This window comes from Onychostoma macrolepis, chromosome 20 (assembly GCF_012432095.1).
Source record: "Onychostoma macrolepis isolate SWU-2019 chromosome 20, ASM1243209v1, whole genome shotgun sequence".
NCBI classification, from domain to species: Eukaryota; Metazoa; Chordata; class Actinopteri; order Cypriniformes; family Cyprinidae; genus Onychostoma; species Onychostoma macrolepis.
Genome location: NC_081174.1, coordinates 30,744,189 through 30,888,367, shown reverse-complemented (window position 1 = coordinate 30,888,367; position 144,179 = coordinate 30,744,189). Strand labels below are relative to the sequence as shown.

Below are 144,179 nucleotides of genomic sequence, written 5' to 3'. Positions count from 1 at the left end.
GCTCACCAAAGCTGCATGTATTTGATCAAAACTACAGTAAAAATTCTGAAATATTATTACAATTTAAAACAGCTGTTTTCTATGTGAATATCTAATTAACTGTAATTTATTTCTGTGATGTGCAGCTGTATTTTCAGCATCATTACTCCAGTCTTCAGTGTCACATGATCTTCAGAAATCATTCTAATATGCTGATTTGCTGCTCAAGAAACATTTCTGATTATTATCAATGTTGAAAACAGTCGTGCTGCACAATATTTTTGTGGAAACTGTGATATATTAAATTTTTTAGTATTCACAGATGAATAATAAGTTCAGATGAACAGCATTTATGTGAAATAGAAACCTTTTGTAACATTAGAAATATCTTTACTGTCACTTTTGATTATATGAATGCATCCTTGATTAACTGTAAGACTGTAAAACAACCACAGCAGCTCAAATTCACACGTTTTTCTTCATCTGTGAGATGAAACTGTGTGAAAGTGTAATTTCCAGCATTGATTGGCCTGTCAGGAGAGTCTGGAGGTGATAATTGCTTCATTTGTTCTGTATTGTTCTTTTGTTCTTATTCTGTCTTTGCTCGTTTGGCATTTTGACCAGCAAACTCAAATGTAACGAGAAAACGAGTATGTGATGTGATGATATGTGTGCTAAAGGAGAAGATCTTGAGAGAGATGTGTGAGGAGCAGAGGAGGTGTGATATCAGTGTTCAGCGATTCTAACAGCAGCCTCAAAATCCACACGTCAAATAAGCGTCTATGATTAATGATGGCTTGGAATACATCTACTGCTAACTAGGGCTGTGCAATGTAGCTGAAAAAGAATATATTAATTCATATTTCAAATGATTATAATCTCAAATTCATCTCTTATTTTTCAGCCTTTTGGCAATATTCAAAATATATCCCATGCAGTGAGAAAAAAACAACACTGTTCTTTTAACACTTTTAAAAAAGAATATTTGCTTTGAAATTATTATTTATTTATTTTTTATTAGAAAATAATTTGTACAAAACCAACACTGACACCAAAAAATCTAAAAATGTTTTTAAAAAGTAAAAAAAAAAAAAAAAAAAAAACTATGTTGCATGTTTAATTCAGCGAGTGGCATCCAGTTATCATCCTGAATGATAATATTATTTATATGTTTTATATTTATTATTTATAAATATTTTTAAAATATATTATTTTATATATATATATATATATATATATATACACATTTTGATAGTCCAATTATCATCATAAAATATAATATAAAATTTATAAATACATATGTATATTATTATATAAGATACAAATATATATATGTATATGATCAAATATATGAAATATTGTGTAATTATTTTTAGTTCAATTAAATTTTGTATGAAATGACATACATCTTGTCAGTCCAATTATCGTTATGAAGAAATATTTTTATCTAAAATGTATAAAAATATACTGTATGTAGATTAGTATTTACAATACAAATAATATCAAATCTATGAAATAGTATGTAATTTTATACATAATGACATACATTTTACAGTCAGATTATCATCATGAAAAATATTATAATATTAATGTAAAATAAATTATTTAAAATACAAATAATAATATACAATATATAAAATATTATGTAATTATTTATTATTTATTTCAATACAATTTTGTATAAAATGGCATGCATTTTGACAGTCCAATTATGATCATGAAATATAAATGTAAATTATTATATCAAATATTAATAATATTACAGCACATTATGCAATTATTTTAATTTCAATTAAATTTTGTATAAAAATCACATATATTTTGACAGTCCAATCAACTAAGTCAAAGAGGAGATATTTAAAATGATCCGATATTACAGTTTCATCCATTGGAAATGGAAGGTCAAGCCAAGTGCATTGCATTATGGGATACAGAACTCCATTACATTTCTGCGAATGTAGTATTCATACATACAGATAACTCACACTGTGTACACTATACATACTGCATACTACTCTCAGTGTGTAGCACGGCATCACTGAACACACCTGATCTGCGTCTGTCTCTAGGGATGATGGGAAGGAAGGGCTGAAGTTCTACACCAACCCGTCGTACTTCTTCGATCTGTGGAGAGAGAAGATGCTGCAGGACACAGAAGACAAGAGGAAAGAGAGGCGGAAACAGAAGGTGAGAGGGGCGGGGCTACACAAAAGAGGGGTGTGGCTTATATGCAAATGAGACGGGGTGTGGGTGTGGCATCCGTGGGGATCAAGCACTAAAATCACATACATAATAACATACTTTATGGTTGCCGTTCAGTCATTTTTCACTCAGTTTTGGCTGCTGAGTTGTTTGAATGAGCTGTTTCTCTTGATATGAGGTGTTTTTTGACTGCGTTTAGATTACAGACCAACACACACAGCAGGCTAATCACATGCTAATTTGAAGCAGATTGTATTTTTACGCATGATGGCATATTCTCTCGTCTCTTCTCTGACATTACTGCAGTAAAACTGCTTGTATATTGTGATATTACAGGTCAATATCTACTTGCATTTAATAAAACCATTTTAAAATATACATAACATCCAAATTTCTTATGCATTGTTACTTTAATCATTTAAGAGATGCAAATTAGGCATAATCTTATGAAATATTCACATTACAGCTGATATAAATCAGTGAAAATGTCACAACTTTTATTTCTGTGTTAATATGATCAGCAGCTCAGTGGTTGGTAATTATCAGACGCTTTTATGAAAAGGTTATTTCACCAAACAAAACTCTTTAACGTAAATGGATGATTTTATATAAAAATGACTTTCATAAATGCATCTGATAATTGCTAGCAATATCACAACAACATGGACATGTAAATCATCAAAATCTTGGTGTCAAATGGCAGTCTATGATTATGGATGGGTTGGAATATTAGTTAATTAATAGTCTTATATATTCATTAATATTTTAAAATATTATTAATTAATAAAATTAATCTAAAAAAAGTATAACAAATTCTGAATATTTTGAGAAAAAATAAAAAAATATTATGTAATTGTTTTAAATAGGTTTCATTTTATTACAAATATTTAAAATCATTATATAATTATTACATTATATTATGTAATTATAATAAAATATTATGAATAAAGAAAATAAGTCAACATTTTTCTATATATATATATATATATATGAATGAATGATATGTATTTATATGTATGTATTTGTTCTGAAATGACATAAAAGGGTGATCTGCAATTAGAAAATCATTTCAACAAAACCAACACGGACACCAAAAAAAAAAAGTTTCATGCAAAAAGTAAAATAAAGGGAAAAATACAACTATGTTGTATGTTTAAGTCAGTGAGTGGTATCCAATTATCATCATAAAAAAATATAGTAATTTATTTATTTAGAAAAAAATAAAAATTATGAAAAAATATTATAAAATACATAAAACATGATGGAATTGTTATTTATTTCAAAACTTTTGAAGGATATATTACTGGAGAAAACAAAATTATATATATGAAATTGTCATGATTATGAGCGAAATAAAACAGTATGTAGAATATATGCTGTTTTCCAGAGGCTTTATGAAGCAGAAAGAGTGTTTGCAGTGATTGTGTTCACATACAGACACACAGAATGTGATTAGCTGTGATATGCTGCTTCCCGTCATTCATTCATATTAAGTGTGTAAATGCAGTGGATGTGGGATCGGCTGCATTCGATTAGACGCGACTCGATTACATTAGGAGTGACTGATGTGTGGAAAACTGCTCCAGCGGCTCCCAGTCTCTCTCAGACACAACTAACCAAACCTAGAGACGCTACTAACCCAACACAATTATACATTACAGTAAAGTGACCGTAGATCAGCTGGTTTCAAAACAGAACAGCTGTCTCACTAACAAGCTCATTTGTAAATAACTCGCTGTATTGAGACAATCATAAAACTCAGTCTGATGAGCAGCAAACAGTGATAAAAATACCTCCCTCTTTTAAAAAAACTCTGGCTTCATGCATCGCAGTGAATTAGTTTAAATCAGATGATTCATTTAAAAATAAATACTATAAAATAAGTACTACAATTACTAAAACTGAAATAAAAATAAATTAAAGCTAAACAGAAATAAACAAAAAAACTTAAAAATAACAAAAGCACATAACAAGATTACTAAAACTTAAAACTAAAATTAAAAAATAAATACTACAATTACTAAACCTAAATTAAAAATAAATTAAAGCTAAACAGAAATAAACCGAAAAAATAATAAAAATAACAAAAGTACATAAGATTACTAAAACTAAAATTAAAATGAAAACTAAAACATATAAAAAATAAAAGCAAATTGAAAATATGATTAAATACTATAACAGTATGTAAATATACTAAAACAAAACTGACTGAGACCCTTAATGTGTTATATACACATACTATTATAAAATACTAAAAGAATATGTTATTATTTTATTTCAATTGAATTTTGTATAAAAATGAATTAAATTACTGGACACTGGAAAAATGTATACAGTTAAGCAGGTTAAAATGTGTATGTAAATTTAGTAAATATAAATGTTTTAATCTGATTATATTATATTTTAGTACTTAAATGTATCATTACACTGTAACAAGGACACCCTAAAATAAAGTGTAACCCAAAATTCATTTTCTTTCTTTTTTTATATTCTTGTAATTCTGAGTTTATATCTTGCAATTCTACTGTTTTTTCTTGTAATTCTGAGTTTGAGTTTATATCTTGCAATTCTGAGTTTGTTTATATCTCGCAATTCAAATTTTTTCTTGTAATTCTGAGTTTGAGCAAAGACTAGAAATAGAAATACAAAGACAGTTAACTCCTATACTTAAGAATGGGAGAAACTGCAATGTACAATATGGCGGAATAGTCCCGCCTTCTAAATGAAAGAGCCAATCGCTGATTGGTAAAGTCATTGCATCACTGCAGCAGCCGTTAGAAGCTCCGGTTCCCATAGAAACCTGAGGCTGGAGCAGTCGATGCGCATGCACAGTCTTAAGCGCATTATGACTTTGCATGCGCATTGGCTGGTCTAGCCTGAAAAATAAGCTTTTTAAATGCTATTTGAGCATAAGAAACAACATTCATGGGGCAGCTCATTTCAGATTTTGTTGCTGATTTGAAATATGTAATTTAATAGCAAGTTCGGCGAGCAGTTTTTGAGATTTCAGTATTCCCCCATTCATTTAGATAGGACTTGGTCTTGTTTGAGCTGCCCGGAGGCGTTGCAAATATGGCCACCTTTCTTTAAAAGGGACTTTGGTTTAAATCTCGCACTTCTAAATTTGAGTTTATATCTCGCAATTCTGCATTTAGCAATTTTTTCTTGTAATTCTGAGTTTGAGTATTAATCTCGCAATTCTACGTCATTATCATGCATTTTGTAATCATTCAGTACGAGGGTACAAATGAAACTGGCTCTATACTGCAGTACTTTACTGTACTAGTTGTCAAACTGCAGTTTCTGAGTTGCTTCCTAAACTCAAAACTTAACTAGCACTGACAACCGAGTCAGACTGAACATACACAGGTTTTCCCGAAATAACTTCACTTCAGATGCCCTCTGTGTCTCTCCCTGAGGAGCTGTGTGTATGTGTGTGTGTGTGTGTGTATGTGTGTGTGTGAGAGAGAGAGAGAGAGAGCGTGTAAGAGTGTGAGTGTGTGTGTGTGTGTGTGTGTGTGTGTGTGTGTGTGTGTGCCTCCTGGCCTGAACTCTGATCAGCAGCACGATTTGAGTTATTTCTGGTTGTTTCTGACTGCGCTTCACACTGATGGCCGCTGACAGTGTGTGTGTGTGTGTGTGTGTGTGTTTGATGTTCGAATCGCTCTGGTTGCTGGTGAAGGGCTCAGAGCAGCAGGAGTTTGTCTCCGCAGAGATCGTGGTGTGCGGCTTGAAAGCCATGATACAAACACAGACGACATTCAAACACAACACTGAGCTCACTTTCATTTAAATGCATCAGAATGCGGCATTATTATAAAAGCCCGATTCCACCACAGAATAGAACAATTAAAAAGGTAAATGCGACTCTTATCTCACAAGTTGGACTTTTGGTTTCTCTCTGAAAAAAGTCAGAAGTGAAATATAACCTAAAAATTCTGCTGTTTTTCCTCACAATTATAAGTTTAAATCTTGCCATTCTAAGTTTATATCTCGCAATTGTAAATTTTTATATCTCGCAAAGTTTTTCTTGTAATTTTGACTGAGTTTATATCTTGTAATTCTAAATTTTTCTTGTAATTCTGAGTCTGAGTATAAATCTTGCAATTCAATGTTTATATTTCCCAAATTCAATTTTTTCTTCTAATTCAAAGTTTGAGTTTATAACTGGCAATTTTAAACTTATATCTTGCAATTATAATTTTTGAGTTTGAGTTTATATCTCACAATTCAAAATTTGAGTTTATATCCCGCAATTACAAATTTACATCTCGCAATTCTATTTGTTCTTGTAATTCTGAGTTTGACTTTAAAACTCACAGTTTTGCATTTATACCTTTCAATTCTATGATTTTTCTTGTAATTCTGAGTTTGAGTTTATATCTTACCATTCTACTTTTATATCTCGCAGTTATAAGTTTGTTTATATCTCGCAAATGTAGCTTTTTATATCTCGCAATTTCTATAATTTTTTCTTGTAATTCTGAGTTTGAGCAAAGACTAGAAATAGAAATACAAAGACAGTTAACTCCTATACTTAAGAATGGGAGAAACTGCAATGTACAATATGGCGGAATAGTCCCGCCTTCTAAATGAAAGAGCCAATCGCTGATTGGTAAAGTCATTGCATCACTGCAGCAACCGTTAGAAGCTCCGGTTCCCATAGAAACCTGAGGCTGGAGCAGTCGATGCGCATGCACAGTCTTAAGCGCATTATGACTTTGCATGCGCATTGGCTGGTCTAGCCTGAAAAATAAGCTTTTTAAATGCTATTTGAGCATAAGAAACAACATTCATGGGGCAGCTCATTTCAGATTTTGTTGCTGATTTGAAATATGTAATTTAATAGCAAGTTCGGCGAGCAGTTTTTGAGATTTCAGAATTTCCCCATTCATTTAGATAGGACTTGGTCTTGTTTGAGCTGCCCGGAGGCGTTGCAAATATGGCCACCTTTCTTTAAAAGGGACTTTGGTTTAAATCTCGCACTTCTAAATTTGAGTTTATATCTCGCAATTCTGCATTTAGCAATTTTTTCTTGTAATTCTGAGTTTGAGTATTAATCTCGCAATTCTACGTCATTATCATGCATTTTGTAATCATTCAGTACGAGGGTACAAATGAAACTGGCTCTATACTGCAGTACTTTACTGTACTAGTTGTCAAACTGCAGTTTCTGAGTTGCTTCCTAAACTCAAAACTTAACTAGCACTGACAACCGAGTCAGACTGAACATACACAGGTTTTCCCGAAATAACTTCACTTCAGATGCCCTCTGTGTCTCTCCCTGAGGAGCTGTGTGTATGTGTGTGTGTGTGTGTGTGTGTGTGTGTGTGTGAGAGAGAGAGAGAGCGTGTAAGAGTGTGAGTGTGTGTGTGTGTGTGTGTGTGTGTGTGTGTGCCTCCTGGCCTGAACTCTGATCAGCAGCATGATTTGAGTTATTTCTGGTTGTTTCTGACTGCGCTTCACACTGATGGCCGCTGACAGTGTGTGTGTGTGTGTGTGTGTGTGTGTGTTTGATGTTCGAATCGCTCTGGTTGCTGGTGAAGGGCTCAGAGCAGCAGGAGTTTGTCTCCCGCAGAGATCGTGGTGTGCGGCTTCGAAAGCCATGATACAAACACAGACGACATTCAAACACAACACTGAGCTCACTTTCATTTAAATGCATCAGAAGTACGGCATTATTATAAAAGCCCGATTCCACCACAGAATAGAACAATTAAAAAAGGTAAATGCGACTCTTATCTCACAAGTTGGACTTTTGGTTTCTCTCTGAAAAAAAGTCAGAAGTGAAATATAACCTAAAAATTCTGCTGTTTTTTCCTCACAATTATAAGTTTAAATCTTGCCATTCTAAGTTTATATCTCGCAAAGTTTTTTCTTGTAATTTTGACTGAGTTTATATCTTGTAATTCTAAATTTTTCTTGTAATTCTGAGTCTGAGTATAAATCTTGCAATTCAATGTTTATATTTCCCAAATTCAATTTTTTTCTTCTAATTCAAAGTTTGAGTTTATAACTGGCAATTTTAAACTTATATCTTGCAATTATAATTTTTTGAGTTTGAGTTTATATCTCACAATTCAAAATTTGAGTTTATATCCCGCAATTACAAATTTACATCTCGCAATTCTATTTGTTCTTGTAATTCTGAGTTTGACTTTAAAACTCACAGTTTTGCATTTATACCTTTCAATTCTATGATTTTTTCTTGTAATTCTGAGTTTGAGTTTATATCTTACCATTCTACTTTTATATCTCGCAGTTATAAGTTTGTTTATATCTCGCAAATGTAGCTTTTTATATCTCGCAATTTCTATAATTTTTTTCTTGTAATTCTGAGTTTGATTTTAAATCTCGCTATTCTAAATTTGAGTTTATATCTAGCAATTCTACATTTACACCACAATTCTATTTTTTCTTGTAATTCTGAGTTTGAGTTTATATCTTGCAATTCTACTTTTATATCTCACAATTCTAAGTTTTTCTTGTCATTTTGAGTCTGAGTTTAAATCTCACAATTCTAAGTTTGTTTATATCTCGCAATTGTAAATTTTTATATCTCGCCATTTCTATTTTTTTTCTTGTAATTCTGAGTTTGATTTTAAATCTCGCTATTCTAAATTTGAGTTTATATCTAGCAATTCTACATTTACACCACAATTCTATTTTTTCTTGTAATTCTGAGTTTGAGTTTATATCTTGCAATTCTACTTTTATATCTCACAATTCTAAGTTTTTCTTGTCATTTTGAGTCTGAGTTTAAATCTCACAATTCTAAGTTTGTTTATATCTCAATTGTAAATTTTTATATCTCGCCATTTCTATTTTTTTTCTTGTAATTCTGAGTTTGATTTTAAATCTCGCTATTCTAAATTTGAGTTTATATCTAGAATTCTACATTTACACAACAATTCAATTTTTTCTTGTAATTTTGAATTTAAATCTCGCAATTGTACGTTTATATCTTGCAATTCTACACTTTTTTCTTGTAATTCTGAGTTTGAGTTTATATCTCGCAATTCTATTTTTTCTTGTAATTCTGAGTTTGAGTTTAAATTCTGAGTTAAAAGAGATTAATTACCTTTTGACTTTCTTTCTTTGTTACCGTAATTACCTTTTTATTCTGTAGTGGACACAAGCTTCCATACATTATAACTTACAAGAAAGAAAAATGACACAGACGATCTCTTTAACATCTCAATTGCTTCTCCTAATCAGTAATAAAAATTTTACTTTTACTGAAGTCTGAGAAAAAGAGCCCAGTAATCTCATACGAGTCTCCTCTAGAGTTTCAGAAGAGATCTCAACTGTGTCTCAAACTGAGCTCAGATTTGCTGAAGAAACTAAAGTCAGAAATGAAAAGTCAGAGATCTCGGTATGAAGTCAAACAGTTCTCACTGAATTCTTTCAAGCTAATAATTGTAAAGCTATATGACAATAAGGTACTATTTCTCTCAAGAAATTTTAGGAGAAACATCTGAGACAAATGTATGAAATGCACCATGAAGTCGGCCAGTTTGTAGCATCCAGTACCAGTGATGATGCCAGTTTCCCACTCCGTTACCATGGCGATGCCATCTTTAACACACTCAGAACTGAGTGCAAGGACAATAATAGATGCATTGATATGCGGACTGCTGCCTGTCAGGAGAGAGTCGACTACACGGACATGATCACTCAAAATAAAACCAAAAATGCAATATGGCTTAGTGCGATTATCAAACGGCAAAGGCTGCGATTTAATTAAATAAATATATGCACTGTGTGTTTCATAGAGAAACGCAGCACTATGTTCATTTACACAGGAGCAGCTCATGATCCTTCAGTGTTTTCAAAGTCACTTTAACCTGCATTTAGGAATGAAACATTATTTCATTATTTATTTTCTTAAATATTTGTTTTTCTACAGTAGTGATGTGATTATTATTCCTAAAATTATTAATCAATGTTCCAGATTTTTTTTTAAATTAATGATAATTATAATAAAACAACTTAAAATTATTATTATTATATTTTCATTTTTACAGTAGTGATATTACTATTATTGCTAAAAATCATAATAAGAAATATTACTACTGTAATGTTTCTTGGTTTAATATTTTTATTCATAATAATCATAATAAAACAACTTAAAACTGCCTTAAATTTGTAAGTATAATCGAATTTATAAATAAAATAAAATAAAATAAATATTAATGGTCAGGTGTTTTGGTTTCCTGTGTTTTTTTTATCAAAATAAAATAAAATAAAATAAAATAAATAAATAAATATTAGTATTGTAATTTCACATTCGTACTGTAAAATAAAACTATTATTATTATTATATTTTTCTTTAATTAATTTTCTTTAATTCTTTATATTTTTCACTGCAAAATATTAATATTTTACAGTGAAATATTACAGTAGTTATGACTATTACTAAAATATTAACCATAAGAAATATTAGTACTGTTATGTGTCTTATTTACTTTAATATTTGTATTAATAAAAACAACTTAAAAACTGCCTTAAATTTAAGTGTAATCAAATTCATAAATATTTATAGATTTAGAAAAGAAAAGAAAAAATAAAGCATTAATGGTCAGGTGTTTCACAGCTGTGTAAACTATGGGAAAAACATATGTTGCCATAACCTATCATTTCGTTTTTACAGTGCAGATTTTCAGATGTCTAACACATCCAGGAATCAGTCAGATCATTTCTGAACCATCAGAGTGAATGAGAGACAAAACAGATGAACACAGTCGAGTTACGATCATCAGCTCAGTTCAGATGTCAGAGACACACACACACACACACACACAGAGTGCTGATGTCTGCGGTTCAGTAAGTGAATGATGACGGGACGAGAGAGCAGGGAGGATGGACGCTCACACAGGGTTTGACTGCAGCCTTCATTCACTTTCTCCTGTCGATTATTTCATTGATTTTGTGAGCTTGATAAAACTAAAATAATATTAATCCTCAGTTCTTATTATTACTGACTGACATCCTAATGCTCAGTCAAGTGCGCGCGTGTGTGTGTGTGTGTGTGTGTGTTGGCTGTATAAGTAATCAAACTCACTATACACACACGTACAGAAAAAATGGTTAGGATTTACTTTGCAACAATTTTCACTCCATTTCCAAAGAAATGGCAATTAATTCCAAAGAAATGGCAAGTAATACATTTAATTAAACAAAATTATCACACAGAAAACCTGAAGTTGTATTTTCTTGTACAAAATACTCCAATAATCAGTTTTTTTATTTATAACTTTGAGAAATAATTTTGTCCTTGATGTTTGATTCTTAACGTTATACGAACGTCATTTAAACGTTCACACAACGTTCCTGTAACCATGCTCTCAATTTGTATGTTACAAATGTAACATTTTAGGAACATCGTGTTGAATGTGTAAAATACTCTATCTAGGCTTCACTGTCTACTTGATATGAACATTTCTTCCACATTTACCATAACGTTCTTTTAACGTTGCATTCAGAACATTGAGAGAACGCCTGTATCACCTTAAAGGGACAGTTCACCCCAAAATCAACATATTTTACTCACCTTGTTCCAAAGACTTTCTTTCTTTGTTCTGTGGAACATAAAACAGATATTTAGAGTACAATCAGTCAATGGGGTTTAATGAACATTTAATGAATAATGTCATATAATGTCAGTGTGTTTGTAATGTTGAGAAGCATGTGCATGTGTTGATGAGCTGTGTGCGTCGGATCTTTTGTTCACGTCGTTCTGTCCTGTCAAATATGTGTCTATTACAGCAGATTGTTTCAGAGCAGAGCAGCAGCCGCATGACTAACGGTTCACAAACTCATCTGATGCACCAATATACAGCCGTTCACCAACACTGATATCAGTCACAATTACTTCATGAATTAATAGCTGAATCAAATTTCAGATTTAATAGAAAAAAAGCAGAAAATAAGCAAAGATATTTTTATGTATAATTTTTATATAAAAAATGTATATGTAGCAAAATTTGTTTATTTGCATTGTGTGTGTACATATATTTATTTATTTTACAGCCGTTCTTGCAGTATATGCATTATTTATTTCTCTAAATATGTCTAAATAGAATAAAGAAAAAGTTGTTCTTATCTATCTATATATATATATATATATATATATATATATATAATAAAAATACATTCTAAATTGTCTGTTATTTATACAAAAAATGTTTTTCAATATATATATATATATATATATACACACACACATATATTAGTGCTGTCAAACGATTAATCGCGATTAATCGCATCCAAAATAAAAGTTTTTGTTTACATAATCTATGTATATGTGCTGTTTATATTTATTATGGATATATATATATATATAAATACACACACATACATGTATATATTTCAGAGAAATATGTTAAGTTTATATATTAAATATATTTATTTAATATAAATTAAATATAAATATAGACATGTAAATACATGTAAATATTTTCAAAATATATTCTGTATGTGTGTGTATTTATATATCCATAATAAATATACACAGAACACAAACATATTTTATGCAAACAAAACCTTTTATTATCCGATTAATCGTCTGACAGCACTAATATATATATATATATATATATATATATTAGTGCTGTCAAACGACATTATGTTAAATGACAAACGATATTATGTTTATTTACATTGTGTGTGTGTGTGTGTGTGTGTGTGTGTGTATTCATTTATAAATTTTACAACCAATTTCACAAATGTGAATTTTATTATTTTTTGCAGTATATGGAAACATTTTTATTTGCAATATTTATAAATAGAAAGAGTCAATGATTTTTTTTCTCCAAAAGTGTATAATTTTGTCTGATCTATCTATCTCTCTATCTATCTATCTATCTATCTATCTATCTATCTATCTATCTATCTATTATAATTCCTCTAACAAACAAAATGTACTTTTTTGGGGGGAAAGGGTGTTCTTGCTTTTTTCTGCTTCCAATAATAATCAATTCATACCAATAATTTTTCAATAATTTATGGGTCAGTTATATATTACCTTTCAAAAATGCTAGCAATCAGCCGATACCAGTATAGTCAATGCTATACTGTGCATCTCTGTTTGGTTTTTTATTTGTTATTTTTCATGTGTGTTTTGTAGATATTTCTCTGGACTGTCCTTCACTGCAGTTCTATTGTGTTACGCTGTGTTAAATTGTGCCCTTGGTTCTTCTTTTGTCATTTTGTTTTGTAGTTGCAGGATCCCCACATGTATGATCAGGTCTATAAATATCTAGACCTTCCAGTGCAGGTATGTGAACATCAGAGACGCTTCAATCTGCCATATGATCACTCGCTCGGCCGCTTCATGCTGACCTGCACCGGGAACCAAACAATCACCGTACGGCACGCAGGCGCTGAGACGCTGACGCTTCATCTGGAAAAACAGTATTCTAGGATATATTATATTATAGGATATATGATACTATTATAGATTTTATTAATAATTTGAATTAGTTTTCAATTTAAAATTTTTCCTTTAAATTGTTTTAGCCATTTTTAGATTTTCCATTTTCATTTTATTTAAAGTTTTAATTTAGTTGTGTTTTTTCCATTTCATTTTTATTTTTATATTTTAATTTTTGTTGAAAAAATTTAATTTAATTTAGTTAAATGTCATTTATTTTAGTTTTTTTGCCGTTTTAATTTTTAGATTTTCCATTTTCATTTTAATTAAAGTTTCAGTATTTTAGTTGTATTTTTGCCATTTAATTTTTTTATATTTTCCATTTGAATTTTAGTTATATTTTTAATAATGTTTTTTCATTTTCATTTTAAAGTTTTAGCAATTTAGTTGTTTTTACAATTATATTAAAATGTTTCTATTTTCTATTTTCATTTTAGTTAAAATTGTAGTAATTTAATTGTTTTGCTATTTTAATATATAAATTTGATATTTTTCATTTTCAAGTTTTAGTAATTTATAATTTGAGATTTATGATTTAATGTTATATATTTGCAATTTTAATTATAATTTTTATATTTTACTTTTACTTCGTATATCATTTTTATTTCAGTTGTAGTTATTTTAATGCAGTTATTTTACAATTTATTTTATTTCAAGTAACACAATTTTGTATGGTTTTAGTTTTAAATGAACTATAAAGACCCTGTAAATTACACAAAAATGCATTGATAAAAACAATATATAGATGTGTATATGCGGTCAGTGATCTTTGAATTACTGAATTGAATATATATTAATTTAATGCACAATAATTCAGTGTCTGTAATAAATTATTCCTTATCAGATATTTATTCACACATGTGTGAAGGTTAAAATAAAACTCAGTGTTTTCTAGATGATGCATCAGAGATCTCCGTGACATACGTGTGCATTTGGTTTGGCTGTTTTCTTTCACAAATTCTCTTCAACAGTCTTGATTTGGTTTAAGTCAAACGCAGAAACACAAGCCATCCAGATTTGTTTGTTTCCTGTCTGTCTGACCTGTCCAGCTTTTCCACACGTGTGTGTGTGTGTGTGTGTGTGTGTGTGTGTGTGTGTTGCTCTGCTTTGATTGACTTCACCTTCGCTCTGAATCAGATGTTCAGTGTGAATCAGGACTGAGTGTGGAAATGATTCGCTTTCATAAGACAGAACCCACTGAATCCGCTCACATTTCACCCCTAAAATCAACACAACAAAATTATATATATATATATATATATATATATATATATATATATATAATTCATACATACAATAATGATATATTATATATTAATATATTACAATAATAATACAATGAATAATAATATTTTTTCAGTTGATTTTATACATTTATACATTTATTTTATTCCCAAATTTATTTGCATATGTATTGCATATACGGTATATGAATAATTTCTTAATTGAATGATAAGGGGGGGGGAAAGAAAAAATTACAAAAATAAACCTATATGCAATGAATAATTTGGTGTAAAATATCACTGGCATTTTTTTATCAGATCATTAGATTCAATTTTCAGTTTTCTAAGTGCTGTGGATGCTGTAAAATGCACAAATTATAATAATTAATTAAATTTGGAGGTAAAATACATCAATGAAAAAATATAATGAAAAATTAAATAAAATGGAAGATCTAAAAATAAAAATTAATGGCAAAAACAACTATATAACTAAATAGAATGTTTTTTTTAAAGTGCACACAAACACTCAAATACACACACTCACATGTACACAAAATCAAGCAACAGATCTGACTGATTTTATGACAGTCTTGAGTGTGTGTTTGTGTGATTATGTTCATATATCTCCTGATATGTCAGATCTTCTGAGTGAAATATGAACAGACCTGGTTTCTTCTCTGGCTGTGTTTCTCCTCGTGCTGCTAAACCTGCTTCTGCTTCACAGTAGAGACAAACTGAGCGATTCAGCTGCTGACCAGACTAACGCTCCTTCTGTGTGTGTGTGTTCCTCCAGCAGAAGAACATCGACCGTCCTCAAGATCCGGAGAAGATCCCGCGAGCGCCTCACGACCGAAAGAAGGAGTGGCAGAAGATGGCTCTGGGAGCGGAGCTCGCCGACGCCGAGGACAAACACAGAGACGCCAACGGATCGGCAGCCTACCACGAGCACAGGCCAGTTTCTGGAGACCAATCCTCAAATAATGCTTTGAGCTCAAATCCCATTTCAAAATTCCAGATTCAAATTTCCAAACCTCTCAGTAGATTTTCAGACCATATTTAACATAAAAGGTGCATACAGCTTCATTGACTTTCTCGAACTGACAAAATACAGAACTAAATTAAATAATAATAATAAAAAACAGACTTTTGCATGCACACAGAAAACGAGAAACTATTCACATGCACAATTTTTTGCAGGCTTACGCATTTCTAGTTTTATTTAACTCACTTCCTTTGTGCATCACTGCCATCTTGCTATGAAAACAGCGAGAGCATGGATGCACATGAATTAATAGAAATCTACTTGCTCAAAATTGGGTTTTCCTATGGTAGTCCCTCTAATATCAAGGCCTAATGTCCAGTTTAGCACATCCTCTTGTGGCGGCGGAGAAACCATGACATGAAATGGGCTGATGATATAGTACGGCTGTGTGCATTATCCTATTTGCCAAGTTCAAGGGTCTATAAAAAAAAGACTGTTGCTATAAAAAGTGTTCAAAAATTGGTTTTCATTAGGGCACTATGTCATATTTCAAGGCCTTAGATCTCTTTAATGCATATTCTGTGGCGGCCAAGAAACGGGCTGATGGTGCAATATGTGGCTCGGTGTGCATCGTCCTTTATGCAAAGTTTAATGGTTTCTCGTGCACACATAAAAGTCTGTATATTTTTAATTTTTGCAAAAGTCCTTGAGGCTATGAAATGTCATAGACTGTCAAAAGACTGAATCCAATATTTGGGGATAGTGTCGCATAACGAGTGGTCTTTTTTGTTTGTTTTGGAACTGGTTTATCATGGGTCTCATTTATATCAGTTTTTGAGTGAATGCTGTCAAAATTACCTACAAATAGTACTTTGTTCACTCAAAAACTGAGGTGCATGGGCTGAAATCAATGAGGCCAGTTCCAAAAAGAAGGTAGGGCTGTCACTAATAATTATTTTGGTAATAATCGGATAATTATAATACATTTTTCGTGATAAAAATAGACCTAAGTGAACAATAACCTTTAAACTGTATAAAAAGCAAGTAATCATATGGTTTTATTGAACAAAACTGTTAAAATACATAATGTATTATAATAAACAATAGAGCTAACGTACGTTGCGCAATATAACAAATGCCAGCAGAGGGCGCCAACGGCCTGCCGATTGTTTTACAAGCATTTACTGTGAACGGAGTCGCTCTGACACGCACACACATAACCTACACACATGTAAATAATTAAAGCACGCATATTAAACCTGCATCGCATAGATTTTTGTGTTTGTGAATTCTTAATAGCATTATGCTTTATTATGATTTTTAAATGGGTTTAATATGTGGAATGCGCCACTTACGGTATTTTGCCGATTACTCAACACGGGCAAAATGCAATCGAGGATTTTTTTAAAATCGAATAATCGAATACTTGAATAGAATTGAGGAATCGTTGCAGCCCTAGTTTGAGGATGTGTTTTCTGTATGTTGTGTTTGACAAGCGTAGATTACAGAAATATAAATGTCAATTAATGAATTAGCAATTTATATTTTTAGGAAAAATAAAGTAGAACAGAGAAATGGACAACACATTTTATCAGTTTTTAAAAATGTTTAAATCAAGAATTATTGTTGATTTTAATTATTAGAAAATTGATGAATGCAATTAATGTTTTTAGGTTTGATTGATGTTGTGATGTTGGGTTGTGTTATGTACTTAATGAGGAGTTTTGTTTTATACACGAGCTAAGATAGTAATATAATGGTTTGTGTTTAATGTTAAAATAACTGTTTTTTAATAAAGTGATTGTAAAAATCAAACTCTCTGTCTCTCTCTGCAGGTACATTGATAATCTGGACGGGCCGTTCTCTCTGGCCGCGCTGCCGTACTCTCAGATGAACGAACTCCTGAACCGTACGGGAGAGAGAAACTACGGCCGTCCGCATGAGCCTCCACCACCACCACCAACCTACCCCCCCGACACCAAACCAGCCTCCGTTATCAGGTACACACACACACACACACACACACATGTTCGTTTTTGTAAAAAGTGGGGACATCTCCATAGGCGTAATGGTTTTTATACTGTACTTACTGTATGTGCTATTGTCCTACACCAACCCTACACCTAAACCTACCCCTTACAGGAGACTGTGCATTTCAACTTTCCCCAAAAAAACCTCACTCTGTGTGATTTATAAGCGTTTTGAAAAGTGGGGACATGGGTCAATGTCCTGAGATGCCACCTTCACCTTGTAATACCTGTCATACCCTCGTCATTATACACATCTATGTCCTGACTTTTCACAAAAACGCGCGCACACACACACACACACACACACACACACACACACACACTCACGCACTCTCACTCACTCACACACACTCACGCACGCGCACACACACACACACACACGCACGCACTCTCACTCACTCACACACACACACACACGCACGCACACACACACACACACACACACACACGCACTCACACACACTCTCTCACACACACGCACACACGTTTGTTTTTGTGAAAAGTGGGGACTCTCCATAGGCGTAATGGTTTTTATACTGTACTTACTGTATGTGCTATTGTCCTACACCAACCCTACACCTAAACCTACCCCTTACAGGAGACTGTCTGCTATTTCAGATCTTCAATACACTCCATTCTGTGTGATTTATAAGCGTTTTGAAAAGTGAGGACATGGAGTAATGTCCTGAAAAGTCACCCTCTCCTTGTAATACCTGTCATACCCTTGTCATTATACACATTTGTGTCCTCATTTGTCACAAAAACGCGCACACACACACACACACACACACACACACACACACACACACAAACACGCACACACATAACCTACACGCATGTAAATAATTAAAGCACGCATATTCACACACACGCACACATAACTTAATACTTAAAACTAAAACTAAAATATAATATATTCACTAATTTTATTACTAATATGTTAAATAATTTTTAATTATATATAAATAAATAACAGCATACCTCTCTACGTATTCTGTGGTATACTGTGTTTCGGAGCAGCTCAAGCCATTTCTCATCACGCTGTGTGAAATACAGACTGAACGGTGGCTCAAAACCGCTGTATGTGCATATGATATGCAAACTACAGCTCTCGGCTGGATAAAAGAAGCCAGTGTCACACTAGTAGCCTAAAGTTTTGATGGATGCCAACGATTGTAATCTAGGTAAAGATGATTACAGTGACATACAGGAGTCATGCAGTAAGCGCGCGTTGTGTCCGTTATAATTAATGCGCAAACGAACCGTGTATATGTGCGCTCTCGTATTTCTGCTTGATTACAGTTCATTATATTCGTGTAGTTGTATACAGCGAGAGTTTTATAACGGATGCTCGCGTGTTTCGGAGAAGTTTGTGAGGATCAGGGGTGTTTATGCACATATGGGCATCAGATGCTCCATACACATACACTCTTGCTTGTTCTGACAGAGGAACTGATGACGTCGAGCCGAGTTTCCACACATTTAGAATGGTTTCATTTTTTCATTTGTATTTTGGTGTGTTTAGCGATTCTGAATGGCTCCGTAGTAGTTTATAAAAATTAAATTAATGCAGTATAAAGATACATCCCGCACCCCTTCCCTACACCTAAACCTACCCCTTTGAGATTTTTACATTCTCAAAAGAACTCATTCTGTATGATTTATAAGCTTGTTTCCCCATGGGGACCTAAATTTACATCCCCACAGTGACACGAGTCCCCATTAGTCAGTGTGTATTCAGGTTTAAAGGGTCATGACATGGATTTTCTTATTTTAAAGGGGTCATATGATGCGAAGTTACAAGCTGTTTGTGCATAGATAAGATCCCTGAAGTTGCAAAGACTAAAGTCTCAAAACCAAAGAGATATTCTTTATAAAAGTTAAGACTCGACCACGCCCCCCTAAAACGGCTCATTCAAACACGCCCCCACATGTCTACGTCACGGTGTGGGAAGATTTGCAAAATACCACCCAAATGTATACGCAATGAAAGAAGGCGGAACTATTATTCTCGCTGTAGTGTTGTTGCTGCCACCGGCGCCATGTCCTGGAGACGCTGTGTTTCGTTGTGAAAGAGAAAGTACTTTCTTTGGGCGTCCAAAAGAGGACACAACTAGAAATCAGTGGTTAAGTTGTATTTACAACACTGTTCCAGAACAGTTCAAACCAAATATTAGAGTGTGTGCAGCGCATTTTACAGACGACTATTTCCTGAACCTGAGAGTAGCTGCCAGCTGCACAAAGGCTGTTTCTATAAAGTGGGGCAATTTCAATGTTGCAAGGACAGTCTGGTGCTTCTGACTCACAGCCTGTAAGTATGTTTTCTTATTTAAAGAATTTGCCACTGACTATTAAATCGCGAGTTTTGAGCAGTGTAGAGTAGTGCTTGTTTGTCGTTTTTTCCGATCACAAATGCAGACATGGTAATGTTTACGCGGCGCGATGCGTAAAAAGACAGTATAAGTCATTATAATCAGTAATTATGTCCCCACTGGATGCAACAAATGCCTCGTTTATAATGGGTTTTATTGCTTTTGTGTTGTCGCGCCGGGACACGGCGTCACAATACGGTAAGGGGCATAACATTTCCGTCTCACGCTTGAGACCAATCACAATGCACCGGATAGCTGGCCAATCAGAGCACACCTCGCTTCTCAGAACGATGAGCTTTGTAAAAAGGCGTATGTAAATAATGTACAGTATGTGGAAAATAATGTGTTTTTTGAACCTTAAACCGCATAAACACATTGCATTACACCAAATACACAAAATAATGTTCTTTTTAGCAACGTCATATGACCCCTTTAATATGTTCTTTGAGGTTTACTCAAAGTTTTTTTGCGCAAAATAAAAATAAATGTGGAAAAATGATTATTTTCAACCCTTATTCTCTGAAACAGCCTGTTTTTAAGGGGTGTGTCCTTTAAGGCTTCTCAGTAATCGGCCACTGTTATGATTGGCTAACGTCATTGCATAGGACAGCAACAGTATCAACGCTCCCTCACTGTTGCATGTGTGTGTTTTGTAAACATGATCAAAATAAAACAGTCATTTACAGACAAAGCATTACGAAATATTTGACTTACAGTTTGTGATGCAGCTGCAGTCAGATCTAGTACCGCTTCATCTTTCAACAAATGTTTCTTTGTGACTCTCCATGACACTGTGCCTCGTTTACAAAACAAAATCCTCTGATCAATCCTCAGACACGATCCGGGATGCCATTAAAAATAAATGACCCACTTGTTCCTTACGCTGGGATCCTTCCGATATCTGTACAAAGACGCGAATGAGCTGAAACTTGCAGGATGTTTTAATGGTACAAAGACCTCTTATATGCCAAAAGATCAAGGCAAATTTGATTTCTCATGTCATGACCCCACCGGGATATAAAGAAAAAAGGTACACACTCATATACAAATGTATTAGATTATTATTATTATTATTATTAGAATAATTATCTATAATAAAAAGTGTTTAATACAGTATTTACTGTAGCTTTAATATTTGTGAAAATATATTAAGATAGTATTTTATTAATGCAACTAAAGATTTTATCATATTTCATTATATTTATCATTGTATAACTAGCTGATTTTAGAAACTGTGAGTTTTGCACATTAATTCAGACAAATATTGCTTCCTATCCTGCGAGTTAGTTCTGAGGTGAATGTGTGTTTATAGCTCAGCTCGTCATTTGTTCTGTTTACTGTGAGCGTTAGTGAGTGTGAGTTAGTGTGTTTATAGTCTGTACTACAGGACGGATCTCCTGAAGCTTCAGATTCACTCAATAATCTTACTGAGGCTGTTTTGTAAAAACTCATAAACAAACACGGAGTCGGTGTCAGTGAGATACACACAAATCAATAAAGTAATCAAGCAGAAACATTTACACAGCCGCACAACGAAACACTATCGCTGTGTTCCAGCACAGAGCTCCCTATACAGGCAGCTGCATACTAAGACAGAAACGCTGATCGAACAGTCGCTTCTACAAGTAAAAATCCTGTTCATTTTCTTCATAATGGAAATTATTTTTAATGATAAATCGTAAACTTTTAAATAAAGACCTACTTTGAGCTATGAGGCTGCTAATCAATGCTAATAAATGCTTTTGTTGAGACCACCTTATTTAAACTTAGTTTGTAAATAATCATATTTTATGTTTTAAATAATAATAAATGAATATAATAAAAAAATATTTTAATGAATGGAACATTCTGTATGAACAACTGAAATCATACTCAACTTTCATTAATACGTTAATTATAATAAAAATATATTAATAAAAATGATTAATGCAATAAATAAGTGCATAAATCAATATAATTAAAATATATAATTAATAAAAGTAATTAGTAAATTTACATTTAATTTACAATAAATTAATATAATAAAAATATAATACTTTTAAAAATATATAATAAATATATTAAATTAATAAATTAGTATGATACAAATATATAATTAAAACTAAATATTTATGTAAAAATGCAGCTAATAAATAAATATAATTAAAATATATAATTAATATTTTATGTAAAATAAACTTAATATATTAAATGAACATGATTAAAAATATATAATTAATGCAACAATATTACGGAATAAATAAATGCAATTAATAAATCAATATATTTAAAATATATAATTAATAATAAAAAAATACCAAGATGTTTTTTTAATACCCCTATGGGAAAAATGAATGGAAAAAATACTTTGGGAACAAAAGCCACTAATAAAGATTCCATTTGCATGTTTGCAAACTAGCAACATGCTAATCAAATAACAAAACAAGCATAAAAATGTATAGCAAACACAAATATTTAATAAAATGCCTAGTTTTAATTAGATTACATTTTATTCCATTTTTAATTGGACTGAATGATTTTATCACTACTTCTTAGTACTGAGTTTAAGGGTGAATCCTGTGAAAACCTGTCCAGGTCACATTTCACAACAAAATCAAAAGAAATTATAATTTAAGTAATATTTGCATTGTGACATTTTTTTTCCATATTTCTGTCTCGCAGCTCCAGCTCAGGTTTCTCGGACAGCGTCACGCAGTCTCCGGCTCGCACGCCTGTCTTCCTCAACTCCAATGCCCCACCCCCGGCCCCTCCCCCTTTACCCCCGCCCCCTCCTCCCCTGCCAGCCAGCCAATCAAGAATGCGCGGTTCAGCCCCGCCTCCGATCCCTCCCTTACCTTCCCAGCAGCCCCGGCCATCCCCTCCCCGCCCCCTCCAGATCGCCCCGGGCGTCCTGCACCCTGCCCCCCCTCCGGTGGCTCCGCCCCTTCACTCCTCCCCTGCCCGCGGACATCTGGACAAGACTCCGCCCACAGCCGGAGACGGAATGGCTTTGCCGCCGCCTCCCCCTCCTCCTCCTCTGCCCCTCCCAGGAAACAGAAGCTCCTCCCCCTGCTCATCTTCAGGCCCACCCACCATGCCTTCCTTCCCATCAGGAGCGGTTTCGTCGCCGCCCACTCACTCCGGTCACGAGGTCAAGAGGTATCCATCCAACCTGCCACCAATCAGCGACGCCCGCAGCGTTCTATTGGAGGCCATTCGTAAAGGTAGGCGGAGTTTCGCACAAGTTCACTTAGTATATGCAAATCAGGTATCTGTCCATAATCTACACTAAAAATAGTTGCACAGTACAATATAAATATAAATATATATACAGTGGGTACGGAAAGTATTCAGACCCCCTTAAATTTTTCACTCTTTGTTATATTGCAGCCATTTTCTAAAATCATTTAAGTTCTTTTTTTTTTCCTCATTAATGTACACACAGCACCCCATATTGACAGAAAACACAGAATTGTTGGCATTTTTGCAGATTTATTAAAGAAGAAAAACTGAAATATCACATGGTCCTAAGTATTCAGACCCTTTGCTCAGTATTTAGTAGAAGCACCCTTTTGATCTAATACAGCCATGAGTCTTTTTGGGAAAGATGCAACAAGTTTTTCACACCTGGATTTGGGGATCCTCTGCCATTCCTGCTGGTTTTCTCCACACATACCGCTTAGAATTAAGGCCAAAAAGTTCTATCTTGGTCTCATCAGACCAGAGAATCTTATTCAGGTGTTTTTTAGCAAACTCCATGCGGGCTTTCATGTGTCTTGCACTGAGGAGAGGCTTCCGTCGGGCCACTCTGCCATAAAGCCCCGAGTGGTGGAGGGCTGCAGTGATGGTTGACTTTCTACAACTTTCTCCCATCTCCCGACTGCATCTCTGGAGCTCAGCCACAGTGATCTTTGGGTTCTTCTTTACCTCTCTCACCAAGGCTCTTCTCCCCCGATAGCTCAGTTTGGCCGGACGGCCAGCTCTAGGAAGGGTTCTGGTCGTCCCAAACGCCTTCCATTTAAGGATTATGGAGGCCACTGTGCTCTTAGGAACCTTAAGAGCAGCAGAAATGTTTTTGTAACCTTGGCCAGATCTGTGCCTTGCCACAATTCTGTCTCTGAGCTCTTCAGGCAGTTCCTCATGATTCTCATTTGCTCTGACATGCACTGTGAGCTGTAAGGTCTTATATAGACAGGTGTGTGGCTTTCCTAATCAAGTCCAATCAGTATAATCAAACACAGCTGGACTCAAATGAAGGTGTAGAACCATCTCAAGGATGATCAGAAGAAATGGACAGCACCTGAGTTAAATATATGAGTGTCACAGCAAAGGGTCTGAATACTTAGGACCATGTGATATTTCAGTTTTCTTTTTAATAAATCTGCAAAATGTCAACAATTCTGTGTTTTCTGTCAATATGGGGTGCTGTGTGTACATTAATGAGGAAAAAAAATGAACAAATGATTTTAGCAAATGGCTGCAATATAAATATAAATATAAATATAAATATATATACTGATATATATATATATATATAATATATTATTTTGTAATAATTATTCTATACCTACAATCAGTAAGTTTCTATTTTCATGGCAGATTTGATTACGTCATTTGCAGTGCATCAAGGGATGAGAAGTTCATTCCCGTCTAAACTTTTAACACACGGAAAGCTAAATTTAGATTAGCTAGCATACTGCTCTATTTCTGCCATACCTTTATATATTTTAATATGCTAGTATGCTATACTAAATTCAGCCCGTATTTGTCTATTTTACTATTTTGTGATGTTGTGATTCATCTCAGAACACTTTTTTTTTCTAAAAAAAAATAAGTAGATCAAGTAGATATTTTTATGGTTTTTTATGTCTAAATTACATATTCAGATATTTATTAGAATATTTATTAAAACCTCCAAACCTTTTAGCCCCAAATTAAAGTTTTAATGTAGTTTAGTTTACAACTTTATTCATTTCTGTGGCAATCAGATGCTATATATATATATATCTAAATAATGTTTTATATATTTATTTTGTATTTAAAATGTATATAATTTTATTAAATATATTTCAACATTAAAATGTATATATAAGTAATAAAATTGTTTTAAATGCATAATAAAATGTATGCATTAATAATTAATGCAATAAATAAATGGAACTAATAAATTAATATAATTAAAAATTGCAATTAAAATTAATAAAATACTGTAAATATATTGTGAATATGTAATTTATAAATTTGTGTAATAAAAATATAATTAATAAAATTATCAATGCAATAAAAATGTAACTTATAAATTAATACAATGAAAAACATAATTAATAAAAATTGTGAATAAAATAAAATGAATAAATTAATAATAAAAATGACTAATGCAATAAATAAACAGAAGTAATAAATTAATACAATTAGAATAAATAATTAATTAAAAATTATAAATTGAATAAATAAATTGAAGTAACAAATTAATATCATTTAAATAGCATTAATAAAATATTATAAATACCTTAAATAAATGAAAATATTACATTAGTATAATTAAAAATGTAGAAGCATCATTCAAAGAAATAACTCTTGATTGAGAGTTCTAGAACAGGCAGCAATTAAATTTTTATTTTAATTTAAATATTTCATTTGCTTGATCTTAGATAAACGGTAAATCACGGCGCTTGCAACGCCAAGGTCATGAGTTCAATTCCCAGGGAAAGCAAGAAGTGATAAAATGCAAATGTGCACCTTGAATGCAATGTCTATAAAATGCATAAATGTAAACGTGAGCATAACGACTTTACCTCGGTGTCTCAGGGATCCAGCTGAGGAAGGTGGAGGAGCAGCGGGAGCAAGAGGCCAAACACGAGCGCGTGGGGAACGATGTGGCCACCATCCTGTCGCGCCGAATCGCCGTGGAGTACAGCGACTCCGAAGACGACTCCGAGTTCGACGAGGTCGACTGGATGGAATGAGAGAAAGACGAACGTCACGGGATCAAGAGTTTCTAGGAAGGAGGCTTTATGAAATCTCAGCTAACCTTCTTCCCAATAAGAGTTTTCCCACAAACACTCTCCGATCAGTCGCAGTCTAATTCAGGAAACATCAGGACTGCAGACGACTGTATTCCATGTTCCCAGAATGCTTTGCTTTAATGTTTTTTAACCACTTGTTGTGCAATTGATGAATGAAAATAACCATGTTGGGTTTTTTTTATCTGTCATATTTCTTTCATTTGAATTCGTCCGTCTTTTATTCTCAATAGGAACAACAAAAGCGGTTGGTTTGTTGTTATAGTTCGGCGCGAGAGACGACAGCGGCCTCTTCTGGTCACGTCAGGAACGTCTCAATGCGGCAGATCAAAAGTGTCATATCAGAATGTGACGGATGACTATTAAACTTTCTATATCATCTAAACCGTTCTTCCATTTCAGAGATGTGATGTTTGATGTCATTTTGTGCTTGTGATGGACAAAGTCGAAGGAAAAAAAATGAAGGAACATTTTTATGAACTTGTCAAGACGACTTAAAATACATGAGTGAATCTCTTGTCCAGGTTATATTTCACCTCACTATGAAAAATTAAAAACAATTTGAATTAAAAAATTTAATAAATTTTTTTTTTTAATTTCCAATTAAGAAAATGTATTTTTTTTTTTATTTATCTTTTTAATTTAATTTATTTTGGTATTTTTTGAATTGTAATCATGCATTTTGTTGTGCCTATATATATATATATAATTTATTTATTAATTTGGAGGAAAAATGTGTTGAAATATATTTAATTAAAATATATTAAAATATATATTAAATATTATATAATATATAAACACACACACAAATATATAGGTATATATTAAAGGTAAAATTGTATGAATAAAAATATTTAAAATAATTTTTCCTCCAGATTAATAAATAAATTTTTAGATATAAACATTGATTCTAAAATGGTCATTTATCCCTAAAATGGGCTTAATTTTCTTTTTCTTTCTTTCTTTTTTATTATATGACATTTTTTCTAAATTAATTCTTTGATTTTGGGGTGAAATGTGACGGTTTCATGAGATTCATACATTGAAATGTTGACATCTTCCCATAAAGGTCATGTAAAACATTGTGGCCTTTTTCTTTCTGAGGTCTATAAATTGTAATTTACTGCATTTCTCAGTTTATGAATAAAATTAAATTTTAATAATTGTTTGCCAAAACGTGAGAACAGACCTAGTCATATTTCAAGCCAGACTTTGTGAGTGAACAAGAGATGAAAGTAAACGCTCGTCGTCTGTGTGTCTGTCGCTGTTGGGACTGAACGCTGGTTTCTCTTTCTTAGGCCTTATGGTTTGCATAAATGTTGATGAGTTGAATGTATTGTGCTGTTACTACTTTTGCCTGCATTTCTCCAGCATTCGCTGTTTCTATGTTCCAAACGGAAAAAAAGAGATTCAGAAACAAAGATTAAACATGATTTAAAATACTGTATACTGTGTAACGTATGTAACTGTTTACTGTAACAGTTTGCTTGAATTAATAAAAACTAATGTTCAAGGTTCTGACAGGATACTGAATTATGGGGTCATCCATTCATAAGAGGAATTTGGTGAAGGAAACAGAAATATTTATACATTTATGTGCATTTACACAAACTTTTAAATGTAAAATAAAAGCATAAATATACACAAGGGTCATAATTGCAGGAAATAATGCATCACAAGCTCGAAGTTGTTGATTTTCCTGCAATGCTGACAGAAAACAAGATTGAAACTAGATGCCAAAAATCAATAATATTGATTTAGTGACTCTCAAAAGAACTAATATATCCACAGGTCATAAATTCAATGAAAAATAAAAGTTATTTTAGAAATTATTTTTCATAAAGAAGATTAAGAAGATTTTTTGACATTTTTATTTTATTTTATTTTATTTTTTGAGAACTATGACCTGGTCAAAGTTTTCTGAGATATTCAGGGAATTTTAAAAACATTGCATAAATAATATTAAATTATGCATAAACATTTTGGAACAAGCTAAAAACTAAAAAAGCGATAAAAACACATAATGTTATAAAAGTACTGATACATAATTGATCAGTTTATATAATTGTCATCTTTAATTTTAATTATTTATTTATTTATTTACTTTCATTTTGGGATGAAATATGACCTACACATGTTTTCGACCAGTTTTCCGAGATTACTGTTTAATCAATCATCTTATATTAGTTTAGTCTGAACAACCATTCTAACAAAATAATTATAGATGATTTAGCCGTTTTTATACAATTGTCAAAACATTTAACACACTATTTAAAAAAAAAATAAAAAAAATAAACTTATTTTTACATATATCAAAACAAATCCTAAATACTTTAGATGTCAGTACAACAGTATTTCACATTCAATCTAAACGTGAGGTTTGAATGTCACTCACCAGCGCCGCCTGTCTGTCAATCAGAGAAGCGCATCAGACCAAATCCGACCTAATGAGCTGCTGTGACCTTTAGATGGCGCTACAGCATCAATAATCAATCCCTGAGAAAAATGCAGGAAAATAGAAAGTCATCTGAAGTAAAAAATCACAAAAGAAGAACCAAACAAGAGGAAAGCAGTTGCTGTCACAGACGACACACACTTACTGCAAAGGTCTTATTTAACTAAACACCATTTTCAATTACTTTAATGTTGACCATACCTCCTCTTTTTCCCGGACTAATTAATGAAAATTAATTCTAATTAAAATAATAACAATAATAACATTGTATGTAGGCGTGTTTTCAACTGTTCTCTGTAGATCCTGCCTTCTCGCATGCCACGATTGGTCAATTATGTACAGTCCCTGCACGCTATTGGTCAAACTACTTTTCAGTCATTACCTTCAGCAAGTATGAAAACAGTAGGTAAACAAAAACAAATCCTAGACACTTTAGGCAATTTCAGAAAATCCGGACAGGAAAAAAAAAAGAGGACGTATGATCAGAAGACTTTAAAGGGGTCATGAACTGCTTTTGTTTTTTTATTTTGTACTGTTCTCTGAGGTCCACTTATAATGTTATCAAGAATTTTACATCAAAAAACCTCATAATGTAGAAGTAATAGGCCATTTTCCGTCCTGTTTTTAACCCCTCTCATCAGAACGCTCTGTTTGAATAGGCCTGATGGATTGTAGAGAAGTAAACGCCCAATGCTCGAATCGGTGGGCGGGGCTAAACAGGCAGTGATGTAGAATCGATGGGCGGAGTTAAACAGGCAGTGATGTAGAATCGATGGGCGGAGTTAAACAGGCAGTGCTATTAAATCTGTGGGCGGGGCTAAACAGGCAGTGATGTAGAATCGATGGGCGGGGTTAAACAGGCAGTGCTATTGAATCTGTGGGCGGGACTAAACACGCAGTGATGTAGAATCGATGGGCGGAGTTAAACGGGCAGTACTATTAAATCTGTGGGCGGGACTAAACAGGCAGTGATGTAGAATCGATGGGCGGAGTTAAACGGGCAGTGCTATTAAATCTGTGGGCGGGGCTAAACAGGCTTCTGTGGAGGCGGTGCTTATACACACTATTACATCATAGAGTAGAACATTCCGCAGACTGCCCTCAATATAAGCTGTTTTTAGACTAACGACAAAGATTTAAGTTCTGAAAATTACAGGATGTTTTTATAGTACAATGACCTCTTATGTCAAAAGATCAAGGGAATTTTGGTTTCTCAGTTTATGACCCCTTTATTACTGCAAGAATGTGACAATGAAGCCTTAAGTCCAAAACCATAACGGCGTGTACAGAAATGTCTCTCATTTATGCGTTTATTACGAACACAGAGCTGCTGGTGCACAGAGACCAAAGTATTTACTACAGTCTGCACTTTCACCTAGTACACTAGTGTGAGTGTGTGTGTGTGTGTGTGTGTTTCTTGGACTCTTGAGTATTTTCCTGGAAATTAAACATTGCCTGTTATCTATTTCCGTTACTATAAATGTGGTTATGTGCAGTTTTTGAAATGTATTACTTAATATTAGGCTATACTGAGATGTTTGTATAACTATAATTGTTTGATTAAACTAATTGCATTTCCCCTCTGAAAGCATATTGTTTTCAAACATTAGGCTAATTTGCTGGATGATTGAAAACACGTGAATGTTTAACATGCATTTTGTTGTTATTGTATTTGTTTGTGAAGAGGAGGGAAGACGCTGATGATGCTGATGATGATGATGGTGATGATGAAGGTTAGTGTCGTTTAGTGGGTGTGTTGCTAAGATGACTCGAGCCGCTTTAGAGACTCATATGGTTCGCGTGGGTGCGCATGAATAAAACATGGAGAGCGCGCAGACAAAACACCGAGGGAATCACTGCAGAAATATGGAGAAACGTGCATCAGAACAGGAATAAAGGCGCTCATAAATGTCTGTGTTGCTGATTCTCACTCTCGGAGATCTCAAACCGACCGTAGCCTAAAGTCCAGATCAGAAATGATGCCGCTCTAATAGAGGTCAATAAAATATATTTAAACAACATCTGCCTGGTAAAGACCGACTGAGATCGCGCCGCATCACGTCACGTCACGCGCACACTCGGGCCTCGGTGACGTCACAATTTTTCATATGCTATTTTATAAATGAGATTACATTATTCATAAACCTTTGAGCAAACTAAAAAGAAAAAGAGCTGAAAACATGTAATATTAACTAGTTATTGAAATGCTGGTAAAAAATAACCTTTAAAAGTAAGAATTTTTATATTTTTTAAAATAATTTCATAACTGTTTTTAAAAAGCAGAAAAGTGACAAGTGTATAAAAATTACAAGATTATGTTTGATATATATTTATTTAATATATGACGATATAAAACTATTTAAAAGGGTAAATCTCTGAAAACTTGTTCAGAACATATTCAGGTCATATTTCACCCCCAAATAAATTGAGACCTAACATTATTATATTTATAAAATGTCAAAAAACTTAATAAACATTATATAAAAACAACTTTCTTTATGGGAAATATTTTCTTTTTGTTTTATTTATTTATCAGATGTATAAAATACATTTAAAAATGTACACACACAATTACATGAACCAAAATGGTCATGCGTTTGCTTCTAGCTAGTTAATAAAACTGTAAAATAAAGTTCAAAATTGTTGTGTTATTGTTAACTTATTATAAACTAATCATTATGCTATATTTTTTCAGCATTCATGCACACTAACATTTTTGGTTTTTAATTTAAATCTGTGCTGTAAAGCTACGCTAAAGTTGCTGACATATATACACTGTAAAAAATTATTTTACATTACATTTGACAAGAAATACTATTTTAGTTTTTCGACTTCAAAATGTCAGGTTTAATTCAATGTGTTTTTTGCCATTTATTTGTAATTATTTGTGAAATTTACCAACAATTTCTTATTGAAAATGATTTCCGGACCAGTTTTTGTTTATTTGTTTGTTTTTTTGGGTCCCACTTTATATTAGGTGGCCTTAACTACTATGTACATACATTCAAATTAATAATTTGATACAGTGCACTTATTGTGTACATACATGTTTTACATTGTACTTATATTTTTAAAAATACCTATATGTAATTACATCTGTAATTAGATTTATAATTATACTGTTGACCCATCCCTTACACCTTAACCCACCCTTAAATTAACCCATACCACCAAACCTGTCCCTAACCTTACCCGTATCCCACCTCAACAGCAGCAAAAGTGTTTTGCAATACAATATGTCCACAATAAGTACACTGTACTTATTTTTTGATGTGAGTAAATAGCATAAAGTGTGACCATTTTTTGTTTTGTTTTGTTTTTCTGTGCATGTGACACATTACATATACACTGGTGCATTTTGCACATGCTTCTATCCAAAGTGACTTGCATCGAACCCATGACCTCTTGTCTGAACTACAGGAACATGAGAAAACACCTCGTTCACTTACTCCATCCAGCTCCAAACTCTTGAGGACGGCACGTCATCGGGCGGCCAGCAGACACCCACCATCCCACACACGGTGATGAAGCCCGTCTGCTGCACCCACATCCATCAGAATAACGCTGTGATTCAACCTGTGAAGCTCAGAGCGCAGGAGGAGGATCACCGAGCGGCTGTTCAAACACAGACAGATAACACACAGTCACCTCAGTCTGGACTCTAACAGAGGCTCTGCTTTAAGGTTTTATATCAAAAACACAATACAGGCCAAAAGCTCAGCATCTATTTCAGTCACAAACAACACAAAAAGCCTTTTTTTTTTTTTCCAAGACCATCATGTAATTTTCCATGACTAGACTAATTATGATCCAGAAACTGCATGTTTAAATATAGTCCGCCTTGTGACAATGACTGTCTATTAATGTCAACGCAAAGGGCAAGAGAGTCAAAATGACATCAGAATCGACTTGCCATCAGGATACAAGGAGAAAAACTGAAGAACATTTACTTTGAAAAATTTTCTCTCAGAAATTGGTAGTAAATTTCACACATAATTACAAAGAAATGGCAAATAACATTAAAGTAGAAAGACTGAAACAGTATTTTCTTGTAAAACTTTGTTTTATTTACAACTCATTTCACCAGGAGAATATCAAGTTTCACAGAATTAATATGTTTAAAAATTGCATGACATAAAAATTTGCCTTATTTGATTTTCTAATGCATGTATTGTGAATAATGCCCATTTGATTTTTTAAAAATGTTTTTTATTATTATTTATTTTAATTTTATAATTTTTTTGACCTGGTATATTTTAAACAAAATCTCAGAACTGGGTTTTTCAGAGTATTTAACGTTTAAATTGATTTATTTTTATTATTATTATGTTAATAATTATTATGGAAACGAAGTCATGACAACACTGACATAACAAAAACAGTCTCGAAAATCGGAAGTATTAATATAAAAAGAGTCTTCATATGAGAATTGAACACTAAAAAACTACTATAATAATTCAGAAGATCAATTTTTTACATTTTGTAAGTTCTCATGTATTTCATATATTAGTCTTTGACAAGTTACAATAAAGGTTTTCTACTTTTTAGTGTTGAATTTTGGCAAATAACATTGAAAACAATGGGGGTCAAAAGTTCAAAATGCGTTCCGCCCTTCTGAAACACATCTATTAACTTGCATGCACATTCAAGACCCTAAATGAGAAGAAATAGCGGAAAATTTTTTGAAGCAATTAATGTGGATCAAATTGACCCAGCAATACAGCATGGCTAGAGCACTTCTAAATCCATTAGTCTGGATACAGTGAACTTAGAGAAACCTTAAAAACCTGAAGGAAGGATGTAATTAGCAGTGCTGAGATGTTCCCGGGATGTTCCTGCTCCACCTGCTTCACTGATGATGGAACTGAATGAATGAATCTGTATGAGCACAAATGCGTCTCGTTCACTCTCGAACTTAATTAGTGCTGAAGGAGGAAAAATTCATGACTGTCAGACGAGCTTCATTACTCAGCGGAAACGGCAGGTGCTGAGAGTGACAGTGACGACACAAACCAAGAGATTCTCAGTGTCTTCAGATGAGTATGACTTCACATTTTTGGCCAATTTAAACATTTTATGCATAATTCTACTGCTCTATATAGATAATTACATTTAAATAGTGGTTCTCAACTTTTATGACTCAAAAGCCCTTCTCCGTCCAACACAATTTCCATAGGGCCCCAATACATATACAGGTGCATCTCAATAAATTAGAATGTTGTGGAAAAGTTCATTTATTTCAGTAATTCAACTCAAATTGTGAAACTCATGTATTAAATAGATTCAGTGCACACAGACTAAAGTCTTTGGTTCTTTTAATTGTGATGATTTTGGCTCACATTTAACAAAAATCTCAACAAATTAGAATATGGTGACATGTCAATCAGCTAATCAACTCAAAACACCTGCAAAGGTTTCCTGAGCCTTCAAAATGGTCTCTCAGTTTGGTTCACTAGGCTACCACTCCTGAACTACAGACGACATCAGAGGCGTCTTACCTGGGCTAAGGAGAAGAAGAACTGGACTGTTGCCCAGTGGTCCAAAGTCCTCTTTTCAGATGAGAGCAAGTTTTGTATTTCATTTGGAAACCAAGGTCCTAGAGTCTGGAGGAAGGGAGGAGAAGCTCATAGCCCAAGTTGCTTGAAATCCAGTGTTAAGTTTCCACAGTCTGTGATGATTTGGGGTGCAATGTCATCTGCTGGTGTTGGTCCATTGTGTTTTTTAAAAACCAAAGTCACTGCACCCGTTTACCAAGAATTTTTGGAGCACTTTTCTGCTGACCAGCTTTTTAAAGATGCTGATTTCATTTTCCAGCAGGATTTGGCACCTGCCCACACTGCCTAAAGCACCAAAAGTTGGTTAAATGATCATGGTGTTGGTGTGCTTGACTGGCCAGCAAACTCACCGGACCTGAACCCCAGAGAGAATCTATGAGGTATTGTCAAGAGGAAAATGAGAAACAAGAGACCAAAAAATTAAACCTGGGCTTCCAGACCACCTCAGCAGTGCCACAAACTGATCACCTCCATGCCACGCCGAATTGAGGCAGTAATTAAAGCAAAAGGAGCCCCTACCAAGTATTGAGTACATATACAGTAAATGAACATGCTTTCCAGAAGGCCAACAATTCATTAAAAATGTATTTAATTCATTAAATACTTCTTATGAAGTATTCTAATTTGTTGAGATGTGAATTGGTGGGTTTTTGTTAAATGTGAGCCAAAATCATCACAATTAAAAGAACCAAAGACTACTTCAGTCTGTGTGCATTGAATTTATTTAATACACGAGTTTCACAATTTGAGTTGAATTACTGAAATAAATGAACTTTTCCACGACATTCAAATTTATTGAGATGCACCTGTAATGTATATATTAAAGGCGTCATATGATGTTGCTTAAAAGAACATTATTTTGTGTATTTGGTGTAATGCAACTGTTTATGCGGTTGTAAGGTTCAAAAAACACATTATTTTCCACATACTGTACATTATTGTTGCTCCTCTATGCCCTAGCTTTTTGAAACGCGCCGATTTTTACAAAGCTCATCGTTCTGAGAAGCAAGGTGTGCTCTGATTGGCCAGCTAACCAGTGCGTTGTGATTGGCCGAATACCTCAAGTGTGAGATGGAAATGTTACGCACCTTACCGTATTGTGATGCCGTGTGACGACACAAAAACAATAAAACCCATTATAAACGAGGCATTTGTTGCATCCAGTGGGGACATAATTACTGATTATAATGACTTATACTGTTTTTTTTTTTTTTTTTTACGCGTCGTGTTGCATCACGCTGCGTAAACATTACCATGTCTGCATTTGTGATCGGAGAAATGACAAACAACAAGCACTACTCTACACTGCTCAAAATTCGCGTTTTAATAGTCAGTGGCAAATTCTTTAAATAAGAAAACATACTTACAGGCTGTGAGTCAGAAGCACCAGACTGTCCTTGCAACGTTGGAATTGCCCCACTTTATAGAAACAGTCTTTGTGCATAACATTAGCTGGCAGGCTACTCTCAGGTTCAGGAAATAGTCCTCCGTAAAATGTGCTGCACACACTCTAATATTTGGGTTGAACTGTTCTGGAACAGTGTTGTAAATACAACTTAACCACTGATTTCTAGTTGTGTCCTCTTTTGGACGCCCAAACAAAGTAGATTCGCTTTCACAATGAAACACAGCGTCTCCAGGACATGGCGCGGCGGCAGCAACAACACTACAGCGAGAATAATAGTTCTGCCTTCTTTCTTTGTGTATACGTTTGGACGGTGTTTTGCAAATCTTCCCACACCGTGACGTAGACATGTGGGGGCGTGTTTGAATGAGCCGTTTTAGAGGGGCGTGGTCGAGTCTTAACTTTTATAAAGAATATCTCTTTGGTTTTGAGACTTTAGTCTTTGCAACTTCAGGGATCTTATCTATGCACTTGTTTGTAACAGCTTGTAACACCCCAAAGAGAAAGGAAAACTTGAAATCGCATCATATGACCCCTTTAACTATAATATATTATTAACTGGGAGTGTCAATATATATATATATATTAAATAACCACAATTGATTTTGTGATTCCATACTTTTCAAAAACTGTATGTTGTTGAGGAAAAAGGAAATATACTTTCAATCTACCATTTTATTCAAAGCAACAGTTCACCCAAAAATGAACATTTGCTAAAAATGTGCTCAACCCCAGGCCATCCAAGTTGTAGATGAGTTTGTTTCTTCATCAGATTTGGAGAAATGTAGCATTGCATCACTTGCTCAGCAATGGATCCTCTGTAGTGAATGGGTGCCGTCAGAATTAGAATCCAAACAGCTGATAAAAACATCACAATAATACACAAGTAATCCACACCACTCCAGTCCATCAGCTTGAGAAGCTAAAATAAATAAATCCATAATTAAGATGTTTTTAACTACTATGCGTCCATTATCCATATAACGCTTCCTCCAGTGAAAAAGTGGTTTGGTCTGAATCAGGAGAGAAATCTGCACAGATCAAGCACCGTTTACAAGCCAAAAGAGCTCTAAACAAATATGTGGCTGGATATTGAAGTGAGAGACAACAGGAGATGGACTTTTTCCCTGAAGGAAGTTATATAATGGATAGAGGACTATTTTAGCCGAAAGCAACATTTTAAAAACATCTTGATGGATTTATTTATTTTGTCTTCTCAAGATAACTTAACTGATGGACTGGAATGGTGTGGATTACTTGTGGATATAGTGATGGTTTTATCAGCTGTTTGGACACTCATTCTGACGGCACCCATTCACTGCAGAGGATACATTATTGGTGCACTGTCCCTTTAAATTGATTACATCAAGGCAACCACAATATCAATTTCAAACAGTTTCAGCTCTTGTATTATTCCTTCATTTCCTCATTCACACTCACGCTTACAAACACACTTTCAGCAAAGAAAAACAGTCCATTTTACTTAAGCTTTTCATGTTTTATTTTGTGTTCATTGTTTTGTATAAAATGTACAGTCATGGACAACTTTACAAAATAGAAAACCCATCATATGAGTTGAGTAACTCGTCAAACACGTAGGCCTACGCAATACTGCTTTGGCATCTAGATTTGTACAGTAAAGTGCAACATGTCGCTTATAAATAATATAAATATACATTCTTGATACGAGTCGTTGCTTGTTCACAGCGTGTCAAGACGCCTGGGTCTCAGTAAAGTGCAAATGCGCAACAGACACTTTGAGCGCCATATTCATACTTATGCACATACAGGCAACAAGAACAAGAATTTAACCCTATAAAGCCTACTGATACGCAAATTTATCATTTAAAGACTTCAGTGAACAGCATGAGCAAAACACAATGCCTTCTGTCGTCTAATTGATAGTTTAGAGTTTTTTATCCAGTAAAAGCTCTTTTAGTGTAATTGTAGAAACTTCCAGCTTCAGCTGCTGCTTCTCGTGTCAAATCTTGACTGATTTTTATCAAGTAAACGTCAAAATAACTGCAGTCATATTTCCAGATGAACACTTACTGGACTGAAGCAGCTCAGCTTTATTTGATTCTCCATCAATCATTTTTTAGAAAAATCAGTGCATCTCAAATCTGATCATCAGGATCTTTTGAGGAGCGTTTGTTTCCAGAAGCTTTACTTTCACTGTTCCTCAGCGGAGGAATGATCTTCACAAGCCTCCAAGACATCTCACATCTTCTGAGGATCGTTTATTTCTTCATCTCTCAATCAGCATTGCATTGCATTATATGTTTGGATCATTTCGATCTCATCTTACTAAGACATATTATTGGAGATATAGAGTGACAACTGGTATTTATATCATTTTATGATAGTCATCTGTTATACAGTTATAAAGATCTCAATGATTTACATAATGACTAGGATATTTTTGCTCAGATTTGGTCCTCCAAATAATATTTAGCTATTTTCCCTCTACATTTTCACTATACAACCCATAATTTATAGCCACATATTTACCAATTGGGGGCTCGTCCGGGATTTGAACCCATGACCAAAAAACACTATTGTCCAATAAACTGTTCCATTTCCAAAAACTGGACTATTATTTAATATGTCAGGCTTTACAGGGTTAAAAACAAAGCACAGAGAATCTAAACCTCGCTGGGCGATCTGGATCGGTACGAGCCGTTGGTCTGAAAGCAGCCGCAGAAAAGCATGTAGATGGAGCGCTGGATCTCGGTGTTGCGGTAAGCGTAGATGATGGGGTTGATCATAGAGTTGTAGGTAGCGGGAAGTAGCGTGGCATATGTGTACACCTGTGGATACTCACGCTCCCCGACCAGACAGTAAATTGCAAAGGGCAGCCAGCTGGCGCCAAACGTGCCCAGGATAATGGCAAGCGTGGAGACGCCCTTCTTGGTGGCCACATAGTGCGAGGTGGTGAAGAAATGCTGCTGCAGCGCGATCTGGTGTGCGTGGCGACACACTATCTTGCAGATCTTGAAGTACAGGCTGAGCATGAGGACGAAGATGACGAAAAATGATGTGGCGAGGAGGGTGAGGTTAGTGCGATTGAGCGGACGCACGATGCTGCAGGTGGATGCATCATCCAAGCAGTTCCAGCCCAAAACGGGCAGCAGTCCCAATCCCAGTGATGCACCCCACGTTCCCACCAGCATCAGATGCACATAATGCAGTGTCTTCTCTGAGAAGTATGTCAAGGCGTTGTATAGCGACAGATAGCGGTCGACCGTAATAGCTAACAAGCTACTGATGGACGCCGTGAAGGACGCCACCAAGAATCCAACTGTAATAAGGCTGATGGTCTCGGATGAGACCAGATACTGGAAAGCGAAGTTCAGGATTAATCCCATGCCAGCCAGCAGGTCGGCGGTGGCCAGGCTGCCAATCAGGATGAACATCGGGTTGCGAAGTGTCGGTGTGTAGAAGATGATGGCCACCACGATGGCGTTCTCGCAGGCAATCACCGTACCAGACAGGCACAGCATGATGTCCCATGGGTTGACGTGGAACTCGAGGGCCGCCGATGAGAGCGCCAGAGTCCGGTTGGTGTCAAAGGCTTCGGCTTCCAGCCATGAGGACTCTGGCGAACCTGCGCCGCTCTCGTTGAGCGCTGCGCTCTCGTTCATCGCTCAGCCTGGACACAAAACAATGTTGTCAGATCAGTGAAACCCATTAAACAAATCTATAAATGACATGTAGAGACTCAACATTCAAAACAGTGAGTTTGATTATATCATTTACATGAAGAACATAATCACAAAACTTTTGTTTGTGCATAAACGTCTTTTAAAAGTTTAAATTTGAAGCTCCTGTTTCAGCTAGAAAACTGCACAATCGAAACAGAAGACAGAGGTCTTTTGGATGGATATTGCACTCAAATTAAGATGTAAAACCACGGTTAGAAGTTTTATTATATGATTTGCATGAAGAAATCTCATTTGGCCATTGAAAGACAGCTGGAGCTGTCCATGGTGCTGAATCTCAAAACGTTGCTTTTTGTCAAGAACAAGTAGCGTTTTTAAGCGTTTTATTTGAAAATAAACAACTTTTAAAAACTGAGTGCAGTATGTAATCAGCAAAAATTGCCCATTTGCTGAACGAAAAATAAAAAAATAAAAAATATCATTTGCATGAAGAAATCTCGTTGATAGTTGGCCATTGAAAGTCAATGGGAGCTGTCCGTGGTGCTGAATCTCAAAATGTTGCTTTTTGTCCAGAACAATGCGGAATAAAGCATGCATTTTGAGCCTTAACATTTTTTTATTTATTTATTTAATTTTTTATGTTGTAAACTCTTAGCTAAGTATATAATCGGCAAAAATGGTACATTTGCTGAACGAAAAATAACACGTAAAACCATATTAAGTCATGATCTTCTTTTTTGTTTTGTTTTACATATTCTGTTTTAAATCACAATTATGTTGGCTAAACGAACACAAATCCATCTCAAGGGTAATTGATGATTGAAAATCAAAAGTCGCTCTAAGTGGCGAATCAGGGAGTTTCGCTTTCACTCACGAAAGATGCAATTACAGCGTTTGTTTGTACATAAACATCTTTTAAAAGTTGTAAATTCTTCAGTATTACAATCTGCAAAGATTGTGCAGTTGCTGTCCTACTTATTCCTTCATATGAAAGAAAAAGCCGCTATGTGGGCAGATGTGAATCTCTTTATTGGGCTTAAAATACAAAGTAAAACCATGTGAGTAATTTAAAATCAATATTTGGTTTAAAGGAGTGTTAAGCACAAATTCATCTTTAGGGCATTTGACTATCGGTAATCAACGTCGCTTTAAATGATGATTCTGAGAATCTCGCTTTAACCTACGAATTAAAAACGTTTGTTTTTGTGCATAAACGTCTTTTAAAAGATCACACTTGAAGAGCAAGTTCTCGTACTTCGAGACCGCACAATCTCTGTCTTTGCATTCGATTGAATAGAAATAGATCGAATAGAAATAGTGGACAGAGGCTTTATCTCTCTTAAAATAAGACATTAAATGAAAATGCAAACTTATATTAAAAAATAAAATGATCAAACTAGAAAAATATTGAATGCGGTGTTTGCGCATCACGCTCTCCGTGGTGCTGAAACCAACCTCGCTTCGGGAAAAATGACCAAATAACGCATTTTGTTTGCGCACAAGCTCAAAAACGTGCAGTTCAAATGCAGCATCTCATTTGAGCTCATAATCGGAAAAAGCAATGGGTTTCGTACCTTTTCCTTCACATGGAGGAAAACAAGAGACGGAGAGAGTTTCTTCAGCTGACCGCTCGCGTGTTCGTCTTCAGGTGAATCCTTTACTCCAGTCTGGATTCCTGGACATGAGTCCTGGGTCTGGTTTAATGCACGAGGAGCGCGAGAGCTGAGAGACTGACTGGCGCCTGCGGATCCGAGCGGCGCTAATAAACCCCGATGACGTCAGCACGCCACCGCCTACATCTGCGCGCGACCGAGCCGTTCGCATAACATCACCGATCTACAGGTGAATGATTGCAACTGATGTGCATGAGATAGTAATATCAATGTTTGATCTAATGCAACATACCGAGCGCACGTGACACATGCTGTAATGATTTGTGCAATGAAAGGTGCACTGTATTTTATACAAAATCTGGTTGCACTTTATATTGAGGTGTCCTTGTTACAGTGTAATTATACATTTAAGTATCGAGTAATATTAATTAACTACATGTACAGTACTTACTATATAGTTAGGGTTTGGCTTAGGGTTACTTGCATGTAATCATGCATAATTAATTGCTATTATAGTAAGTAACAAGGACACCTTAAAATAAAGTGTTACCCAAAATCTGTTTGCATTCAACTAAGGTTGGCAAATTTGGATGATGGCACTATAACACAGTATTTTTGCATTTAACATTATTCCAAACAAGAAAAGCAAATTTGAAACACCACAGCTCCAAAATGTTTGTCTGATGAAGAGCTTTTAGCCTCGAAACGTCACCTGTGATGAGAACATAAATATTTCTACTTTTGGAGCTGTTGTGTGCCAACTTTGCTTTTCTTGTTTGAAATAGTTTTTGGGGTTGAGCACCCACATTGAGCTTTCGGCCTGGATGTGTGCACTTTAATTGCAATGTTCATTTAACATTATTCACAACAATGTAAAATACCTTGTAAAATACACATGCAAATGACGTTTACAACGTTTAAATATGCGTGTATGTAACCAATGTTGTAGTAATTTCGGCCGCATAATGTCGCATAATGCATACTAACACACCATCTAACATGTATTTTGAGCTGCATGTCGTCATATTAATAGAGTGTTTGCCTAGTTAGCAGTAAACCTGTTACCTCACCTGAATATGTTCGTAGATTTGTGTTGGATGTGACCTTTGAAATTAAAATATTGATATTTTATTTATAAAAATCAAACTTTTTTGCTTATTTCAGATACTCCGGTTTCACAGACAAGGCTTAAACTAGTCTCAGACTAAAATGCATGTTTGAGCTGTCTCAATTGAAAATATCTTGCGCTGACATGTCTTAAAATATGTCAGTGTCATTGTTCTGTGTCAAGATGCACACCTTAATGTTTTTTTCTAAGGCACTTTTGTAAAAGTTGCTTAAATATCTTAATTTAACTAAGGCCTAGTCCTGGCTTAAGCTAAGCCCCGTTTGTGAAACCGGGCCTTAATGTTATAAAACTAGCGAGCTAAGCCAGTGGTAATGCTGACAGTATCGTGTAAACATGACTGAAGATGTGAACAAACCGATTCAATTGAGTGCGTAGTAATTTTACGCTCAAACTGCTTTGATTGATTCAAACTCGTGACTTCGATCATTCAGTTCAAGCGATTCACTAGCAAAAACCAGATCAAAAGAGCCATTCATTTTCGAATTTCGACAACACTTGTAATGATTATAAAAAGCACTTATAGTGATGGGTCAAACTCTGAATCAGTAAAACAATTGCGTCGTAAAATGATTCCCTTCGAAGTGCTCCAATTGGATCGCGTATTGCAAATGATTTGATTCAGATAGGAACTTCGGAGCAGGTTCGCAAATCATTTGGCGAAATGAATGATTTGCGATCCGTGCTGCGACTCCTTATAGTTCCTGAATCATTATTCAAATCGTGTGTTGCAAATCATTTGATTTAGATCAGAACTTTAGAGCGGGTTCACAATTCATTTGATTCAGATCGGAACTTTGGAGCATGGACTGCGAATCATTTGATTCAGATCGGCACTTTGGAGCATGGACTGCGAATCATTTGATTCAGATCGGAACTTTGGAGCATGGATTGCGAATCATTTGATTCAGATCGGCACTTTGGAGCATGGACTGCGAATCATTTGATTCAGATCGGAACTTTGGAGCATGGATTGCGAATCATTTGATTCAGATCGGCACTTTGGAGCATGGACTGCGAATCATTTGATTCAGATCGGCACTTTGGAGCATGGACTGCGAATCATTTGATTCAGATCGGAACTTTGGAGCATGGACTGCGAATCATTTGATTCAGATCGAACTTTGGAGCATGGACTGCGAATCATTTGATTCAGATCGGCACTTTGGAGCATGGACTGCGAATCATTTGATTCAGATCGGAACTTTGGAGCATGGACTGCGAATCATTTGATTCAGATCGGCACTTTGGAGCATGGACTGCGAATCATTTGATTCAGATCGGAACTTTGGCGCGGGTTCATTTGACAAAAGGAATGATTCGTAATCCACGCTGCGACTCTTTGTCTGAAATTATGGTCCCGAATCATTATTCAGATCGGGACTTCGGAGCGCAGATTGCGAATCATTTGATTCAGATCAGGACGGAGTGAATTTGCAAATCTTTTTTTCTGATTTATTTTTTTTAATTTTTTATTAAACAGCAGAAAACATCATACCTTTAAGGCCGTACAATTATAAAAAAAAAAAGAAAAGAAGAAGTATACACAAATACAGAAAATTAACCATGGTTTAACTATAGTAAAAGTGTAACCATGTTTAACTACAAATACCATGGTTAAACTATAATAACTATGTTTTTTTTTCTTTTTTTACCAAACCATAGTTAATTTTTTAAGGGATGTGTTGCCAGGTTAACAAAAAAGTAATAAATTTACACCTTAAGAAGACACATAGAATGAATATAGAGATCCAGTTTTACAGACTAGTTTGTAGTGTAAAGATTCTAGTTATTTATATACTTTCACATTTCAAAATAAGGTGGATGGCAACCATCCAAAATGTCACTGCAGCTCATTGTAGGCCTGTGTTTTTACCTGATACCATCAGAGGACCATGGCATATGATTAGGAATCCTTCATTTCGATGGTACATGTACATTAGGAACATGTTAAAGTACAATCTGATTCCATCACTGTACCATAGTCCAGCCACAGTCATTTCTGTACAGGATTTAGAAGCACGGATATTAAATTCACATGACTTTTGAGCCGAAGAGAACATGTTCCACAGGTGATTTAGAGCAGAAACAGTCAGCAAAAACGGCCTGTAATGGAGCTCGTGGGGTGAATGTTCTGTTCACATCGTCACAGAGCAGTCAAATATTCACAGCGAGCATCTGAGCGATCACTGCACCCGCGAGGCCTTTCTGAAGCTCCATTTACTCAAAGAGTCACAGACAGACAGACGACACACACGACGCTCATAACCACAGAGTCTAATCAGAAAGACATCTGAAAGTTTCTAATGTGCCCAACTTTAAGACTGAAACTAGATTTGCATGAGCTGAAGAACATAAGAGAGGTGTTTCTGTAAAATAACAATCAACCTAGCAACTGCATAGCAACAATATCATGTCAGCATCAGATGCGTGAATGCAACGGCATTCTCAGAGAACAGTGTTAATTATAATATAATGAGGATAAAACACAGACGTCTGGAAGCTCAGGAGAGCCCAGCTAAAGCAAGAAAGAAAAAACAAAAACAAAAACCGCCTGGAGGACAAAGAATGTAGAACTGAGCAAGACGGGAAAGCTACTTGTAGATTAATACTAATATATTAATATTAATGTCTAGGTATACTTTGCTATAATGACTGAGTGGCTGAAAATGAATTTTTAAACATCATTTGGTCGGTCTGGTTTGTAATTAACTGCTGGAATCCACTCAAATTTGAACCTTAAAAACCACCATAATCTGACACACATCTATTATACATATTTTGACCACAGCTATATCGCACATTTCATAATATCTCACTTACTTTATATTATATATAAAATATATTTTATATCACATTTTATATATAAACATTATAGAGTATATACAATATATACTGTTTTATATGTAATGTAAACATGTCTAATATAAATAAAATATTAAAAAATATTATAATAAAATTAATAAAAATTAAATATATTTTTAAAATGACATTTCATTTGTAATATATTTTATTTCTAAAATATTGTATATGTAAATAAAAATTAAATAAAATATTAAAATTAAATATTAAAATATATAAATATATATTAATTATAAATATATTAAAATAAACAAGATATGTATGATGTATATATATATATATATATATATATATATATATATATATAAAAATTACAAATGTTGAATATAATTTTTTTTTTTAATGTATAACTTATTGACATATATTGTCATGTAATTTTCATCTGTATGTCTGCTGTGATCATGTGTGTCATGATGACTGTCAGCAGTATCTGACTGCAGTGAAGCTCATCTCTCTCTCAGTATCTCTCCATCTCCTTTCTCCTGGTATCCTAGAAACCTGAGCAGCTGCATGCATTTACTCACCACTGAAAAATATGATTACAACAATGTAAACAGAAAAAGAAAGAGCAGGGAGAGAAAGACTGAATGAAGAAGAAGAAAAAGCCATGAGAGAAAGAAAAAACATCTCATGCAACAGGAACAAGAGTAAAAGAAATGTCATGTAATGCGTGAAGAGCTGTGTGAATGACAGCGGTTCTAATGCATGAGCTTCAATGCTCATTATCACAAAATAAACCCTGTGCACTAGAATTGAAATTTATAGATGCAAATAGATAAAGTGCAATAAAACAAACACTTAAATGTGTATTTTGGATGTTTTTTCCCACTAGTCTGATAGAAAACATGTTATGGAAGTGAAATAGACCAAATTTGAGCAGTGCATAAAAAAATGTCCTGAAGTATATACAACTCTGTTTGAGCTCAAGTGTATTTTTCACTCTTAAGATGTAATAATAACCTCAGCGAGTGACACACACATTCAGATAAAAAATTAAATCACATTTTTTATTATTTTTGTCCACATCTCACTTTATTATTGTCCAGAGACTAATGGAGCTTTAATACGGCCTGTAATCAGCAGCACTTTTCTGAGCGAGCGAGTATGCATGAGTGTGTATGTGTGTGTGTGTTCATAAGTTTCCACCTGCTGCCATGTGACTGATTTCTGCAGACGCCTGTGCAATGGATCCAGACTCACGCGGCACACGGAGCGAGAAACGAGACGCTGCACAGAGAGAGAGAGAGGAGGGGGATATATGCATATGACCGTATATAGGTATAATTCAGTAATAAAATATAATTTACAAATATAAAATTCACGATACGTAATTATGAAAAACAAAAAAATTACAATATATTTTTAACATTTTCAAAAGAAATGTAAGCAGTACTTGCCTGTGCAAAAGTCACAATGCCAGGGTGTTGATATGGTCTTCTAGGTTGTTATCAACCTCCTAGCAACCACTTAAAATACCTTAGCAACCTCCTGGCAACCACCCAAAAGACCTTGGGTGATAAGGTGGTTGCCGGGAGTTTGCTAAGGTGTTCTAGCTGGTTGCTAGGGTGTTCTGGGTCTGGCTGCAAATGGACAGAAAGTTTCCAGAAACTTCCCCAAAAATATCCAAAAAAACCCTGGAAAGTTCTCAAGATTTCCAGTTTTTGGAAATTTGCCAGAAATTTTCCACCCCTTTGCAAACCTAGTTCTGGTTGGTTGCCAGAAGGTTGTTTCTTCTGGGGTGTTGCAATGTGGTTGCCAGGGGGTTGCTAAGGTGTTCTGAGTGGTTGCCAGGAGGTTGTTTTTTTCTGAGGGGTTGCCAAGTTGTTCTGGCTGGTTGCTAAGGTTTTCTGGGTGGTTGCCAGCAGGTTGTTTCTTCTGGGGTGTTGCTATGTGGTTATCAGGGGGTTGCTAAGTTGTTCTGGCTGGTTGCTATGTGGTTGCTAAGGTGTGCTGAGTGGTTGCCAGGAGGTTGTTTCTTCTGGGGTGTTGCTGTGTGGTTGCCAGGGGGTTGCTAAGGTGTTCTGGGTGGCTGCTATGTGCTTGCTAAATTGTTCTGGGTTGTTGCTAGAGTGTTCCGCATAGTTGCTTTACGTTTTCTTCCTGTCTGGTGTGAAATGCATCTCTGGTCTTCTGGTCTGTAGAAGTGTCTCGGGTTCCTCCTTCATTGTGTGTCTGTGGGAGTTTTCAGCAGGTGAAATGCTGCATCTGATCACTCAGTAAATTCCTCAACAACACTCACAATTCGCGCACAAACGCTGCAGGACGATGCACACGCTGAACCAAAATGAATATATGAATATAAAAACACTCAACTGAGTCTCATGATTTTTTATTCTTTTCTGTACATATGTAACCTCATACATCACGTTAACATCAGGCACAACTTCAGAAGCTCAGAATCAGAAGCTCATCTGCGAATCGATTTGTTTCACTTTCACGCCACAAAATAGGGAATTTTATAGGGAAAAGGAATGTTGTATATTTTTGATGGTCAAACAACTCATTTTAAACGAGCAGTATGGAGAACTGCTGCTCTAATAATTCAACCATTTCCCATCAGTCAATCTGTTCACATGTATCTGTTTTTGATGTACTCGCGGTACATGAGCACGTCATCCTGACAAAGAGTCCTGACCCAACCACGACCCGTCTGAACGTGACACTCGAACACCTCACGGCTCTGGACGTCCACCTCCGGAGCCGAAACCTCGTAGATGCTGTCCGACGGGAACAGAGACACCGGAGCGCTGCAGGGGAAAACACAGGAGTAAAAAAAACACAGAGATTAAATTAAAAATTATTATAATATTAAAGTATTTAATTCAACTTTTTTTTTTATTTAAAACATATGTATGAATAATTTAAAATTATTTAATTCTAATAATTGACTATTAAATAAAACTACTTAAAAAAAAAAAAAGTACAAAATGACATTAAAACATTTAAACATACTATAATTTAAAATGATTGCATTCTAATAATTAAAAATTAAATAAAATATTATAAACATATGTTAACAAACATTTTAAAATATTAGAATATAAAATTCTAATAATAGAATATTTTTAAATATGTCTGAAATTTTAATAAATATAATTGAGTATTTGGTATATATATATATATATATATATATATATATATATATATATATATATATATATATATATATATATTATTATTATTTATTTATTTATTTTGAATGTATTAACTTAGATTAAAAATGTTGCAAAATACTAAAATTATTTAATACTAATAACTGAATATTAAATACATTTTAAAGAGATAGGCGTGAAATTAGATTCAAAATATAAAAAATAACAATTGAGCATTAAATATTTTTTAAAAGAGAATATGCATGAGTATATATAAATGGTGCTATAAATATGTTGTGTATTGAGCAAAATTAGCAAAAGTTACAGTGATACTTTACTTAAATACATGTTAACAATAAATACTCGAATACATTTTCGAATAAATTCATTCAAAAGTCAACGCTGATGAAAATGATGCTTTTGGCAAATTTGGGTACATTTACATTTACTTAAATTATTATTAACGTACATTGTTTCTTTAAAAATAAACAAATAGATAAACAAATAACGTTGTTTATGCTTTGATATGAATGTAAACAGCGTATCTGCGTACAGTGCTGCTGACACAGAACAGCATAAGCTGTTTACGTATGTGATACTCTCCAAAATGGCATCAGGAAGAGACGAATTGTTGAATTAAGTCGTTATTCAAATAAAACTTAAATGAATGTAAATGAAGCAGTAAGTCATGAATCATGACTCACGCTCTTTCTTTTCTTAAAGGGGTCATATGATGTTGCTAAAAATCAACAAAATTATTTTGTGTATTTAGTGTAATGCAATGTGTTTATGCGGTTTAAGGTTCACAAAACACATTATTTTCCACATATTGTACTGTATTGTTGCTCCACTATGCTCCGCCTTTTTTACAAAGCTCATCGTTCTGAGAAGAGAGGCGTGCTCTGATTGGCCAGCTATCTGGTGCGTTGTGATTGGCCGAATACCTCAAGCATGAGATGGAAATATTACGCACCTTACCGTATTGTGATGCCGTGTCCCAGCGTGACGACACAAAAACAATAAAACCCATTATAAACGAGGCATTTGTTGCATCCAGTGGGGACATAATTACTGATTATAATGACTTATACTGTCTTTTTACGCGTCGTGTTGCATCACGCTGCATAAACATTACCATGTCTGCATTTGTGACAAACAACAAGCACTACTCTACACAGCTCAAAACTCACGTTTGAATAGTCAGTGGCAAATTCTTTAAATAAGGAAACATACTAACAGGCTGTGAGTCAGAAGCACCAGACTGTTCTTGCAAAGTTGGAATTGCCCCACTTTATAGAAACAGCCTTTGTGCATAACATTAGCTGGCAGGCTACTCTCAGGTTCAGGAAATAGTCCTCCGTAAAATGCGCTGCACACACTCTAATATTTGGGTTGAACTGTTCTGGAACAGTGTTGTAAATACAACTTAACCACTGATTTCTAGTTGTGTCCTCTTTTGGACGCCCAAAGAAAGTAGTTTCCCTTTCACAACGAAACACAGTGTCTCCAGGACATGGCGCCGGTGGCAGCAACAACACAACAGCGAGAATAAAAATCATGCCCCCTTTCATTGCGTATACATTTGGGCGGTGTTTTGCAAATCTTCCCACACTGTGACGTAGACATGTGGGGTGTGTTTGAATGAGCCGTTTTAGGGGGGCGTGGTCGAGTCTTAACTTTTATAAAGAATATCTCCTTGGTTTTGAGACTTTAGTCTTTGCAACTTCAGTGATCTTATCTATGCACAAACAGCTTGTAACACTCCAAAGAGAAAGGAAAACTTGAAATCGCATCATATGACCCCTTTAAGACAGGTTAGATATTACATATTCAGATAAGGCACATGTAGACAGACATGAGTCAAGCTCTATATTTGATGTTTCTATTGCTGCTCGACTATTAGAATTAATTCTTGCCCAATCACGGGCTGCTATTATGATCGATTGTCTCATCGCTTATTCATGACTGCTTTGCTTTGGATGTCAAATCCAATTGACTGCAATTACAAATAGAGAGTTAGTTTTTCTGGAGCTAAATATGCATGAACTCTTCTGACACCGGATGGACGGATGGATGTGAACTGGCACGTATGTGATGGTAAATGAAGAAAATGATGTCTGTGACGGACTCAGAGCTGCTTTCTGATGCGTGATATGAGCTTAAACGCTACAGGAAACTCTTATCTGACGGTCAGCGATGTAAAAACAGTTTCACGCCAGGCAATAGAAACAACTGTGGAATTATTATAAAGTTAATAATTAACTTCACACCATAATCATGTAACTTTGGGTTGGGTGTAAATTTAAAATTAAAAAATAAAAACCAGATTATATTATCACTTAATATGAGTTCATATAATAACAATAATAATAATAATAATAAAAAAATTGTGGAACTTGATTTAAGTAATTAGCATAATCCTCTTTATAAGGATGTTATTTAAATATAATGGTGCAAAAATTTTATTTATTCCAAATAAAATAAAATAAAATAAAAAAATACATACAATTTAAAATTAGAAAACAAAAAACTGGATTTGAAAAAGTATTTAGTGCTGTCAAACGATTAATCGCATCCAAAATAAATGTTTTTGTTTACATAAGATGTGTGTGTACTGCGTATATCGCAATTAATCATTTGACAGCACTAAGTAATATATTTATTATTATTAACAACAATAATAATAATAATAATAATAATACAAATAAATACACAAATAAGCAAAGCTTTATTAAGTCACTAGCACTCTGTTAATTATTATATAATGCTGCTAAACATGTTTAATTAAATTTATTCTAAATAGAAATAAATAAAAAATAAATATATCAAATTAGAAAACAAAAACTGGTGTTTAAGTATTACAAATATCACTCAACATTTCATATAATTTATTAAAAAAGGTATATACAGTGCATTCAGAAAGTAATCAGACCCCCTTCACTTTTTTTCAATTTTATGTTGCAGCTTGATACTACACTTGTTTTTTTTTTTTTTTTTCATTAATCTACACTCCGTACCTCATCATAACAAAGTTAAAACAGAATTTTAGAAATGTCTGTAAATTTATTTAAAAGAAAAAATTGAAATTTCACATTTACATATGAATTCAGACCCTTTATTCAGTATTTAGTTGAAGCACCTTTGGCAGCAATTACAGCCTCGAGTCTTTTTGGGCATGACGCAACAAGCTGGATTGGGGGATTTTCTGCCATTATTCTTTGCAATTCCTCTCAAGCTCGGTCAGGTTGGATGGGGACCGTCGGTGGACAGCCATTTTCAGGTCTTTCCAGAGATGTCCAAGTCAGGGCTCTGGCTGGGCCACTCTAGGACATTCACAGAGTTGTCCCTAAGCCACTCCTGTGTTGCCTTGGCTGTGTGCTTAGAGTCATTGTCCTGTTGGAAAGTGAACCTTCGGCCCAGGCTGAGGTCCTGAGCACTGTGCAACAGGTTTTGCTCCATTCAGCTTTCCCCCAACCCTGACCTTTCCCTCAGTCCCTGCCAGAGGTGGACAATAACGAAGTAGTTTCAGGATCTTTACTGATTCAAAAGATCCATTCAGAGCGAGTCTCCAGTGAACTGAATTCACAATTAAGAACCGGGAGATCTTGTGAGTGCGCGTGCGACTGGTGGTTCGAAAAGCAAGTTAATAATGTTAGGATTAATTATTGTAACTGAAAATCATATTTAGGTCAAAACTGTCAGTTGTTTGTGAACTACATCTGCTGTTAAGGGTGATCTGTTTAAGCCCACTGAAATGCTTGAATGCTTGAGTCTCTATGTTTTAGGTCAAAAAACATTAAAATAACACAGATTAAATAAAATAACTCATGCACGCTCATCTTCCCTGCTACTGTAATGTTAGCAGTTTTATTAAAATGCTATGCATTTAGCCCTATGTGACATCTGTTTTTATATTGATTGTCAACACAGTATTATGTATCTGGATCAACTAGCCGAGTAGACAGATATGAATGTTTATTCATAACCATGCTGAAAATGAGTCAATATTGTTAGCTGATGCTAACTGTCTAGCTAACAAGCTTGCTGGTGCTAAGTTGGGGTAATTTTTAAATATAAAGTCCAAATATTTTTATTCAACCACCAAGATAGATTACATCTGAAGGAAAACGAAAGGATGTGATGTTCAGAACATGGTAACTACAGTAATTATCAAAGTGGGAAGTGATGCCTTCTGAGGGGATTTGGCCATCTAATTATATTTTCCTTATTATATTCCTTATTTCCTTATTGGTTATTTTGGGAAAATCCCAGGTATTTTGAGCAGTAGGATCATAAAAAAATATATGCTAATATAAAATGTAATTATATAAGTATGCTTATATAAAACTGCAAAATAAACATTCATCTATCTGTACTTTTTACTTAAGTACATAAAAATAAAAAAAATCAAGTACTTTTGTACTTTCACTCGAGTAAAATTGAAAATGGAGTACTTTTACTGGAGTAATATTTTATTATATGGATCTGTTCTTTCAAAGGGCCTGAATACTTATGTAAATGTAATATTTCATTTTTTTCTTCACTTTGTCATTATGAGGTACGGAGTGTAGATTAATGAGAAAAAAATTATTTTAAACAATTGTAGTATCAGGCTGCAAATAAAATTGAAAAAGTGAAGGGGGTCTGAATACTTTCTACACACACACACACACACACACATATATATTACATATGTACAGTGCCCTCCACTAATATTGGCACCCTTGGTAAATATGAGCAAAGGCGGCTATGAAAATAAATCTGCATTTATACTTTTTATCTTTCATTCAAAAAAATTCACAAAATTCTAACCTATCAATGAAGTAAAACAATTGAAAGTGGGGGGAAAATCTCATTGTGAAATAAATGCTTTCTCTAGTTCACGTTGGCCACAATTATTGCAACATCCTTTTCCCAGTTTAACAGCTCTAAATGTTCTCCTATAATGCCTGCAGAGTTTGGAGAACACCTGACAAGAGATCAGAGACCATTCCTTCATCCAGAATCACTCCAGACCCTTTAGATTCACAGCTCCATGTTGCTGCTTCTTCTCCTCAGGTCACTCATTTTCTACAGGGTTCAGGTCAGAGGACTGGGACAGCCATGGCAAAAGATTCATTTTGTGCTCAGTGACCCATTTTTGTTTATTTTGATGTTTGATTTGGATTGTTGTCCTGGTGGAAGATCCAAAAACGGCCCATTCTAAGATTTCTAACAGAGGCAGTCAGGTCTGGATTTTTTATCTGTTGGTATTTGATAGGATCCATGATGCCATGCATCTGAACAAGATGTTCAGGACCTCTGGCATAAAAACAGGCCAACAACATTAAAGATCCAGCAGTATATTTAACCGTGGGCACGGGGTGCTTTTTTTTTATCCCTGTTTGTACTAAACTCATCTTGAGAGTTTGCTGCTAAAAAGCTCATTTTTTAGTTTCATCTGACCATAGAAGCCAGTCCCATTTGAAGTTCCAGTCGTGTCTGATAACTGAATATGCTGGAGTTTGTTTTTGGATGAGTGAGGAGAATTTTTCTTGAAACCCTCCCAAACAACATGTGCTGATGTAGGGGATGTTTAATATATATATTTTTTAAGTTTCTGACCCCAAGACTCAACTAATCTCTACAATTCTCCAGCTGTGGTCCTTGGAGAGTCTTTGGCCACTCAAACTCTCCTCCTCACCGTGCATTAGGACGATATAGACACACGTCCTCTTCCAGGCAGATTTTTAACATCTTTAGTTGATTGGAAATTCTTAATTATTCCCCTGATGGTGGAAATGGGGATTTTCAATGCTTTAACTCTTTTCTTACAGCCACTTTCTATTTTGTGATGTTCAACAATCTTGTTCTGCACATCAGAACTATGTTCTTAGGTTTTATTTCTTGTGATGGATGATTAAGGGAATTTGGCCTTTGCATTCCTCATATTTATAATCCTGTGGAACAGGAAGTCATGGCTGGATAATTTCATGCTCCTAGTCACCCTGGTGTGCTAAAAATGTAAATATGAATAGGAATATACTTCAGAGATATTTTACTCATAATGATTTCTAGGGGTGCCAATAATTGTGGCCAACATTCATTGGAGAAAAACATTTATTTCATCATGAGATTTTCTCCCCACTTTCAATTGTTTTGCTTCAATGATAGGTTAGAATTTTGTGAATTGTTTGAGTGAAAGATCAAAAGGATAAACGATGCAGATTTATTTTCACAGCCGCCTTTGGTCATATTTATCAAGGGTGGCAATAGTAGTGGAGGGCACTGTACATACATATACATATGTTTTTTTTTTTTCACTCATGCTGCTGAAGAGTTGGATTTCAGCCGTCTGTCTGATTCAGTTTCCTTCATCTTATTATCTAACAGAAAGGCACATCTAGATGTGACACTTCCTGCTTCCTGAGGAAGTTACAGCAGTGAGTGTCCATTCGACTCTCACACACACTCAGACAGGAAGCATTACATCATCAGACATGTGTGTGTGTGATACGCCTCATCCAAACATTTGTTCATCTTAAACGTTCACTCACGTCCTGTGAAGCCTGGAAATATAATACAGCACATTCATAAAGCATTGTGTGTGAAAACCAAAGCCACAGGCATTCATCAACACCTCTCACTAAAAATCATCTGTAAAACAACCATTATGAGGAATCATACATTATAAATAAAACAATGATATATAAACACTTCACAGAAAACATTTATTAATATTTGATTCATTTCAAACAGCTGCTTCTCATCATAATGTACGGGAGTAGGTTTGATTTTGGCATTGGTGGAGACATAATGGCAGACAACATTACTGCTAGGGACAATTTAGTAGTTGGCTGATCATGTCTTAGTGTCTCTACTAAACATAATAAGCGATGTCTTACTTTGGAAACTAGTTCTCCTTAAATATGAAGAGCTCAAACAACAGATTGATGAGTTGCTCCAAATTGCTCAAAAACCTTATGGATGTAATTATAAGTCAGACATTGAAGTGAGTTGTCGTTTTTGTTTCTTCTGAGGAAGATTCATTCAACATTCTTTTGAATAGACTAGAAAATTATGTTGGCATTAGAAGAAATGCACTGGCATGGTTCAAATCGTAATTATATGACCGCCATGAGTTCGTGGCAGTGAATGAAGAGGTATCAAATCATTCGCAACTGCAGTCTGGAGTACCTCAAGGCTCAGTACTAGGACCGTTACTTTTCACGCTTTACATGTTACCCATGGGAGATATTATTAGGACACATGGTGTTAGCTTTTACTCTTCTGCTGATGATACTCAGCTCTATATTTCGAAACATGCCAATTTGCAAAACTCACTGAATGCATAGTTGATATAAAAAAAACGATGACTAGTAATTTCTTACTGTTAAATTCTGAAAAAAAAGAGGTGTTAATTATAGGAACAAAACGTCTGCATGTAATGATCTAGAACACTGTCTAACACTTGATGGCTGCTCTGTCAATTCTTCGTCATCAGTTAGGAACCTAGGTGTGCTATTTAATAGCAATCTTTCCTTGGAAAGCCACGTTTCTAGCATTTGTAAAACCACATTCTTCCATCTCAAAATATATCTAAATTACGACCTATGCTATAAATGGAAAATGCAGAAACGTTAATTCATGCATTTATGACCTCAAGGTTAGATTATTGTAATGCTTTATTGGGTGGTTGTTCTGCACGCTTAATAAACAAACTCCAGCTGGTTCAAAATGCAGCAGCTAGAGTTCTTACTAGAACCAAGAAGTATGACCATATTAGCCCGGTTCTGTCAACACTGCACTGGCTCCCTATTAAACATTGTACACATTTTAAAATCTTGCTAATTACCTATAAAGCTCTGAATGGTTTAGCACATCAGTATTTGAAGACCTCATCACCTAGAAGGCCATCAGGACAAGACCACGGGAACCAGATGAGTACTCTGCACAATCTGACTTTGTTGCAGCCTATTTCTACACAATATTTCCCTGATTAATACTGTAAAGCTGCTTTGACACAACCTGCATTGTAAAAAGCGCTATGTAAATAACGGTGGCTTGACTTGTTTTGTATACAGAGACATTTTGATCAGATTTTTGAATGTTCAAATCTCATTTTCTAAATGACTCTTTCTGTTTTAAAGATGTTTTCTTTGGATTGTTTGACTGCTCTAAAGAGAATATAGGAAAATATAACAATTCATTTGTGTCTCCTGCCAGCTTACTAAACAAAAAACTGGCTCTAAACCTGCTTTTTCTTTATTCAGAGTTGATCTAGAGTTGATCCATGGATATGGATATGGATTTCGAAAAGCTCTGTTTCACTGATCTCTATGTGCTTTTTAAAATCATTACAAGCTATGCTGAAATTCGAAAATGAATGGCTCTTTAGATTTGGTGTTTACTAGTGAATCGCTTGAACTGAATGATCTGAATCAATCGAAGCGGTCCAGCGTAAATGACTCACTCAATTGAATCAGTTTTTTTGTTACTCCGGTTTGTTTACACAACACTGTCAGCATTACCACTGACTTAGCCCGCTAGTTTTATGACATTAACTGAAATAAGTGAAAAAAACTATTATGTTTACAAATAAAATATCCATATACTACTAGCATCCCTACTAAATTCTACACTCTTGTTATAATATAATGTCATATTTTTGACGTTTTTAATGACACACATAGTGGATCATGTTTACACAAACACACACACACTCATGTCCAGTGCAGGCGTGACCTTTATAATCATGTGTAAGTTGACACCTATCAAACAGGCTGAGCTCCAAACGAGCCAATTAAACAAGATCTCTACTAAACTCCGCCCACAACTGTGTCCCAGCTTCAGGGACCAATGAGGCGTTAGCGTGAACACAACACACACAGAGTGAAGAGCGCAAATGTCAAAACAAGAACAAAACAAAAGCATGTTTTCAATACCAGCATCAAATGTAGTGTGAAAAACAACGTTACATAACGACAGGAAACACTCACACACCTGCTGCACGCATGTTCACATACACACACACACACTAGAGCACACAGCATGAACATACACACAGTACATCACAAGCACCTATAAAACACATTTGACCTAATATATTTATACATAAGGTGACAATTGCACTTTAAAAGTAGTTCAAATTCATACTCTTAAAAACACTACAACAGAATACTAAAAATATTATCAACATATTAAATCTGTTAATCAGCAAACCTTTTTTTTTTAAAAGATTAAAAAAATCTGAATATTCATCTGAAACTATTTATATTTAGTTTTGTATTTATCTTAGTTTTTAGTTTTGATGACTGCATTAAACTTTACACATAGATTTACCAAACATGCTAAATATTTAGTAAAATATTATACAAAAATGTATAAATTAATAAATATTGAACTATACAATTTATATGCACACTGAAAGTCATTTATTTTGAAAGAAATTCATTTTATTCAGCAAGGATGTATTAAAATATTCAAAAGTGACTGAAGACAGGAGTAATGATGCTGCAAATTCAGCTTTGTTTACAGAAATAAATTACATTTTAACATATATTCACACAGAAAACAGCTCTTTTAAAGTCTAATAATATTTCAAAATTTTTGATCAAATAAATGAGACTTAATTATTCCAAATTTTGAATGGTAGTGAGTAAAAATGTAAAATGATTATATTTATTTATGGCTACGAAATGCAAAAAATAAATGAATTCCTATTTTATTAATTAAAATTATTATTTTTATTAATTTTTTTAAATTCCCTCACACACTCACAGGCTGATGACGGCGTCTAATTTCTTGGTATCATCGTTTCTCTCCACCTTGTGCTGGTTCTGACCCAGATGAGCAAATCTATAAACACACATGGATCAGTGCATCAGCATCAGTGAACTAATGAACGAAGAATCACAGCATCAGCAGCAACAAATCATTTCAATACACAATTCACAGGTCAAAGGTGCTGCAACAGAAACCTCAGCAGGGAATAATGACATTTCACAGATACTGAAACTTCTGAACAACGCGGATAAAAGGGTGACAGAGTTTCCTAGAAACTTCTGCATTTTAACTACGGAGGTGTGTGTGTGTGTGTGTGTGTGTGTGTGGGTGCATGTCGAGCCACTGATGGAAGTAATTTGACTCAGATGGCTTCAGGGATTCTCTGGAGAAAGAGACAGCGTGTGGAGAACAGCGTGAGACGACTGAACACAGCTTTCTGAGAAACACTGAGAGAAGCAGTTCACAGAGTAACTACAACTAAACCAAAAGTTTTCAGTGTTACTTAAAATAAATGTTAACTGAAACAAACAAATCAAATAAAACACCATAAAATGCAAAAATATTTTTACGTCAGCTCATTAACTATATTTAAAGCCATAAAACACATTTTAGTTGAAACAACTTAAACATTAACTGAAATCAAATAAAACATGAAAAATGTCTTTTATTTCAGCTTGGTAAAAATATAATTTATATACTATTGTTGTTTTTATTAATATTTTGATTTAGCTTTATTTTTATAATTTTCTTGCTAAATATTACTACCTGGGTTTAATTTATTGTTATTTCAGTTTTTTGCTTCATCTTAAACTTATTTCAGTTTAAATTTTTAGTTTAAGATTTTATCTAATATTTATATTAAAAATGTTCCCTCTTTTTAATTAAAAATGTTTAGTTTTATTTTTAATTTTTATGATTTCATTTTATATTTTTTACTTTTATTTAAAGTTACATTTTAATATTATTATTTGGGTTTCATTTATGTTTTATTTTAGTTTTATCTTTTCTTTATTTCCAATTAGTAATTTTAGTGTTTCATCAAACTTTTTTTAAATTACATTTTGGGTTTAAATTTATCTTTGTTTAAGTTTTTCATTTAATACTATACATTTAATAATACTATAATATTATATATATATATATAAAAAATTTTTTTTTTTTATTTTACTTATTTTATTTTTTATTTTTCAATTGACAAAAACATACATATATATATATATATATATATATATATACACACATATACATATATTTTTTTAAGTTAACAATAATAACCTTAACTCAAATTTTAATGTCGGACATGCAACAAACTTACTACAGTTTTGGTAAACCATTGTGAACAGTTCAAGTTTTTACATTTCTGCAATGATTCATCATAGAGTCTCGGCGAATAATTATAAAAGACCTTGAGAGACGACTGAATTTGTTCTGAAGACATAAAAACACAGATGACACAGTATAATGTGCACAAGCACACATAAAGACTGGCATTTCCAAGACAGAAAAATGTCTATGAGCGATGGGAACATAAAGGCTGTTCAGAGGGTGAAGAATAACACACGTGAGATCTCGACCGTCTCAAACCTGTCGTAAGTGTCAGTGCAAGACATTCCTGATCACTGAGGTCAAATCCCATGATTCCCATTCATCATGACTGAAAGAGAACCACGTGACACGAGCTGTGTGCAATATGAGTCTCAGTTTCTTGATACTTTTTTTTCTTGAGTTTTTAAATTTTACAGAAATATATATTTTTTATCCATCAAGGGCATATTAAACTGATCAAAAGAGCCGGTACAAACATTTATAAATGTAACAATAGATTTCTATTTCAAATAAATGCTGTTCTTTTGAACTTTCTATTCATCTGTGAATCCTGAAAAATAAAACGTATCACGGTTTCCACAAAAATATTGTGCAGCACTACTTTTTTTAACATTGATGATAATCAGAAATGTTTCTTGAGCAGTAAATCAGCATATTAGAATGATTTCTGAAGATCATGTGACACTGAAGACTGGAGTAATGATGCTGAAAATACAGCTGCGCATCATAGAAATAAATTACAGTTTAACACATATTCACATAGAAAACAGCTGTTTTAAATTGTAATAATATTTCACAATTTTTACTGTATTTTTGATTTTCTGACCTGTGGTATATGAGGATGTCTTCATCCGGTGGGTTGGCCAGCAGGTTCAGGCCATACGTCTCTCTCATGGGCGGCAGACGCTGCTGAGGCTGATCCTGTAAGGTCACACAGGTCAAAGGGTCAGTGAGGTCAAAGGGTCAGTGAGGTCAAAGGTCACACACAGATGGCAGACAGAGTTCAGCATATTAGAATGATTTCTGAAGATCATGTGACACTGAAGACTGGAGTAATGATGCTGAAAATACAGCTGCGCATCACAGAAATAAATTACAGTTTACCAGATATTCACATAGAAAACATTTTAAATCATAATAATATTTCACAATTTTTATAGTATTTTTAATCAAATAAATGCAGCCTTTGTGAGCAGAAGAGACTTCAAAAATCTTATAGTAAAATCTTAAAGGTTATTGTATAAAGGAAAGTATATTGTTCTTGCTGTATGTGTTTTAAAGCAGCATAAAGCTGTTTAAGAGTCTGTCCAAACACATCAAACACTGAGAAGTGAACTGAAGGGTCTCCCTTCACTAACGAGCTGCTGTTACGTAACGACTGACGGTTTGATGGGTGTTTCCCTCCAGCGGCCCCGCGTTCGCTGTCTTTACTCGTATACATACTGATTAAACTCAAGACGTGACTAATGCGACGTTTCATGCGCACCAGTGTAATTACAGTGTCGCAGGTAATGAGGTTTTCACGTTTAAATATTTCATCAGCTGCAGTCGTTGAGTTTGCACGCAACGAGTGTGTACGTGAGCGAGGCCTTACACGTGAGCCGTATGAGAGATGAAGCTCCGCTCGAGAATAACATGAGTGAGAAACGAATGTGACAGAACAAACACAGACTTCAGGCCAAAAGACTTGTGTTGTGGAAAACACACCTGCTGATTTCAATTCAATTTGATACTTAACTTAAAATGCAATGCAAGTCACTTCGGAATAAAATAACTGCCATGTTTGTAAATGTCAATGTAGATTTTTTATGATTTTATGTCAATGTGATAGAAATGTTTTTGAAAACATGTTAAAAAAAAACAACAACACTTTTAGAGTAACTTTTTAGAGTAATTTGATGGTGACATGAGCAAATGGTGCCTAATTGTGTCAAAGCTTCAGGTTAACCTTACAGAAACATGTCCAGGTCACATTTACAAAGGAAAGGAAAAATAAATAAAAAAATAAACAAAGAGAGTTTGTATAAACAAATAAAGAGTTTTTTTTCCAAAAAGAAAAGCCAAAAGGATAAAAAGTGAGAAAATAATAGGTGGGGGGGGGGGGACATATAGGAAGACATTTAAAATGTTAAAAAAGGAAAAATGGCAAAAAACAATTAAAAAAAAAAAAGAATAAAAACTGCTTTCCCCCCCACCAAAAAAAGAAAAAATATTAAAAGGGATAACCATCAGTTCTGCTGGCTGCATGTCATGTTTACGTGTCACAGCTGTGTCTGAAACTGCTGTTTACTGATATTTACTACAGATTTTAGTGCAGGACACCATGACTGAATACCCACTTCTGCTCTCCTGACATCTAACAAATCACACACAACACTGCCTTCATCCACTCATACATCAACATGTGCGTGTGTGTGTGTGTGTGTGTGTCCTGCCATGGCAATAGGTCAGTGTGACTGTGACAAACAATCAGAGGGCTGAACCAGATCTGCATGACGCTTTCATTCAGAATCATTAATATTCTCCATCCTTCAGTTTGGACCATCCTCATTTCATCCAATCGCAAACACCAACATCACATTATATATATATATATATATATATATATATATACAGTGGTGTGAAAAAGTGTTGGCCCCCTTCCTGATTTTTACATTTTTTGCATGTTTGTCTGTGAAAACATGCAAAAATGTTTCAGCTCATCAAACAAATTTAAATATTAATCAAAGATAACACAAGTAAACACAACATGCTGTTTTTAAATGAAGTGTTTTATTATGAAGGGAAAACAAAATCCAAACCCACATGGCCCTGTGTGAAAAAGTGCTTGCCCCCTCCTGTTAAATCATGAAAGAACTGTGATTAACCGCATTATTTTAGAAAGCCGAGTTAAATTTCACTAGCCAAACCCAGGCCTGATTACTGCCAGACCTGTTAAATCAAGAAATCACTTAAACAGAACCTGTCTGACAAAGTGAAGCATGTTTAAAGAGCAACACATCATTCCGCGATCTTAAGAAATTCATAAACAGATGAGAAACAAAATAGTTGACATGTATCAGTCTGGAAAGGGTTATAAAGCCATTTCTAAGGCTTTGAGACTCCAGCAAACCATGGTTAGAGCCATTATCCACAAATGGAGAAAACTTGGAACAGTGGTGAACCTTCCCAGGAGCGGCCGGCCTACCAAAATTACTCCAAGAGCACAAAGACGACTCATCCAGGAGGTCATAAAAGAACCCAGAACAACATCTAAAGAACTGCAGGCCTCACTTAATGTCAGTGTTCATGATTCAACAATAAGAAAGAGACTGGGCAAAAACAGCATCCATGGGAGAGTTCCAAGCCAAAAGCCACTGCTGACCAAAATGAACACAAAGGCTCGTCTCACATTTGCTAAAAAATATCTTGATTATCCCCAAGACTTTTGGGCAAATATTCTGTGGACTGATGAGACCAAAGTTGAACTTTTTGGAAGGTGTGTGTCCCGTTACATCTGGCGTAAAACCAACACAGCATTTCATAAAAAGAACATCATACCAACAGTCAAACATGGTGGTGGTAGTGTGATGGTCAGCTTCAGAACCTGGATGACTTGCCATAATTGATGGAACCATGAATTCTGCACTCTATCAGAAAATCCTGAAGGAGAATGTCCGGCCATCAGTTTGTGACCTCGAGCTCAAGCACACTTGGGTTCTGCAGCAGGACAATGATTCCAAACACACCAGCAGGTCCACCTCTGAATGTCTCAAGAAAAACTAAATGAAGGTTTTGGAGTGGCCAAATCAAAGTCTGGACTTAAATCCAATTGAAATGCTGTGGCATGACCTTAAACAGTCCATTCATGCTCGAAAACCCTCCAATGTGGCTGAATTAAAACAATTCTGTAAAGAAGAGTGGGCCAGAATTCCTCCACAGCGATGTGAAAGACTCATTATCAGTTATCTCAAACGCTTTTTTTGGATTTTGTTTTCCCTTCATAATAAACAACTTCATTTAAAAACTGCATGTTGTGTTTACTTGTGTTATCTTTGATTAATATTTAAATTTGTTTGATGATCTGAAACATTAAAGTGTGACAAACATGCAAAAAAATAAAACATCAAGAAGGGGGCCAACACTTTTTCACACCACTGTATATTCATACATTAATGCTCATAAATAAAGATTCATGAATAATCACATCACAAGTAAACTATAGCAAATAAAGATTATATTACTAAGTATTTCTGTCTTGTTTTCCAGTAGAAACATCTAATCATTCTTAAATCAAGACCGATTTGAGATGCAAAATAAGTCTTTTTTTCTCTTTAAAATTAAGCAAAATTAAGTGAGCATTCAAAATATCTGTCTATGGGGTAAGAAAATAATTGTTTTCCCTTATTTTTGTTGCAATTAATAAGACATGCTTTTTGATTACTAATATTTAATTTAAACATGATTTAAAAATGAAAAATTTAAAATGAAAAAAATATGAAAAAATAAATCAAACATGAGCAGCTCAAGTTTATTTTTGATAATTTCAGTTTGACCTGAACAACTTCAGCAGCACATTTTCACTCAATTTACAATGAAATTACCCTTTTTGATGAAAGAGAAGAGAAGAGAAGAGAAGAGAAGAGAAGAGAAGAGAAGAGAAGAGAAGAGAAGAGAAGAGAAGAGAAGAGAAGAGAAGAGAAGAGAAGAGAAGAGAGAAGAGAAGAGAAGAGAAGAGAAGAGAAGAGATGTTATTCATTAAAGTCCCGAGCGTCCGCTCATTCATTCATCTCTCATCCATTAAAATCCCTCCGTTCTTCCCTCAATCCCTCCTTCAGTGTCTCTCAAGGTAAATAAACCCAAACGGCCTTGTCGGCATGGCAACATGACAGAAACCTTGAGTCACACACGCGGGGCGAGAGACAGAGAGAGACAGCAAGAGAGCTGCTGAACCCATGAGAAACACACACAAATGAAATAAAAAAATATATACATAAAATAAATCTAAAAAATATAAATAAAATGTATACACATACCAATTTTTTAAAAATATATAAACGTTTGATATGTACATTTTTCCATTGCATTTATAATATATTGTTCATTCAGCTACTAAATGCATTGGAAAACTGCCAACTGTGAAACACAAACAAATTACACACACATGAAAATAATATCAATATAATATTTTTAATGTTGCATTTGTTCAGAAACTGCCAAATGTAAAATATGCAATAAATAAAATAAATCTATATCTAAAAATATATAAAATATATACATAACAAAAAATAATACATGCATATTTTTTAATGTTGCATTTATGTTACCTTCTGAATGCATTAGAAATGGCCAAATGTAAAACATGCAAAAAAAAAAACTAAAAAGTGAAATAAAAAAACAAAAATCTTTCTCTCTCTCTCTCTCTCTATATATATATATTAATGTTGCATTTATGTTATCCATTCATGCCAAGATTCATTCATTTATTGCTACTTCATTTAAGTCATTTAATGTTCTTAAACATGCAAAAATAAAAACATTAATATTTAGTGCAATCTGTTCGACTAAAGCAAAAGATTCACGACAGACGGGATTTTGATGACATTTTGCAATCAATAAATACTGTTTGTTGTTCTCTATGCATTGGATTACGAGCAACATTGTGTCAGGTAAAGTTATTTGTACGCCACAAATTAAAAAGAAATAAAGGTGTGAAAAGAGTCATTATCAATGAGACTCACTGACTATGCATGCAACAGGGTTTCCTCAGGTAACGTTTCTCCAGAATATAAACTCAATTACAGCATTATCAGAATCTCACTGGAGATCTTAATAAAGCAGGGATCAGGCGTATTGTTGAGCGAGACAGATCCAGACTCACACAGAGCCAGAAAACAGCCTTCAGCAACACATGAAAACTTACTGAGAGACAGAAATACAATGTTATTCAAAATTAAATATGTATATATTTGTACGTATGTATGCGTGTGTGTGTCTGTGTGAAAAGGATCATTTATATAATTTTTTATTTATTCTAATAAATAAATTATGAGAACACAATATAATTAATGTAGCTAATGTAATTATTATTTATATAAATATTTTTTAATATTAAAAATTGAGGCAAAATATAGAAATTTTACCCTTTTTTGAACAACTGTGCCACAATCAGCCCAAAAAAAAAAAATAAAATAAAAAAATAAAAAAATAAACCGTATAAACAACATTAAAAAAAAACATAATTATGATCCAATCAGCATGTGCCATGATTCCCCCCAAAGTTTAGTAGTTTCCTACTAGTAATGGAAATAAAAAATAAAACTAATTAAATAATAATAATTAAAAAAAAAAACTTGCTATGTGTACTGCATTAAGCTAACCGAGACTTGTTATAGCACTTGCATATCATTGCTCTTTTGTTGATTTTGATTTTGTAAGTCACTTTGGATAAAAGGGTCTGCTAAATGACTAAATGTAAAATGTAATGTAAATGTAATGGACTACTTGCACTGAGCCTCATGACGCACTTCCATTTTGAAATAATACTGCTCAGTTACTTCCGGTTATGTATATTTTCAATGTGCTGTAATCATCTAACTGACTTAAACGCTTATTAAAATGAGAGTCTACGGGATGATTTCAAAATCTGGACATTTTCAGAGACAGGAGAAGATATATTCTGATGATTACTGCATGCGGAAGTGTTAATACAACATAATCCGATCTGAGAAAGCGGTGGCTGGTAGGCTACATGATTGTTTCACCACCGGGTGTCAGCGCTCTAAACTAGAAATCGCGAAGCTGCAGTGCATGTGAGATCTGATGAATACGATCAGAATGAACCTTTATTATCTGTATTAAATATGTTAGTCATTAGTCTGTATCATTTTTCATTCACGATCATTTCACTATATGCAATTCCAAAATATGAATATTCAAAGTAGTCGCACTGTCAACATGTTATTGTTTAAAATTAATTAAATGTTTAACATCGTTAAATTTCTTTATGGCAGTTAGCTCACATTCATGCAGCCATTTTAAACACTGGAATAAGAGCATCGACGCACACAAGCAATACTGCTCTTACGAAAAATAGCCATGGTTTTACAACAAATAAAACTAGGGATGCATCGATCCGATACTCAGTATCGGTATCGGCTTTCCGATTATAATATTTTTGCGCAATGAAGGATTATTAATAGTCTTTCTTTTTTTATCCTATATGTTGCTGCCTTCCTTACTGTGGTATCCATTTAAAAGAAATGTTTTTTAATTTTATAGTATACAGTGCCGTGAAAAGGTTTTTGCCCCCTTCCTGTTTTGTCAGATCAAACAAATTTTAATATTACACAAAGATAACCAGAGTAAATACAAAATGCAGTTTTGAAATAATGATTTTATTAATTAAGGGAAAAAAGCTGTCCAAACCTACCTGACCCTAGGGCTGCTAGATTATGACAAAAATGATAATCACGATTATTTTGGTCAATATTGTAATCATGATTATTTAAAACGATTATTAGTGCACTGTAAATAAAAAAAATTTAAAAAGTTGAGCCAACTTAAAATTTTAAAGCAACCAGCTTCAGCAGATTTTTGAGTTTGCTCAACTTATTTTTGTGGGAGATTCTCAAACTTTTGTTGTATAAACTTAAAACGACAAGTTGAGAAAACTCAAAAATCTGCTGAAGCTGGTTGCCTTAAAATTTTAAGTTGGCTCAACTTTTTTCTTTTCCAGTGGGACATATGACCAAAACTTTATATGAAAGATTTATTTAAAGATAGTGTTATATATCAAATATATATTTTCTGTATATAAGGTTGCTATGACATCTACATTTTAGAGACCAGCGAAATGTCACAATTCTCAATACCACAGCAAAATAGGGTAACTAGTTCAAAATTTATAACAACAAAAAAGGTCCTCAAAATTACTGAAAAATAATTAAACTGCCAGTAATAAAAGAATCAAAGGAATACAATGCCAGTAATAAAAAAAAGTTTTTTAATGTAAGTCTAAAGTATTCAGTAAACAGGAAGAGAAACTGAATAACCTAATGTAAAATAAAACAGCTACCACATAGTCTTCACTGTAAGAATTAAACTTCCTTTGTTTCTTATTAAAGCTACAAATGTCCTTCAGTAAAGAGCAGTGAGTGATTTTCTCTTTGTCTTTTGTTGTTTGATTAATATAAAGCACACAGTCGGCAGCAGGAATATAGCCCGCTGTCACTTTAAGAGCCACACGGATCCAATTTACTGTTACACAAGTATTTTTATTCTCAACTCTTTAAGTTCATAACCGACAAGGATTTATGTGAATAATCTCTAAGTGCCGAATTTTGACACATTTTTTGTGTGTATTTGACCGTTTAGGCGCTAAAAGATGACTTTACATGTCCGTGTTGTGTTCCGTCTCTGAGCGCATGCACAGTAATCCTCCCGAGGAACAGCGTGTTCTCTTTTAAAAACATGAATAAATCTAATCAACTTTAATAAATCAAGCACGTCCCATTTTGCAAAAGTCTCGTTACATGATTTTACTGATTTACACGTGAAATTGGGCTTTTATGGAGGAACAAAAGAGCACCGCTGGAAAGGGGGTGGAATGGGGGCGCAATAATCGTTTAATCTTGATTACTGTATTTTCATAATTGTTGGAGGCCGAAATCAAAATCGAAACTGAATTTCGATTAATTGCACAGCCCTACCTGACCCTACATGAAAAAGTAATTGCCCCCTAAATCTAATAACTGGTTATGTCACTCTTTGCAGCGATAACATCGCTGTGGAGGAATTCTGGCCCAGTCTTCTTTGCAGAATTGTTTTAATTCAGCCACATTGGAGGGTTTGAGCATGAATGGACTGTTTAAGGTCATGCCACAGCATCTCAATTGGATTTAAGTCTGGACTTTGATTTGGCCACTCCAAAACCTTAATTTAGTTTTTCTTGAACCTTTCAGAGGTGGACTTGCTGGTGTGTTTGGGATCATTGTCCTGCTGCATAACCAAAAATGGCAAAAATGGCTTTTGCCTTGGAACTCTCCCATGGATGCTGTTTTTGCCCAGTCTCTTTCTTATTGTTGAATCATGAACACTGACATTAAGTGAGGCCTGCAGGTCTTTAGAAGTTGTTCTGGGTTCTTTTATGACCTCCTGGATGAGTCGTCTTTGTGCTCGTGGAGTAATTTTGGTAGGCTGGCCACTCCTGGGAAGGTTCACCACTGTTCCAAGTTTTCTCCATTTGTGGATAATGGCTCTGACCGTGGTTCGCTGGAGTCCCAAAGCCTTAGAAATGGCTTTATAACCCTTTCCAGACTGATACAGTGGGGCAAAAAAGTATTTAGTCAGCCACCAATTGTGCAAGTTCTCCCACTTAAAAAGATGAGAGAGGCCTGTAATTTTCATCATAGGTATACCTCAACTATGAGAGACAAAATGAGAAAAAAAATCCAGAAAATCACATTGTAGGATTTTTAAAGAATTTATTTGCAAATTATGGTGGAAAATAAGTATTTGGTCAATAAAAAATTTTCATCTCAATACTTTGTTATATACCCTTTGTTGGCAATGACAGAGGTCAAATGTTTTCTGTAAGTCTTCACACACTGTTGCTGGTATTTTGGCCCATTCCTCCATGCAGATCTCCTCTAGAGCAGTAATGTTTTGGGGCTGTCGCTGGGCAGCACGGACTTTCAACTTGTGTGTTACTGATGGTAGCCTTTGTTACTTTGGTCCCAGCTCTCTGCAGGTCATTCACTAGGTCCTCCGTGTGGTTCTGGGATTTTCGCTCACAGTTCTTGTGATCATTTTGACCCCACGGGGTGAGATCTTGCGTGGAGTCCCAGATCGAGGGAGATTATCAGTGGTCTTGTATGTCTTCCATTTTCTAATAATTGCTCCCACAGTTGATTTCTTCACACCAAGCTGCTTACCTATTGCAGATTCAGTCTTCCCAGCCTGGTGCAGGTCTACAATTTTGTTTCTGGTGTCCTTTGACAGCTCTTTGGTCTTGGCCATGGTGGAGTTTGGAGTTGGACTGTTTGAGGTTGTGGACAGGTGTCTTTTATACTGATAACGAGTTCAAACAGATGCCATTAATACAGGTAACGAGTGGAGGACAGAGGAGCCTCTTAAAGAAGAAGTTACATGTCTGTGAGAGCCAGAAATCTTGCTTGTTTGTAGGTGACCAAATACTTATTTTACAGAGGAATTTACCAATTAATTCTTTAAAAATCCTACAATGTGATTTTCTGGATTTTTTTTTCTTATTTTGTCTCTCATAGTTGAAGTATACCTATAATGAAAATTACAGGCCTCTCTCATCTTTTTAAGTGGGAGAACTTGCACAATTGGTGGCTGACTAAATACTTTTTTGCCCCACTGTACATGTCAACTATTTTGTTTCTCACCTGTTTTCACCTAACTTCTACCCTTTGCTCTCTCCCTGATAAATATGAAGCCAACCATGATTTAACTATATACGATAAGCCCATAGTTCCTACTTCGTCCAATAATATTGAATGGTCCACCGTATCAAAAGCTTTTTGTAGATCTAGCAGGACCATACCACACAAATGACCTCTGTCTATCTCTTTTCTAATACAATCTGTCAAAAACAATAAACAAGTGTCTGTTGAATAAGACCTTCTAAAACCAGACTAGAAATCATAAATTAATCTATTCTTGCTGACATAATCATAAATCTGTTTATGCACAACGTTTTCTATTATTTTTGAAACAACGCTCAAAATAGAAACTGGTCTATAATTACCAGGATCCAGTCTATTTCCCTTCTTATATAGTGGAATTACTTTAGCCATCTTTATATCTGCTGGTACTATTCCTTTCTCAAAAGAAAGATTCACAATATGTGGAAAAGTAGGTGCAATAATAGTAGCTGCATCCCGTAAAAACTTTGCTGAGATACCATCCAAGCCAGTTGCCTTAGACACCTGTAACTGCTCTAACATGACCGCAATAAAAACATCTAAGAATCTTTTATTCTCCAGTACTGAAAGCAGAACCGATGAGGGATGTGTGTTGTGACAGCTCTTGCAAATTTAGTTCGGTGTCTGTCATTTCGAAGCTGAAGTAATCTCATATTACGTAAGTTTTTCTTTAGTATTAACTTGCCTAACTATCGATCTGACCTTGTAGACGTCATAATCCCACTCTCTCTCTCTCTCTCTCTCTCTCTCTCGGAGAACGGAGGTGTGCTCACTTAATTGGTTAGTAAGACAAGCAGTCATGCATTTGCTCTGGAACAGAGTCAAATCACGTCCACATTGCACGCTTTGCGATTAGAATATCATGATTTCAGTTAACCACTCAGCCCTACTATGTGTATCTATTTATATGCTATTTGTTTAAAAATATCATGTAAAACAGTATGCATTCAAACACCAGTACGCTACACTGTTGCATTGTGGGATACATCTCATCAAATCTGGTCTGTTGCTTAGTGCACAAAACATCTGCATACTGTATACAATGTACATACTGTAGAAATAGTAAAAGTAGTATGCTAGTATTCTCTTCTGAAGAGACACAGCACTGCTTTAATTTTTTTTTTTGCATGATAATGTTATAAATGCGAGTTGTGCGCGGCCGCATTACCTCATGTGCGCGGATGCTGTCGCTTGGCTCGGACAGTTTGATCGGTGTGGAGCGCTGAGACACTGTCCCATCTTCCTCGCGCTCATCTTCGGAGTCATCCTCAGAGCTGCTGGAGATCTGCTCCTCGCTGGGAGGAGGAGGAGCGCTGGCCGCCGTCTTCCTCTGCAACACCGCCTCCTCCTTACTGGACTTACTGCTGAGAGACCAGACCAGAGAAACCAGATCAGCACCTCATCCACACGCTCATAAAACACACACAGCCACTCTGAACAGGAAAAACACTGCAATCAATGGAAACAAATCAACTCTGACCTACTGAACTATCAGAGCCAGGGTTATATCATTAACTAAAACTAAAACCGTAACATGAACATAAATATAGGAGCCTGATAAAAATGCTAATTTTAGAAGAAAATTTCAGAAGGCACTTAGAGGCTTTTGCATCTGAACTCTTCATATATACAGTGGGGCAAAAAGTATTTAGTCAGCCACCAATTGTGCAAGTTCTCCCACTTAAAAAGATGAGAGAGGCCTGTAATTTTCATCATAGGTATACCTCAACTATGAGAGACAAAATGAGAAAAAAAAATCCAGAAAATCACATTGTAGGATTTTTAAATAATTTATTTGCAAATTATGGTGGAAAATAAGTATTTGGTCAATAACAAAATTTCATCTCAATACTTTGTTATATACCCTTTGTTGGCAATGACAGAGGTCAAATGTTTTCTGTAAGTCTTCACAAGGTTTTCACACACTGTTGCTGGTATTTTGGCCCATTCCTCCATGCAGATCTCCTCTAGAGCAGTAATGTTTTGGGGCTGTCGCTGGGCAACACGGACTTTCAACTCCCTCCAAAGATTTTCGATGGGGTTGAGATCTGTAGACTGGCTCGGCCACTCCAGGACCTTGAAATGCTTCTACGAAGCCACTCCTTCGTTGCCAGGCGGTGTGTTTGGGATCATTGTCATGCTGAAAGACCCAGCCACGTTTCATCTTCAATGCCCTTGCTGATGGAAGGAGGTTTTCACTCAAAATCTCACGATACATGGCCCCATTCATTCTTTCGTTTACACGGATCAGTCGTCCTGGTCCCTTTGCAGAAAAACAGCCCCAAAGCATGATGTTTCCACCCCCATGCTTCACAGTAGGTATGGTGTTCTTTGGATGCAACTCAGCATTCTTTCTCCTCCAAACACGACAAGTTGAGTTTTTACCAAAAAGTTCTATTTTGGTTTCATCTGACCGTATGACATTCTCCCAATCCTCTTCTGGATCATCCACATGCTCTCTAGCAAACTTCAGACGGGCCGGACATGTACTGGCTTAAGCAGGGGGACACGTCTGGCACTGCAGGGTTTGAGTCCCTGGCGGCGCAGTGTGTTACTGATGGTAGTCTTTGTTACTTTGGTTACTTATTTTACCGAGGAATTTACCAATTAATTCTTTAAAAATCCTACAATGTGATTTTCTGGATTATTTTTTTCTCATTTTGTCTCTCACAGTTGAAGTATACCTATGATGAAAATTACAGGCCTCTCTCATCTTTTTAAGTGGGAGAACTTGCACAATTGGTGGCTGACTAAATACTTTTTTGCCCCACTGTATACGTATGTGTGTGTGTGTGTGTGTCTAGTTCAGATGCTAAATCCTCTAAGTGCTGTCTGAAAGTTTCATCTAAAATGAGCATTTTTATTAGGCTCCTATGTTTAGGTTCAGTAATTTTACTGTAATGGCAATGTATAGGTCCTTTTCTATGCAATTAAAGTGAAACAACTGAACAGAAATATAGGAGCCTGATAAAATGCTCATTTTAGAAGAAAATTTCAGACGGCACTTAGATGCTTTTGCATCTGGACTCTTCATATATATATATATATATATATATATATATATATATATATATATATATATATTAGGGTGTAACGGCACACGTATTCATACCGAACAGTTTCGCACGGGTCTTCGGTTCGGTAAGCATGTGTACCGAATGAGTTTTTTTTCAGGAAATTCAAATAATAAATGGCATTTTGACAGTCTTTGTGGCATGACAGACCGCTGTATAAACGCCTTGGAGAGCCGCTTCTGGGACGCTTCAGAAACGTGCTGGTATAAACACAAGCATTGACTCGAGCGGCCGCGATCAGCTCTGGTTCTCGTGTCTGAGCCGTGACGCGCCGCAGACTCGTGCAGAGTGGAGCGTGAGTGAACTACTAATTCCTCTGTACTACTAGCTTTAATGCCAATAAACATGAATGAACATCTCATGCCTCATGTAATTGCTCAATCAGTGTTTCAACCGCGAAAAGACATCAACAAAACAGCGTGGAAATAAAATGTCACGTAGCATTTCATTTACCTCAGCAAGTCATCAATGTCCACAGCTCGTTAGTTCACTAGATAAGTCTAGAGAGGAGCATTTTTACTAAATATTACACCATATACTCATATTTTACTAAACCTGTTAGTCTTAATTATATAATGTAGGTTTAAATTAATCTGTTATGTAACATGCTATGACAGCCAATGTGTAATTGAATTTATTTTAACAAATAGCCTAGAAATTTTATTATTTATAAGTTAATTTAAAAACTGCATTATGTGCAATTTACATGTTTGCATAATTATTATTATTATTATTATTATTATTATTATTATATTTATTTATTTATTTTATTTATTTTTTTAAGTTGAGTGTTGATCATCTATTTAAAAATAAATAGAAATTAAATGTAAGTTTGGGTTAAGTTGTTAGGCCTAATTGTAACCTTATAATGTAAAAGGGCTCCCTATAGTTTTAAGCATAAACTGAGGTAGATTTTTATCACTAAGAAAATGTAAACTATAACTGAATATATTTAAAGAAAGAGCAACTTGTTCAGTAAAACAACCCTGCTGTACCAAAATCATACCGAACCGTGACGTTAAAACCGAGGTACGTATCGAACCGTCATATTTGTGTACCGTTACACCCCTAATACATATTTCATTAATATACTTACAGTATACTTATAATTCTTAATATTTTGAATTGTTATAATTCTATTATATTTTCAGTTTTTTATTTTAATCTTAAAGTTTTAATAATTTTGTGTGCATTTTTATTAGTTTAGTTTTTTTTTTCTTTATAGTTTTTATTAATGTTTATTATGCTTTTTGTTTTAATATAATTTGTTTTTCATTTTATTTACGTGACAACAATAATAAAAAAGCTATCTGAAATCAAATAACATTTTTTAAAAACTGACTTCAGCTAGTCGCTACAAGACCATTTCTCTTTTCCATATAGCTTAACTTTATGTACTAAAATAAATACAGTAAAACTAAAACTGAAATAAAAAAAATTCACAAAAAAATAATAAAAATAGACAAAAAAAATAATAATAATAAAAATGAGGAAAAATACAAAAAATTTGTAAAAATTGAACTGAAATTAAATTTAAAATAATTTAATGAAATAAACTACTCATATTCATACTATATAGAACATACATTTATAAGGGTTGTGAAGTACGTTCATTATTTATTATTACTACAATTTAAAATAACTTTTTTTCTACTATAAGCTTTCTGTAATTTTTTACATAATTTATATATACACACACACACACAATAATATATTAAATAGCATAAATATAAAATTTAGCATTGAAATATAGTAATATAAAAACTGTATTTGTTGTTTTAGCCACTGGAGATTCTGCAGCTCCAGATTATTGTGTATACGCATGCTGGCATCGTTGTTTTTGAGTTTTCCTGCAGGAACGAGAAGCTCAGGCCTCAGGCTCTGAATATTCATGATATAAACACATATCGAAGCACAAATGGTGTTGTTTTCGTGAGGTGGAGCTGTGAGCCGATGGTCACACCTGAAGGACAGCAGAGCTAGAATGAACAAACTGATCGGTCTCTCAGACTCACCCCAGCACTGACTTCGCGCTCTCGTCTGGTTTGCGGACAGTAAACGGACTTGGGTCGAGGCCGACCGTCTTCGGCATGAACTCCCTGAAAGATGAGACGAGAGAGAAATCATGAGAAGCATGAATATCCATCTGCATTTGCAAAATATGGAAATATATTCTGTTTACAGAATTCTGTGTATATACACACACACTTAAAGGGATTTTTACATGTTTTAAATAAAACGTTTAATTATTTAAAAAATTTACAAGTATTAACGTAAATATTAACTTAGATATTTATTAGAATGGTTTAATTGTAATATTTTAAAAGTTTGAATTTTAACAGTAAACCTCTGTTGTGTAGCACTTTGTCCAAAAAATTTGGAATTTCCATTTGATTACATTTTTTAGAAGATTAAACTATTAAACTACTATGTCTTCATTTGATTATCACAGTTTCTAATAATAAATGTATTAAATCATAATTCCAGGAAAAATTAAACAAACAACACAGAATTTCTGGAATAATACAAGATTTCATAGGGCTGTATAAATGTAAAAAAAGAAAAAAAAAGGCCATAAATTATTTCATGTATTCAATTGATTATACATGGTTTTTATTATAAAAATGTATTTAAAGCATCAAAACAGATGATCAAATCAATGCAGAAAAATGTAATCGGGGGAAAAAAATTATATCTCATTAATATTTGTGTGTATTCATCTGATTTGAGCACTGTAAGTAAACGGCACATTTGTCTTTATGTAAACGATGCAAACGACCGTCCGGATCGGCCAACACTCATCCGGTGAGACGTGACGGTAAAACAAGAGCAATAAATATGAGAGACGCACAGCAATGTAAACGCTGAAACGTCACTTGCATCGTCACTGCATCTCGTGTGCCACTGATAAGGCCGCCTGACGCACACCTAAAATTTAAAATTCAACGAATATTCGAAAATCCAAATTTTTTTCTGACAGCCCTAGTGTCAGTGCTGACCTCGAGGAGTTGGTCATGGCGATGCTGAACGTGTCGTCGAACGAGGTGAGTTCGTACGGCTTGAAGAACTCGGTGTAGATGTCGATGCTCTCGTCGTATCGGTTCACGCGCTTCACCACCACCTTCCTCCTGTTCTTCTCACACGGAGCTGAAACACACAAACACATTCAGAAAAGCTTTATGGTTCAATAGGGATGTAACGATTCACTCAACTCACGATTCGATTCGCGATTTTGATTTCATGATTCGATTCGCAATTTTTTTTTAACAAAATGAGATTTAAGACAAATTATAAATTAAATGTGTTCTTTTATTATTGCTTGGACAAAATGCTGCAAATTTCTTGGTGAAATTGAAATATAACACAATAATAATATACTAATATAGCACTTGCATATTATTACTCTTTTGTTGGTTTTGATTGCTTCTATTGTCCGCATTTGTAAGTCGCTTTGGATAAAAGCGTCTGCTAAATAACAAAATTTAAATGTAAATGCAAATAACAAAACTAAATTGAAATTTTAAAACAAGCCCCAAATCAAATAAATAAGTAACAGAAATAAAAGAAATCTCTTCATTTAAACAAAATAAGGCTTTGTCTGTGCTCTTTCCATTTCAAATTAGACGCAACCACTGCATTTTAATCATGATCCAAACAAAGATGCTGCATACATGCAACACGAGCAGTTTTTAATCTAAATTAGATTGTATCATTTCGAAATTTGAAGCAAAAGCAGAATGGTTTGGCTTCAGTTTTGTGAAACTATACATAAAAAATATCTGCATGAAACCGAAACAGCAGACGAGCTGAATGAGATGCAGATTCACTCTCTGCCAGCAGGTGGCGCTTTAAGCGTTTCCTTGGTTTCCGCTGTAAACAAAGCAGCGCTGCAATTATGAACTTTAATATGCATTATACAGAGGCAAGATGAAAAGAAAAAATACCATCTAAACTTTTCTAAAGACAGTAAGTTCCCCGCAGACACACATTCATATAAACTCCCACCCCTAATTGAATCGCGATTTGTTTAGCATCTCAACTGATTTGAATCGTCACATTTGAATGAATTTTCAACTGGCTCGCAGTTAATAGTTACATCCCTACGATTCAACATGCAGAAGTCCAGTTACAACGTACAGCACGTCTGAGGCTCTAAACAGATAATAAACGTCACAAAAACTTGGAAGAACAAGCTGAAAGAGAAATTAATTCTTAAATTAATAAATTAACATTTTGCTTGTAACATGCATCACATGAATAATTGATGAAAAAGTCAATCCCATATTGCAATGTGATGAGTTCAGCGAAAAAAAAAGAAAAAAAAAAGTGTGTGTGTGTAGAATGTATTTTCATACAGTAAACTCCACTGCATGAATTAAGTCACGGTCTGAACATAAAAAGCGTTATTTGTGTGCCGTATAGAGCTGATGCTCATGTGTTCCAAATGACTATGACTAATAATTACATTAATATTGAATATTTAAATATTTTTGGCTGTAATATTTTAATTTATATTAACTTAAATCGTCATTTACATTAATAAATAAATAATTTACATTTACACTTATATAATACATATTTATTCATTATTATTATATTTTAATAAATAAATATTTACTTTAATATACACAAATATTAATTTTTTAATTGTTTACTTAAATATTTACTTAAATATTCATTCACATAAATGATGAAATATTTACTTATATACTTAAATATTTATTTACATTTTGAAGTGTTTATTTAAATATTTACTTAAATATTTATTCACATAAACAACTATATATTTACTTTAATACATAAATACGTATTTACTTTTTAAACTGTTTACTTAATTTGTTTATTTAAATGTTTATATAAATTGTTTAACTTAAATTGAACATTCAAGTCAATAAATAATTGAAATAAACATTCACATAAATAAATAAAAACGAAAGATTTAAATTAATATTTACTTAAATATGTATTCATATAAATAAATAAACAAACAGTGATTATGAGAGTCTCCGGTGTGTTTCACGTGAGCCGGATGTGGATCAGTTTCCGCTCAGGAAGCTCCACTAGATCAGGACTGACTGATATGACGGCTGCTTCGGCTCTGTGTTTGTGGTTAATACGTAAGCTCACATCTCTCGTATCTGTCTTTATGGATGTGTAAAGCGATCACCTTCATCATACGGTACCGGCAGGAACGTCAGCACTCCGTCAGTCCACCAGTGTGTGTAACTGCAGAGAAAAACAAATACATCAGCATCAAAGAGGACTGCAGATACACACACACATACACACACACATATATATACTGTGTATATGTATATATATATATATAAACACGCACACACAAAATGCTATTTTAGTTAAATAATGCATCAAATACAGTATATATTTATATACAAAATTAATTAAACCCAGAACAAATGAATTTTATTACAACAAATAAAGATTACAGTCAGCCAGCGAATAATACATATACATAATAATGTGAATGTTTCAATTGACATAATATTATATATTAAATTTATAATATTATATAATATATTATATAATATAATCTATATACACAATATAATATTATATATTTATTATTTTTATATTATTATTTTACTAAGGAACGAAACTTTACAAATGATTTAAGACCTTCAAAATACACTTTTTCAGATTTTGTAATAAAAACCTATATAATTTATATAACTATATAAAATTTATATAATAATGTATTATACTGTATATATTATACAAACTTTACAAATGATTTAAGATAAATAAATAAATATTAATTACTTAATTAAAATATATATTACATATACTATAAAATATTAAATATATAATAAAAAGTTGTAATATTATATATATATATATATATATATATATATATATATATATATATATATATATATATATATATATATATAAAATCATATATTGTGCATGCATACATATATAAAATAATTGGTTTCATTAAAATATATGAAATATTTGAATTAAACCCAGCATAAATCAATTTTATATACATGTAAAATACATGCACACACGTGCATAAAATTTGAGGGGAAAATGTGTTTAAAGTGTCATTTGGTCAGTATTTGTCTTTTGAATACCTAGGTATTGTGCTGAAAGGTGCTCCACGCATTCTGTTTATCATTATTTACAGGCCTCCAAAATACTCTCCAGCCTTTGTGGAAGAGTTCACAGAACTGTTATCAATGATTTCCTCAGAGTTTGACTGTTTTACTATTGCAAGGGATTTTAATATTCACATAGATAATGCAGAAAACAAAACTGCAAATGAAATTATAATTATTTTAAACACTTTTGATCTGATTCAGCATGTGCATGGACCCACACACAATCGTGGACACACTCTAGATATACTCATCAGTAGAGGTCTAAACATTTCATCCATTGTTGTTAAGGATGTAGCACTATCTGATCACTTCTGTATTTTCTTTGATATATTGATCTCTGTTACCACTGAATCTAGATCTCTCTCTGTCAGAAAGAGATGCATTAACGAAAATACTAATGCACTATTTATGAAGGCTATATCTTTAACATCGAGCATTTCTGCAGACTCTGTTGATCTTCTCCTGGATTTATTTAACTCAAAAGTTAAGAATGTTATTGATGATATCGCTCCTGAAAAAGTCAGCAAGAAGAATGGCAGACAAAAATCATCTTGGAAAAAATCAACAGCAGTTCAGAGTATGAAAAGACAATGCAGAAAAGCTGAGTGGATGTGGCGGAAGACGAAACTTGAAATTCACTATAGCATCTATAAAGACAGCCTTCATGCTTTCAATGTGGAACTAGCCACAGCTAGACAGACCTTCTTCTCAAACCTTATAAACAGTAACTTAAACAACTCTCGCACTCTTTTTGCTACTGTGGAGAGACTTACAAACCCCCCCAAGTCAGATTCCCAGTGAAATGCTCTCCGACAGCAAATGCAATGAGTTTGCATCCTTCTTTTCTGAGATCATCAATAATATCAGAAAGAAGATTGGCACATCCTCAAGTTATGCAGAGGTCACACAGATTCGACCGCAGTTTCAAAAAGAAGCGACTATGTCTGTTTTTGAAGCAATTGATAGCAAAATTTTGGAAGAAATAGTACAGCACCTTACATCATCAACCTGCTATCTTGACACCAGGGGCGAATCTACCGGGGTGGCCCCACCTGCCACCCCAGAATTATCACAGAATAAAATATAAATGTAAGCTTCATGTGCTACTATTCAGCCACGTAAAATAATGGCAAAAAAACAAGTCTTCCACTAAACTGTGCATGATGGTTGCACACACACGCAGCGCGCCCAGTGTAGTCGGCTTCATTAACAAATGACTCTTATGAACCGGTTCTTTTTGAGTCAAAAACACAAAGCTCAGCCCATTCACTAACTAATTGTTTTTACATTTGTTCGTGAATCAGATACTGATTCTCAGTTTATTCAGAAGTCCTCTGAGAAATCTAATCCCGTCCGGATATGTCTGACATTCATCCCGTAATTGTTTGGTGATCCGATTCTCCGACCGCTCGCGCCACTTTCATCATGCATATAGAGGCCTTTCTGCCATATCGGACGAAACAGTAACATGAAATCAATAAGAAGATGCCGATCACGAAAACTGATAGCAGAGTTAGGTAAGAATCTTGTATTGCAGTTTTCTCGATTGTTAACATAATATAACTGATTTTAGTTGGCCTATTTTCCCAAACCATTAATTCAGTTCTCAAAAAAAAAAAAAAAAAACACATTTCTCAAAAAGTTTAGCAATGAGTAAGTTAAACATCAGGCTGCAAAACTGATGACAGCAATCAGAATCTCTGCATCCTAACAACTGAGAGAGGAGAGAGCTGAACGAATAATATACATGGGTTTTATACTTACACATTCAGTATAATTACAGTACAGTACCAGTACATTAGATGATGGAAATTTCACTTTTCTGTATGTACAGTAAACTGTAGCACATGTTGTACACCTTCAAACATGTGACTGTCAAATTTTATTTGTAACCATTTTTTATGTGTACTGCATGTTTGCAGAACTGAGAATGACTGCCTAGAGATAGTCTCGTGTCAGGAGACCAGGAAACTACTATAGTACTGTACACTGTAATGAAATTTGACCAAATGTGCAGAGGATGCAGAATTTACTTTTTCAATTTTTTTTTTTTTTTTACTGTACTGTATTGTGGTGCATACCAAGTTCATATACAATTCTTTGGTATTTGAACTTTTCTAGTGTTTTTCATCTACTGCAAGATTACTTAATTACCGTAGTAAAATGAAAATTATCTGTTCCCAAAAGTTCATTGCTGAATTATTATTATCTGTAATTTAATTTATGTTGTATACTTAATAGACACTGAGCTGCAAAAATAATTCCTGAATCCTAATAAGAGTTTTTTGTTAAGTGTTATTGATCTCATGAGTGTTCAATGGGCAGGAAAGTCATCTGTGTATTTGAATTGTAAGTATTTAAGAATACCTGTAATAACTAGATTATAAAGTTTGAAAGACACATTTATGCTGGCTTGTCTTAAAGTCTTGTTTAAGAAACATAAATAGTTTGGTCAGTTAGATGTTCTAGATGTTTGATAAAGTGCTGCTAGTTGGTTGCTAGGATATTCTGGGTGGTTGCTAGGCTCTTGCTCTGCAGTTGCTGGGGTGTTGCTAGACTATTGATAGTGTGTTCTGGGTGATTACAGACATTCCCACCTCTGGTAATAACAGAAAATTAAAAAAATCAAACATTGTTTTCAAAAATGATCCAGTTTCAATGCTTTGATATTATTGTATTTCTTTCTAATGTTAGGAAATTCAAAAGTGATACTCTTAAACTTGCACTAAAACGGGATTTATACCATCTAAGTAGCCTATGTAATATTAACAGAACTGCATGTCTTCTTTAATGATACAAGCTCAGAAACATTTAAGTTTTTTTATATTGTGTATTGACTTGGTGCCATGATTTATTTTTCATTTTAAACAGTATTACTTAATGGTAATGCAATATTTGTGAACACAACTGTGCATGTCAGACAATAAATTCCCCAAAAATATGCATGGGGGCTTCCTTTGGTGTTGTCACCCCTCATAGACCCCATGTCACCCCTTTGCCACCTTAAAAATAATTTTCTAGATCCGCCCCTGCTTGACACACTTCCCACATCTTTTTTCAAAAGTGTGCTTAACTGTTTAGAAGCAGATATTTTAGAAGTGGTGAACGCTTTACTTCTTTCTGGGACTTTTCCAAACTCCCCGAAAACTGCAGTTGTTAAGCCCCTTCTGAAAAAGTGCAATCTTGATAACACCATGTTGAGCAACTATAGACCAATATCAAATCTTCCTTTCTTAGGTAAGATTATTGAAAAGGTAGTTTTTAATCAGCTGAACAACTACTTAAACTCAAATGGATACCTGGACAATTTTCAATCTGGTTTCCGAACGCATCACAGCACAGAGACTGCGCTTATTAAGATAATAAATTATATTCGCTTCAATTCTGATTCTGGAAAAATATCAGTGCTGGTACTACTAGATCTTAGTGCTGCGTTTGACACTGTTGATCATAACATACTTCTAGAGAGACTGGAAAACTGGGTCGGGCTTTCTGGGATGGTACTCAAATGGTTCAGGTCATACTTAGAAGGGAGAGGTTATTATGGGAGTATAGGAGAGCATAAGTCTAAGCGGATGTCCATGACATGCGGAGTCCCACAAGGCTCAATTCTTGCACCGCTCTTGTTTAGCCTGTATATACTCCCACTAAGTCAAATAATGAGAAAGAACCAAATTGCCTATCACAGCTATGCTGATGATACCCAGATTTACCTAACCTTATCTCCAAATGACTACAGCCCCATCGACTCCCTCTGCCAATGCATTGATGAAATAAACTGTTGGATGCGCCAGAACTTTCTTCAGTTAAACAAGGAGAAAACTGAAGTCATTGCATTTGGAAACAAAGATGAAGTTCTCAAGGTGAATGCATACCTTGACTCTAGGGGTCAAAAATCTTGGGGTGATTCTGGAGACAGACCTTAGTTTCAGTAGTCATGTCAAAGCAGTAACTAAATCAGCATACTATCATCTCAAAAACATTGCAAGAATTAGATATTTTGTTTCCAGTCAAGACTTGATTATTGTAATGGTCTCCTTCCAAATGTAGTGAGTGGGTGACGTAGACGTCACTCATTGGTTATGTCCAATTAGGAAAAGCGTATTTAAATAGGCTGTGTTGTGATGTAATCGGTTGTAACATCCGCTCTATTGTGTTGTCATTCCGGCTCTACGTGCTGCAGGAAAAAGGTATTTGTAACCATTTTTTATGTGTACTGCATGTTTGCAGAACTGAGAATGACTGCCTAGAGATATAGTCTCGTGTCAGGAGACCAGGAAACTGCTATAGTACTGTACACTGTAATGAAATTTGACCAAATGTGCAGAGGATGCTGAATTTACTTTTTCAATTTTTTTTTTTTTACTGTACTGTATTGTGGTGCATACCAAGTTCATATACAATTCTTTGGTATTTGAACTTTTCTAGTGTTTTTCATCTACTGCAAGATTACTTAATTACCGTAGTAAAATGAAAATTATCTGTTCCCAAAAGTTCATTGCTGAATTATTATTATCTGTAATTTAATTTATGTTGTATACTGTAATAGACACTGAGCTGCAAAAATAATTCCTGAATCCTAATAAGAGTTTTTTGTTAAGTGTTATTGATCTCATGAGTGTTCACTGGGCAGGAAAGTCATCTGTGTATTTGAATTGTAAGTATTTAAGAATACCTGTAATAACTAGATTATAAAGTTTGAAAGACACATTTATGCTGGCTTGTCTTAAAGTCTTGTTTAAGAAACATAAATAGTTTGGTCAGTTAGATGTTCTAGATGTTTGATAAAGTGCTGCTAGTTGGTTGCTAGGATATTCTGGGTGGTTGCTAGGCTCTTGCTCTGCAGTTGCTGGGGTGTTGCTAGACTATTGATAGTGTGTTCTGGGTGATTACAGACATTCCCACCTCTGGTAATAACAGAAAATTAAAAAAATCAAACATTGTTTTCAAAAATGATCCAGTTTCAATGCTTTGATATTATTGTATTTCTTTCTAATGTTAGGAAATTCAAAAGTGATACTCTTAAACTTGCACTAAAACGGGATTTATACCATCTAAGTAGCCTATGTAATATTAACAGAACTGCATGTCTTCTTTAATGATACAAGCTCAGAAACATTTAAGTTTTTTTATATTGTGTATTGACTTGGTGCCATGATTTATTTTTCATTTTAAAATGAAATGCAGTTGTTAAGCCCCTTCTGAAAAAGCGCAATCTTGATAACACCATGTTGAGCAACTATAGACCAATATCAAATCTTCCTTTCTTAGGTAAGATTATTGAAAAGGTAGTTTTTAATCAGCTGAACAACTACTTAAACTCAAATGGATACCTGGACAATTTTCAATCTGGTTTCCGAACGCATCACAGCACAGAGACTGCGCTTATTAAGATAATAAATTATATTCGCTTCAATTCTGATTCTGGAAAAATATCAGTGCTGGTACTACTAGATCTTAGTGCTGCGTTTGACACTGTTGATCATAACATACTTCTAGAGATACTGGAAAACTGGGTCGGGCTTTCTGGGATGGTACTCAAATGGTTCAGGTCATACTTAGAAGGGAGAGGTTATTATGGGAGTATAGGAGAGCATAAGTCTAAGTGGACGTCCATGACATGCGGAGTCCCACAAGGCTCAGTTCTTGCACCGCTCTTGTTTAGCCTGTATATGCTCCCACTAAGTCAAATAATGAGAAAGAACCAAATTGCCTATCACAGCTATGCTGACAATACCCAGATTTACCTAACCTCATCTCCAAATGACTACAGCCCCATTGACTCCCTCTGCCAATGCATTGATGAAATAAACTGTTGGATGTGCCAGAACTTTCTTCAGTTAAACAAGGAGAAAACTGAAGTCATTGCATTTGGAAACAAAGATGAAGTTCTCAAGGTGAATGCATACCTTGACTCTAGGGGTCAAAAATCTTGGGGTGATTCTGGAGACAGACCTTAGTTTCAGTAGTCATGTCAAAGCAGTAACTAAATCAGCATACTATCATCTCAAAAACATTGCAAGAATTAGATATTTTGTTTCCAGTCAAGACTTGATTATTGTAATGGTCTCCTTCCAAAGAAGACCATTAGACAGCTGCAGCTCATCCAGAACGCTGCTGCCAGGATTCTGACTAGAACCAGAAAATCTGAGCATATCACACCAGTCCTCAGGTCCTTACACTGGCTTCCAGTTACATTGAGGATTGATTTTAAAGTACTTTTACTCATTTACAAATCAATCAATGGCCTAGGACCTAAATACATTGCAGATATGCTCACTGAATATAAACCTAACAGAGCACTCAGATCATTAGGATCGAGTCAGTTAGAAATACCAAGGGTTCACACAAAACAAGGGGAGTCTGCTTTTAGCTATTATGTCGCCCGCAGTTGGAACCAGCTTCCAGAAGAGATCAGATGTGCTAAAACATTAGCCACATTTAAACTCAAAAGTCATCTGTTTAGCTGTGCATTTGTTAAATGAGCACTGTGCTATGTCCGAACTGAATGCACTATGTATAATCATTTTCTATTCTTAACTGTTTTAAATTATTTTTAAATACATTTTTATATCTTGTTTTTATTATTATTATTTTTTAATTCCTTTTTTTTTTTAAATGACTTTTTCCACTTTCTTTTATGTAAAGCACTTTGAATTACCACTGTGTATGAAATGTGCTATATAAATAAACTTGCCTTGCCTAATTTATATTAATATAAAGTCAATGCAAAAATCCTGATTGAAAAATATAATAATTCATAAAGACTCAGACCTGTCTGTGAGATTCACCCACATGAATGCACAAGCTGTCCTGCCGATCGGTGAACTGAACAGAAATACATGCAAACACGAACGACCTATTTGTCCTGGAACATGAACTGTCATTTCAGAGACTATTTGATGCGACAATTCCCCTAAACAGGTCAGATTCCTCTCATTTCGTTTTGCGTCTGATAATAGTTCTTTGTCACGTCGACCTGTGTTCATTATGCAAGCGGCATCACAAAGCCACGTGCTGGACGGCTGGAGGAAACTAAAGTGGGTCACGGGCCACATAAACGCTTCTATAACATCACAGCAATAAAAGAATAAACCACAAACGGACAGAAACTGGAAGCTATAGATGCTAGAAATGAAGCGCGGCTGAAAACCCTTTTGATGTTTATACGGGTCAAAGGCGATGAAACACCAACCAGTAGCTGTTCATAATGCTGTTTACTAAGGAAACGATCACTAGTATTAGTGCTTATACTGTACTTAGTTGTGCTATTACTCTTCTAGACGATCTTACTTACATTTTTCACCATGCATTCATGTCACATCACGTTTTCTTATCCTCATAATGCATTCGGTCCATTTTGACCCAGAAGAGATGCATACGAATTTTTAAAAAAACACAGTTTTAATAATGTAACCAAACTTTGCACATGCTTCAAGAGTCTCAAAATACACTTTTTTTCCCTGATTTTTTGCAATTGTTTTTTAGGAGATATTTTAGGAGATCGCGTTTGGGTCTTTTTGAGCCGGGTGTGTGTGTATGGAACACCATTAGTGTCAAAAACACTTTCAGTTAAATTATCTATGAAGTTATATTAGTGTCAAAAACTTTTATAAAATATATTTAGCCTTTTTTTCCATGTCTCTCACAACTCTTGGAACTGAATTTTGTTGAAGAACATTAATATTTACGTCTATTGATGAAGCAGTGCAGCATGAAAAACTGATGCATAAGAATTTCTAAAAAACACAGTTTTTAGTAATGCAACGAAACTTCGCAAATGCTTTAAGAGACTTAAAATACACATTTATTTTTTTTCAGATTTTTTGAAATTGTTTTTTAGGAGATGTAACCCTTTCAAATAAAGCTTCGCGTTTGGGTCTTTTTGACCCGGGTGTGTATGGAACACCATTATTGTCATAAACACTTTCAGTTATATTAGTTTCAAAAACTTTTGTAAAATATTTTTTGCCTTTTTTCCACATCTCACACAACTTTTATCTGAAAGTTAAAGTTCATGCAAGTAAAATGAATGTATTCTGTTTGAAAACTTTTCGGAGTAATATTTGTGTTTTGTTAGAAATAAAAATGTAGCTTTCATAAATGGGGCATGTCTTTAAGCAACCATGAGTAATAAAGTCAAAAGAATTCAACTCTATTCATTCCATTGGGGTTAATACTGGCAATTCTCAGACTATATATTTTTATAAATTTCCTACAATGACATATTCAAATAAGATTTCTCATCAATATCAATATCAATATCTATATCTATATCTATATATATATATTTTCACACAATCATAATCTGTTATGTTTTACATGAATGTTTAGTTAATGGTTAGGGGGAAATCTGATGTGTAACATTATATATGATCCATGCATTACAGTAGGTCTTAATATAGATCTGTCTCAAATTGAGACTCTCAATGCTAATCATACATTAAAAGAAAAGACGGAATCACTCGCTGCTCTTGATTAAACTACTGTTTATTTGCATCTTTGTTCTTATTTTTAATAAAGATAAAATAAAAATAGCTATATTGTGAATAATAGTATAGTAATTATTATTAAGAAAAGAATTGGAGGAAAATATGCAACGTTGCTTGGTGATTTTGCTTTGGAATCTTCAACTCGATTTTTCTCGAAATCAGATCTGCTGCCTCTTTCGCCTTCAAACGGCTGTAGCTCAGTCATGTTTTATTCGATTCCAACAAGTCATGTATCATTTTGAAGGTATTTTAATGGAGAATGTGAAAATAAAAAGAACTCATTTTTAAAAATTTGCGCATCCCGACTCATTTTGCCAGAACGGGTCACATATATACACATTTTGCATCATAGTTTTTTGGTGTTGTTCTTGTGTATTTGAAATAAAAAAAAAAAAAATAAAAATGCAGTAAATGTAGAAATAGCATATGGTAATATTCAAAACCTTGACATTTTTTTTCAGATTCACTCATTAATGAGAAGTTGCTGATCAGATACGACATTGTTTTAGTTTAAAATACACTGCTCAAGTTTTTAATCAGAGTATAAAATCAAGTCAATTAAACTCCTGGCATATTGATCTGGTCAGTTAAGTAGCAGAGGGGGTTGTTAATCAGTTTCAGCTGCTTTGGTGTTAATGAAATTAACATCAGGTGCAATAGATGGGCAACAGTGAGGCGACCCCCTAAACAGGAATGGTTTCACAGGTGGAGCCCAATGACATTTTTTTCCCTACTCATCTTTTCTGAGTGTTTTTCACTAGTTTTGCATTTGGATAGGGTCAGTGTCACTACTGGTAACATGAGGTGATACCTGGACAATACAGAGGTTGCACAGGCAGTCCAACTCCTCCAGGATGGCACATCAATACGTGCCATTACCAGAAGGTTTGCTGTGTCTCGTGTCTCAAGAGCATGGAGGAGATTCCAGGAGACAGGCAGTTACTTCCAGGGAGGTGTGTTGAGGCAAGTTGGAGCTAAACTCTGCAGGACACCGGCCTTCCAGGATCAAGTTTGGTGACCCCTGGGCTAGACGATGGCACCCTGACTGCCATTAGGTATCGGGATGAAATCCTTGGACCCATTGTCAGACCCTACGCTGGTCCTGGGTTCCTCCTGGTGCATGACAATGCCTGGCCTCATGTGGCGAGAGTATGCAGGCAGTTCCTGGAGGATGAAGGAATTGATACCATTGAATGGCCCTACGCTCGCCTGACCTAAATCCGGCAGAACACCTCTGGGACATTATGTTTCGGTCCAGGTTGCACCTCAGATTGTCCAGGAGCTCAGTGATGCCCTGGTCCAGATCTGGAAGGAAATACCCCACAGGACACCATCCGTCAAGCACGTGGGGGCCATACAAACTACTTAGTACCATTTTGCAATGAAATTTCAGCAAAATGGACTAGCCTGCTGCATCATTTTTTCACTTTGATTTTCGGGGTGTCTTTGAATTCAGCCCTCTGTAGGTTGATCATTTTCATTTCCATAAAACGACGTGGCATCCTTTCGTTCCTAACACATTACCCAGTCCATATCAGTATAGATATCCAGCATGATATTTTTCCCCATTGACATCTGATGTGTTTTTAAAGTGTTTCTTAAATTTTTTTTGAGCAGTGTATTAAGTTATGACTTATTCATAAAATAACGATTCTTTGAAAATAATGTGCAAATTTTGAATGCATTATGAGGGTTAAGCAAAACATGGTAATTCCGTGTCAGGAGCAGTTTTTTTGCTCGTCTGTTGAAGTCTCCAGAGAAAGCACAGCATAGGTTGATATTCAGACAGTATTGAGCGGAAAGTACCTGTGCCACTGGTGTGGGAGGATCATGGTATCGCTGTGGTGAAGGTAGAAATCTGTAGGCAGTTCCCAGAGATGAGGCTTCGACTCCGACGGCTGGTAGACCTGCAGGAACAGGTTTATCGAGTCCTGTCTGTCTGCATCTGAGACACACAAACCATCAGTGTTACTTCTGAGAGTTACTCCTGTTCGCCCAATTCTTAGATTAGGATGCATTTTATTCTATTTAATTTTTAATTTTATTTTTTACATTTACATTACATTACATTAAGTTGGCAGACAATTTTTCCAAATTGAATTTTAGTACATTCAAGGTATACATTTTATTCATGCATTCACTGGGAATCAAGCCCATATTCTTGGCTTTACTAGCGCCATGCTTTACTTTGACCAACAAGATACTTTTATTTAATTTTATTATTTTAATTTATTTTATATTTTGTTTATTTATTTTATTGTATTGTATTTGATTTTAATATTTGATTTATTATTATTATTATTATTATTATTAGAGCAATACTTTTATTTATATTTTATTTTATTGCATTTTATTTTATTGTATTTTATTTAATTGTATATTGTATGCACTATTATAGATCTATTATTTAATTATTTATTTTTATTTTGTTTATTTTATGTGATTGCATTTTATTTTAATATTTATTTCATTTAATTGTATTTATTTATTTATTAATTACATTTAATGTATTCATTTGGCAGACATTTTACCCAAAGCAAATTTGATTATATTCAAGGTATACATTTTACCAGTTTCCTGGAAATTTGCATTTCCTGGAAATCGAACCCATGACATTGCCGTTGCTTTATGAGATACATTAATATTTGTATTTTATTGAATTATTTATTATATATTTTGTTAATTTAATTTACATTGTTTTTTCCTTTTATTTAATTGTATTTTATTTTTTACATTATATTTACCCAAGTGAATTTTACTATATTCAAGGTATATATTTGATCATTTCATGACCTTACCATTGCTAGTGGCATATTTTACTTCATTAGCTACAAAGAGTTTTATTTTACCATTTTAATGAAATATATATATATTATAATTTTATTATTTACTTTATTTAACTGTATTAATTTATTTATAATATTATTTAACATTATGTAATTACATTTTTTGTAAATATTACTTGTTAGAAAAAGTGCTTTTTTAAATTTACAGTACTTATTTTTGTCCTTTAAATTTTAATTGTATGCAGCCAAACTACAAACACTTCAGCAACATGAACCATTTTTGTGACGCCAGTAAAAACCAACCACTAAACCTGAAGCTGAGAGAGTCTGAAAATCACCTGATCACCAGAGTGAGAGCAATCAAACAATGACAGAATCAGATGCACAGCAGGGTTTGCCTCTGTTTTCAGCTGCCAGGTCTTTGTTTTTGAGAATATCCATAGGTTAAAGGTGTGATAATCGCGAGTGTGTGTTTGAGCGATCGTCCTCTGCATGTGCCGCGTCTCAGCGTAATTAAGAGTTAATCGACAAGCACTGAGCACAATTACACTCGTTCCTCGTTATCCTCAAGGCCATTTCAGCATCCTTCTAATTAAATAAAGCTGAGATGAGAACTGAGATGAGGGACATTAATGCACAAACACGTTCATCCACAAAACATCACATGGAAACGCCTGATAGTCCAGCGAATCTCCTGCATGCTCATGAAATAATACATTACAATTGTTTTAGTGCAGGAAACCTTGTACAAAAGATGTACATTTGCATTACACTTTTCCATTTGGCAGACATTTTAACAAAAGATTTATAAGCTACAGGTAGTGTTATTATAGTTAATTAAAGGCATTAAAACATTTTAATTTCTTGAAATCAAATAAAAGTTTTTTAAAATAATTTTATTGTATTTAATTTTATAATTTAATTATTATACACTGGATTTATCAATATGCGACACATTTTAACCACCTTTTAAAAAGATACAATAAAAATAATTTTTATAAGAGTATTTTATATTAATTTATAGTTTATATTTATTTTATTGTATTTTTACATTTCCATTACATTTATCCATTTGGCAGACATGTTAACTAAAGCTTTATGAGCTACAATAATACTTTTATTTCTTTATTTAATTTATAATTTATTTTATTAGATTAAGGTAATTTATTTAATTGTATTATTTTTATTTAATTCTATTTTATTTAATTTATTTATTTTAAATATTTTATTTAATGTATAATTTTATATTATATTATTTTAATTAAATGTATTATTATTTTTCTTTTACATTTACACCAGATTTATCAATCAGACATTTTAATAAAAAGATTCAGAAGAGTAAAGGTGAATCTCAAGAATATGCCAAGATCTCACTCCAAAACCCAGAAATTAAACATTACATCTTTATGAAAATGTCACAATGCAAAAAAGTTTTAATGGTTCTAAAATGGGCTTCAGTTTTTAATTCATTTCTTTCTTTTGATTTTGAGTGAAAAACAACATGTGCTTGAGATTCACCTGTGCAATACTGAAATATAAGAGCGCGGCTCCATTAGACTGTCCTGATGAACAGCATGTGCGCTGAACTATGATTCATTTCAGGAGAATTTACCTGAGGAGAGGTTAAATGAGACGAGGCTATAAATACAACATGGAGAACAAGAAAGGAGTCTGAAGAAGCTCTAAAACAGGCTGAAACATGAATGATGAGCCATTCAATCAAACCGCAAACCCGTTCCTTTAATTAACCAGCATGCCGCAAAACGTGATGTTCTTTCTCAGCATTTTCCAGTAAAAATATCTAAATTGACATGAGATAAGAAGTCGGGGGTACCTAAGCGAGTCAAAGATGTTTTCTTAATATTAACGAACAGCTCACTCAAAAATGAAACTTCTACCAATAAATGAATAAATGTCTACTTTTATGGTATTTTTGTCTTTATTATAGACATGGTATAAGTCAGGGTTATTATAGTTAACATAACTAAAACAAAACCAAACATTTTGTTACCTGAAATAATATAACTGTAAAACATAAAAAAAAAAAAAATGTCTCAAAACTCAAATAAAACATGAAATAAAATAACTAAAATTAAACATTTAAAACCATATTTTATTAAAACATTGAATAATTAAATTGATTATTTATGGGAAAAAATATGTCTAATTTTTATTTAGTTTAACATATTAAAATAAACTAAAACTGAAAATAAATAAATAAATGTATATATATATATATATATACTGTATATATCAACCTAAAAGCTAAAATAATAATTATTAAATAATTAATTTAGATAAGATAGATTAGAGAAGAATTAGATGTAGATATTAAACATTATATAATATTTGATCAGACAGAAATCGCCTTTAAGATGTATTTCAGATGAGCAAATGCCCAAAAATATAGATTTTCCAGATGAAAATCATTAGACGTGTCTGAGATGCATGAATGTTATCTGGCATATTAGACTGAATTATTTGACTGAATTTTCTTTTTTGGGTGAACAACTCCTCGAATAACTCCAGACGATGTCGCAGTGTCCTCCAGCAAACGGGCCGCGTTAAAACCTTGTTAACATCCATCTAGTGTGGAAATGAGACGCGGAGATCAGGTGAAGACGTCCAGGTTAAAATGACAGGAGATGCTGAGAAATGAGTCACTCATCTTCCTGTCGCTCCTTTAATAACTTCATCTTTCTGCTCGTATCAGAGAAAAAAACAAGCCTCTCTGGACTCGTCGAGCCCCGAATCAAGCCTGACAGGCCAAGCGTTTTGATTATATGGTGATTTGATTATAGAAATGGTTACTTTAAAATAGGGCGGGGTGATAAATGTGGGATATTCAAATGGAATTTCATTATATTATTAATGTAGACAAGAATTAAATGTATTAAAGGGGTAATGGAATATAATTACTGTATTTTTTGTGATTAAGTTCTAGCATTTGTGCATTTATACTAAATGTATTTAGACTACTGTTTTTCATACAAATATGTAGAAACCATATAGTTGCATTTTTTACTATGGTGTTGAGGTGCTATATATGTGTGGTTTTAACTGCGGTTGACATGATTTAAATGTATGCTACTATGGAAGACCAATTAATAATAAAAAAATAAATAAATAGAAAAAACTTAAAACAGTCAGAATAATTAATATAAAAGGTTGTTACAATATATTAATATATTTTAAAAAATATTTCATTATTTCTTAAAAAAACATGTTAAGGCATAAAGGTTTTAGATCATTCAAAAGAAAAAAAAAATCAAATTAATATTTTAATTCCTAAACACTTTATAGGCTAAAAAAGAGCCAAAGTCAGTTTTAACATCTAATACAAAAAAAAAAGTAAAAAAAAATACTCAATACATACAGTATATATACATATACATATACACAATATATTTAACATCTAAAGAGTTATGCAATATAAACATTTACAATTTAAACGATTTGAATTTAAAAACTAGAATTTTAAAATACAATTTAAAAATTTCTAATTTAATTAAAATAAAAAATAAATTAAGGCATATATGTTATGAATCATTCAGCAAAAACATTAAATTAAAAAAAAAAACATTAAATATTTTTAATTCATCTTAAAATATTGTTTAATTCTCTTCATAGGGTAAACATTTAAAAATTACTTTATATTTATTAGCCAAAAGTATTAGTTTTAATATGTAAAGGGATTTTAAAATACATATTTAAAAATTAATAATAAAAATAGTATAATATTACATAAAATATAAACACTACAATATAAAAATATAATATAAGAGTTCAGTGTTCAGTTCCAATTTTGCCCAAGATTTAGAAATCTTTTTTTTTTGTGGCGCATCACTAATTATTTTCCTCCACACACAAACACACGCGCGCATGCGCACGCACACACACACACACACACACACACACACACACACACACACAGGTTTTCTTGTGGGGACATTCCATAGGCGTAATGGTTTACTGTATATTGTATTGCCCTACACCTAAACCTACCCCTTACAGGAAACTTTCTGCATTTTTAGATTTTCAAAAAACTTCATTCTGTATGATTTATAATCTTGTTTACCCGTGGGGACCTCAATTTATATCCTCACAGTCCCCATGAGTCTGTGTGTATTCAGGTTTAAGTCCCCACCGGGATATAAAAATACTTACACACACACACACACCTGTTTGTTTATGTAAACCATGCAGCGTCGCTGACAGCGAAAGCGTTCACACGGGTGCAATATAATCAGCGCTTGATTGGAATGCAGCGCCTTCGCCAATTAACCGAATGGCAATTACAGCACATTTCAGGGTTACATTAGACTTCACTCATATCCTAAAATCATAAAGTTATTATGAGAACATCAAGCAATTTAGACCACAACATGAACGTTTGTGTGCGCAAACCGAACTCCCGCGAGGAACCAATGACGCGGTGAACGTTCAAACGCAGAATTACAGGAAAACAAACCGTGAGACCCAATATTATTCACCATCGACCAATGGGATTCGAGTTTGGAGACGCTGTAACCACGGAGACTAGAACTGGGTTGTTGCTATACCACCACATATAAAAGATCCAATCATGTCAGGAAATACAATAAACAAAGCACTATAAACATGGAAAAACTCAAATGTCATTCAAATGCAGAGTGATTTCAGAAAATCACTTCTTATACAGCAAAACCTGACAATAAGCCACTGCATGCGGCGCATTCGCACGTTCCCTGATCGATTCGGCTCTGCACAGGGCAAATCACATGTGAGATCGGCCGTTTATAAATGTAATCATTATAATTCACACAAAGCGGCCCATCAGCACAAAGCCAGATATAAATAATTCATGAAGGAGAGAATGAGAGAATGTGGGTGGAGGATATAATGGCTCACACAGGTCTCTCGCCCGCTCTCTCTCTCTCTCTCTCTCTCTCTAGCTCCAGACCATCATTAACTTATGAAACGTGACATATTAACATCATATTATGTAATACGCACATTTCTAGAAACAGGTATGTGGAAAAATTATGAATAATCTTTGAAAATCTAGTTATGAATGTAAAATAATTTTTTTTGCATGACTGTAATGAGAATCTGGAGTATAAATCTGGTTAATCAAGAAAAATTATATTAGAAATGCAAAAAATATAAGTAATAAAATAAATGAATTAAATATATATGCTACCGGTCAAAAGTTTGGAATAATTGCATTTTTATATTTTTGAAAGCCGTCTCTTCTGCTCACCAAGGCTGCATGTATTTGATCAAAAATACAGCAACAATTGGGAAATATTATTATAATTCTCCAGTCTTCAGTGTCACATGATCCTTCAGAAATCGTTCTAATATGCTGATTCGCCGCTCAAGAAACATTTCTGATTATTATCAATGTTGAAAATGTTGAATTTTGCGTAAATGAAAACTAAAACTAAGACGAAAACGACTGATGAAAAAACAATTTCGTCAACTGAAATAAAATAAAAAGGTCAAAATAAATGAAAAACTATAACGAAACAAAACTAAGTTATTGAAAAACTAACTAATCGACACCATAGTTACAATATCATGCTTATGGTTAAACTTTTATTTTGGATGTGATTAATCGTTTGACGGCACTAATAAAAAATAAAAAAAAAATTTCTGGTTGACTAGTAGTAGTTCATTTTAAGCATTAGTTGACTAATCACATGTTTATTAATAAACCATTTAAATCATTATTATGAGCCTTTAATTGCTTACATAGCCTAATAAGCCCTCAAGCACACGCATAAAGCTTGCCACAGCGCACCGCAGAAGCTATGATTATGAATGTGTTCTATGTGTTAGAATGCATTAACATTTTAATAATTCACTGATAAACAAGTGCTTTCTTTGTTTCTGTTTAAGAGATGAACTCAGCGACACTGACTCTTCATCTCCGCTGTAGTGGACGCACCTGTATGCATGTTTCACACAGATTACATAATCTGAGAATATCTGTTTTCCATTTGAATTGGTTCATTTGAAAGTAGACATTCAATTCTCTCTATATATATATTTTAAATGTCTGTGAGGCAAAGATATGCACAGAGTTTCGAGCTCAAGTTCACAGAGGCCGAGACGGCAGAAACCGTCATTTTTTTACAAAAGCGCAATGTTATGTTGTTAATGTGAGTGCACACAAATAAACGTAGAGTCTTCACAGATTTGAAAGATGTACTACTCTTATATGCATGAGCAAAAATGACTTGAACAGCGCACATTTCTCTAGGTTAATAATAATTAGCTATAATAATAATTATTATTAATTAATTAGGGGGGGTAGCCCTAGTGTATAATAACCTTGCGTACCACCTTGCAATACCACGGTACAGATGAAAGCAGCATCCAGGTGCTCAGCTCTTTACCTGAGAAGGCGTTGCTATAGTAACGGGAGAGCGTCTGCATGATGTCTTTGGAGTGCTGCGTCCATGGCGCAATCTTTCGGTACGTCTTCACTCGATGGACCAGCTGGGATCCTCCGTACTGTAAAGACAGCGTGTCGCCATGATCCTCGTACAGCTCCTCGAATAACCTGCACACACACAGAACCAACATCAGTCGACGGAAACAGCTTCTGACTGCTGTAATGCGTGTTTGCGCAGATACCTGACGCAGTCCGTGTCAAACTGAAGCTTGGGTTTGTCGATCATCCCGAGAGCGTAGAGCTGATACGCCAGAGCACATTTACCAACCATGAACTGAGCGGTGTTGGTTCGATCCAGACAGTCCACGCAGTTCGTCCTCAAAACGCCCGTCTGTCAAAACAACACGAAAAATTAAGGATCATGTGACACTGAAGACTGGAGTAATGATGCTGAAAATTCAGCTTTGATCACAGAAATAAATTCCATTTTAACAGATATTCACATAGAAAACTGCTATTCTAAGTTGTGCCCTTGTGAGCAGAAGAGACTCAAAAACTTTAAAACATCTTGCCATCATCAAAAGTGCACTTTGCATGAAATTAAATATTTCATATATATTGTTTAAATTCAAATGTATTTAAAACCCCCAGAGTGTACCAAAGTGTAATGACAAGAAACTAAAAATATGTATAAAAAAATTAAAATTTATGTATTAAAATTAATTTAAAAAAAAAGAGAAATAAAAAATGGAATTAAAAATGCATAAAAGGTAAAAAGTAAGTCTATTCAACACTTAGGGATCAAAGCTTCACTAAGTAGATATTTCTTAAGATGGGTTTTAAATGTGTTTATTATATATATATATATATATATATATATATATATATATATATAAAGAGGGGAAAAAAAAGCAGTGATAACTTGCTGAATTTTGACAGATAGTTTCAAGCCAGGTATTCCTACCACTTGTCTAAAATGGACAAAAACAGTTTATTACAACATTGTAAAATAAAAATGTATAAAAGAGAAATAAAAATAAAAAATGCACAAAATAAAAGTAAAACAGACACCTTAAATGTTTTAAATACATTTATCTAAAAAGAAAACACGAATATCTAAAAAAAACAAAAAAAACACAAAGTATATATATATATATATATATATATATATATATATATATATATATATATATATATATATATATCACATTTTATATATATAGTTTATATTTTATTTCATATATAGTCTATATAGTTTTTATATACAGTTTATATTTTATTTCAGTTAACATTTATTTTAGTTTTAGTGTGTTTAGTGTTTAACAATGAATTCAAATTCATAAAAAATAGGTGAATCTGTTCAACACCTATATACTGATCACATGATTGTAAAGCGTTTTGGGTGTACAGCAATACACAATAAAGCGCTATATAAATGCATCATTCATTCATTCAAAAGCTTCTCTAAGAAGATGTCTTAAGATGGGTTTTAAATGCATTTTAAATATTTTTGCATACAACAGGATTTCTTCACAGTTATTTATCTGTAATAAATGACTGCTGTTTATTATGTCAGTCAGACGGACGCTTTACTTCTGAATGGACACTGAATGGACCAACATGCAGCAGATTTGAAGCCGAGAGTCGAAACAAACCTGTAACCTGCCATTCGGTGTGACCTTCCCTCCAAGATCTCCCCACCTGAACAACAAAGAGAGTCGTTTAAAACTGTTGCTCGCCTCACACTTTCACCTCGAGTGTTTGACAACCAATCAGTGAAACACGTGGACCATCAGCGCTTGACAACAACAAGAGCTGGAAAACAACAAAAGTGCTGCCATTTACTTCAGCTGTGACTCAGACGGGAGGTTTTCTGAGCTCTTATGAGAAGGACAGAGATAGTGTTTGCAGCACTGTACACATATGCAGCTCATCAGGAAGAAAAACGTCAAAATGGAAACTGCTGTTGTCTATTGGTTCGGTATATTAGTTGGAGTCTCTCTGATCTATAAAGTCATTCATTCAGTGTTTAAAGCATCATGGCCTTGCAGAAACAGATTCTGCCTTCATGTGAAATAAAAATCTTTCACATGAATCCACTACTAGAAATAAAAAAGCTACAGAAAACTCTCAACAACAACAACTTCAGGTAGAACTTTACTTGAAGCTTTTATGTATAATGCAATGCATTATAAAGATATTCAATAATGTACATTGTAATGCACAATAAATAATTGTAAACAAAGATAAAATGCATTATAATATTTGAGATGTTTTGTTACATCTGCTGTAATGCATTACAGCAATCATTATACAATGCACTGTGAGGTGCATTATTAATGCATTCAAGACATTTTTATAATGCATTACATATAAAAGCTTCAAGTAAAATGTTAAAGGACAAGTTCACCCAAAAATGAACATTTGCTGAACGTGCTCAACCTCAGGCCATCCAATATTAGAATGAGTGCGTTTCTTCATCAGGTTTGCATTGCATCAGTGTCTCAGCAATGGATGCTCTGCAGTGAATGGGTGCCGTCAGAATGAGAGTCCAAACAGCTGATAAAAACATCACAATAATCCACACCACTCCAGTCCATCAGTTAACATCTGGAGAAGACCATGGTGGATTTAATGCTGGATGTGTCTCAGCTTTTGTCTTCTCCAGATGTTAACTGATGGACTGGAGTGGTGTGGATTATTGTGATGTTTTTATCAGCTGTTTGGACTCTCATTCTGACGGCACCCATTCACTGCAGAGCATCCATTGCTGAGACACTGATGCAATGCTGCATTTCTCCAAATTTGATGAAGAAACAAACTCATCAACATATTGGATGACCTGAGGGTGAGTAAATCCTAAGCAAATTTTCATATTTGGGTGGCCTGTTCCTTTAATTTAGTGCTCTGATAAACCCCTGCAGCAAACATTTCTGAATATTCTGCAAACGATTTGCAACAAAACTCATTTGCATATAAAAACACGTTTGACAGAACAGGTTTTTTCTGAGGGCATATCTATCACATAAATGTGAATTTAAATGAGTCACATTTGTTATTAAATACATAAACCACATTATTTACACAAGCTTAAGACTGATTAGTTGATTTCTTGCACCATTAGCATGTGACGCCGCTGCTGAAACAGACTTTGCTTTTGTGGAATAAAGCTATTATACAATAAAGCTCACATTAAACAAACGGATGTGTTGTTGTAAAGGTCATTTAAATGTGTGCATTTACCTTTCATCAGGACGTAACGTGTGGCAATAAAAGTCAGGTCTATTAACGAAGAATCCAGTCCTCTTCACCACGCTCTCAGCGATCATACTGAGACGATCCAACACGTTACACAGTTTACTGCAGACGAGACGTCACAAAAGATTTTTATATTCTTCCACTGAATAAACAATTAAAAAGGTTATTGCGACTTTTTATCTCCCAATTTTGACTTTAACTCGCAATTGTGAGTTTATATCACGCAATTCTGAGAAAAAAGTCAGAACTGTGAGTATATCTCGCCATTCTGACTTTAAAACGCCTTTAAAGTTTTTATCTCGCAATTGACTTTATAAATCGTAATTCTGACTTTATATCACGCAATTCTGAAAAAAAAAATTTGTGAAATAAAAAGTCGCAATAACTTTTTTTTATTCAGTGGCAGAAATGGGCTTCCATAGAAAACAGTTCTTTTGAATTCTAATAATATTTCAAAATTTTTAATGTATTTCTGATCACATATATGCAGCGCTGGTGAGCAGAAGAGATTTCTTATATGATCTCAAAGACTCCAAACCTGTAAATATTATATCAGTTCATATCAAAAGTCACTTTACATCAGTTTTACGCACCTCTTGGTGTATCGCGCCATGTCCCAGGCGATGTACTCGATGCCGTGCTCTGGCGGGAGGAACTGGTTCAGGTTGATGATGGCCGGGTAAAACTCCTCACTCAGGATCTTCTCATGCTTCCGCTTCTCTCGTTTCTGACAAAATCAAAACCACCAAACTAACGATCATTACACTGATCCCACTGATTCCAACAATTTAACCTCAACTTCTAACAAAAGATGCTCTCCAGCCCTGAAACAGCAATTTCTTGGTGACAAACTTGCTGCTAAAAAAAAAAAAAAAACACTGTAAAAAATGTTTCGAGATCATTAGAGTATGTTTCACAAAATTTACTACTTCAAAATTTCACATTTAATTATTAAATTTACTAGCAATTTCTGAGTGGAAATTGTTTTAAAGTAAACCTTACATCAGTTTTTTTGTGTGTGTGTGTGTGTGTGTGAAATACAGCATTCTAGAAAAACTATGATGGTAAAGTTTGGCAAACAATACAACAAAGCTAATTGCTATACAAACAAAATAACATTTCCTTACAAATAATAAGTTTGAATGCATTTTATCATAGGAACACAACTTTAAGAATCTTTCACTCCCTTTTAATATAATGCTAAACTGAACCAGAATGAATAACAATTAATACTTGTTTTAAATGCGTAAATTATATGCATTTCATCATTAAACAAAATTTGAGAATCATTTGCTCCCTTTTTTAAAAATGTAATTAGAAGAAAATATTACTGTTTTTACTGTATTTTTGATCAAATAAATGCAATTTTGAGAATCATTTGCGCTCTTATTTTAAAATTCTGAATTAAATAATGAACCAGAATTAATAAAGAATTCATTTTTATTTAATTTTTTTTACTTTGGAGGACATCAAAGGTTGCATGAAAATGAAACAATAATGCATTTTAAATGCATTTTTTTCATAAAAACACAACTTTGACAATCCTTTTCTCTCTTTTCTAAAATGCTAAATTAAATAATGTTACAGAATTACTAAATACTGCATTTTTACTTTGAAGAACATCAGATATTGTTTAAAAAAATAAAACCAGCAATGTTCATTAAAGGTTTGCCAGGATGCTAGATTTTCAAATGCACATTTCTATACCTACAATTAAATAATGAATCACAATGCATAAGAAACGCTGTATTGTGCAAGATGTGGATGTAGACATGTTGTGGACGATGACTCAAACACACGTCCTCCTCCTCCTCTATAGGGAGCCATGACTAATCCACGATGAACACTAGTAAGACATTATCTGACCGCCGCACACACCAGCAGGCAGAAGCACACGTGATCGATGTGTGATTTACACGCTCAATCCTTGCCACATTTGCACGTGCTTCTGAACGACTCCAGCGTTCACAGAAATTGTTCTGCGGCCATCCGAGTCCTCCTGCGGCCCACAATGCCATCTGCCTCCCACACACACTCCACTGGAGGCCACTGACAAACACTCAGAGTTTATGCTGGAGGTCAGTGCGCTCACAAACACACATGCACTTCACACACAAACCGCACACGTGTTGCGACTGCATGGTCCAGCGCGCTAAACGACCGTGTGGAGTTAATTAGACCGCATTCTTAGCATGTAATGCACCTCATTTGGGTCATTAAGGCTCTTTTGTCACACACTTTTATCTGGATGGAAAATATATGGTGAATCACACACTGAAACAAAGCCACAAACACACATGCACATGTATTTTCAACCTGTCAGGCTATAGTTTGTGTTAAATTTTGTCCCTTTTTGGCACCTGGAGTTCACACGGACATCACATGGCTCGTGTGTGTGTGTGTTTTTGGCTCATACTGTGATTTGGGTCTTTGTTCTGTCATATCTCATGACAACCAACGTGAGAGAAATCTGGACGGTCGCTTTTACTCAAAACCACCAGTGAAAAGTGCATGTGCATTTCTTCATGTGTGCAGTCTGTTGTATTTATAGCAAGTGCATTAGACGCTAAAAGTGTTTTATTTGAGTTTTTGCCATATCAGCTCCTAAAGGCTATTTCATTGCAGCTTTTAATCAAATATTCAATCAAATTCAGCTTATAAAAGTTTGGACAATTCTTATCTTACGATTCTTATCAACTCTTACGATTAAAATTGTTCTTGAGTCCATCGTAGTTTTGACACAATTGACATTTTGTTATAATTATGGCTTAATATCTCATAATTATAAATTAGTATCTCATCATTTTGACTATTTATGTCATAATGACTCAGTATCTCATAATTTTTACTTTGTCATAATTATGACTTAGTATCACAAAATGTAAACTTTTGACTTTGTATGTCATATAACTATTAAAATCCTGATTTTGGGGTGAAACGGAGGATGTGGAGATTCTGGAACAGTAAATACTGGATCTCACCTTAACGAGGTTGAGGATGATGATGGGCGACCCAAACCTCTGCAGCATCTGATCGAAGTGAAGCGCAGCGATGTGAGCGTACGGGTCAGCCTGGTCCACTAGAGAGAGAAAGAGCATTTTAATAAGAACAGCTCTTTACAGAAGTGATTCACAGTCATAAGATTCATGGTCAGGATGACTTGAATTCAGAGTCATTTTAAAGCAAATGAGTTCACATTTTACATCGTGTGTCAAATTACCAAGAAATTGTTTTCAGCTTTATTTCAGTTAGATTTGTCTGCATTTGAGTTTATTCCCATATCAGCTTCTAAATGCATTTCATGGCAGATACAGATCATAATCAAACATTTAATAAAATTCTCATAAATAGGTTAAATTCTGTGCAACTTGACAACTCTAGAAAATATTCCTCAGTTTTGTGTGATAAAAATTTAAAATGTTTTCCTGGGTCCTTCAAAGACCAGCTGATGCCAGAGATAATATTTCTATCAGCTCTTTTAAATAAAAAGCAAAAAATAGTAACTCATAATTTATTACTTTCTCATTATGATATGACATTATGACTTTTTATAGAATAATTATGACCTTTTTGTCCTCAGCATCTCAATTTTAATCTTTTATCTCATAATTGACTTTTTACGCCAGAATTAAAACTTTCTAAGTCAAAATGACATAACATTATATAATTAGATAAAAAATTGAAATTATGATAATTCATAATTACAACTTAGCATCTTATATTTTTGACGTTTATGTCACGATTTTGACTTAGTATCTCATAATTTAGACTTTTTGTTATAATTATGGCTTAGCATCTCATAATTTGGCTTTTTATGTCATAATTATGACTTAGCATTTTACATTTTTGACTTTCATGTTATAATTATGACTTAGTATCTCATAATTAAAATTTTCTGTCATAATTATGACTTAGGGTATCAAAATTATGACTTACCGTCAATTATGACTTAGTATCTAATAATTTTAACTTTTTAGGTCATAACTATAACTTGGTATCTCAATTTTAATTTTGTGTCATAACTGTCTTTGTATCTCATAATTACTACTTTTTGTCATAATGACTTGGCATCTTACATTTTTGACTTAGTCTCTCAATTATGACTTAGTATCTCATAATTTTACAGTACGTCCAAACTATGACTTCACATCTTATATCTGACTTATATCATAATTATGACCCATTATCTCATAATTTTGAATTTGTCAATTATGACTTAGTATCTCATAATTTTGACTTTTTGTGTCATCATTTTGTTCTTACTTGAAATGGGCTTCCATATGAATATGACATTAACCATTTAAGACAAACCAATGTACACTATGTGGGTCATAAGTCTGCGCCAAGCAGCAGGCTACAATATAACTGTGTAGTTACAAACCTATAAACAGATTAGAGCACAACACACAAAACACTCCTGGAAGTAGGTTATGAGAACGAGGTTCTCTCGCATACACAAATCTCCCTTTTACATGGATTCATTAACACCACACAAAGCGTATTCAAAGTCGGCATAATCAAGCACTTGAGCACTGAAAAGTCCTTCAGAAGGCCAGACAAAGCTCACGGAGATGGCCGCATGACACATGCTAGTGATGAAAGAGAAAAACTGTCTCATCTTCTCACAGCACCCAAAACAATCAACGAAAAATGGCCGAGACTCGAGCCTTGCATAACAACTTCTCTCCCTTTTTGTTTAGCAGAAAATCGATATCTGTTATCCTAGCCCTTTGTGTGAGTGCTGTTTTATACCTATATCAAACTGACCTAATTACAGAAAACATTCTTCATAAACCCTCATCATCTTCTGACAGAAGAACATTGCATCAGGCAAATTGCATAATGTATTAGGAAGATGAGTAAGTGCAGAGGATGATGAGTCTGGAAATGAAGAAAATCACATACAATTTATCATGGCTAAGAACTTTTTGTCCGGATTTGTGCTATTGGATCAGTTTAATTTGCCAAAATGTGAGAAAAAAGTCAATGGGATAGTCTTAAAAGTTATTATTCTAGTAATTGTGCTTATTTACTTACAGATACAAAGTCACATGAGATAAAATGAGGTATGAGGCACTAAGATGAGATGAAAGTCATTATTATGAGATACTAAGTCATCATTATGAGATAAAGTCATTATTGTGGCATGAAAAGTCATTATCATAAGTCAAAATTATGACATACCTAGTCATTGAGATAAAAATCATTATGACGTAAAAAGTCAATTATAATACTAAGTCAGAATTAAGATACTAAGTCATAACTATGAGATAAGTCATGATTATGACAAAATTACATAATTATGACATTAAGTCAAAATTGAGATACTAAATCATCATTATGAGATACCAAGCCATCGTTCAGAGACAAAAGTCACTATTATGGCATAAAAAGCCATAATTATAATATTAAGTCAAAATTATGAGATACTAAGTCATAATTATGAAATAAAAGTCATTACGACCTGAAAAGGCCTAATTATGATAAGATGAAATTATGAGATACCTAGTCATCATTATGAGATAAGTCATTATGACATAAAAAGTCAATTATAATACCAAGAATTGAGATACTAGGAATTATGAGATAAGTCATTATTATGACAAAATGTCATAATTATGACATTAAGTCAAAATTGAGATACAGGTACTAAAGCAAACAAACTGCACATGCAATAAAAGTCCGAACAATATAATGCAAGCACTATCAAAGGTTTTACCACAAAATCAACTTTATACTGATATCGCGATACCACTTTTCACCTCAAGGAGCAATATCGTGAGATCTTTTACGCTCCTGAAAGCCAGGTGAAATGGCTCTGTATTTATATCAGACACGCTGCATCATTAATTTTGCGAGAAAAGATTGTTTTTAATCTAAAACAAAAATTAACACTATTTTCATATATACTGCCTTTTAAACATTCAAGTACCTTTTCATAAATATGGCTGTTTTCAAGGGTTTTCCAGGACTTGATTTTCAAAAAGTCAAATTCAAGTACTTCAAGCACTTTAAGCACCTTGTACGAACCCTGAAAAAAAGTCAAATTATAACTTAATTGTGTCATATTTCCCATTAATATTTGCCATTAACAAACTGTAGCTGTGCGATGCTTTCAAAGCACTGATGCATCACAAGCACGACAGAATTTGTGTTAGACAGGAGTTGGACATGTCGAACCCGAGCAAACCCCCACACACACGGTTGAGGACGCTGGCGGTAACCAATCTAAGATAAGCAGCGAGTGCGCAGCTGGATCAGCATGAGCTGCTGTACATATGAAATGTCATCTTGCTCTGGTTGAGAAGCGGTGAAATGGGTTCAGGATAGAGATAAAGCAAGAGAAGATGAGAGATCCTCAGACGGCCCGGGTGATGCCATCCGACAGAGAAGAATCTGCTAAAACCTCTAAAAACCAGCAGAAACAACTGATGTTCAGGTAGAGGTGAACTTAAAAGAAGCAAGAGATATTTTCTTCTCTATAGTGACGTATATATCCAAGTGGACATAAGAAAACTTCACAACACTAAACTGGGCCAGAATGCCTCCTGAAGGAAAAAAAAATAAAACGCTCATATCAAGCTGGTTTCTGGAACACGGTAAGTGGTTTGTAGCTGGTTCAAGGTGATGTAGCAGGTCATGTGATACCATCAGAAGTTGGTCAATAAAAAAATAAAATAAAATAAAATAAAATAAAATAAAATAAAATAAAATAAAATAAAATAAAATAAAATAAAATAAAATAAAATAAAATAAAATAAAATAAAATAAAATAAAATAAAATAAAATAAAATAAAATAAAATAAAACAGAAGGGTACACAATAAAATATAAAATAATAATAATAATAAAAAACTATTCTGCAGAAGGGTACAAAATACTTTTTTTTTTTTTAATGTAAAAATGACGTGGTTTAAAAGAAGAAGCAAAAAAATAAAATAAAAGGTTTAAACTATTTTGCAAAAGTTACAAAAATAACTAAAAAAATAAGTATGAGTTTAATTTTAATTATGAATTTAAAGTATGAATTTAATTAAAAATAAAAGTAGGTTTTAACTATATTTTGGACCATGGTATGCGGAAAACAACCGTAAAACTAGATCACTGAATAAAATAAAAAATTAAATAAAATAGATTTGAACTATTTTGCAGCAGGGTGAAAAAAAGTAAATAATTTTAAAAAGAAAAACTATTTTGCAGAAGGGTATACAAATTATTTATAATAAAAATATAAACATTAAAATAAACATTTTAAATGTATTAAAATGAATAAAAGTAGAAATTAATTTAAAAAAAAATTATAAAAAAGGTTTCAGCTGTATTTTGCAGCATGGCATGTGTTTAGCAACTGTAAAACTAGATCACACCCATGATAAAATCACACACTCACACTCACACACAGACACACACACACATGAATGTGCATCAGTGTGAAACGGGTGCAGACTTTGTTTTGTATGACTTTGGGGTCAGAGACAGTTCATCTAAATAAACCAGGATCATGAAAACATCCGTATGCAAAATCTGGCATTTCAGGGTCTGACTGGATGTTTTTATACAGGACACACTTTCTGAATGTTCAAATCTAACATTGCACATTTAAAGAACCTATTAATGTCTGTAGCTTTGAGCTCCGAAGAATTTTCAAACAAACCTTTAACAGATAAACGCATTTAAACACAGCCTTTCTCTTCTAGAAAACATCCCTCCCTGTCCTGAAGGAGAGCGAAGGCTCAGTTTTGAGCTGATAAACAGGAAGTAGTGGTGAGGTAATGGACAGGAAGTGGCTCTTACAGCGTATGGGCGGTTTGGGCATCATGGTGGAGATGTCCTGAGACCAGTGCAGAGGAACCGAGCCTCGGACCTGAACACAGGAGGAGAAACTGCCCGCCGTCAATGACATGACTGAGGCGTCGTGGATGATCTGCTCCGTCTCCACCTCGTTCGCTACATCGCCCTGAAAATACGAGCACAAATCACCTGACATACTCGTTTAACATGCATATAGAGAAGTACACATAAACAGACATGTTATCAGCTCTAAATTAAATTAAATTAAAACAAAAATAATAATAATGAAATTAAAATGTAGGTTAACTATATTTTGCAGAAGGGTCCAAAAAAACAAAAACAAATAATAATGAAAATTAAAATAAGTAGCTTTTAATTTAAAAACAAATATTAAAAAATAAAAACTTAAAAATGTAAATAAAAAATATTAAAATGAAAAAAACAACAACTTTGAATTAAATTGAATAAAATGTAAAAATAAAATAAAATAAAAAGATGAAATAAAAACATTTAATAAAATAAAAACATTAAAACATGGGATATGTTGTGAGCTCTGAAAATTAAAGACATAAAATAAAATAAGAAGCTTTTAATTAAACTTTTTAAATAAAAAGGTTAAAAAAGAAATAATAAATCAGATTTAATTAATTAAATGAATTAAAATGCCTATCTTTTAATAAAAAATATTTCTATTTTATATATATATATATATATATATATATTTAGTCAAATAAAGTTAAATACAACAAAAACCATTTAATTAAATTTAATAAAATTGAAAAATAATATTAAATAAAATAAAAATGTACAATACATAATAAAATAAAATAAAATATATTTTGCAGAAGGGTATAAAATAAAATGAAAATTACATAAATTATATAAATTATATAAAACCCGAGTTTTGTATAAATTCACACTGTGTTTGAGTTTTCGGGCAGCCTAGTGGTTTGACATACTACTTTTTGCATATTTCAGGGTCGAGAAGTACACATATTCAGACATGTTTTCAGCTCTGAAAATCAAAGATAAATAATCAAAGATTTATAAATAATACTTACATAAGTACAACGTTCCCTTAAGTAGCTTCAACACAATTACAGACTTTTGTAAGCATCCTGTAGTGTAGTGAAATACTTTCTCAAAGACAGCTTGACTGTAGCTTAATTGTGAAATGAGCAGCTCTGAAATACGTCAGTCTGCAGTTTTGAAGTATCTTCCCCGTCATAAAGCATCACAGAGAGCTTAGAGAAGCTTTAACGGCCGACAGCTTTAGAGCAAACGAACGTTACATAATCACACCTGAACAAACAGAGATAAATACAGAAGAAGCACGGCTCGTGTAGGACAAACGAGCACATGGTCCGTACCTCACAGTTCGCTCCTCGCTTGAGGAATCGCGTCCCGGCGAAGCGGCTGGAGCGGCGGGCGATGAGCGTGACATGCACCGGCCGACCGTAGATCAACAGCTCTGAGCACCAGCGTTAAACAACAACAACACTAACATCTGATATCAACACATCTGGAGACGACTAAATAAAAATAACAAATGACCGTCCCACCAGAAATCTGGAATATAACGTTACGGTAAATAAAAATTAAAAACAACGAAAAATAAAATAAGTATAGGTTTTCACTGTATTTTGCAGAAGGCTACAAGAAATGAAAATAAAATAAATAATTAAATTAAGTATCAATTATTAAAATCAAATTAAATAAAGTAGGATTTGAGTCTGCATTTTGTATTTTGAAAAGAAAAGAAAAGAAAAGGAAAAAAGTTTAAAATAATGAAATACAAAAATGAAAAATAATAATTAAAAGCTGAAAAGATAGATAAAATAATAATTAAAAATAAATGCAAAAAATTTAAATAATTAAAATTAAAAGCTCTGAAGATCAAAGATAAATAAAATAACAATGAAAAATTAAATAAAAAATATTCTCTGCATTTTGTATATATTTTTAAGACTGCTGGCTGTGTTCGCATACTATCTGTAGAGTGAAGTGAAAAGCTTATTGCAAGTGTGCACTACAATTAGAGTTGTCTAAATACACCTACTTCTCTACTTTAGTATACAAACAGCAATTACTAGGACATCCAAATACTTAATTCATTTGACTTCGAACTCTAATTGAGTTTTCAGACAGCCTAGAGCATAGGTCACTAACAGGCGGACCGCGGTCCGGGTCCGGACCCAGAAGCCGTCCTATCTGGACCCGGACCTATCTAGTTTCTATTTCAACTGGCGCAGCTTTTGTAGTCTTTACGGTAGCGGAATCCGGTCCGAATCCGTGAAGGCTTTTAACATAATGAAATAAATACCAAACGCTAATTTCTAGTACATCGAATTTATATCTAGCAGATCAAGGTCAGCTCTAGAGCCGTTTGGGTGCAGTCGTGCGAGCAGTGATGAGAGCAGAGAGCTGCCCGCTGCGCGCAGACAGATGAAACTTTCAGTGGGTGAAAAGCAATGGCATTTTCAAAAATTAGGAAAGTTGACGGGTCCTTAAAAATCTTAAATGTTACAAGAAAGTCTTAATTATGATTTCAGGAGGTGTTAAATGTGGGGACTGAAAGACAAGAATTGCGCTATTCTTTGAATAAATATGAGCGCTGCACGTTTCAAAGTCATCTGCTTTGCGGAGTCTGTCTGTTGGGCTTTGTGTACTGCTGCCGTTCCCAAAGCGCCACCTGCTGGAAGAGAATGATTTTCCATTTTCAATCAGCCCGTACAGTCTGCTGTTGTCAAAGGCCAATGTGAAAATCAATCCATGTTTTTAAGCAAACACGCAGATGTGTTATAAAATGTAAACAATTAAGGCAGTAAAATATATTTATATGTTATTTAATTAGTGTAATACTTGATTGTTTTTGTGAAGACTTGCATCTGAACAGTAAATCGTGCTTTTTACAGGCTTTTTCTTTTTTTTTTTGTGCAGGTCTTAAAAAAAAAGGTCTTTAAAAGTCTTGAATTTAAGCTTAAATATCCTGCAGATACCCTGGCCTGGCAAAAACCATCAATTGTTTTTTATATATAATTGTTCGGACCTCGGCTGGTGGGGAGGGTTCATTACTGGACCTCGAGCCGTTTTAGTTGAAGACCCCTGGCCTAGAGATTCGACATACTACTTTTTGCATACCATATGGTAGAGAAGTACACATATTCAGACATTAGGTTTTTTTTAGGGTTTTTTTTAGCTCTGAATAAAATAAAATAATGAATAAAGAAAAGTAAAAAAATTTAATGAAACATAAAAAATAAAATAAATCTTACTGACCCCAACCTATGATTTCTCAAGTGTTTTGTGTGCTTCTCAGTTCTTATTTTGCTCTTATGAATGCATTAGGCTCTGAGATCATTCAGCGTCTCCATCGCTCTGTGAAAACGCTGTTGACATCTGTGAACCCTTTCACCGCTGCTTCAGGCTCCTCACAGAGAGAAACCATTACGCCACACAGCAATCAACAGCTCCAGACTCTCTCCGGATGACCATTTCGCTCTCTTTGTGTTCTTTTAGCTCGTTTTGAACCTTTTTGTTCAGTTTTGACCCTCCTGAACTTTCTGCTGGGAAAAACAGCTGATGTCGAGCTAGTTTCTGGAACACGGTAACTAGTTTGTTGCTGGTTCAAAGTGATCTAGCGGGTCAAGATCAGGTTCACCAGCAGCTAGTTGAGATGATAAACCCTCCAAAGCAGCTTCGATCAGCTAGAAGCCATGTGATGCTATCAGAAAGGAGTTTTAGCTGTATTTTGCAGAATAAAATAAAATAAAGCAAAACAAAATAAAAAATAAATAAAATAAAATATTTAACTATTTAAAACTATTTTGCAGAAGGGTAAAAAAAAAAAAAAAAATCATTTAAATTTTTTTATAAATAATTGTAAAAATAAACAATAATGTATTGATTTGATTTATTTAAAATAGTGATTAATGTAAGGGTGAAAAACAAATTATGAAAAATCAATTAAGTGAGTATTTTGCAGAAGGGTAAATAAAAATAAAAAAATACAAAAAAAATTTTAAAATAAAAACTATTTTGTGGTAGGGTGCAAACTAAAACAAAAATAATAAAATAAGAAGGTTTTCTATTTAGTAGGTTTTGTAAAATTGTATTTTAAAATAAAAAGTACATTAAAATAAAATAAAAAATAAAATGTATCATTTAGCAGAAGGGCACAACGTAAGAGAAAAATAAAAATAATGGAAAAAATTAAATAAAATGGTTAACCATTTTGCAGAAGGGTACAAAATAAAATAAAATACAAATGTAGGGTACAAAAAAAAAAAAAAAAAAAAATTAAATAAAATTGTTGTTTTTAACAATTTTACATAAGGGTAAACAAACAAATAAATAAACAAATAGGTTTTAATAATATTTAGCAAAAGGATGCACAAAAGAAATTAGAAAATAAAAAAAATGTAAAAGTAGGTTTTAGCTGTATTTTTGCAGCATGACATGTGGAAAGCAATTATAAAACTAGATCACTGCCGTTATAAATAAACAATGCTGACTACACTGTGCGCATCAGCTGCTGTTACATTGATTTTGTGGACGCTGTTTCTGTTGTTGTATCTCATACACACACAAACACACATCAATGTGCATCAGTGTGAAACGGGCACAGACTTTGTTTTGTCTGACTTTGGGCTCAGAGATTCATCTATATGAAAACATTCGTACGCACTACAGACCACAGACAGACGGAGATGCATCTGAGACAACAACCGAACATTATCTATAAAAACATCATATAAGAGGATACTGGATTGGCCGCAGAATCCGTGAATGATGTAGAGCAGCCAATCAGGATGGACGATGTCTTTGACCTTCTCCAGCAGACGAACATTCCACACATACTTAGCGTAGGGCTCGTTAATTAAACTGTGGACAACTGAAACACAAACACATTAATTAATAATTCACACACAAACAGTGTGTCTGACAATGAGAAGAGAATAAATAACTGGAATCAAGTCCTTTCTCTATAACAAGAAAAGAAACAAAAAAGGGCAAAAAAAGCCAAAGTTGAGACCTTGAAAATTAAATAAATAAATAATGAAATAACAACAATAAAATAAAAATATAAAATAAATAGCATAAAACAAAACCCAATAGTGCTATAAAATATATATAAATATAAATTAAGAAATAAAATTAAAAACAAAACAAAATAAAAACAAATTAAAATAAAATAACATTTTAAGTGCTATAAATTAAATATATAAATACATAATATAAAATAAAACTCAAGGCGATACAAAATATATATATAAAAATAAATACATAAACTATTTAGTGCTGTCAAACGATTAATTGTGATTAATCACATCCAAAAAGTTTTGTTTACATAATATATGTTTGTGTTCTGTGTATATTTATTATGTATATATAAAAGCACACAGATACAGTATATATTTTGAAAATATTTACATGTGTACATTTAAATGAATATAATTTATATATAAATATATAAACATTACATATTTTTTCTTAAATATATACATGCATGTGTTTGTATTTATATATATACATAATATATAAATATACACAGTACACACATATATATTATGTGAACAAAAACTTTTATTTTGGATGCGATTATATAATAATCACAATAATAACGATATTATAATAATAAAAATAAAATAGTTTAAACATGAAATGAAAAATATAAAAAATACAATGCTACTGAAAATGCTATGAAACATGTATAAAATCTCAATGTATGAATTAAGAAAGAAAATAATCAAACCAAACAGAATTAAATATAAAAATAATATAAAATAAGCAAATAAAAAACAAAAACACTATAAAATATATATATCAAATATAAATATAAAATGATAATACATTTTATTTTATTTTATTTTAAATTAATTTAATTTAAAAAAATAAAATCCAAGACTGGTAAGAAAGCATACCTTGAGTGGGGAGTCCCTCCTCCTCGAAGATGTCAAAGCTGTCCTGTCTGCCGCTGGTGTTGAGCTCCTCGGTTTCTCCAGCGTCACACGGCATCTGCAGCAGTGTCATGTTATACTGCAGCGAGCGGCTCAGGTCGTAGCTGTAACTACAGTTCAAAGGTCAAAGGGTCACATGAACGCAAGGCAGAAATCACCACGCTTCTCATGTGTGTCGAGCAGCGGGATGCAGCTTTCATTGTTGCTAGGCGACAGGCAGCATGTTGCTTAGAGATGAAGCGCACCGAATGAACTCGTTTGGAGAGATGCATATGTTCATCAGCGCTCACATGCAATTATTTCAGCTTCCCACAAGACGACATCTCATTTTCAGAGCCGTCCACATACAAAATTAATACGTGGTCAATTTATCAACGCTGTTCTCTTGTTTTCCTCATTCACCAGCGGGACACAAAACAACAAACTTCTGAAGCAAATACTAACTAATTAACTTCTGCTTGCTTTGCTGTTTTGTAGATCAAACTGTATTAACGTGAAAGTTATGCCAACAGAAGATTAAAATTCAGCTAACATGACGGAAATGAAATGAGATTAATGAGCTGATTTTATCAATCAAAGCCCTCACTAATAAATCAAATACAGAACCACATGAAAATTCAGGGCTAAAAAAAAAAAGATAAAATTATATATAAATAATATTATTAGTAATGATGATGATGAAGTCAGATCAATAAAGTTAAATGAGGGTGAATCATTTTTGTAATTTTTATAATAATTTTTGATATATATTTTTATATATATCTACCTATTTATTCAAAAGTACAATTTATTTATTTTTCATATTTTTATGACAACATTTTATACATTTATTCTACACACACGCACATTTTTTTTTTACTCAAACAATAAAAATAAAAATGCTAATTGAAAAAGTAAATGATGACTGAAATAAAATATAAACTTTAACCTTAAACTTATTTTATTTCAGTTATCTACCAAGCCTTTTCTCATTTTCAATTAGTTGAAATTTTATTAAATTTTAGTACTAAAATAACTATAACTAAAATTAAAAGTAATATAGAAAACTATATAGACATTAAAAAAAAAAAATTTTTTAAAACTGTACAAACAATACTAAATAAATAAAAACTATAATAGAAATATTAGCAATATCTATCTAGCTATCTATCAAAGTCAGAATATATATATATATATATATATATATATATATATATATATATATATATATATATATATATGTGTGTGTGTGTGTGTGTGTGTGTGTGTGTGTGTGTATATATACATTTATATATATTCTGACTATTGATTTTATAATATATATATATATATATATATATATATATATATATATATATATATATATATATATATATATATATATATATATATATATATATATATATAGGAAGCGGTCTCATTAAAGTTTAAAGATTAAAGTTCTTATAGTAAAGTTCTTCAAGTACTCTTTTTCACTACGATGAAACTCAATTAAAAAAAGAAAGTACATATGTATCAATATTCAAGATTTTTTTGTCGAATGTTTGTCTGTCAAATCTTTCTTGACAATAAATGGCACTTGATATATTTTGTGATCTAATACCACATTCAGACATTTATAATGTTCAAACAGGTTTTAGGACTGCTGTCTGATTATTTGTATTATTATTCGACTGAAATGACTTCAGCTGCTTTAATACACTTCTTTTCTAAACCAAGAGACGGAGAAGAGAACGGTACGGCCAGATTGGTGGAAAGAAACGGGGAAAAGGACAAATAAGGCCACATGAGCGGCGCATCTGAGGAGCTCAAGAAATCATATTTCCATTACAATGATCTGGAAGTGATTCGAGGTCACAGCATTATGAGTACGAGACGCTTTCTAAAGGGCTCTGAGATAAACGACAAGACGGACAGATGAAGGATCAACACTCACCTGAAGTAGAAGTTACTGGACAGATCCACGTTCTGGAAGATTCTCACATATCTGTGGAAAAACATGCAAAGAAAACATTCTAGTCTGAATTTGTTCATGATATAGTCATTAAATAATTGGGCCTACACTAACAAAGTTTTTTTTTTTTTTAAAGAAGTCTGTTCTGCTCACCAAGACATTATTTATTTGATCCAAAATACATTACAAATTGTGAAATATTATTATAAATTAAAATATCTGTTTTCTATGTGAATATCTGTTAAACTGTAATTTATTTCTGTGATGCACAGCTGTATTTTCAGCATCATTACTGCAGTCTTCAGTGTCACATGATCTTCAGAAATCATTCTAATATGCTGATTTACTGCTCAACAAACATTTCTGATTATTATCAATGTTGAAAACAGTCGTGCTGACAGATATTATTGTTACACTACCATTTTTTGAAACAAATTAACAGTTTCATACAGCAAGGATGCATTACATTCATCGAAAGTAACAGAAAAAACTTTTATAATGTTACAAAGATTTCTGTTTCAAATAAATGCTGTTATTTCTATTCTTCTGTGAATCCTGAAAAATAAAATGCATCACGGTTTCCACAAAAATATTGTGCAGCACGACTGTTTTCAACATTGATAATAATCAGAAGTGTGTCTTGAGCAGCAAATCAGCATATTAGAATGATTTCTGAAGATCATGACACTGAAGACTGCAGTAATGATGCTGAAAATACAGCTGCGCATCACAGAAATAAATTACAGTTTAACACATATTCACATATAACTCACTTATTTCAAATTGTAATAAATTTTCATAATTTTTAATGTATTTTGGATTAAATAATGCTGCCTTGGTAAGCAGAAGAGACTTTAAAAACATTAAAACTCTTGACCACTAGTACCAAGATAATCACAATGTACTTTTTGCTGGGTGTTTTTGTTTTATTAGAAAGTGGCTTGCAAGAAACAACTCAAATTCTTCAGACACAATGTAATACGATCTGAAGGAAAAGCAATGTTACTGAAGCGCTTGACCTAAATTGGACACAAAGACATAAACTGCTTCTCGTGTTACATGAGATACAGATACAGGCTGTTCTTCTGAAAGTACTGTGTGTTACTGTAAAGCTCTAACACACATCAGGAGTGACGAATCACAAACCTCACTGTCGTCATAGTCACCTTTATTTATATAGAGCTTTTAACAATACAGATTGTGTCAAAGCACTTAACAGTATAAAAATACACACACACACACACACACACACACACACACACACGTGAATTGCATCCAGAGATCAGAGTGACCGACCGCAGCAGGACAGACACGGTGTGCGAGGAAAATCTGAAGAAACAGACACACAGTCTGAACAGCATACTAGCATACTAACTATCTATCGCTACTACTGCAGTATGCACGCTCAAAACACACTGTGTGTGAGATTTCTGTACGCAAAGAGCCTCAAAAACTCATTATTTATTCTGAATGCTAAAAGTTAAGACATTTTAACACAAAATTGGATGCAAAATAATACTATAACTGGATAAAATGACACTAATATAGCAACTACAAATAATTAACTATTTAACCCTGTAAAGCCTGGCATATAAAATAACAGTCAGTTTTTTTAATGTAACAGTTATAACCTTGTACAAAACATTTTTGTAAAATAATCAAAAAAAAAAGTTTTGATGAGTGTTTTTTTTATTTACATTTTTTTATTTATCAAGCTTTTTATGACAATATGAAGAAAAAACAGTTCAATTTTATTTAGAGTCAAAAATATTCAATTTGTATTATGGCGTTAAATAGAGGGTTTTATGAGAAGCGTCAATGGTGAAAGTGATAAGAGCTGAAATAGAGGGAAAGGAGATTTCTCCACGTTCACTTATTTATTTAATCATATCTTTTAACTTTATTACTTCCGCTCTGTAACCCTAGACTAAAGAAGCGATTAGTTAACAAATGAGGGCTTGTCCGTCTCTGAAATAATAAAGGGGAGGAGCTCGTTCGTCTATTTTTCCGTACAAAATTGTGAAATTTTCCCTCGCTGCCTCGTGACAATTGTATGCATGTCACTTCTAAATTCAGGATTTGGTCGCATGCAACGCAGTTTTGGTGAGCGCTACTTTTTCTTGATTGCTGGCTGTTTTCTTCTCGGGTGAAAGAGGAGAGTGTTAGTAGCAGAAGGTAAAAATGGAATTTGATTTGATCTCGTTCTTATAATAAAGTTCTTCTGCTGATACCTACACTGGTTTTGATGTATTAGTCCGAGGTATTGAGATGAGCCGTGTTAATGTGCCTCTGCATATGATTCATTTAAAGTCTGATCTCGTCAGCGAACCTGTTAAAGCGATACTTCACCCCAAAATGAAAATTCTGTCATTAATTACTCACCGTCATATCGTTCCAAACCCGTAAGACCTTCGTTCATCTTCAGAACACAAATTAAGATATTTTTTAAGAAATCAGAGAGCTATCTGACCCTCCATAGACAGCAACTGAAATGTTCCCAGGTCCAGAAACATCGAATGGTTGAGTAAATTGTGTTATTTTTGTTTTCTTTGCGCAAAAAAAAGTATTCTCGCAGCGTCGCAAAACTGAAGTTGAGCCACTGATGTCACATGGACTGCTTTACCGATGTATTTACTACGTTTCTGGACCTGGGAACATTTCAGTTGTGCTGCTGTCTATGGAGGGTCAGATAGTTCTCTGATTTCATAAAAAATATCTTAATTTGTGTTCTGAAGATGAACGAAGGTCTTACGGGTTTGGAACGATATGACGGTGAGAAGAATTTTCATTTCGGGGTGAACTAACCCTTTAAGCTGGGTGACCATGAACAGTTACCTGTAGAAGGTATAGACTTAATCACAGGGAATGATTTAGCATTTAGTTTTCCCGACCCAAATTGTGACACAAACCCCAGCTGACTAACCTCGCTACTTTGTATCCTTCAGCTTTTCCCGCATGCGCAGTGACTCGTGCACAGGCACAAAAAAGAAAGTAGTGGATCTAGCCGACTCTTTTCTAGTTCCTGAATCTGCCCCATTGGAGTGCACACCTATACTCAAAGCTCCTTAATTTGACGCCCCATTCAAATTGCTAATTGATGCCTCAGCCACAGAAGCAGGTGCGTAGTGTGTGATCGTGTGCACAGACCATAATCTGCTAATTTTTCTTGAACGCATGTCTAACTCAAATCAAAGATTTATGCGGTGATCTCTTGCTATTCAATCATGAATTCAATCTTGACATCTGCTACAAAAGAGGTTCAGAGAATATCGTTGCTGATGCGTTGTCCAGATCTTAAATTTATACCTAGTTGATTGTTGCCATGACAATATGTGAGTGTTAGTGAATTAATGACTGTCTATTATAAACAACATTTGTTGTTTATGATTTTAATGGTGGGGGCGTTGTTACGTAATATCAGATTACATCAGATGCTGATATTAATATGGACAAAAGTGATGAAATTCTGATGCTTGTAATGTAAATCAATGAGATACTGACATAAAATGATGTAAATATCATCGGTCGCTCTATATCTCCAGTAATATGTCTCAGTAAGATGAGATGTACATATAATGCAATGCTGATGGAGAGATGAAGAAATAAAGCTCCTCAGAAGATGTGAGATGAAGATCATTCCTCCGCTGAGGAACAGTGAAAGTAAAGCTCCTCGAAAGATCCTGATGATCAGATTTGAGACGCTCTGATGTTTCTAGAAAATGATTGATGGAGAATCAAGTAAAGCTGAGCTGCTTCAGTAAGTGTTCATCTGGAGACATGACTGCAGTTATTCTGACGCTTACTTGATCAAAATCAGTCCAGATTTGAGACGAGAAGCTTCTACAATTACACTAAAAGAGCTTTTACTGGATAAAAAAAAAAAAAAAAGTCTAAACTATCAATCAGACGACACCTTTTTCAGGTTGATCATTTAGAGGCCTACTTAGTGTGTAGTAAGCAGTACACTAGCAGTCCTTTCTGAACACAGACTCTCATGTGACCAAATCCGAATGATCTTATTGGTCACTCTCTGTAGAACACACTAAAAACTATAATTACAGTAAAGTTATCGTATGATTATCAAATATGTATAAACGGACTCACCGGGCCTCATCAGGGTGTGTGACTCTCACCGAGTCATTAGGAATGTAGATCATATTCGTGTCTTCAATCTTATAAATCGAGTGGCCGCCGATATCCGCCATTTTACGACGTTTCGTGATCAACACGATATAGTAACCCTCCAGAAACCGCACGAAGCCTGAAAGAGAGAAGACAGTGAATCATGTGGTTTTTTTACATTTTACAGTAAGGTCTCATTAGTTAACTACAGTACGTTGCTTTGTTTGTTTATGATTTTGTGCCATCAGCTTCCACGACTAATAAGATGGTGAGAGACAAGTGAAAATACAGGGAAATAGATCAATTAAAACATACATTAACTAATTCAGTTAACGACCTAATAATGGACAATACTTTCAATTGAAGAATTATGTATTTGAATCGCATATACACTGTAAAAAGTGAAAGTTGAATTAACTTTAAAAAAATGTAGGAAACCCGTTGCCTTAAAATTATTAAGTACATAATAATAAAAAAAAAAAAAAAAGTTAAGTGAACTTGACAATTCAATTAACTTATTTTTTTAATTATCATTTACTTAAAAATTTTAAGGCCACGGGTTTCCTCAATTTTTTTAAGTTAAGTCAACTTATCACTTTTTACAGTGTATAGAACATTTATTTAGCTGAAAAGAATGAGCATGGATAAATATGTGGGACAAGCAATATTAAATATTCTCATTTAATGTATTTAATGTAATTTATTGATGATAAACAAATCTGGTTATGGTGAATTTAAAACACATTTCGTTTATTACAGAAATCTGACAATAAGATTTTTAGTTTGTTAAAACTGTGTACCGGTAATCAAAATGCATGGAAATTTAATATGCAATTCAAATACATAAGTCTTAAATTAAGGCTTATATTATAATTATTATTTTTACTAAAACTAGAAAAAAATGCTATATACATGCATATATATACACACACACACATATATATATATATATATATATATATATATATATATAGCAAAACTGCTAAAACAGTACTTTACTAAAACTTTAATTTAAAATGAAAATAAAAATACAAATATTAATTGAAAATTAAAACAGTATGTCAATCATACTACATTAACCCTGGTATTTACTACATTTTTAAAATCCAAAGTTGTATCTGTTAACATTAATTAATGCACTGTTAACTAACATGAACAATCATATTTTTATTTAACATTAAAGACCAATAAATGCTGTAAAACATATAGCCACTCATTGTTAGTTCATGTTAGCTAATGCACGAACTAATGAGATCTTATTGTATTATGTTTTATTTTCTTATTGTGTGTTACTGTTTTTAATTTTTTCAGATCAATACTTATGTGTGCTGCTTATGAAACAAACAGCTCTCGTGGACTTTTCTTATTACGGTTACATAAAATGAATTAGGAATATGCCAAAAATATATACAGATTGTGTTGTTTGAATGGAAAATAATCATTAAAGCGTTTCAAAGCTCATGTGGCCATCAAGAGTCCCTTGTGAAGAGCGATATCAGCGTTCAACCCTATTCACATGCAAACACAACTGAACCACACACATTCATATTCACAGAAATAAAGACGATTTTTCAGTTTCACAGTAAACAATATCTGAACAAACACACATATATTTAACGTATATTTATACATCTGTCACTCGTGTTTCTGCTATCCAGTGTTAAATAGTTAATGTTATTATTGTGATGTTTTTATCAGACTCTCATTCTGACGGCACCCATTCACTGCAGAGCATCCATTGCTGAGACACTGATGCAGCGACACATTTCTACAAACCTGATGAAGAAACAAACTCACTCTAATCTCAGATGACCTGAGGGGGAGGCAATTGTTCATTTTTGAGTGAGCCATTACATTAAATGTGCAGTAAACAGCAATATTTCCGTTCTCTTTCATTTTTAAAGTGCATTCAGAGGCGAACACATTACTCTAATGACGAGAAGTGAGAGTATAATCAACCGCTGACACACAACAACACACCATGGTGTTTGTCATGAATCTATCAGGTGTGTCGTAAACACGACACACATCAATGTTCTGATCTACTTGTTTGTGCACTAAATTTGCACGTCTTATTACTTCCACGACGCCACTCCCTCAGCAGAAGGTGATTAGAGGCATATGGAGGTTGCATAAGACACAATTTCAGTGACTAACACAACTAAAAGTGAGGTGTGACAAAATGTGTGTCAGCAGAAGTAGGCCATGACCTGCAGACCATCATCACTGTTTCTCACAGCGCTGGCCGTGATTGCGTGTGGAGACGCTGATTCTGACCTGCAGGTTCAGTCTGACACGACTCGGAGCGGCTTCAGATGGATATGAGTGTGCGCAGGCAGAAAAACACAAGCCCAAAAAACAGAAAAGTGCTGTAATTGGTAACTGTTTTCATTAATTGAAATACAGCCAAAACAAAATAAACATTTGATGTTTATAGAAGACATGGGTTTGATTCCCAGGGAGTGCATGAAGTGATCAAATGTATAGCTTGAATGCATTTATAGCTCTGGATAAAAGCATCTTGCAAATGCATGAATGTATGTAAAATATAAATATTAGATGCTAGACGGTCATATTAAAAAATAACAAAAATGACAAAAAGCAAAAAACAAAATTACTAAAACTACCTAAAATGAATAAATGCAAATTAAAGCTAGACAGAACTATTAAAAAACTACTAAAAATGACAAAAAGAAACTATTTAAAACTAAAACTATTTTTTTTAAAAATGACAACGGTATAACAAATTACTAAAACTGAAATAAATATATAGATTTTTTTTAACTAATAAAAATGACAAAAGCACAACATAACAAAACTAAATAAATATTAAATAAAGCTAAATAGGAATATTTTTTTAAAATCTACTATAAAATGACAAAAACACAAAATTTAATGAACAAACAATAACAAATTACTAAAACTAAAACAGAATAGAAATTAAAGCTAAATAGAAATATTTTTTTCAAAATAATAATTAAAAAAAGACAAAAGCACATAAAATTACTAAAACAATTTTTTTAATGACCAAAGAATTATAAATTACTAAAACTAAAACAGAATAGAAATGAAGGTTGAATAGATTTTTTAATCTAATAAAAATTACTAAAACCTAAATTAAAGCTAAATATAAATATTTAAAAAAAAAAAAAGAATAATAATAAAAATGACAAAAGCACATAAAATTACTAAAACTGTTTTTTAAAAAAACTACTAAAAAGACAAAAAGCACATATAATTATTAAAACGTAAACTAAAATATTAATATTATAGAATTATATATTTATTTATTTATTTATTTATTTTTTAAATACTATATTATAATATAAATAATCCTAAAATAACACTGACCAGTAAAAACACACATTGCGGATACACAGACTGTGTAAAGACTCATTTAATGATGAAGAGTTTGTTTTCTCACTTTAATAATGGAGCTGACTGTCATGTGACAGTTTTGTGTGCTCGTTACTCAAACGAGGCTCCTAAGCTCATTTCAGAAAATAAAACTGACCACACCAGACAGAATCGGTGAAGAGGACACTTATTTTGTGTTATTGTTGTGGTGTAAATCTCCAGCGCGTGGGCGGTGCACGGTTTCTATGGCGACGAGGCGTCTCAGGTAAACCGCGTGGGCATCCGCTGCTTCAGAAGCGCTCACCTGACCTTTAGAAAACACACGTGCCTGCACTAAAACCGCACCGTTACGGCTAATTGCATTAGTGCACAGCTAATTGACAAGACGGAGGCGGAGGAGGAGATGAATAAACAAAGGAAATGAAACTTTGAGCAAATCCAAGAGAAAAAAAGACTCTTACCCACAATGCCGTAGGCAGAAACGGCTCTGGAAAGACCGGAGGATCCCTTCTGTCCGATCTTAGTGCGATTGCCAAGATCCAGACGGCCCAGCAGCTCCCGCACTTCCTGCTGACTGTAAACATGCTGCCACACACACACACACACAGTTAGACAGACACAATAAACACACACATATTCACACCGAAGCAAAACTTTACATATCAATAAGGAATTTCTACGGAGCAATTCAGGGATGAAATGTGTCAAATGTTGTCAATAGATTAAATTAAAATTAAATATAAAGAAAGCAAAGAAGTTGGACATTTTATTCCATACAGGTTTAAAATGTTATTTTCACCAGAGTAAACAGTGATTTACTAAAAAAAATAAAAATAATAAAAATAATAATAATAAAATATTAGATGGAAACCTAAATGTTGCCAACTAACTGATATAAAATAAATATAAATTAAACCTATATAGAAAAAAAACAAGAAAAAATACAAAAACTATTAAAAAGAATACAGAAGTACTTATAAGTACAATAAAAATAAATAGAAATATAAAAATAAATAAAAGTGACAAAAGCACACAACAAAATTACTAAAAGTAAACTATAAAACTATAAATATAAAGCTACATAGAAATAGAAAAAAATACATACATAGAAAAAACTACAACTAAAAAGACAAAAGCACATAAAATTACTAAAATTAGAATAAATTAAATAAAAATAAATAAAAATTAATGACAAAAGTGCATACCAAAATTACTAACACTAAAACTAAACTAAACAAATTAAATCTACATATAAAATATAAAAAACAAAACATGAATAAAAATGGCAAAAGCACATAACAAAATTACTAAAACTAAAATAAATAAATAAATTATATAAATTCACATCAGGGATAAAATTTAAGTTAGTTTGTTTTATTCCAAAAAGGTTTAAAATGTTATTTCCACCACAGTGAATATAAATCAGATATCAAACAGCATTTCTTGTTGACTTGTTTCTGACGATTATAAGCAGCTCACCTTATCATCAATAATGACCAGATCTCGTGGTTCAGTGCGGTCGATCTTCAGGACGCGGTTTTTTGTTTGCGCATTATTACTGCCCACCAGAAAAAACCTCTGAGAAACACAAAAAATACAATGAACCATTTTTAAAAGCAACAACTCAAACTCATTAAATACATTTTTAAATGGGTGAAAACATGTGAGTGTCACATTACACCCTAACAAAATTATATGCATATTTATTATATTCATTTATATTAATTATGCATTAACATATTGTGTCTGAACCTTCAAGTGTTTTTGTGATTCACATTTATTCTACAGTGATTATATGATTTTTTTAAATAAACTTAGCAAATAATATTTAAATCACATACGGTATATTACAGAGATGGGTAAAATGTGTTTTATTAACATGAAAATGTAAAAAAGCAACAAAATGGACTTAAAACAGCCTTTATTTTCTTTATGGAAGAAAATAATTTGACTTCCGCATTTTGATTTTGGAGTGAAAAACGAACCGGACTTGTTTTCCTGAGAGTTATTGAGTGAATATGAAGAAAAACAGCAGGGTTCGAGGCATTCTGCTCTTATTTGGACAGATTTCCAGGTAAGACACATTAAAGACTCCCGGTGAAATCGACAAACGGAGGATAAAGACAGCTGGTCTTGTTCTCTGTTATTATAGTCTGTATTCTGTCATGAACGACAGCTGTGCTCATAAACGGTCTGATCTGTCCTGTTCTGTGCTTTAAAAGACTGTAAAATACAGCATGAAATTAAAGGGACACGATGGACTCACACTGGACTGCACTGCATCTCACAGTAGATGATGTACACTGCACTTGAATCAGTGTTTTATTACTCAATATTGAGCAGAATATCATGCGTGTTGTTAAGGAGACTGTGCTAATATTTTATTAAGTGATCAGATGCATCATTTTCACCTGCTGGACCAGAAAACAGGTAAACATTAAATCCCACAGAGGCAAACAGAAGGAGGAACCTAAACTATATTTACAGAGCAGATTTGTTCAAACAAATATAAATAAATAATAAAAAATTAATTAATTAATTAATTTAAAAAAAAAAAAAAGCTGATTTGAAGAGTTTATAAAAAAGAGTTTATTTGCAAATACAGACAACTGCATTTTTTTATTTTCAAAAATCACGTTTTTTATTATGTTATCATGTTTTTATTGTGTTAGCTGTATTTTTACCTCATCAAAATGACCCAACTGCAGTTTGATTGAGATTCATTGGAATGCACAATGAAAAAACATGATTTTTGAAAATAGAGTTATGACATAACGGAGTTATGTTTTTGCAAATGAACTCTTCAAATAAATGTAATATATATCTACCTAAATCTATAAATATCAATAAAATTTTAAAAAAAGTTAAAAAATATATATATATATAAATCAATAAATAAATAATAAACAATTTATAAATAAATAATACAAATTAACCAATTAAATTTTAAATTAATGAATGAATAATAAATAAATATGATCTAAAACGTTGAAAAAAAATCTGTGGTCAACAAAAATTGTCTATAGTTACAACATCTAAAATATATACTTTCCTTTATACAATACTGGTCAAAGGTTTGGAAAAATTAAGATTTTTTTTTAAAAGTCACTTCTGCTCACCAAAGCTGCATTTATTTAATGATTATTATAGTGTTTTAATTAATGTAATGTGATCAAAGCATCATAACTCCAGTCACATGATGATCCTTCAGAAATCATTCTAATATGCTGACTTGTCATTTTAAATTGTAATATTTCACAATATTACAGCTTACTGCATTTTTGATCAAATAAATGAAGCCTTGGTGAGCAAAAGAGACTTCTTTCAACAACAATAAAAAAAATCTAAATTATTCCAAACTCATGATCTCAGTAGTGTACATTCATATAAACTCTAATGTAAATAAATCAGCTTACTTGTAGTTGTTCATTGCCAACTATAAATATTTCATCTTATATTATGATTAGACATACTTGACAATTAAGCACACTTTCACTTACAAAAGTTATTCATTATTACTATAATGTGTCTAGATATTCTATTTTATTTTTTATTGCAAAGTGCAATAAAAAAAAGTATTTTAGTGCAAAAATATCAATTATTATGACATACTTAGATATACTCTCAGAAATAAAGGTACAAAAGCTGTCGCTGGGGTGGTACCTTTTCAAAAGGTACACTTTTGTACCTATTAGGTTCAAATATGTTCACTTTAAGTACTAATATGTACCTTTAAGGTACCAAAATGGACCCTTTAGGTACAAACATGTACCTTTTGAAAAGGTACCGCCCCAGTGACAGCTTTTGTACCTTTATTTCTGAGAGTGTAGCACCAAACTATAGGCCAGATTTAACGTCATCGCTGCAGTTCAGACAACATCAGGTCTCAGCTTGATAACAGATGAACACTGCCATCTAGCAGCACACAGAGACATTAACATCTGTGTGACAACATCATATGATGCTAAGTGACATGCAAAAACTCTCACGAATTTATGCATATATTCATATCCAAATATGCACGAGCTGCTGATCTGATGAACGTGATGTGCTGCTGTTCCCTGCATTTAAAAGACCAGACCTTTAAATTCAAAACCTTCATTGTGTCCTTCATGAATAATGAATGAAATGTGACTTACGGCTCTGGTCTCATAAAGCACCAGCTTCTGAACTCCTCTAATCACAGCGGCGTTCACAGGCATGACGACGCTTCAGTCCGTCAATCAGCTAAACACACACACAACTGATCAATCCAACACATTATAACTACAAATCAGGAAGTAACTTTACACAACCATTGCAGAATTAGAAAAATGCTTATAACCATTAAAAAATGTATTTGTTTTTATTTAGTACTGCCTTGATTCTACACAATAGGCATTACATATTTTGTTTACAAATCTTACTTTTGCTTATTTTTCACTTTGCCTGCTCTTTAGAAGATACATAATATATTTAAATGGTTCCCCAAAAATTAAGATCAGCCTGAATCCTTGTAAGATGCATTTACACAACTATACTTTAATAACAAAGCATATAATTGCATAAAATACACTACCAGTCAAATTCTGCTCACCAAGCCTGCATTTATTTGATCCAAAGTACAGCAAAAGCAGCAATATTGTGAAATATTTTACTATTTAAAATAACTGTCTTCTATTTGAATACATTTTAAAATGTAATTTAATCTTGTGATTTCAAAGCTGAATTTTCAGCATCATTACTCCAGTCACATGATCCTTCAGAAATCATTTTAATATTCTGATTTGCTGCTTGAAAAAATATATTTATTATTATGTTGAAAACAGCCGAGTAGAATTTTTTCAGGTTTCTTTGATGAATAGAAAGTTCAGAAGAACAGCATTTATCTTCTGTAACATTATAAATGTCTTTATCATCACTTTTGATCAATTTAATAAAAGTATTAATTTCTATAATTTTCTTCCCCCCCCCAAATAAAAAAATAAATAAAATTAAAATAAAAAATTATACTGACTCCAAGCTTTTGAATGGTGTAGTGTATAATATTACAAAAGCTTTTTATTTCAGATAAATGCTGATCTTTGGATCTTTCTGTTCATCAAACAATCCTGAAAAAATGTACTCAACTGTTTTAAATATTTATAATAATAAAAAATGTTTCTTAAGCAGCAAATAAGTATATTAGAATGATTTCTGAAGGATCATGTGACACTGAAGACTGGAAATACAATACTTTGATCACAGAAATAAATTACAGTTTAACACATATTCAAAGAGAAAGCAGTTATTTTAAATAGTAAAAATATTTCACAATATTACTGCTTTTGCTGTATTTTGGATCAATTAAATGCAGGCTTGGTGAGCAGAAGAGAAAAACATTAAAATCTTCCTGTTCAAAAACATTTCACTGGTAGTGTATAACAATATTATTCATAAACCATCGGTAATACCGATGATAATAATTACATTTCTTCACAATTAAAATATCTGAGATACTTTGAACAAATGTCCAGATACGTCTTTGAACAAATGATTTCAAGTTGGTTCTTCAAAAATGCATCTTTACTTATAAACATTGATATAAATGAAATAATCAAACACAATCTAATATGAAAATAAGAAGAAACCCTGCTGAAGGAACATTTAAATGAGGAAGATGTTGGTGTATATCTATATGGACTGTTTACGGCCTTAAAAATCAGACGGTTTCTACATTACATCGATGATATTTGACAGAATTCGAGGAAGAACCAAATTAATAACACTTACAGTCAGCGAGCGCCTGCATGAGTGTCGATGTGCTGAGAAACCTTGTGTACAAGCGGAACGCTACAGTGCATCATGTGACTGTCACAGTTCAGCTGAGACGGAGGCTGCGCTGGGACAAAACACACAAGCGGGAAAGCGATTTGAAAAAAAAAAAAACACCTGCTGCTACTGCTGCAAGGAAGTGAGTAGAAAACAGTCACAGCTGTTTTTTGTCGACGTGTATATTTGCCGTTGTGTTAGACAGAAGTTAACTTGACCTAGATGTTCATTTCTTGAAAGAAATACTAGTGTTTATTAGGAGAGAAATGTATTTGTACATTTTTTGAAGAAAAAAACGCCAAAACTTACTGCTGTGATGGTGCTGTGAGTGGTTGTCAGGGCGTTGCTAAGGTGTGTGGATTGTTTTAGCATGTTGCTATGCAGTTTTGGGCACGGTGCATTCTGGGTCCCAAAATCAATATGGTCGTAAGCAGTGTTTGGGGGTAACGCATTACAAGTAACGCGAGTTACGTAATCAGATTACTTTTTTTCAAGTAACTAGTAAAATAATGCATTACTTTTTAATTTACAAGAAAATATCTGAGTTACTTTTTCAAAGAAGTAATAAATGTTTTCCCATTTATTGAATGACAAGTCTCCTGTCCCCATATTGAGAGAAATCAGATGTACAGATGCTTTGTGTGTGAACATGATGTTACTGTAGTACTACTGTACTAAATGTGCAAAAAAAAACAGATTTAGTATTCATCAACATGAATTAAAATCATGAAAAGGCAAATCTGCAATAATTAAATGTTAAATAACACAAATGTCTCTAATCCCATTTTATTAACCGATATATATTTTCTGCTGACCTTTGATGATCCAGTTCAACCATAATAAGCAAAAATGACTTATAACAATTGTGCTTCATTGTTTTCTTTTTTTTATTGCTGAAGAGTGTCTTCTCCTGCGTTCTATTGTACAGACGTGAATTTACTTTTCCTTCAGCCTGAGGTTTATTCATTACACTTTTGGTGTGAAAGGGCTTTTAAATTAGCTATACATAGAACTTCTTATATTAAAAACAATCAAGCCCTGCTCATATTTAAAATGTAACGCAAAAGTAACGTAACGCATTACTTTCCATAAAAAGTAACTAAGGTAATTAGTTACTTTTTTAGGGAGTAACGCAATATTGTAATGCATTACTTTTAAAAGTAACTTTCCCCAACACTTGTCGCAAGTTTATTGAGCTCTGTTGGTAACAACTGAACTTGCTAAGATAGTTGCTTTTGGGAAATGCACCCCTAACTGGTTGCTAGGGCATTGTTATGCCTTTCGGGTTGTTTTTTAGGGCTAGGGTTAGAGTTTGTTCAAATATCGATGCTGCCCGGGTTCGCGAATCTTTTGATTCAGATCGGAATTTTGCGTATCGTGAATCTTTTGATTCAGATCAGGACTTTGGAGAGCGAATCACGAATCATTTTATTTAGATTGGAACTTCGGAGCGTGTTTGTGAATCTTTTGATTCAGACTTTGGAGCTGCTTCGCGAATTATTTCACGAATTGAATGATTAGGGAACCACACTCCAAAGACCCGCTCCGAAATCATGGTTTGCGAATCATTAGATCAGGACTACAGAGCGAATCATTTGATTCAGATCGGGACTTAGGAGCGTGTATAGCAAATCTTTTTTTCTTTCTTTCATTTCTTTCTTTTTTTAAACAGTACAAAACAAAACCAAAGTTATAAAAACAAAACAAAAAATAGAAATAAATAAAGAATGTGCAAATACAAATCCCTTAAGATAATTAACTATGATTTTATTACATTGAAAGTGTAGTAGCTTAACCATGTTTATTTTGTTTTTTGTTTTGTTTGTTTAGTTTTTCTTTTTTTTTGTATAACCATAAATGCCATGTTTAAACTATGGTTAGTGTAGCAAAACCATGGTTAATTTGAGGTTACCGCATGTTTTAACTATAGTAACCATGTTTTTTTTTTTTTTGTTTGTTTTTTTCACCTTAAGAGGGCACATAACATGAATTTAGAGATGCAGTTTTCACTGTTTTAGGATTAACACAACTTTAAATAGTTTCCATGTAGTTGTCTAGATCAACTTTGAGTAAAGAAAAGAGATTTTTGTTTATGTAGCCTATGTGAAATTTAGCAAGCAGGAAACACAAATGAATTATATTTTCCTATATTCTCTTTCAAGTAATCAAACAATCCAAATAAAACATCTTTAAAACAGAAAGAAAAGTCACTTACAAAATGAGATCGGAAGAACATTTAAAAAATCTGAGCAAAATGTCTCTGTGTGGCAAACAAGTGAATAAATCTTCCTCAGATGAGACAAAAACAGCAACTCACTTCAGTGTCTGACTTATATTATAATCACATCTATAAGCTTTTTGTGAAATGTGGATTAACTCGTTAATCTGTTGTTTGACCTCTTCATATTTCATATTCATAACTTAACTATTGTTATGATTTTCAAGGGCGTAGAATTTAGTAGAGACACTATGACATATCCAGCCACTAATAAATTGGTTGACATGACATAGACATGACAGAACTTGGTATATGGTATATGCATTTTGATATGGTACTAAATCATTACAATACATGGCATTATACAAGCTATTTCAAAAATACCATGGTAGGGCCTACATATGTAAATATGTAAATCCTTTCTCTGTGTCATTATATTTACAGCTGTGGTGTGATCTCCGTCATTTCTTTTTTTAATTAGAGCGATTTTTACACTTTATAGTTGGTGTGAACATTATGCTTTATGAACTTACCTGTAGGCAGTAACTGTAGAGATGCAATGCTCTTGAGTTCCTGTAGATGTCGCTGTGTGTTGTATTTTACTGCGGTTCAGTTAACTTTTGACCCTTAAAGGCAAATTTTACTCAATATTCAGTGGCTTGTTTTTGTATATGACAAGTTTGTAAAGTAGAGTCCATTAGTTCTGTAGTCTATTATACTACCATCTTCACTATAGAGTAGGCTATCCTGTTTATTACAGTTTTTTTAACTGCTTACACACAAAATCTTTACTTCTAACACAATTTCTGAAAGCTGTCACTCAAACAGCAGAAGCACACACCAAATCTGCAAAACCAGACGCTAATTCTCAGCCTTTGACTCGGTTTTCAGTTTCATAAAACACTTTTTGCAAAACACAACAACACACAATTCTCTATGTAACACGTACGCAAATCTAACAGGAATTAATATTATGGCAAAGGTGTTTGCAAATGTTTGCTTTTGAGATGTGTTTGTGATATTTTGAATGCAGTGCTTCATTTTGCAAGAGATGTGAGGCATTTTGCATTTTATGTGTGCAATTCTTGGATTTGTGTGTAAAGTTTTGAAAAAAAGAGGCAAAGTTTTGAAAATGTGTGTAAGCAGCTGAAAAAAACTGCAATATATAATTTAGTTTATTTTATTACACTGAAAAAATGATTCATTGAATGTACTAATTTTTTTTAATTAATTTATTTTAGCTACATTTAAATAAACAACATAACTTTCAACATATTTGTTAACATATTAAATGTAGCTAAAATAAATTGTTTGCAACCACTTACCTTAAAAAAAATTAGGCCCGGTTTCACAGACAGGGCTTAGACTAAACCAGGATTAGGCCATAGTTCAATTAGGACATTTAAGTAATTTTTATAAATGTGCTTAGAAAAAAAAAACATTACTGGACGTGCTTTTTGAGACAAAACAAAGGCACTGATATATTTTAAGATCAGTCAGTGCAAGTTTTTTCAGTTGAAACCGCTCAGATTTACACTTTAGTCTAGGATTAGGCTTAAGCCTTGTCTGTGAAACCAAGGGAAAGTCTAATTTTTTTCAGTGTTCTGACTATGGCCTTATTTGTTTATTTTTTTCCCTTTTGTCTTTATCAGAATCAGAATGAGCTTGCCAGTTATCTTTACACAAACGAGGAATTTGTTTTCGTGAAGCTTCCACGGTGCGACAGGACAAAAACACAGATAATAAAAGAATAAAAATAAATAAATAAATAAAAATAGAACAAGTAAATAAAGAATAACAATATACAAATTGACAATTGTATGTACAGGTATATTATGTGCAGACTGAGATGTAGACTAAGTATGAGTGTTAGATAAATAAGTGTATAAATAGTGTGTGTTCCACAATTATTGTCAAGTGTTCATGAGATGGATTGCCTGAGTGAAGAAACTGTTCCTGTGCCGGTCGTTCTGGTGCTCAGAGCTCTGTAGCGTCGACCAGACGGCAGCAGTTCAAAGAGGGAGTGTGCTGGATGTGAGGGTCCAGAGTGATTTTGCCAGTCCTTTTGCTCACTCTGGATGAGTACAGTTCTTGGAGAGTGGGGAGGGTTGTACCAGTGATTCGCTCAGCGGTCCGGACTACCCTCTGTAGTCTTCTGAGGTCAGATTTGGAAGCTGAGCTGAATCAGGCAGTTATTGACGTGCAGAGGACGGATTCAATGATGGCGGAGTAGAACTGTTTCAGCAGCTCCTGTGGCAGGTTGAACTTCCTCAGCTGGCGAAGGAACTAAAACCTCTGCTGGGCCTTTTTCACAGTGGTCTCAATGTGAGTGTCCCACTTCAGGTCCTGGGAGATGGTGCTGAATGACTCCACTGCAGTCACAGTGCTGTTCATGATGGTGAGTGGGGGGAGAGCAGGGGGGTTTCTCCTGAAGTCCACGATCATCTCCACAGTTTTGAGCGTGTTGAGCTCCAGGTTGTTAAGACTGCACCTGACAGCCAGCTCCTTAACCTCCTGTCTGTAAGCAGACTCGTCACCGTCCTGAATGAGGGCGATCAGTGTGGTGTGGTCTGCAAACTTCTGGAGCTTGACAGAGGGGTCTTTAGATGTGCAGTCGTTGGTGTAGAGAGAGAAGAGCAGCGGGGAGAGAACAGAGCCCTGAGGGGCACCAGTGCTGATCGTGCGGGTGCTGGATGTGTATTTTCCCAGCCTCACTATAGCTGCTGTCTGTCTGTCAGGAAGCTGGTGATCCACTGACAGACGGAGGTTGGCATGGAGAGCTGAGTTAGTTTGGACAGGAGGAGGTTTGGGATGATAGTGTTAAAGGCCGAGCTGAAGTCCACAAACAGGATCCTCACATAAGTCCCTGGTCTGTCTAGATGTTGCAGAACATAATGCAGTCGCACGTTGACTGCATCATCCACAGACCTGTTTGCTCGGTTGGCAAACTGAAGAGGATCCAGCAAGGGTCCAGTAATGTCCTTCAGGTGGGCCAGCACCAGTTTTTCAAATGACTTCACGTTAGAGTCACACGTCTGTAGTCATTAGTCCTGTAATTTTGGATTTTTTTGGGACGGGGATGATGGTGGAGCGTTTGAAGCATGAGGGGACTTCATGAGGGGACTGTTTTTTCAAACCTGCAGTAGAACTCATTCAGATCGTCTGCCAGTTGTTGATTCTCCACAGTGCTGGGGGATGGTGTCTTGTAGTTGGTGATCTCTTTCAGACCTCTCCACACTGATACTGAGTCGCTGGAAGTGAACTGAATCCTTATTTTTTCAGAATAATTCCTCTTTGCCACTCTGATCTCCTTTTCCAGTGTGTATTTGGCCTGTTTATACAAGACTTTGTCCCCCTTTCTGTAAGCATCTTCTTTGGCCTGACGGAGCTGTCTGAGTTTTGCAGTGAACCATGGTTTGTCGTTGTTGTAAGTTAAATGAGTCCTGATAGGAATGCACATATCTTCACAGAAACTGATATATGATGTTACAGTCTCTGTGAGCTTGTCCAGGCAGCAACTTCAAAAACACTCCAATCAGTGAGGTGGAAACAGGCTTGTAAATCCGTCTCTGCTTCATTAGTCCATCTCTTTACAGTCGTTAATACATGTTTAGCTGATTTCAGTTTCTGCCTGTAGGCAGTTCACGGGAGAGATTTGCTTGATTAAAGTCCCCGAGAATGATTGAAACAGAGTCCGGGTGTTGTTGCTCAGTCTCTGTGATCAGATCAGCGAGTTTCTGTAAAGCTGAGCTCACCTGCACTTGCGGAGGAATGTAAACACTCACGAGAATGAACGAGCAAAACTCCCGCGGCGAGTAGAAAGGCTTACAGTTAATGAAAAGCACTTATAGATCTGAACAGCACATCTTCTTTGATCAGCGCCGCTACTCCGCCGACTACAATGTCCAGCAAAACAGGTGAAATATCGGGCGGTGTGTACTGCCGAATGTCCAGCAATTCGTCTCTGCTGAAACTAATTGCAGGGATATAACTAAAGACAGGACAAACTAACAAAAACATAAAAACAACTGCAGAACACGCCACGGAGGCTGCCATCAGCGGCGCCATCTTGGATCTATTTATTTTCACTTGTTTATGAGTGTATGCCAATACAGCAAAAAAAAAATGACACAGACATAATATGATGTGCATGTTTGTTTTTTGATACATTTTGGGAAATTAAATGGACATTTAAACTGAGAGAATGACTGAATGAATGAGAAAATGAGATACACGTTCAAAACATATTGTCCCTCAGAGAGTCATCTAACATGGACAGGCCCTGGGCGCACTAGAGGTTTAACTAGTTCCTCTCTGCTGTATCCTGGCTGTTATTTTGACAGTATTATCACTGAAGGAGAGATAAGTTGTCTTGGGAATCGGCGTGGCGCCGCTGTGTCCCTCCCTCGGTCAGACAGGCATCCCGGGGTTTGTGTTGGCGGCACCCCAGGGTTCTGGGAAGCGTCCTGTTAAATCACTGAAAGCCCCAAAACTCCTGCGCACCCTTGCTAGGGTCCCTCTGTTTGCATCACTTTTCAAAATCACTCTTTGTGTTTCCGTTTCCTTGTCTAACTTTCTTCCGAATCCTACAGTTTTCCTGTGCTAAACAAACACATTCTGGCATCTTGAAACATCCTGAAAGATTTGTCTGTCCCACACTGTTAGATTGACTCCAGATCCAAGATTTTTGTCACCAGCGGAAATGTTTATTGCCCAAAAGTTGTTTTTCAAAACTCATGGTACTTAAAGGAAAAGTTGGTGAAAATTGACTCTTGATGAGTTTGTTTCTTCATCAGATTTGTAGAAATGTGTCTCTGCATCAGTGTCTCAGCAATGGATGCTCTGCAGTGAATGGGTGCCGTCAGAATGAGAGTCCAAACAGCTGATAAAAACATAATCCACAAGTAATCCACACCACTCCAGTCCATCAGTTAACATCTGGAGAAGACAAAAGCTGCGTTTTTGTATGAAGCAAATCCATCAAGCCCCAAAAACAACTTCATAACCCATAATAACACTTCCTCCAGTTAAAAAGTCAATCTCCTGTTGTCTCTCACATAAAAAAAAAAAAAAACACTTGTACACTCTAAAAAATGGAGTGGTGTGGATTATTGTGATGTTTTTATCAGCTGTTTGGACTCTCATTCTGACGGCACCCATTCACTGCAGAGCATCCATTGCTGAGACACTGATGCAATGCAACATTTCTCCAAATCTGATGAAGAAACAAACTCATCCTAATCTTGGATATATTAATCAGTGGATGTAGAGCAACTCAGATAATTTGATTTTGCAAGAATTTGATGAGAAGTTTATACTGAGATCTCTGACTCGGTGTCTTGAGTGAATTTGAGCACAGTTCGAGTCTTAGCGAATGAAAACCGATTTTCTGAGATCTTGATGTGCATCTCTGCATGAGATACGAGGGTTTTGCTCGTCACCTTGAGACGGTTTTGATAAAAGTCATATGTGAGCGTCAGCGAGGCACAGCTTTGACTAGAATCAAAGATAATCTCAAGTACACGAGGGTCACAAAATACAAACAATGAGACACAAATGACGAAGAGATACATGCTATAGTACTAACTAACAGATTTGATCATAACTTAGCCAGTTGACTGATTATATTAAGAATTGCACACATTGTTTGTATTGTGAGTTTTCTGAAATGCTTTGTTTAAATATAGAAATGAGGCTTTATCTAATTAAATATCTGCTAATTTGCGTATATTTCCAAAAGATAAATCTGAACACATGGATAAAGCCAGGTTCAAATTTCTTGCTTGATTTTGTTGGCATATTAGGAAAAGGTTTTTACAGAAGGGAAATACTGTCAACAGTCAAAAAAAAAAAAAAATTCTGGATAAACTGTTGCATAATTTCAGCCGTATGATATATAAACAAACAAAAATTCTAAACAGAGATAGGAATAAATCTCTTAAGTTTGGTGCATGCAAATACTGCTGAAGTGGAGAAAAAAAATTAAATTTGAGAAAACCGGCTTTTAAAGATATGTATTGTAATTGAAATCTGCAAACGCAAATAAATAAAGTGCTATAATAAAACTAGGCAAATGATATATGAACAAACCCCTCAGTAAAAGCCGGTAAAAAAAAAAAAAAACAGTAAAAATTTGGTGTATGTAAGTGCTGCTGATGTGGAGGAAAAAAATCATTTTAAAGATACTGTAATTGAAATCTACAGAAGCAAGTAGATAACATGCAAGAATAAAACCAGGTGAATGATATATGAACAAACCCCTCAATAAAAACCTTCAGAATATAGACAATCATAAAACTGTAAGTTTTGGTAAGTGCTGCTGAAGTGTAGAAAAAAAAAACGTTTAAAAATATTGCAATTGAAATCTAAACGCAAATAGATAAAGAGCAATAAAATAAACATGTAAAATATTTTTCTTCTACTTTGCCTGTAGTGTCTAGTCTTGAAGCGATAAGAAGAGTACTCTAAAGATGGAGACGGTGTGAGAAGGTGATAAAGAAAATACAGAGTCTGTTCTAAACTTGGTTTGTAACCAGAAGTGCAGCAGATCTCGTGACAGAAGATGAAAGAGGAGAAAACTGGGAGATAGTCGGGTGTCTTGGGTTTAGGGTGCCGATCTCCGCTGGTGGTCTGATACGTGACGTCTTAAAGAGATGGAGACACCTCAGGGGTCGGGCAGAAGTCAGAGACCCCAACTCCCTCTGACCACTTACAAAGAAAGAGAGACGATGATAAATGATTAGAATAAAAATGACAAGATTTCGTTTGAATTCAAATTTGGCGTTTGTTTTTTACAGTGCTGATTAATCGGGATGTTCAGTTTTCCGTAAGCTTTAGAGCGCTGCTGGCTGAGACTCCTTCTTCTATCTGGACGCTGAGGTCAGATGTGTCCTTCAGTCAGCACAACACTGTGATAACACGGTAAACAGCCTGATATAGAGGCCTGAAGTCACACCAACACAATGAGACGCTCCCTGTCTTACTGTTTTAGTTAGAATGAAATACTAGCATTGTGTTTACTGCATACTGCACAGTATTACTGTATTCTGCCTGCTGCTTTAAACAAATAGTTGCATGAATAAAGTAAGCAACATTAAATATAGTAGCATGCCACATTGTTGCAAATAAGTTTTTTTTTTTTTTTTGCATTTTTATCTAAGAATTTATTTATATACAGTAGCACAACAGTACTTTACATAAATCGAATGCTGTACATAAATGTTTTCCTACATGCATATGAAAGCAGTTGCAAGAAAATAAAATCAAAAGGAGAAATAAAAACAATATCAAGTAAAACAAAAGTAGAAAATTAAATGTTTTAAGGGGAAATGAATGTAAATATGTTGAAATCTTTGGTCAAGCTTCTACAGAAACAAACTCAGCCCTTAAAGATGCGTTTATTTTAAGTACAAGTATCCAATGTAGCGCCTGAGAAACAATTTAACAATAAATTCCATCAAATAAAATATATATTAAGTGACAATACTAATTTGAATATGCTAATATGAATCACTCAGGCTCTCTATAAGTGTCTTTTAAATGGTAAAGTCAAACGGTGAAGAGGATTTTAATGCTGAAAGCTTATATTGCAAATAGAAATAGTCCAAAAAATTGCAAGAAGTTGAAATAATGTTGCAAACAAACTGATATTTCTATAGAGTTAGTTTAGTTGTGGTTAAACAGTATTGCACAAGTAATCATTTTGAAGATCTGTTCGTTTGGATGTGAGTGCGTTTGGCTTCAATGTTTTTAAGTGTTTCTGCGATGCTTAAAAACCGTGCCTTTTGAATAAAGAGTTGAGTCAGTCACACGTAGGTCAAGTCTGGTATTTCCAAATAATTGAGTAAGTAAAGCGAAGGCCTCAGATCACACTGAAGCTCGGCTGATCTTTGGCTGCACGTCTGCGTATTGCTGTGTTGCAGTCATGCTGTTTACTTAGAACGATAAGCTATGATGGATGTCCAGTGACCACTGCGCAGGTCAGCACTGCATCGCAGCAGATAACACAAAACCATCCGCATGCGCTTACGAGTAGGGCTGGGAATTTATAAATATATATATATATTTGAGCCAAATGATATTCAGTTCCTTTGATAGTTCTGGAAGGTCAATAGTCTTTTACTGATGTGAAGAGAAGTAAAATTTGGATTAAACTTGCAATACAGATCAAATTTTCAAGAAACAAAGCATTGTTCTCCATTGTTGCCTATTCAAAAGTAGCTCAGTATTCTGACAAAATAATATTAATTACTTATTAAATAAATGACTTTATATATATATATATATATATATATATGCATGTACACCCACATTACCGTTCAAAAGTTTGGAGTCATTAAGATTTGATCATGTTTTTAAAAGAAGTCTCTTCTGCTCATCAAGGCTGCATTAATTTGATCTAAAATACTGTAAAAAAAATGTGAAATATTATTACAATTTAAAACAGCTGTTTTCTATGTGAATATGTGTTAAACTGTAATTTATTTCTGTGATGCGCAGCTGTATTTTCAGCATCATTACTGCAGTCTTCAGTGTCACATGATCTTCAGAAATCATTCTAATATGCTGATTTGCTGCTCGAGAAACATTTCTGATTATTATCAATGTTGAAAACAGATGTGCTGCACAATATTTTTGTGGATACGGTGATATATTGTATTCTTCAGGATTCACAGATGAATAGAAAGTTCAGAAGAACAGCATTTATTTGAAATAGAAATTAAACGTCTTTACTGTCACTTTTGAACAATTTAATGCATCCTTGATTAATAAAAGTATTCTTTTATTTTATTTTATTTTTTTAAATCTTACTGACTCCAAACTTTTGATATATACACACAGTTTTGTGGTATATGCTACTTCTGTTTCCGGTGGAAAGATTATTGTTGCATCGGAGTCAAGATTCCCATCCTTCATTTTAAGACTGAAAATGTTAAATGAGGCGAACAGAATCCTCTTCATGTTGGTGTGTACAGGTGTGTGTGTGTGTGTGTGTGTAGACTATCAGTGTTATTTTCCTCTGTGGACTCAGCGGGTTCACGCTCGGGTCTTGAACCGGCCAGGTAAACACTGCCGACCCTCTTGAAAGTTTCCTCCTCCTCCCTCATTATATCAGTGATACTCGTCGTGTTACAATGACGCTTTCAAGTGCCCTACTTTCTTTTTTTAAGTAAACTATTAGTATAATTTTGAAGGCCACACTTGGACACGTGCTCCAAAAACTACGTAGGCAGCATTTTAAGGAAGCGTAGACACACTCGGGATGTCTTGTTTCTAAGATCTTTTCCTTTTTCAGAGAAAAGATGCATTGCTCAACATAAACTCAATGGCAAAATCCATCCAAGATGACGGACAAATGTTTAATATCTAACTAAAATAAATTTTAAATATTAATTAAAATAACTCGAAATGACTTAATTATATAAACTATATTCATGCAAACTATAAACTGATATTTGAATAATGCATATTTGCAATACATAAATGAAACGGGTCAGAATCTGTAATAGTACTAATAAACTGACTGTGATTCAAATTCACAATAACCAGGTATATATATTTATTGTCAATAAACTGAATTTGTATTTAATGGGCATATTTTTACCATGTTCATACTTTTTAATGAATAAATGTTTACAATAAACATTATTTTAGTATCATTCAAATACTATTATAGTTTTCATTAATATTTTTTTTATATTTTTAATATTTTCTCTGCGGTTTGTGTTTATATATATATATATATATATATATATATATAATTTGAATGAAAATGAGAAATGGTAAAATAAATAAAAAATATTTTTAAATGTTTTTATTTCAGTTTAAGTTCATTTTATTTCAAGTAACAAGAATTGTTTTATGGTTTTAGTTATAGTTTTAGTTATAGTATTCTATAATAACCATGATTTCAATAAATGTATTTTGAAACTGATTGTTTAAATAAAATAAAATAGTTGCATATAGAAATTATTGTTTCAGTGCAGAAATCCTTTTCATTTATGTATGACTGACAAATATGCATCACATTAAGTTTATTAGTTTATGTTAAAACTGTGTAACTAAAATGCATGGAAATTTTATATGCAATGTCGATGCTTTATTAACTTGCATTTAAGTGTGATTTGAGATTTTTGCTGTCTATGTTGAGCATTCTGAGCTCATCTCTGATGAGGTTTAGTTAGAGAGCAGCTGTATGTGGACAGCACACTAGATTACAAGCAGCACTATAATGCACACACACACACACACACACACACACAGAGAGAGAGAGAGATGTCTGTGCAGTGTTTGGTTCTGTCAGTTTACTCTGCAGTGGCGTTTGGCCAATGTGAAGCTGAACTCTCAAACTATTCCAAACTAATTAGAGAGACTAATGGAGCGCTGGTCTCTTATCAGCTCTGCTCTCAAACTCTCCTTATGATGTTTTTCTCTGATGAGAAGACGAGGAAGAGGCGTGACCGCCGGCAAGTGTGTGAAGCGCTGGGTGGGACGGAGCCCTATTCTGCATTTATAATGTCAGTCAATGTTTCAGTGTCTCAGGATCATTTTTAAACAGCTGTTCATTTGCTACGGGAACTTTCTTTCATTTATGTAAAGCAACTTTTTTATCTGCTGAAGCACTTTGGCCTAAAATATTTACTCAAAGTTTCCCTAGAAATTTAGGGAAAGTTAATATCTTAATAATTTAACAACACATTCACATGTTAACAGTCCTCTGGTGACAGTCACATGACATGCAAGTAAACAAATATATATATAACGTTTTTTTTTTTTTATTAGTGCCTTAAACTTGCTGTCATGGTATCTTATATTGTGTTTTCAGATTGTTCCTTGAGAATTTTTAATAAAAATAAATAAAAAATAATAATTATAATATTATTTTAGTTTTTTTTAAGTATTTATTATAATGATGTATAATTATTGATTTAAAATCTTTATGATTTAATTAGGTGTTATTTACTAGTCTTATTGTAGTATCGTTGACATAGGCTACTATTAGTTTTCAAAGTTTTTATTTCTAAATTTTGTTTTAATTTTAATGTTTTAGAATTTTGTTTTGTGATTTTTATTAGTTTTTGCTTTTTTAATATCTCTGTAGTCTTTATTTCGGTTTTAGTTATTTTAGTATTTTCGAGTAGAAAAAATGTAACTAGCTGAAATAAAATATTTTTTCTTAAAGTAGCGAAATCTCAAGTAACGAAAATGTTTTTAAATGATTTTTGTTTCACTTTACCATAATACATGTGTTATTTACTTAATTACTATTTGAGAAACCATAATTTAAGGGATTGCATTTAAATATACATTTTAAATACATTTGTCTGTGGAATTCAGCGATTGACCAATCAGAATCAAGCATTGTAGAGCTCCAAGTAATGTCAAGTCAAGTCAAGTCACCTTTATTTATATAGCGCTTTTAACAATACAGATTGTGTCAAAGCACTTAACAGTATCAAATTAGAGAATAGAGTGTCAGTAATGTATAATGATAAGATTAAACTCTCAATTTTAAATTTTCAGTTAAAGGCATTTCATTATTGTTGGTTAATGTGATTGGTTAACCTTCTTATTGTTGATTAGCATTCTGCATCCAAACTGCAGACAATTAACAATGCTATGCAAGGCAATATTTGCACATTTACTTTTATAATTTACTATGTTTTACCATGTTTTACATGTAGAAATCATTTAATGTAGAAACCTTAATTCACTTATTATTTTTCAGCTTCAAAGTGAATGTTTATCATTAATTTTCAAGTTTTCAAGACAGTGTATCTTCAAATGTTCAAATTTTAGGTTGCAGTTTTCTAAGTGGCAAGATAGAAATGCACATTTTCCAAGTTAGAAACACAGCATTAAACAACTATATTTACTGTAGTTTGATCTGAAGTGACCAGAATGTTTCCCAAAAAACTCTAGAGGAAAATAAAGAGGCTTTCTGCCCGTTTTATCCTTTCTTTTTTCATTTCTTGAATAATTATTTACATGCAAGGTCGTGGCGGCTACGAGAGAAATTTAGGGAGTGTGTGTCTGACAAAGAGAGTGAGACGAAAAGAGAGAACTCTTCCTCCCTTCCCGTCTCTCTGCCTGACGCTCAAGGCCATGTTTCCTCCTCCAGCAGAAACACTGTTACAGATCTGCTTATCACTGCGCTATCGGCCAAAACACACCTGGAGCTGAGCGAGAGAGAGAGAGAGGTTCATCTGAGAGCTTCGAGATTCAGAGAACAGCGGATCTAGCTGACAGTGTGGATTTGAGGGGATACAAGCATACATTTGATTCTTTCAGGCTGTGTGTGTGTGTGTGTGTGTGTGTGTGTGTTGGTGATGGGAAGTTTGCACCTGCATAAACCAATGGAATAATGTTATGGCCCATACAAACTCACACACACACACACACACACACACACAGGTCATGGCCAGAAGTATCTGGCTGCTCAAGCTGGATTTCTATGTCTGAGCTCAATTCATGATTCAGCTCAAATGCACGTTCTGCAGACATTTCAGCAATGCATTGTGTGACTAAATTATGTATAGAAAATTAATACTATTTTAAAATAATTTTGTATTTATTAATAATAATCATAATAATAATTTTATTTGTAATGCGCCTTTCTTAAACTCAAAGCGCTACAACATGTACAAACAAATAACAAATCAACCAAAACTACATAATATCAAAAATAGAATCACAGTAATAAATAATAAATGAAAAGCTTTACTAAAAGTCTCTTAAAACAATCCAAGGAAGCAGCATTCCTAATAAACGCAGGTAATGCGTTCCATGACTTACAGTAGGCGCATTGTGCCTACTAGCAATAGGCACTAATATATATATTCATTGCTAATATAAATGGCAGCATGTAAACGCAAAATAAAACAGGACCCAGAACCGACCCCTGAGGGACACCCTGACACAAAGGCACAGTCTGAGATGTATTAGTACCCCGGGAAACAAACTGAGAACGTTCTGAAAGATAAGATTTAAACCAGTTCAACACAGTTCCAGATAGACCACTCCATCTATGTAGTCTGTCCAGTAATATGCTGTGACGTATCGTATCGAATACAGCACAAGATCTAACAGGACCAAAATGCCACAAGCTCCAGAATCGGCTATAACGAGAAGGTCAATCAAGACCCTAACTAGAGCAGTCTCTGTACAGTGTCCAGACCTAAACCCAGATTGAAAAGTCTCTAGTAGGCTATTCGTGTAAAGATGAGTTTGGAGTTGGCTAAGAACCACACGCTCAAGGACTTTTGCCAGGAATGGTAAAGTAGAAATTGGCCGATAATCACATCTCAGTAATATCACTCCCAGGCTTTTTTTAGAACCGGTGTAACTGCTGCCAAGTAGTTGAGTTCATTGAATTGA

The 144,179-nt window shown here is 33.9% G+C and overlaps 3 protein-coding genes and 1 long non-coding RNA gene across 6 annotated transcripts in view; 1 reads left to right on the top strand and 3 right to left on the bottom strand.

Moving 5' to 3' along the window:
• The window catches only part of wasf1 (WASP family member 1), a 78,911-nt gene extending 51,161 nt beyond the window's left edge, over positions 1–27,750 (top strand). The window contains exons 5-10 of one of the 2 annotated variants that reach the window (XM_058755602.1): positions 2,049–2,166; positions 13,403–13,459; positions 15,635–15,789; positions 17,656–17,820; positions 22,884–23,425; positions 26,010–27,750. In XM_058755602.1, the coding sequence (XP_058611585.1) occupies positions 2,049–2,166; positions 13,403–13,459; positions 15,635–15,789; positions 17,656–17,820; positions 22,884–23,425; positions 26,010–26,167 (1,195 nt within the window). In that variant the 3' untranslated portion in view covers positions 26,168–27,750. Of the gene's footprint in view, positions 1–2,048; positions 2,167–13,402; positions 13,460–15,631; positions 15,790–17,655; positions 17,821–22,883; positions 23,426–26,009 lie in introns of both variants that reach the window. The other variant, XM_058755601.1, reaches the window with a different exon arrangement.
• LOC131526899 (uncharacterized) lies at positions 1,838–21,102 on the bottom strand. The gene is made up of 3 exons (XR_009267555.1): positions 20,937–21,102; positions 11,735–11,762; positions 1,838–2,103 (listed from the first exon to the last, which is right to left on the bottom strand). It is a non-coding gene; the product is annotated as an uncharacterized LOC131526899 (long non-coding RNA).
• A 10,146-nt stretch (positions 27,751–37,896) lies between the features above and the next one.
• On the bottom strand, positions 37,897–41,042 carry LOC131527379 (G-protein coupled receptor 6). The gene is made up of 2 exons (XM_058756425.1): positions 40,876–41,042; positions 37,897–39,291 (listed from the first exon to the last, which is right to left on the bottom strand). Exon 2 carries the CDS (start codon positions 39,281–39,283, stop codon positions 38,285–38,287), a length of 999 nt encoding a protein of 332 aa, XP_058612408.1. The 5' UTR covers positions 39,284–39,291; positions 40,876–41,042; the 3' UTR covers positions 37,897–38,284.
• Positions 41,043–47,197: 6,155 nt separating this feature from the next.
• fig4a (FIG4 phosphoinositide 5-phosphatase a) lies at positions 47,198–128,666 on the bottom strand. 2 transcript variants are annotated; one of them, XM_058755941.1, is made up of 24 exons: positions 128,546–128,666; positions 126,934–127,021; positions 124,274–124,372; positions 123,256–123,379; positions 119,420–119,576; positions 115,298–115,348; positions 113,347–113,492; positions 112,188–112,316; positions 108,793–108,893; positions 107,426–107,588; positions 102,614–102,711; positions 100,226–100,359; positions 99,618–99,734; positions 98,030–98,075; positions 96,617–96,765; positions 96,376–96,542; positions 89,013–89,151; positions 77,757–77,815; positions 75,589–75,736; positions 74,605–74,688; positions 70,684–70,879; positions 59,912–60,006; positions 57,754–57,831; positions 47,198–47,649 (listed from the first exon to the last, which is right to left on the bottom strand). In XM_058755941.1, the coding sequence occupies exons 2-24, from the start codon at positions 126,994–126,996 to the stop codon at positions 47,472–47,474; spliced, it is 2,721 nt and encodes a 906-aa protein (XP_058611924.1). In that variant the 5' UTR covers positions 126,997–127,021; positions 128,546–128,666; the 3' UTR covers positions 47,198–47,471. The 2 variants fall into 2 exon arrangements, with proteins under 2 accessions (XP_058611924.1, XP_058611925.1); XM_058755942.1 differs by having other exon boundaries at positions 70,684–70,876.
• Positions 128,667–144,179: the final 15,513 nt, after the last annotated feature.

Coding starts and splice junctions, on each gene's coding strand:
- LOC131527379 (XM_058756425.1), bottom strand. CDS start 39,283: ATGAACGAGAGCGCAGCGCTCAACGAGAGCGGCGCAGGTTCGCCAGAG.
- fig4a (XM_058755941.1), bottom strand. CDS start 126,996: ATGCCTGTGAACGCCGCTGTGATTAGAGGAGTTCAGAAGCTGGTGCTT. Junction 113,493..115,297: donor TCCAGTAACTTCTACTTCAG/GTGAGTGTTGAT, acceptor TTTGAACTGTAG/TTACAGCTACGACCTGAGCC. Junction 60,007..70,683: donor ACAGCATCCGCGCACATGAG/GTAATGCGGCCG, acceptor GTGACCTTACAG/GATCAGCCTCAGCAGCGTCT.